General features: G+C 38.1%; 14 protein-coding genes and 4 long non-coding RNA genes across 24 annotated transcripts in view; 11 read left to right on the top strand and 7 right to left on the bottom strand.

Annotated features, from left to right (window-relative positions):
- LOC136241139 (death domain-containing ATP nucleosidase-like) overlaps positions 1-11,967 on the top strand; it is a 14,180-nt gene extending 2,213 nt beyond the window's left edge. For 2 of the 5 annotated variants that reach the window (XM_066032311.1, XM_066032312.1), the window contains 5 exons: positions 4,947-5,025; positions 5,083-5,283; positions 7,888-7,986; positions 10,035-10,838; positions 11,729-11,967. In XM_066032311.1, coding sequence (XP_065888383.1) covers positions 4,968-5,025; positions 5,083-5,283; positions 7,888-7,986; positions 10,035-10,838; positions 11,729-11,751 — 1,185 coding nt within the window. In that variant the 5' untranslated portion in view covers positions 4,947-4,967 and the 3' untranslated portion in view covers positions 11,752-11,967. Of the gene's footprint in view, positions 1-4,946; positions 5,284-7,887; positions 7,987-10,034; positions 10,839-11,728 lie in introns of all 5 variants that reach the window. The other 3 variants (XM_066032309.1, XM_066032310.1, XM_066032313.1) reach the window with 2 other exon arrangements.
- Positions 11,968-22,140: 10,173 nt separating this feature from the next.
- LOC136241393 (uncharacterized) lies at positions 22,141-37,525 on the top strand. Its single transcript, XR_010694278.1, has 6 exons — positions 22,141-22,201; positions 22,355-22,489; positions 32,451-32,754; positions 33,419-33,542; positions 33,601-34,412; positions 37,369-37,525. It is a non-coding gene; the product is annotated as an uncharacterized lncRNA (long non-coding RNA).
- A 10,390-nt stretch (positions 37,526-47,915) lies between these two features.
- Positions 47,916-56,666, bottom strand: LOC136241645 (ubiquitin-like-conjugating enzyme ATG3). Its single transcript, XM_066032891.1, has 12 exons — positions 56,528-56,666; positions 56,432-56,473; positions 56,332-56,381; positions 56,214-56,284; positions 54,280-54,458; positions 52,421-52,517; positions 51,380-51,402; positions 51,154-51,324; positions 49,875-49,922; positions 49,745-49,824; positions 48,459-48,527; positions 47,916-48,097 (listed from the first exon to the last, which is right to left on the bottom strand). The coding sequence occupies exons 1-12, from the start codon at positions 56,612-56,614 to the stop codon at positions 48,007-48,009; spliced, it is 1,008 nt and encodes a 335-aa protein (XP_065888963.1). The 5' UTR covers positions 56,615-56,666; the 3' UTR covers positions 47,916-48,006.
- Positions 56,667-56,682: 16 nt separating this feature from the next.
- Positions 56,683-75,562, bottom strand: LOC136241642 (serine/threonine-protein kinase mig-15-like). 2 transcript variants are annotated; one of them, XM_066032887.1, is made up of 29 exons: positions 75,385-75,562; positions 74,952-75,017; positions 74,436-74,492; positions 74,336-74,380; positions 73,837-73,917; positions 73,263-73,311; positions 73,151-73,212; positions 72,790-72,880; positions 72,656-72,728; positions 68,008-68,065; positions 67,897-67,951; positions 66,872-67,035; positions 65,765-65,846; positions 65,562-65,657; positions 65,408-65,436; positions 64,575-64,678; positions 63,672-63,801; positions 62,426-62,692; positions 61,931-62,060; positions 60,856-60,933; positions 60,742-60,809; positions 60,614-60,686; positions 60,461-60,561; positions 58,220-58,334; positions 58,104-58,162; positions 57,828-57,906; positions 57,461-57,541; positions 57,045-57,184; positions 56,683-56,981 (listed from the first exon to the last, which is right to left on the bottom strand). In XM_066032887.1, exons 1-29 carry the CDS (start codon positions 75,424-75,426, stop codon positions 56,898-56,900), a joined length of 2,559 nt encoding a protein of 852 aa, XP_065888959.1. In that variant the 5' UTR covers positions 75,427-75,562; the 3' UTR covers positions 56,683-56,897. The 2 variants fall into 2 exon arrangements, with proteins under 2 accessions (XP_065888959.1, XP_065888960.1); XM_066032888.1 differs by having other exon boundaries at positions 62,426-62,689.
- LOC136241646 (large ribosomal subunit protein uL2) lies at positions 75,559-76,538 on the bottom strand. Its single transcript, XM_066032892.1, has 3 exons — positions 76,259-76,538; positions 75,832-76,166; positions 75,559-75,781 (listed from the first exon to the last, which is right to left on the bottom strand). The coding sequence occupies exons 1-3, from the start codon at positions 76,536-76,538 to the stop codon at positions 75,626-75,628; spliced, it is 771 nt and encodes a 256-aa protein (XP_065888964.1). The 3' UTR covers positions 75,559-75,625.
- A 188-nt stretch (positions 76,539-76,726) lies between these two features.
- Positions 76,727-78,919, bottom strand: LOC136241643 (uncharacterized). Its single transcript, XM_066032889.1, has 6 exons — positions 78,785-78,919; positions 77,495-78,734; positions 77,348-77,444; positions 77,160-77,294; positions 76,950-77,114; positions 76,727-76,899 (listed from the first exon to the last, which is right to left on the bottom strand). Exons 1-6 carry the CDS (start codon positions 78,854-78,856, stop codon positions 76,773-76,775), a joined length of 1,836 nt encoding a protein of 611 aa, XP_065888961.1. The 5' UTR covers positions 78,857-78,919; the 3' UTR covers positions 76,727-76,772.
- Positions 78,867-81,592, top strand: LOC136241644 (uncharacterized). Its single transcript, XM_066032890.1, has 16 exons — positions 78,867-79,027; positions 79,080-79,169; positions 79,544-79,661; positions 79,784-79,838; positions 79,885-79,938; positions 79,998-80,064; positions 80,115-80,151; positions 80,196-80,241; positions 80,292-80,352; positions 80,415-80,505; positions 80,560-80,628; positions 80,682-80,745; positions 80,799-80,875; positions 80,931-81,012; positions 81,066-81,235; positions 81,385-81,592. Exons 1-16 carry the CDS (start codon positions 78,946-78,948, stop codon positions 81,461-81,463), a joined length of 1,242 nt encoding a protein of 413 aa, XP_065888962.1. The 5' UTR covers positions 78,867-78,945; the 3' UTR covers positions 81,464-81,592.
- Positions 81,593-83,995: 2,403 nt separating this feature from the next.
- On the top strand, positions 83,996-84,248 carry LOC136240263 (uncharacterized). The gene is made up of 3 exons (XR_010693761.1): positions 83,996-84,013; positions 84,064-84,124; positions 84,187-84,248. It is a non-coding gene; the product is annotated as an uncharacterized lncRNA (long non-coding RNA).
- A 126-nt stretch (positions 84,249-84,374) lies between these two features.
- LOC136240320 (uncharacterized) lies at positions 84,375-84,650 on the top strand. Its single transcript, XR_010693767.1, has 3 exons — positions 84,375-84,402; positions 84,456-84,519; positions 84,573-84,650. It is a non-coding gene; the product is annotated as an uncharacterized lncRNA (long non-coding RNA).
- LOC136239940 (uncharacterized) lies at positions 84,650-85,370 on the top strand. Its single transcript, XM_066030682.1, has 3 exons — positions 84,650-84,784; positions 84,836-85,005; positions 85,292-85,370. The coding sequence occupies exons 1-3, from the start codon at positions 84,650-84,652 to the stop codon at positions 85,368-85,370; spliced, it is 384 nt and encodes a 127-aa protein (XP_065886754.1).
- An 886-nt stretch (positions 85,371-86,256) lies between these two features.
- On the bottom strand, positions 86,257-88,891 carry LOC136241134 (E3 ubiquitin-protein ligase TRIM71-like). Its single transcript, XM_066032306.1, has one exon. The coding sequence runs from the start codon at positions 88,869-88,871 to the stop codon at positions 86,424-86,426; it is 2,448 nt and encodes an 815-aa protein (XP_065888378.1). The 5' UTR covers positions 88,872-88,891; the 3' UTR covers positions 86,257-86,423.
- A 182-nt stretch (positions 88,892-89,073) lies between these two features.
- LOC136241647 (uncharacterized) lies at positions 89,074-90,237 on the top strand. The gene is made up of 6 exons (XM_066032893.1): positions 89,074-89,182; positions 89,233-89,296; positions 89,349-89,425; positions 89,478-89,559; positions 89,619-89,791; positions 90,070-90,237. Exons 2-5 carry the CDS (start codon positions 89,234-89,236, stop codon positions 89,727-89,729), a joined length of 333 nt encoding a protein of 110 aa, XP_065888965.1. The 5' UTR covers positions 89,074-89,182; position 89,233; the 3' UTR covers positions 89,730-89,791; positions 90,070-90,237.
- Positions 90,238-92,828: 2,591 nt separating this feature from the next.
- Positions 92,829-93,147, top strand: LOC136241649 (uncharacterized). Its single transcript, XR_010694364.1, has 3 exons — positions 92,829-92,900; positions 92,954-93,017; positions 93,071-93,147. It is a non-coding gene; the product is annotated as an uncharacterized lncRNA (long non-coding RNA).
- Positions 93,148-104,955: 11,808 nt separating this feature from the next.
- LOC136239939 (uncharacterized) lies at positions 104,956-109,015 on the top strand. Its single transcript, XM_066030681.1, has 17 exons — positions 104,956-104,995; positions 105,060-105,230; positions 105,289-105,381; positions 105,429-105,546; positions 105,911-105,965; positions 106,017-106,070; positions 106,125-106,191; positions 106,247-106,283; positions 106,329-106,374; positions 106,423-106,483; positions 106,537-106,627; positions 106,676-106,744; positions 106,925-106,988; positions 107,617-107,693; positions 107,745-107,826; positions 108,632-108,801; positions 108,853-109,015. Exons 1-17 carry the CDS (start codon positions 104,956-104,958, stop codon positions 108,929-108,931), a joined length of 1,374 nt encoding a protein of 457 aa, XP_065886753.1. The 3' UTR covers positions 108,932-109,015.
- A 2,508-nt stretch (positions 109,016-111,523) lies between these two features.
- LOC136240614 (beta-hexosaminidase subunit beta-like) lies at positions 111,524-116,821 on the bottom strand. The gene is made up of 14 exons (XM_066031625.1): positions 116,454-116,821; positions 116,336-116,401; positions 116,218-116,264; positions 114,924-115,034; positions 114,777-114,878; positions 114,627-114,731; positions 114,492-114,574; positions 114,310-114,438; positions 113,841-113,924; positions 113,715-113,787; positions 113,182-113,328; positions 112,994-113,115; positions 111,749-111,853; positions 111,524-111,696 (listed from the first exon to the last, which is right to left on the bottom strand). The coding sequence occupies exons 1-14, from the start codon at positions 116,791-116,793 to the stop codon at positions 111,624-111,626; spliced, it is 1,587 nt and encodes a 528-aa protein (XP_065887697.1). The 5' UTR covers positions 116,794-116,821; the 3' UTR covers positions 111,524-111,623.
- Positions 116,822-116,922: 101 nt separating this feature from the next.
- On the bottom strand, positions 116,923-126,738 carry LOC136240612 (beta-hexosaminidase subunit beta-like). The gene is made up of 14 exons (XM_066031624.1): positions 126,318-126,738; positions 125,044-125,112; positions 123,449-123,495; positions 123,286-123,396; positions 123,078-123,179; positions 122,918-123,022; positions 122,791-122,864; positions 122,597-122,725; positions 121,898-121,981; positions 120,269-120,341; positions 119,954-120,106; positions 118,671-118,792; positions 117,110-117,217; positions 116,923-117,049 (listed from the first exon to the last, which is right to left on the bottom strand). Exons 1-14 carry the CDS (start codon positions 126,664-126,666, stop codon positions 116,980-116,982), a joined length of 1,596 nt encoding a protein of 531 aa, XP_065887696.1. The 5' UTR covers positions 126,667-126,738; the 3' UTR covers positions 116,923-116,979.
- On the top strand, positions 126,379-135,912 carry LOC136240611 (beta-hexosaminidase subunit beta-like). 2 transcript variants are annotated; one of them, XR_010693905.1, is made up of 15 exons: positions 126,379-127,176; positions 127,229-127,312; positions 131,417-131,463; positions 131,573-131,683; positions 131,734-131,835; positions 131,881-131,985; positions 132,805-132,884; positions 132,972-133,100; positions 133,161-133,244; positions 133,292-133,364; positions 133,877-134,023; positions 134,077-134,198; positions 135,528-135,635; positions 135,687-135,838; positions 135,883-135,912. XR_010693905.1 is itself a non-coding variant. In XM_066031623.1 (14 exons), exons 1-14 carry the CDS (start codon positions 126,831-126,833, stop codon positions 135,754-135,756), a joined length of 1,608 nt encoding a protein of 535 aa, XP_065887695.1. In that variant the 5' UTR covers positions 126,379-126,830; the 3' UTR covers positions 135,757-135,878. The 2 variants fall into 2 exon arrangements, 1 of the variants encoding a protein (XP_065887695.1); XM_066031623.1 differs by lacking the exon at positions 135,883-135,912 and having other exon boundaries at positions 135,687-135,878.
- Positions 135,913-138,739: 2,827 nt separating this feature from the next.
- The window catches only part of LOC136240596 (beta-hexosaminidase subunit beta-like), a 5,707-nt gene continuing 1,983 nt past the window's right edge, over positions 138,740-142,463 (top strand). The window contains exons 1-9 of the mRNA XM_066031607.1: positions 138,740-139,140; positions 139,191-139,274; positions 141,147-141,193; positions 141,258-141,368; positions 141,419-141,520; positions 141,573-141,677; positions 142,107-142,186; positions 142,247-142,375; positions 142,422-142,463. The exon at positions 142,422-142,463 is cut by the window's right edge and continues 42 nt beyond it. Coding sequence (XP_065887679.1) covers positions 138,795-139,140; positions 139,191-139,274; positions 141,147-141,193; positions 141,258-141,368; positions 141,419-141,520; positions 141,573-141,677; positions 142,107-142,186; positions 142,247-142,375; positions 142,422-142,463 — 1,046 coding nt within the window. The 5' untranslated portion in view covers positions 138,740-138,794. The remainder of the gene's footprint in view (positions 139,141-139,190; positions 139,275-141,146; positions 141,194-141,257; positions 141,369-141,418; positions 141,521-141,572; positions 141,678-142,106; positions 142,187-142,246; positions 142,376-142,421) is intronic.

Here is a 142,463-nt window from a genome sequence, read left to right as displayed (position 1 = left end):
CGAAATTTGCCCGCCCACATGTCCTTTTTAGTATGAGCAGGATCAGAAACCAGTATACTAGTTGGAATGGCCTAATCTATGATTTTAGCAACTAGCTATTAGCCGAGGTGTAGCTACCAATATTGGGGTTAGTGTTTACCAATACCTGATATTTGATGTCACCAAAAAAGAAGCATATAGTCCATGGATATATACACAGTAATGAAATGTGTTACAATGCAATAACCTGTATTCATTGCTATACTGTATGCCTGTGGTGGTAGTGGTGTGGCTTCTGTTGTGCAATCCAGACAATCAGGCACCTACAAACATTTATGCTCCCACCATTACTTCACATTGTGGAAGACTAATTTCCTGTGGCACTTTTATTTTAAAGGTACTATTAATATGACTGCTTCTTTACGTGGGAGAGTGTTATTATTTTCATAGTTAGGTGGTTTCCTAGTTATACTTTTGGTGAGATGCTCACAGCTAAATGGTGTTGTTGAAATGCGAAGGATATCTTGCTAGATGTTCTTCCTTTTCACTGCGGCAACTATTTTTTGCCAAAGTTTTTTTTGACAAAAATGTAGGTCTGTAAATTTTTATCTTGACATCTGTGTTTGCAATGCATATGCCACACACACAATTCAATAGAGCTCTTCAGCTAAAGCTCCTAAACCATAAAATTTCTATTCTGTATCATTGAGCCGCTATTCAGCTTCAAAGGTGCAAACTAATAGCTGTTGTCACTTGACTCACGTCAACACGACAATTCTATGTAAATATTTGCATTGTATAGTGTTCACCAGCGACTGAAGTGCTCTTGGCTGCTCCTCCAAAGTTCCAAACTGGTAAAAGAAATCTATTAAAATCCATTAAATGTAAAACATGGTATGGACTCCTTCTGACTAAGTTTCTGGACACACCTCACAGCACCCTGTAATTAGTAAAGCTTCAGAAACTTTTTACTCTGTTCTTAAGATAGATGACAGTTGAGTGAATGTTTGACTGTAGAAAAAATACAGAACTACAAAAGATATAAGTCTAGTGCAAAGTTAATGCGATCTAAAATGTGGGCATTGTAAGACAAGTCCAAAATGGATAACACGCAAACTATGCCATACATTTGTACAGCCGTTTTATTACCAAGTATTGGATTACTCTAGGTGTGCCTTGCAGGCCATGCAAACAGTGTTCTTCAGCAAAAATTTTTGTCCTTCAAAAAAAACCCACTACAAGGTAGCTACTTTAAAAATGTCTGATGGCGAATAGTACTGTTTTTTTTTTTAAATATGCAGTTGATGAACACATATGCCTTCTCTACCTGATGGTCTGAGGATTTTCATCCCAACCCTAACTCTCCATGAGAGATACCTACCCACCTAGCCAAGGAATCTACTTGCCATATTTCCTCATATAAAAACCACATTCAAGTAAACACCTGTCTTGAGTATAAGCCAGAGGGTTTTGAGCACATTTTGGAAAATAGAAATATCTGGTATCAAATATAGGCCTGGGCCATGAATGCGTGTTAGTGGCATTAATTCTTTCCCTTGCTGCTGCTGCTGTTTCTTCAAACTTATTAACTATCCTTCTGGGGAATGAAGGTACTATGAGTATTCACATGAGTGGTCTGTGCGAGTGTGCATGCATGCAGATATGTATTATACAGCTATTTGATATGCCTTTACTAAACTTGTTTATTATAGTCAACATGCACACTGACAAAAAGTTCTCTATGCTACAATTATGTTATTCTTCCACAACTTGATTTTGATTAAAAGCTGGGCATTACTCAAACTTATTCAAAATGAACCACTAAAGGTTGAGTCAAAAATGCTGGGAAAGGAATGAAAGCATTGGGGTTTTATATGAGGATTTAGGCTGTGAAAAAAACCCAGGAAATATTATATAGTGGGGTTTCCTGTGGGCAAATTTATGTGCAAAAATACAACCATGTGATATTTAATAACCTCAGGAGATACACTAAATTTCTTGCACAAATTTATTGCTCATTGAACGAAGTGTTCTCATACTAGATGGAAGCAATGAAATTTTAGTCTGAAATAGAGAGGGTTTCCTTGTATCCAAAACGGATTTATGCAGGCACCCAAAGTTCTCAGGAAACAGGATAACAGGGATGCTGTATTGCACTGCTCAGTGATGTTCAGTGAAGAAACACGTGTTGTGCTGTGTATGGAGATTGAAAAGCTGATTTAAAAATACTAAACAAACAAGCTGTGATATACATAAACAAGCACCTGGTTTGTTGGTGGTTTTACTGGCGCTAAAACCTTGCAACAATTAATGTGCAACTACACAATTAAAAACCTCGCAACAACAACTATGCAATGAAATATGTCACAGATTCTAATATTGCAAAGTGCCCTAAATGTATGATTAAAGCACAATAAAACAGACTATATGGTAAATAGATATATAACAAGTGTCTGAGTCTTGAAGCAATGTCCTGCATTATAATGCACACTACGTCTGTTGTACTTGACAATAATAATTATTGTGTATACACATTGCTGTAAAGTTTAAATTATTGTGATGTGTATGCATGATGCAAACCCTGTCATTGGCTTTCAAGGACAATACAAAGGACCCTGGCTATACCACATGGTCAGAAGTGCTGCCTTTAGCTACACCACCAACAAGTGGTGTGTTATTGATCAGGCCCAGCACAAGGAAGTTGCAGCATGGGCCCACTACACATACACTTGTGTGAATAATATTTTGTAATATAGATAATGTGAGACTATGTAGCTAAATATTGTAAAATAGGCCACTCAATAGTAGAGCGGCTTAGCAAAATAATTATGCACTTTGTGCAGAAAGTATGAAACTTTGCACATATTATCTACCTACCATGAAGTGTATTTTGAGGTGTGGAGCCATTGCAGATTTGACCTTTGGTGTCCTCTACAGTTCATTTTATGCTCAAAAATAGTGACCTATGTCTATATATCACTCATACAACACTCAATTTGTTCAAACTAGGTACCAAATTGAAGATCTTTATCCAAGAAACAAGTTGATACTTGTTGCAAGTTCATACCATATTCCATTTCAAAGTTGTGGTAATTTTTACTAGCAGCAAATTCATATAAAGTCAACCACCCATGCAATTATACCCTTAATCTACATTCTTTGTTTGCCATTCAATCATTTATTTTTTAATCTAACCATGAGCACTGACGGTTACATATACAACCAAAATATGGAAAAATATCCAGGAGTGAGGCATAGGGGTTATGTACAATACTCCTGTGAGATTAAATCAACAAACGTCATAATTTTTGTAGTTTTGTCATCAGATTAAACTCAAATTTGTGGTTGTTTATGGCTATAACTTATATTTTAATGCATAAAGCTCTAAGGTTACGCATGCTACTATCAGTCACGTTTGCTGAAAAGCCTTAATAGCCTAATACGTATCTAACATACCGTATTGATAGCTAATTTTGTGAACTGACTATAGGGAGATTATGGTCATGAACTATACCTACTTCTTGTATCCCCTTAAATATATATTTGCCTTTAGAGAGACACACACCCAAGATGTGGTGGAGTCTGAGGGAATAACCAACTAGACAATTTGTGTTTCACAATTTGGTTCTATATAGCAAAATGTGTTCCATGTTTGCAAGTATAGCTAAAAAGCTAACGATTTCAAAAAAAGTATTTTCCAAAGCTTTACAGCAATAAAAATTTAGCATACAGGTTTTTTTTTCAGTCGGACTTTCATCTAGGAAATGACTAAAGGGGAGTCACAATGAGAGTAATGAGGGACGATGTATAAAGATCTTTGTGTTCATAGCTAGTTTACACACATGGCATCTAAAAGGGCATGCCATGCACCCAGATATTTTAGACTCCCACAGGTGCATTCTCAGCTACAACCTCTAAAGTACCTGAGAATGACCTACAGTACCTGAGAATGACCTACAGTACCTGAGAATGACGAGAAGTAATCTCATGCTTGTATTCTCAGGTACAGTTCTGGGCTGTTGTACCAGGAAAAATACACATGCCATGTATTTCATTCAATATTACAGTTGTTGTTGACGTATTCACTGAGATTTTGATTTATAGATTAAGAAATTCATTTGTCACTGAAAGGGGGTAAAATGGGGGTTAAAAAGCCCCCTCCCCCCAAATGAACTATTACAGAACCCCCATTGTAGTTAAAACTGTTGATAGAGCAGCATACATATAATTATGAACTATTTTATTTAACTATACCACAAGAGAGGAGGGTACATGCCCCACCCCTGGATATGTCTCTCCACTTTTTGGTTGTATATGCAACCTGCAGTGCTCATGGTGAGCTAAAAAAACACAAAAATTGAGTGGCAAACAAGAATGTAGATGACAGTGTGTAATTGCATGGGCAGTTGGATTTATATGAATTTGCTGCTGGTAATAATTACCATAACTTTGAAATGGAATATGTTATGAGCTTGCAAGAAGAATCAACTTGTTTCTTGGATAAAGATCTTCAATTTGACACCTAGTTTGAACAAATTGAGTGTTGTATGGGTGATATATAGACAAAGGTCACTATTTTTGAGCATAAAATGAACTGTAGAGGATACCAAAGGTCAAATCTGTGATGGCTCCACATCTCAAAATACACTTCATGGTAGATAGGTACTATGTGCAAAGTTTCGTACTTTCTGCACAAAGTGCACAATTTGTTCATTTTTGCTAGCTATAAGCCACTGTACTATAATAATACTGTAGAACTTTAATTTAAAACTAGCTGCAAGTTGTTAACTGATTATTTTGTGTTTGTGTTTGGTTTTCTTGTGTGCAATATATGAAAAATGCACAAAACTGAATCCAGCTTTATAATAATATTCTTATAACTAAGATGCCAGGTGTTCCATTAAAGGGAATGCATTGAATTCAGTTCTGTCCAACTTGGTCAGTTTGATCGCTTATGTTTTTCACAGTTTTAGGATTGATCTCAAACAATGGATGATTGTGATCTACATCGCAAAGCTTTACATCAATGTTCTGTTGAGCTCCATAGCAAATTGAATCCTGACAGTATTGTTCCCTATTTGCAACGTGACAACTTGCTAACAGACAATGAGGAAAACATATTAACGGATTCAAGCAAGTACCGGAAAGACAAAATTAATTCTATAATATCTATGTTGCCTACAAAGGGGTCTGGTTGGTGGGAAAAGTTTATCAAGGCTTTGAGGAATACAACTACAGGGACTGCCCACAATGAAGTAGCAGATAAGCTTGAACAACAACTAGCTGAACTTAGTGTGGATAATGGTAAGTAGTCACATGGGTTGCTCTATTGTGTGTAGTAAACAATTAGAAGAGTTAGAAGTTTTACATTTGAGTAGGGATCGTAGAAATAAAAAGCACTGAGGCTGCAGCTATACTAGTTGACATTTAATTCCTACTTCAGTCACATTCAGCCTGTCAATAGAGGTTAAATGTCCACTAGTATAGTAGCAGACTTCCTTTGTTTCATTATCTATTATTTCTGTGCTCTCTACTTGCCCTGGCCTGTTTGAGGCCTCAGTGAAAATGTGTATTTGGTGTACTTTCCATATTGTATGGACCCCTCTTTTATTTTCTACCCCATTGCCCTGCCAGTGTGGATAAGGTGAGAGTCAACTAGGCATATTTATTTCATCAGATCATTTCGTCTATCTGAGAGCACAGTTGCAGGGAGTCCATGTGCAGTGTAGTAAGGAAAAGGCACGTCTTGAAGCAACATCGAACAGTGAAGGAGCCAGGCACATAGCTTACCATAACCTTATCCATAATTGAGTCAGACAGTCAGTCAGTTAGTAAAAAAAAATAATTAGAAGTTCACAGAAATTTGTTGGGAGGATTTGGGGTCACTCTGAAGACATTATGAGCTTGGTTATGCCTAACCAATACTGGGCAAGTTGGTAAAGTTGATTGGGATGATATTTCTAAAGCCTAAACTGTATGATAATGCATTTATCATTAAGTACCGTGGTTCTCAACAGTGGAAATCATGAAAGTTTGTAACTTCCCAGAGATGGAGTATTGATCATGATCTATAAGAAGTTGAATGCTGTCTGTCTGGACTTCTGTCTGCCTGCCATGTTGCTCAATTACCAGTCGTTATTGACATAATTAATACTTGCGCTCAGTCGTCATCCAGCTGCTTAATTGTGAGATAGCATTGTAGTAGCTAAGCAAAGTTATCAAAGAAAATCTAAGTTCCAGCTCCCATCTTATCCAGCATTTAATCAGAATCATTTACTGAAATAACATGAATTAGGCCTTTGAAACTTTTCCTATGGCCTAGTTTCATCATTCTTACCAGCTCTATGGATTAATTATCAACATCTATCATTAAAACATGTATAAAAGTAATCTTTCCACTTTGCTGAATTGGATTTCCGATCCATGCCAATGCTCCAAAAAAATTGACCCATGGTGAAATTTTGTACCTATGTCAGAATTGTGATCGCCTAGTATGCTATTTTGGAGAGTTATTTGTTCTGGTAGGGCATATCATATACAATTGAATGTTGATAGTAATATGTGCCCACTAATTGATGAAGACGTACAAGTGCGTGGCTTACCACAGGTACTTCTATACTTGGTTATGATGCAGCAACTCTAATTTATTCATGGAAAGCCACAACCCTGTTTGTGGTTACTTATTGGCTTCTTAAGATAAACACATGGGCTATCTTAATTTATTAGTAACCAGAGAAGTATTATGATTATGTAACAAAGTAATAATGTTACCTAATGCATTATGTAACACTCTATAAGTTGGTAACTTTGCTACAGCTAATAACTATAATCATAGCTAGGTGTGTATTATACTGTCTTAACACACTAGTCTTGTCCCCAAGCAGTAGTCACACCAGTGAGTTTTATAAAGTAACACTCCTTTGAACGGCTGGAAAATTATTCATTTTTGAATGAACACAAGAAACGTGTTTCTAGCAATATTGATCTAAGGCCAAGAAAGTGGACCAAAGTCACCAGACGACCTTCACGTGATCAAGCATGTGGGTGGCTAGGGACAAGACTATTTACACACCTTTGTGGGCAAAATGTGTTAAATTAATTAACAGCATCCTCTATGTGTGAGAAATGAAGGCCATACAGAGATGTCAAGGCGTGCCAGTTTGAAATACAGGTGATACAAGTTTACAAATATATTGTGACTAACTTTCCCAATGAGCTCTATGAGTGGAAAATAATGTAGCTGGCTGGGCTACTAGGAACAGCAAATTTCTTCCAAGTTGAAAAGGGGCATGTCCCTTTCACATGCATACAAAAATGTAGAGCAGCCTTGAGACTTGTGTGAAGAGAATTTGCATACGGAAACATGATAGCCAAACTATAAAACAGTTTAAAATTGACGGTTCTATTCGTAACTTGTGGTTTAAAGCGGTTTGTTAAAGTTATGCTTTGTAGCAGTCAGCAAAATAATCAGTGAATTACAAAATAATGGATTATAAATACATTAAATTACTACAACTAATTGATGTTAACGTTGTATTACAAAACAACAACTAAGCAGGAAATCAACTTAAATAATTAGCAGCATAATTATAGTATGTATTGACCTATTTATTTAGCAAGGATAGTATTAGATAACTGGACTCCTGGTTTTAGTACAGTAGAACCTCAGTTATCCGAACCCCAATGTATCTCAGGCAATGGTAAAAGTGTTTAGATAAGTGAATAGTTCAGAGATAACTGAAGCCCATGCATTTATATACAGAGCTCTGTTTAAATACTCTAATAGAACATACAACTGTACTCAAAATACTCTAATAGAACAGTCACATTCCCAATTTCAGATAAGCGAGGGCCTACTGTAGTAGCAGTAGTAGCACATCAATTTCTTAATCATGGTTAATTCTGTAGCTGAGCCTGAGCCTGATAGTCCACTGCATCGACAACAACCTGCACTTAAATTGCCCCATCCGCCACCGGATCCCTACAAACCACCTGAGCTTGATGAAGGTTAGTGCAACTATGTAGCTACAGTGTATAGTTTACGCACAACTACAGTATCTGTATGGTATTTCCAGACTATGTATATGTTTGTGCCTTTTATTCTTTGGCGAATGGCAATCTTATTACGGGTGTTCATGTTAGTGTGACCTGACAGATCTTATAGTGTATGCATTTCTTTTAAAAAATTTTATTGTATATCACTGTATAATTCTAACTATATTTGTTAGTTCTTCATCAAGATCCTCCAAAGCAAAATGGCATTCCTCCAAAGCAAAATGATGTTCCCCCCAAATAGCAAACTGCACCTTTACAGAGTTGTCTTAGTGTTTGCACCAATATTGACTTTTTGAAAACAAAATTGCCAAAATCTTTGTCTGCCAGCCTAGCCTGCCTGTCCACAGTCAAAAAAGTTAGAGGCTATCATACAGCCACCATATTAAAAGCAATAGTTAAACTCATAAGTACCTTATTCCTTCACACTTGTATGTGCAAGTACTTGTCAAGTCATGGCGAACATTTAAACCAAATTTCAAATCTGTAGACCAAACCAAACAAAAGTTGTTGTCTGGAATTTAAGCACCTGTAGTTTATTTTCAGTATAGTGGCTGTACAAATTGATTTCTTTTTCTTCCTGCTGTTTAGCACTATAATTCCAAAACTACTCAACATAATAAGCGAAATTTTAGTAACCTTTTCCTTGGACACTGTAGATAATAAAAAGGAATCTGGAAATTGTTCGAATTGTGCAGTTTTTTTGTTGAAATAGTCACAAAAATTAATGGTTCCTCCAGCACTTACATCATAAGACAGTGCAACGAACAAATAGGCTTGCCCTGACTGTGCCAGCATAATAAGGGGCATGATAGGTAGGCAGAAGCATTGAGCATAATTCCAGCATAATAGGAACAATTTTTGTGCGTTGGGTATTAAAACTCTGCATGTTTTGCATGATACACATTGAGATAGTCACATAAAAGAGGCAAGCACAGCAAAGAGTTAGATTTGCTGCTAATGGTGAAGGAAAGAGAGTGGCTAAAGATAGAGATATTCTACCACATGTTGAAGAATGCTCACAGATACTCTAATAGAGCAGTCAAGATACAATTTTAAGAACATACTTGGGGTACAACTGAACATAGTTGGGGCATAATAGGAGAAATTTTGGAGCATTGCTCAAAAGCACAATAGGCTATTTTAAAAGCATAGTAGGCTTAGGTCTAGCACAGAATGACTTGTTTATTTCTTATAAGTTTCACAAGCAATCCATTCCATTAGCCTGTTTGGAATGATAGTAAAGGAAAGTTATAACTATACAGACACATTCTCTGTATGTGTGCATTGTAGGGTGTTCTCCAGCACTTTATCAAAAGGCTTAAATACCAGCACAACCACAATTGCTTCAAAAATGTCAAAGCTTAAAAATACCCATAAGGGTGATTTTCCAAAATTTGGTCACATTTAATCCCTACACTTCAGTCTAACCATGACTAAATTAGGGATTAAATGTCCATTAATATATCTACAGGTATAGGCAATCTCTCTTGTTTCGCTCATACTCTGCAAATGGATTGTTTTGCTGTTCCTGCTCTTTCCCCCCAATAATTTGGCTAGCCATCTCAAGTCATTAGCTCAACTGTCTTCTTACCACAAACGTTTCAGATTACTCTACAATTTACCTTTAAAAAATCAACAATCCATAGAGCATTGATGAAGTTATTTGTTTGCACACCTAACTCCTCAGCAGCATTTCAGAAAAACCTTTGTGATAAGTGCCTCAAGAATTAATTTTCCCAATCATTAGGAATGTTGTGTGTGACATAAAAGTAAGCTACAGAATTAGGTATGCATTGTTGTATTCAATGGATGCAAGCTTTTCCTTGGAGGGGGGAGCATGTTCCTCTGCATCTTATTCTTAACATTGTCTGCCTCCCAACCATAAGGTGCTTCCTACACCTACGTACGTATGTGCATGATAAATTGAATGAAAACAGAGTGTAATATAGAGCAACACTAATACTATAACATATCCGTATAAAATACTTTTATTTGTTTAGATGAACTTCAGAAGAACTATGATGAGAATGTCAAAATAGGCTCAGTGAGTAACAACAACAACCATGAACTTCAAGATCCTCAGCTGATGGTTCTCATACAAACAGTGAATGAAAATGAGTTCCGTGCTGCAATGTTACAGTTAAAAGGTTACAAAGCTACTGAGTATAATGTACATGATGCCATGTGTGATAGCTACAGTTACTATTATGTTGGATACTGGGGTAATGTAAAGGTTGCAATAGTTCAGACTGACATGGGAGCTCAAGGGTTCAGTGGTTCATGGTACGAAACAAGGAAGGCATTGTATCTCATGCCACAGATACGCTACATCTTCCTGGTGGGTGTGTGTGGGGGAAGGAAAGGCAAAGTACAGCTAGGTGATGTGGTGGTATCCAAGGAGGTACATGGGTTTGATGAATTAAAGATGATTCCTGGAAGAATGATCAACCGTGGATTTAAATCATTGTGTAAAGGACGTAATTTTTATCGATACATATCTCAAACTGCACATTGTCCCAAACAAAGTGTAAAGCTTGGAGTAGTATTGAGTGGACCTTGGCTAGTTGCAGATGATTACATGCAACAGAAATTGTGGGATATGTCCCCAGATGGAGTGGCCGTCGAAATGGAGGGTGCTGGCGTCATCCGAGCTGTTGATGGTAAGAATTTGGCAGAGTGCTTGGTTGTGAAGGGGGTATGTGATCTTGCTGATGAGCACAAAGATGACAACTGGCAACCACAAGCAGCCACTAATGCTGCAGAATATTTGTGTGAGATGATGAATAATGGTCACCATTTGTTTGGTAAGGCTGTTGTATTACCTATGTATGTAAAGTCTCACCATTTTAAACGTTTTATATAATGTATTTACAAATCTGTGTCATTTGTTAAACATTCACAAAAACCTATCTTACTTTTTTTTTTACAAATAAGAAAGGGATACCAACTGAATCATTTATCTATTTATTAGCAATTACAGCTCGACACTGCTGGAAGATACAAGCTGTGTGTTCCCAATCCAGTGCTCTGTGGGTAGCATAGTAAAATTGCTATCCATTAGAGGCAGCACTTCTCCCTTGTCAGCATGAGATTTGTTTACAAACTGTGACTAGACAATATGACACCCACAAATACTTTCTTCAGAGTTTAGAATTCTGTTAGAGTACATTGAACTTACTTTACGATTCAAAAGGTTGGCTGGTATCCTAAAATTATGCCAATTTATTATACCACATTTGAATTTGTTATTGTCACATAGAATAGAAGTTTTCGATGCATCATTTGGTCTCTGACCTTTGACTGTGGTCAGGCTAGCAGAATAAAATATTTTAGCTTTTTAAAATTCAATGCTTCGTAAATATTTTTAATAATAGATTTGATGTTAGACACTGCGTAGGTATTTTTTATCTCATAAAATATTACTGACAGCGGAACACTATTTGCTTTGGGGAGATCAGTTGTCAAACTTCTATTAGCCAAATTCCAAAATGGATGTTCTGTTTACCAACTACAATTTTTATAAAATATTTCTTTGATACAACCTCAAAGATACAGACTTCTCAGATATCCAGCATCAGGGTGACTCCCAGGAATTTGGACAATTGAAGTGTCCATCTATCATACAGTTGGTACTGCTTGTTGTTTATATGATTTATGTGAGTAAAATTATAATGTGTTGTGTATTTTTCTCTAGAGGTGAGGACACCAGCTCAGTAGACATGCAAACTTAACACAGTACACATGGTTCTTATTTATATTTTTTATACACATTTGCATTTGTGGGTTTTGTAACTAGCTATATAGTAAAGTAGCTCTGTATGAGTTTGGCATAATGTAGAGATATAATGATGAGAGTATAATGCAACTTTTAATTTGTTTTAAGAATTTTTTCATTGTCTTGAACAGTGGATTAAGTGTTGACTTATGATTTGACAGTTGGTACAGCTATGTAATTATTTAGTCATAATTCTAAATCGGCCTTATCCGCAATTATGTCGCTGATCACTATAATGAGGTCATGAAGTACTACTTGAGAAGGTCACTATAATGAGGTGGTCTTATTAATGAAGTATACCTTAGCTATGTTTGGGACCTGTAGATGAGATTATCAATAAGTCATGAAGTGCACCTTACGCTGTAAAAAAAATTAGTATTTCACTACTAATTTCTGCCACAATATATTCATTGTTTTAAAGTAGTGGCCTTCACTTAGCTCATTTTTACTGTGCATAGAAATCTCTTTGAAAGCAGTTGCTACACAATATATATTACAGGCCATAATTTCATCTTTTATTTAAAGTTTAGGCTATATAACTTAAATAAGGCTAATGGAAATATATTTCTTGATCATATACAGCTCCTGGAGGCTGCATTCCTAGATCTCTTGTTATTCAACTTTAAACCCAAGCTATGTACTTTATGCTGTGCCCTTTGTGTGACAACTAGTAGCTATATAGCTATTACTACTGCATGCTACATACACCATTTTCACATGGACACAGGGCCACCCATGGGGGGGGGGGGGGCATTTTGTCCCGGGTCCCAGCCTGAAAGGGGCCCCATGAAGGCTCCTTGAATATTTGTTTAAAAGATTGATATCTCTAATAGAGCTGTCAGATCTAGGTACTCTAATAGAGCAGTCACAGTATTCTTCAGAGGAGCAGTGTAGCAAGCTTATAAATAAGGATATATGGTTGGTGAGGGGTAGCTATTGTCACTGTCAGCATGTAATGACCTTTTTTTTGGTCTTCAACTTACAACTTGGGAGGAGAATTTGTGATTCAGAATGGAAACCTATTTGCCCCTGAAGCCCCACTTTACCTCTTTTCCCTAGGCCCCTTAATTTCTCTGGGTGGCCCTGCATGGACACCCAAAAGCGAGTTCAATCCAGGTTGAATAACCCACTCAACCCATGCATTTTCTGTTTACAAGCAAACATTACACAATAGTATTCAATGAGTGATGATTGTCTTCTAAGCGTTTTATGTATTCACCAAAAACCGCAACTTGCTTTTGAAGCCATAAACTGAGTTCAACCCTACTGCTTTGTAGAGTTGAACTCAGTTATGACTTCGAGGTTCAACCTGGTTAAGGTGATCATATGAACATGTTAACCTGGGTTGAATGTCTGGTTTAAAGTGACCATATGAAAAGGGTGTAGTATATAGAGAATAATGATGTCACTCAGATAGACCTGGCTCACAATGGGTCACAGTCATTATATGTTTATTCAGTCAAAATTATGACAAATAAATCCAATTTCATGAAGAAGGCTAAATTTCAGTAAAGTCTTATGGACTCCCATGAGTGCTAATACTCATCCTTCCCCCAGAATGGAGTATGCTTGAAGAATAACTACCACACTATTGCAGATTGTGCACTAGCTGGATCACAAGAAATAACTATCTACTATAGTTAATTGTGCCATGCAGTTGCCACTTTTCTTAATTTAATTTTATTTGTAATTTAAACTCATTACACCAGTCAGCATAGCCACTCTTCCCTGGTCAAGGGAACATACATACACTACAAGCACATGACAAAACACAAATACATACACTTACAACCATGAAAGTATAACATATATACAATGATTAATTTTATGCACTCAGTCAGTTAATAGATAATGAAAATAAAGTGGGGGAGAAATCCTGTGCCATCAACACATCCTCAGGAAGACTGTTCACCATTGTGTAGTCTTGAAATGAAAAACTGAACCTCTGAGTAAAGGCAAGATGGCAACGAACTGGCTGAACAAATTATACGTGCAGATAATCTTGTCCCATGTGAATGTTTCCTCCCAAACACAATAGGTGGTTCAGTCTAATTGCATGCACTGAAACTTAAACTATGTATATATAGCACACAAGCTGCGATGCTGAACCAGAAGCTCAAAAAAAAGGAAGTGCTGGATAGTGATGGCTGACATGATTGTACTTACTCATATCCTTACAGAGACATAGCTACAACACAATTTTGCATTTACCACAGCCTCTGAAAGTAATAATTATTGGGAATATTGAGGGCTCCAAATTGACAGTGAATGAAGTAAATGAGACTCTCAGTAAGAGTTTTCAACAAATCTGCCTTTGTCACATGACGATGCTTGCTTATAAATAATACACAGGGCTGCCCAGAGAAATTAAGGGGACCAGGGCAAAGAGTTAAAGTGGGGCCCTTCACCCAAGTTGTAAGGTGAAGACAAAAAAAAAAAAAAAAAAAAAAGGTCACAACCTGCTGGCAATGACAATAACTACCCATCACCAACCATATCTCCTTATCTATAAGCTTGCTACACTGCTCCTCTGAAGAATACTGTGACTGCTCTATTAGAGTATTTAGATCTGACTGCTCTATTAGAGTATTTAGATCTGACTGCTCTATTAGAGTATATTGATCTTTTAAACAGGTATTCAGGGGGCCCTTCATGGGGCCTCCTGGTCCTGGGGCCCCTTTCAGGCTGGGGCCCGGGGCAAAATTCCCCAGTTGTCCCCCCATGTGGGCGGCCCTGATAATACAACATACACTTGCACACCTTTCCAACATGATAGGACCAATTTAATTGATCATCAAAGAGTCAGTCCAAGATATATAGTGTTGCTTTGAAACTGTGTTTAAAGGAACATCATCAAACAAAGTGATCATGACTGGAGGGTCAGATGACAGACGACGATTTGAAACTCCTGAACCACAACATGAGACCTGCTATATGATTTAGCCTCATCTTGTTTTTAGCCACATGCATGCATGCCCCTAGCAACAGGGGCTGTGATAGCCAGAATTTTGGTGATTCCAGAGCTTAGCTATATATTTGTAGCAAGTCAATAATAATTATAGGAAATACATGCATGCACATAGTATAATATGCTTTAATAGTGTGCAACTAGGTTCGGGGGAATGCTCCTCACACCCCCCCCTCCCGGGGAATTTTTTGAAAATTCAGTAGATTCTTTGAAATCGAATCTAAGTGTGATTTCAGCAGTTTATCACACTGTAAATTATGCTCTGTTAGGATGACTGCTCTATTAGGTATCTTGATCGTATGCCATATGGCTTTCTACTAGTATCTATATACCTACTATCCTGAAATTGAATGTGAGGCTAGTTTTAACAGCTTAAGAAACCATTATGCCTGACTGCTCTATTAGAGTATCTCGATCTTAATGTTTATTAGTGTAGCATATAGCTATTATGGATTGTATAGTGCCCATCCGGGTTCTCTGCCTGGCAGCCCTTCCCCTCCTCCCCCCATTCATTGGTAAATACTAGATCTGCCCCTGATGGCTATATGATTTGAATTGATTCAGTCTTACGTTCCAAATTGTCCTGATTAGCTGAAGGGCATGCACACCGTCACGTGGGCCTGCATGCAGCTGGCTCCAGGTGCTACACTCAGAACTCTGAATTATAAGGGAAAGATATGGAAGATTACGCTATTTAATGTACAGTTACAGTGTGATCAGGAAACCGCACGAAAAAGGATAACCTTTGATTACCGGTGAGCATCATTTTGCTGCCGGTGACGCCGAATGTCGGCGGACACGAAATAAATACGTCAGTGAATTTTACTTGTGTTTTTATACCGGCCCTAATGGCATTCCTTTCCACCTCATCCACGTCTCTAAAGAAGTAAGCTAAAACTATATATTGTCCCTAAACTGTGACACTGCCAGCACTGAGTGAGAGAAGCCACTGCAAAGGGTTTTAGTAATAGCTTCATCATTTGCTTGATGTGGGGTCACAGTTTGTCCATATGCTGATCATCATGAAAATTTTACATCTAAGTTTGTAGAGTGTATGCAGAATAGTCTGCTTTTTTTCAGCCCCACACACATGGTCTGGACACAGGCACTATACCATGTAGCTGGAAAGTTAGGCAAGTGAAAGGTGTTTTGCCAATCCGCCAAATTGTTTGTTCAATAGTAGTCAATACAAATCTGTGTTAGCATACAAATCTGTATTAGCTACTAACAAATTTACCAAACTTTTCCTTGCCAAAATCCTATCGTGGAGTTTCCTCCTGCCAAACTTTTCAGCTATATGCAACTTTAAAAACATACTGCCATGCAGTGACAGATGGACACTAGCACTTACTATTAATGTGTGTACTGAGGATTTCCAAATAGTTGCAACAAGTTTGTAAGGTGCAAAGCAAAAAATGTGATCCTCTACGTCACTTCCCACCTTTACCAACATGACTGGTGAATGGTACAACTGATGTGATTCAACCAAGTTTGCATCTTTTAAGCTTGTGTATCAGTGTTTCATTCAGCCATATATGTCTCATCACCTAGCTATTACAGATATTTGAAATTTCACGTAATGGAAACATGTGAATGAATTGTGCTTCGGTGTTGCAAAGATTTAGTAGTTATTTTGCTTGAGTTAGCAATTTTCAGTTATATAGCCAGGCTAACAATTTTCTGATGGTTGTGTCATCACCTCAAAGGTAGATACCACTTTAAGTCAGCATAAATAACTCAGGCATAATGATGGCTTAATTAAAACCACAACTCCACCTTGTTAGGTACTGTGCATCATCTCCACTTCATTTGTTTACACTTATAAGTTACTAGTATCCAATCTTTCTACTTACTTAAGATAGCAACTTGCCTATGAGTGTGTAGCTACACCATTGCATTGACAAGTGTGTTTTAGGTGTAACATATTTGCTCATCACAAAGCATACAAAATTCACTGAGATTCAACAAACAGTCTAGTACATGTAATATGATCTTGCAGCTAAAAGTTTCATTACTACGAAATGGCTTCCTGATTCAATTGGGCCTTTTTTTCCCTTTAAATGTATGGAAAACCCCAGAGAAAAAATGTACAGCACTGTGCATGCCAAAACAGCTATAGATTGGCAATAAATGTTTTATATACTGAGCATATAAAAAGGCCATTTTTCAAACTTTAAAAATCGGGTTGGAACACCTAATAGCAAGAGTTCATACTATATATACCAAACCTGTGGTTGAGATCAAAAGTGCCATGCTGTGGTATACCATGGCAAACTGTGGTATATAAGTGATATACCATGCTTTGTGGCTACACTTACCATATATGGTGTAACTTCACACATTCTACAAAATCCTTATCTAAACGGTAAACAAGTCTCTAATAACAAGTGCCTAAATCTTCGCCTAAATCAACCAACAATTATTCACCTGAGCAAGTTCAATGAACTCTTGTCTCCTTCACTAATTGCAAGCTTGTCTCCTTCACTAATTGCAAGTAGATGGGAGTGGCACCGCTAAATAGTCTAAAACATCAAGGATTTCTACTGATTTTGATCTTCAACAGGTGCTGTTTCGCTATAAATTGCTATTGATAATTGTTTCATCTACTGGGGTGTAGAATATAACAGTAACACGATTACTCAGGATATGGCAAAAATATATGCGCTCGGGCCCTGTGGGCCCTCGTGTGTATATTTTTGTCTTGTAGCCATGTTATAACTATAAATATACTGAGGAGAGTATCCTACTCTCATATGCTCCCATAGAAGAGCATATCATGAAGTTATGATGTAGCACTTTGAGTTTGCTCATTTTTCTTTGTATAATTTATCATGTCTGTTAAACATGATATCAATTAAACACGTGCCTAACAACGCCACTAGCAACCAAATTAACTCCAGCTCTAAGTGTTTCAACTACAATCATTCTTTCATGGGTTCAGACTGCTTCGTAAGTATTTCTTGCCAGGCCATTCGCGAATACAGCTATCCTGAGCGTCGCGAGTGTGAAATGGTGCTAACGATTCTTGTACTCTTTTTACAGATGCTCATACAACACAACACCTTGTTGTTACATCATTGCACCCTTCTACAGGGGCATATGAGAGTAGGATACTCTCCTCAGTATGTTATGAATTCTTGTTAATAGTAGTACACAAATACAAGGGACCAGTAAGCACTTACATTGTCAAAAGGATCCAGAACCAGCTACCAGTGTTATTTCCAAGGACCCTGTGACAGTAGTCAAGACGAGTCCTAAAGGGCAGGTGTGAGATTAAAATGGCTTAATTTGTAGAACAAGGCTTTTTACAACTAATAAAACCTATGACATGTTAAAAGGAGCAACAAAATGTTTCAGCTGGTTCACCAGGTGTCTACACAGATGAACATGGTTACGTGATGAAATTATATACGCTTAGTGAGGTGCACATCCTACTTGCCTTGGTCTCTTGACTCTCACCAATGGCCAGCAGTATTTTTTTTCCATATTGCACTCATGGTATAGTGCTTTAACTATACAGTATGATAGTACTGTATATTGTACTGTATATTAGGGATCATGGAGGTTTGCACTTTCTCACAAGAATTATTGGCCAAAACCAGCCTCCAATACCTTCATGCAGTGTTTGTTAGGTATAAACAAGCCCAATAATGCCTTCAATATGACTTGAAATGCTTCCAATCAGTTGCTACAATTTAAAATATATATATATTTAGTGCAATTTTTTACTGACTGACTGCCTGACCGACCAACCAACCAACTGGCTGACTGACTGACTGACTGACTGACTGACTGACTGACTGACTGACTGACTGACTGACTGACTGACTGACTGACTGACTGACTGACTGACTGACTAAGAGCTTTCAGACAAGCATAATGGCTAAGACTTTGGGCTTGATTTTTTCACTGTTCGTTGTTGCTTCAGTCCGACAGGTGCCTTTTGATATACCACAGTGTGTACAAGTACAATGCATGCTTCATGGACTTACCTGTGTCATCCTTTGTGTAATTGTGTCCATTTATCTTTGCTGACAACACAAGGTGGTATCAATTTATGGTAGTGCCACATGATCGCTTTCCTATGTTTGTAACAGAAGTTTTCTGTTGTGACTGGATTGATAACAGAGGTCCTTCTCATCGTGTTCTTCATTTCTAATACTGTATAACAGGCTGAACATGCATAGCTGAAAACAAAGCATAATGACCACTTTGCTATTTCAGTAATCGATAGTTGGAGTGCATGTTTAGACAAAAACAATAAGCCTGGCACCATTCCTTCTTCTAATGCAGTATGCGTGGGTTCAGCAGTCATAATAATGATGCAAAAAGTACACTAACAAGCATAAGAAATTTTGGGTTTGATTAGAGATCAAAAAAATAAAAGCAGTAAAACAAGAGAGCTCGCCTACACCTGAAGATATACTAGTGGACATTTAATCCCTATGCCTATGACTGAATTTGGGATCAAATGTCCACTAGTATATCATGTAGGCAACCTGGACAACACAGAGTGATTCATTGGCTATGCTTCTTTATGCTTTAGGTGTTGCTCCTCTCATCTCCAAGCTTAATTCCTTCTTGGTACATAAATCTGGTACGCTGATGATTCTGCAGTTGTTGGGAAACTTCACAGTTTACATAACTGGTGGGACTGTTGCAGAGTATTGGTCCAGGTTTTGGCTATTTTCCAGACATTGGCTATTAGTTTAGCCTCACCTTTATGCCTCTGTGTCAAAAAATTTTGAAGGCTCTAATATTCCTATTACTCAGGATGGTTGACTCTGTCTTGGATCTCTTATTGGTACTTCCAGTTTGTCCATCAATTTGTTGCCACCAAGGTGTCTGGATGCAGTGGATGGGTCTCTGAGATTGTCTAAATTTGATTCTCTACACCCTCAGTGCTTTTACACATGGGTTTTCTAGCAAGTGGAATTATCTTTTTGAACTGTTCCCATGCAGTATTTCTGACCTGTTGATCCCTTTAGGGAGAGCTATTTATCCCATTTACATCCCTGCCTTGACTGGTCATTGTCCACCTAAGGATGCTCTCTTCTGGCCTTTCCATTACATTTAGGGGGGTTAGGAACAATCAATCCTCTGTTGGTCAGTGATGTCCAATTCAGAACTTCACTACTAATCCTCTTGTCTCCCTACTGATTTCCCACAATAGTTATTATATCCAAGAGGTTATGGACTCACAACACTATGCAAAGGCTAAACTGTACTCACTTAACAATCAGCAGTCAGTGGCTTGACCTTTAAGAATTTCAAGAATCTGCACCTTCATCCTTCAGCCGCTCAACTGATATCACCTGTGAGCCTCCACTTGGTTGTTACATAAAGGTGATTTTTGTGTGATGTCCTCTGTCTCAGTGGTGGAGGAAGTAGCTGATGTAAAGGGGGCTAACCAGAGTGTAGAATCTCTGGTAGTGTGGGGTCTGGGGGGTACAGAAGCTGTAGCTATTTAGTGGTAAGATTCCAGTTCTCAAAGTAACAAGTCAGTGGTTTGATTCCCACTGTAGGCAAATTTTTTTTTTCATTTTAGACTATTAAGAACACATTTTTATGAAGGCTTAGCGCCTTGACCGCTCTATTAGAGTATATCAATCTTTAGACGGTTTTCAGCCCCACTCCAAGAAGGATAATTTCAGCAAGCTATCATCCTGAGGAAGGATAAGCCCCCCCTCCCCCCAGCAGACAACCACCTAATCCCCCCTCTCCACCGCCTATGTTCTACCTGTGATATTGATGTCTGTGCCAGCTTTGTGTGTGCATGCGCGTGTACGTGTGTGGGGAGAATTCTTATTCTTCTACCATAATGAAATTCATGATTCTATCACTCATTTGCTAAAGGAAATCTGTCATGATGCTTCTGTTGAACCTGGCCTTCAGCCATTGACTGGAGAAAACCTGCATGTCTTATCATAGTGCTATTTATAGATGATGGTGTTCGCTTGGATAATGCTGCTCATGCTTTTTGGAGCATTTCACAATGCTTTGATGCACATGTGTTCAATCCCTATGCTCCATCTTATTAATTGGTACCAGTTTTGACTTGTTATCGCCGCATTGAAGAGGAGAGCTTATCACCAGTGGGTTTGTGATTTGTGATATAGAGATGGGATGTTTCTCACCACTTGTCTTTTCAGCTGCTGGTGGCTGTGAAAGCCCTACGGTCACACACTTTGCTGACTTTGATACCATATGAGATTTTCTTTAATGTGCTTGGCTGTCTTGTGTTTGCATGGTTTTATTGCAATGTTATCTGTTATCCTGTAAAATTCCTAATCTATACACTCGTTTTGTGAACTCCTGGTTGTAGGATACTGAGTACTGACAATGGGTCCAGACATAATACATCACAGAGCATTACGTCAATGTGCTCCTAAGCTTCACCAACATTTGAACATAGATGCCATTCATCCTCACTTGCAACATCATGTAATGTTAACAAGAGATGAATCGTATACGTTAGCAAATCCAAACAAGACCCCTGGAGAGAGGGTTGAGTTTACCATAAATAAATTACCTTCAAAGGTATCTGGTTGGTGGGAGAAGTTTATCAACAGCTTGAAGAGCTCAACTGATGGGACTGCTCATGGTGAATTAGCAAAGATATTTGAAGACACACTTACTGAACTTAAGAAGAATGGTAAGATGTTGTGTTAATCTGTATGTTTATATTAAATTACACTCATAGGGAGAAATAAAGCCCCTTTATGTTTAGAGGGGATGGGCCCTTCTGATCGAGATACTCTAATAGACCAGTCTGCTACTCTGATCGGACAGTTACATGCTCAAATAGATGCATTTTCAAGCCAAACTGTTACCAAATTCAATATTAGGAGCACTAATTTTTCTGTATGGACATGTCCCCAGACTCCTTAGATAAAGTGTGCTTTGTAAACTGAACAAATTGTACAAATACCACCATTCTTAGTTCCTCACTTCTCTAAAGCACGCCATTTTTGTATTATAGCTATCTGTAAGTAGCACAGACTACACAAAATTTGATTGAATTCACTCCTGCCATTCCAAAACATGGGCAGCCAAGGTTCCAAACAACCACTGACAGTACAGCTATCAAAGTTTGAAGCTGGTTACTCCATGTGCCATTTCTAATCATAAAGAATTCAATTTTTTCTTTGGAAGCATTCCAGGTCCCTACTTTGCAGCTGAATCACCTTTGATTGGTATGTATATAGTCTTCTCAGATAGCTTGATCCCATTCCATTACTATATCCCTGTCATTATATTATATACATTGGTGATATATATTTGTCTAATGAGATAGTGATTATATACTCGTGAACGTTTGAGGGGTATTGCACTGATTACTTCACCTTTTACAGCAAAACCAGTTCTTTGCTACACAAAGTTGGCTGCCTTCAGAGGACCACAAATTGAAGTAGTGCCTGAAGGTTAATCTGTGTGTGCGTGCATGCGTGCGTGTGTGTAGTGTGCATGTCTGCATGTCTGTGTGTGCGTGTCTGTGTGTGTGTACATGCAAAACCAACTATAAGTTGTAGAGTGTATGAAGTGTTCTTATGTTTCTTGCATGTGCTACTTTTCAGCTTTCTGTGGTGGATATGAATCTGCTAGTCCACTGCAACATCTACAACCTGCAAGTGGACATGACATAACTCCACAATCACTACTAGGTGTCACCAGTACACAACAAGTTGAAAATGTCATTGAACTTGATGAAGGTATAGTTATTATTGTGTGTGCAGTGCTGGCCTTGACACTTCCTTTCTTTGTACTATTTCCTAGTCCCGAATGGCCAGACCCACTCTTTGCGCAGTACTTATTGATTGATAATTATAAGCACCTAGCTGCGAGAGGGTCTGGTACAATTCGAATACCCAAGTTGTCCTGACATCCTGAGCTTTTTCAGGGTGATAATGAAACACCTGGTTAACTTTTATCACGCCACATCATATTGCAGGCTGGTGACTTACTGTCAACTATGGTGGCTTCCATGGAATTTCCATGGCATTTCCGTGCTATGTCCACGTTATTTCCAACTTCCATAAAAAATCCATAAAATTTCCATATTATTTCACGATATTTCCACACAAATTCAGTTCCATGCCATTTCCATACAATTTCCAAGTTTCATGCTGCACTTCTGCACTATTTCTTTATGATTTCCAAGTTCCATGCCACACTTCCACAATATTTCCAAGTTCCTTACCACACTTCTATATTATTTCCATGCCAATGGACTACTTTTTAGCTATGGCTATAGCTAGCTCCTTTAATTCAGATTGAACAGCAGATAGACTACGCTAATAGCAGTCGATGCTGTGTAGTTGCAGATACAAACCAATTGCTGTGCATGCCAAAAGGAGAGATGAGTGACTTGACTAAAATAATGATTGTTAGAGCTGGTCATTACAATAACTCTAACAGAGAAGTCAGCTATTCTAACATAGATTAATAGTCACTACAACAATAATATTCAACAGTTTAGTGCACATGGTTTAGCGGACATTGATGTCAATGATTTATTCACATGATCATCAGGAATGAATTAAAACTTTACAAGTACCGTTCCTCTTGACGAAGTAATTTTTTCTCTTACTGTGTAGTGAATGCATGGAACAATTTACCACAAAATTTTATTGAAGTACGCTCCTTAAACAACTTCAAGGCCAAACTGGATACACATTGGACAGACAATTATGTAGTATAACAGGCTACTTTTCCTTCTAATAAATAAATAAATAATTGATTTGATTGAGGGTTTATAAATTTCATAGACTCCACATTGTGCCCGTATAACTGCTTTAGACTCTATTTCACATTACACTCAGATTACTTACCTCATCCACGGCTGTTTCTGCTGTAGGCTTGGCAAAAGCAGCTGGTTTTCTTGCAGTAATACTAGTGCCATGGCAACTATGTGTCCTCACATGACAAAATAATTGCGCTCGTTAAATCACTGCACGTGAACAATGCATAGCGAATGGATAAACCTAGATTTTGAGCATATGTTATATTGTGCCTGAAGGCGTGGAGTATATTAGAAAACAAGGTGGAATATATGAGATCGTTTATCCACCCAAAACAGCCTAAATAGAGTCTAAATAAATAAATAAATAAATAATAGTTATACGGGCACAATGTGGAGTCTATGAAATTTATAAACCTGAAGGCCCGGGCTGTAGCGCACGAGCGAAGCGAGGGCGCTACTAAGGTTATAAATTTCAGACTCCACATTGTGCCCGTATAACTGCTTTAGACTCTATTTCACATTACACTCAGATTACTTACCTCATCCACGGCTGTTTCTACTGTAGGCTCGGAAAAAGCGGCTGGTTTTCTTACGATAATACTAGCGCCACGGCAACTATGAGTCCTCACGTGAGTAAATAATCGCGCTCGTTAAATCACTCCACGTGAATAAAGCATAGCGATTGGATAAACCCGATTTTGAGCATATGTTATATTGTGCTATATTAGAAAACAAGGTGGAGTATATGAAATTTATTACCCACCCAAAACAGCCTAAATAGAGTCTAATTGATTTTAATGTCCTTCTAAAACTATTTTACATCTCTAAATTTTCATACCCCTGAGAAGTTCGTGCTTATAGTGTTTTAAATGTTAGCTACTCCAAGCTATACAATTGGTTGTCCCTTCCTTCTAGAGGCCTCAGAATCTTGCACAATCAGAGCCAAAAGAAAAGTTTACTACACCCCTGCTATGATAGTAACATTACTGCAGAAGTTATAGTTATGGTATCAGAAGATTATACAGTTAAATTTTCCATGCATCTCAATCAGAAAACCATACAAGTACTGAAACATTGCATGTACAAACATAATAATTAAAAAAAAATTATTGGATGAGTTGCTCTTCATCATAACTGCATGAGGGTGTTACTAAATGCTTGGAACACCCTCTGTTGGCTTCAGTGTCACAGGGATTATATGTCAACTGGTAACAAAACTCCTTCCAGTGTGACATATGGAATTACTAGAAGCAGCACTTTATTGAATTCGTCAACTTCCTTACAGCACATTGTACTACTCCCCATACATGCTTTCCTCCGCATTGTATAAAGTATAGCCTGATATCCCTGTGAAGCATGCATAAGTCACTTTAAGCTTTACATGCCTGCATATGCAATCTGATCCGCAAATAGCAGTCAAACTCTAAATTAGATTTTTGTGATCTTTACCATTCAAATGTAGCTAATGCAAAATGCATTCATGTGGTAGAATGGTTTATATGTACACAAAACAATATTAAAATAATATAGTGCATAAACAAAATGTTAGATAAGGCTGGTATCAGCACTATGGTAGTGGTCATAGCAGGTTTCATAAGGGATAGACTTTAGAATGTAACTTCAGGATAAGAAGTCACATGATGGGGTATGCGGCAGTATACTTGCAGTAGCTCCATGACTGTTGGATCTTCAGCTTGACAAAGAATGCTGCAGCTGTCACTTACCCCATTACTTGTATCCTGAGACTACAGATACAGGCACTGTCAGTGAACTTATAACCTTTTTCATTTTAAACAGTTGAATTCGTTATGGTTTCAAGGGATTAGCTAGCTTTCAGTGTTGACAACTCAGCTAGCCTGTACACCAATTCTTTGTCAGCTGTATATATAGTATATGTTCACGTTGAGTTGAATCCTCAAAAACATTTAACAACTCATGGATGCAATTACACATGATCTTGACTCATTTGTAGTACTGCTTGACCCGCTAAAAATATTTCAAAATCTTGTTGCTCAAATGTTTGACATAATATTTATGGCCAATCAAAATTTTCGCAATACATTTCCTATGGGGAAGCCATATAAGTACAGTGTCCATTATAGCCCTTTTCCGAACTTGTAATGGAGCCAAACCGTACGTGTCTGTCGTTGACACCTTTGCTGTTACCAATAATCATCTGGTTGGCTGAAATGTTAACTCTGTTGAGAAAAAATCCACTTTTAATTTTTAGCTGTTTTTCAGGATTCAGCTCAACGTGAACTACTATAGTCCATATCAGGTACATTCCCTGGTGGGGTACATATTAAAAAAGCATTTTGACTGTACTGTATTAGAGTATTTCTTTCAATGTGCTGCAACTGCTCTATTAGGGTGCTCTGGAGGTCATTTTAGCACCAGGATACAGCAAAGAAGCACTGTGCATGTAAAATCTAAACTATATATATTGACACGATGACAGGAGTTTTCCATTGGTTATTCCATTTCAGTTCCATCCTGCTGCTGTTTCCTAGATTTCTACTTATCCTAAACATGATAAAGCCAGAATGTTAGAGCAAAAGTGAAAAGTACTATATGTACTGAATACTGTTGAAGGAGCTATTGTATATTCTAAGTATCTGTCTTCTTCAAGAAATATTCACATTTTGAGATATATGCAGGATATCAGCAAAGTCGTCTCAGCATAGAAATTAAGATTTCAGTAGTAGGTATACATTGGTTACATTGTATGTCTTTGCATGACCGTTAAATTGCAGATCAGACTGCATGCATGGACAACACATTTGGTATAGAATATGTATTTTGTTCCATGGGAAAATCTGCATGGTAGTAACTTTTTAGAAATTGTTAAGAACAAAGTTCCATTGGAAAATTATAGCTTACAATACTCTAATGAACAAATATTCTCTATGTTACTGATTGTTCTGTAAGAGTACTTAATAATTTTCCATGATACCCATTTGCACAGGTCAGGCAAGGATTTATAAAAAATATCATAGCAGTAGTCACCTATTAAGTCAACATATTCTTATGCACTTACACTTATGTCAGGATTATATCAGTGTGTGCCTAAATGGCCAAATCTGCACTAAAATGATACTATTAGTAAAAGTAGGGATACACACATCACACATATACGCACGCACGCACGCACACGCACACACACACAAATTATAAAGCCAGACAAATGTGGTTACTTGTTCCTTATCCTCACCCACATCTTTCTTAAACCCTACCATCTCAAATTTTATTATTGTGGCTATTACCAAGAGTATATAATAGAAACCAAGAGTGTCGAACGGTGTATTAACCCGTGATTAATGATTGCATAAAGTAACACGGATATTTCAGTAATTGTTTGCTTACGCAAAATTATTATGAAATTCGTACATGGCAACGGGTCTTCGCCAGTTTTCCATGATATTTAACCAAGTATTCAACAGTTATTGTACAAAGAAATGTAGGTAGGACCCAAGATAACTCCAGCTCGCTAAAACAACAGTTGCACAAACAAGCGTGTTGCCAAGCCTCCAGTGCTAGAACTTTAACATTAGCAAATTCCCTTTGGCACTATCGTGTTTTTACCTGGTTTATGGGCTAATCACAGCAACCCTTAATGGCAATGAAAACAAGCAATTACTAAAATATCCATGTTACTTTACACAATCATTAATCATGGGGTAACGCACCCATTCAATACTCTTGGTTTCTATTATATACTCTTGAATCATGCGCACATGAATTTTGATGCTGAGAAGACTGGCTACAGCTGGCTATCTTTTACAACAAAGAAACATCACCTGCAACTCAACATAGAAAGTAAATAGCTATACATATTAGGCTTTCATTTGATTTGATTTATTATTTTATACTCACAACAATTGGTACGATGCCGTTCCTCCTTGTTGGAGTGATACAAAACAACTACAACAACAAACTAAACATACATGCATATATAAACACAAAGCAAGACAATAGCAAACATAACACCACACACAAACAACACCGAATTACATAGATGACAAAAATGGCCTTTCTCATTTAATAACCTCCCTCAAGCATGCATGAAAATCCCAAATTTGTGGATTAGAGACAAGTAGTCAAGTTTGCCTACCCCGACCTAACACACACACACACACACACACACACACACACACACACACACACACACACACACACACACACACGTACACTACCACAACCAGCCATACACTCTTTCAGTTTGACTGATACACTCAGTCACCCAGCTAGGCAGGTGGAGTTATAGCTGGTGTCCCAAATCAAAACAGACTTGATTATTTATCTATGCTATATACTATAACTTACTGCTGCAGAGTTATGCACGTTCAATGGGATGACTATCCTTCATCTTCATTAAGCCATACAAGGAATTTATTGACATGAGCTACCCTCTGCCACCATCTGAACAGGCTGTGGCGATCTGCACCAATGTAGAATGCTACCCACAATCAATAAAACACAAGACGTAGCGTGGAAATAGTTAGGAAGTGTGGCATGGAACTTGGAAATTTTATGCTGGGAAATAGTTTGGAAGCATAGCATGGAACTTGGAAATCCTATGGAAATAGTGTGGAAGTGTGGCATGGAACTAGGAAATGGTATAGAAATTGCACGGAACTTGGAAATTGTGTGGAAATATCGTGGATATAATATGGAATTTTTATGGAAGTTGTGGACATAGCACGGAAGTGACATGGAAATGCCACGGAAGTTTCGCAGAACCAGCCACCATAGTACATCAACACAGAAAGGAATTCGCTAACAACCCACAACATGACGTGGCATGATGAAAGTTAACCAGGTGTTTCATTATCACCCTGAAAAAGCTCAGGGTGTCAGAACAACTTGGCAAGTTATAATTGCCGGAATAGAAACTGGAAACGAAACGAAACTGGTCTATAGCATCTAATTGCACTTGTAGTACATCTCAGTAACTGTTCTATTAGAGTATCTCAACCACGTTTTTCACATGTTTGATTTTGCTTTATATCTCCTTAGCTAATAAACTCAGTACTTTCAACCACAAAAGGTTTGCACCATGATAGTAACTTCATGCACAGACCGATTCCGTCAAGCGGATTACCCTGTAGGTGTGACAACATTGTAATTTTCAAAATAGTACATAATTCTGTTATTCTTAATTCCATCTGTATGAAAACTGGGCTGTAAACGTGCTACATTATGCTCTTATTGCCCTCCAAATTTAAAATCAATCGACTACAACATGCGTGAGTTACAAGAAAAAAGAAGAAACAGAAGATGAAGAAAAACACAAAGAAAAAAACAAACTTTGAAGGCACGTATCTCAGTGATGGCTGGGAAGATTCAACTCAAATTTGGAATAAGAGGTGCCCTACTCTGAGGGAGTTTCTGCAGCAAACTGGTTAATGTTCGTTCAGGCGCTATTGAGCTACGAATGCTTGAAAACAGCATTTTCTTGGCTCCTGTAAAATACACACTTGTCTATCACACATCCACACTAGTTGTATTTGGCAGCACAACACACTATCATGTGTCCTGATTTCTATAACGGTCTATTAAACAGTCCTAATATTTTTTACTTTCCAAGTAGCATTCTCTCTGGCTGGGATTCAGCACAATATCCTTCTTACACATGCCAGACAAATTTTGTATTTAATTGCATTAAATACAAATTTTGAGTAATTGTATTTGTAGTTTAGAAACTGCATGGATGTATTTGTATTTGTAATTGAATATTTTCCTAATGTATTTACAATCACTTCCACTACTTTTATCAAAATAAGATTATTAAAATCATAATTGATGTCATTTGAATATCAAGAGTCAGAGCTCTCAACCAAGAAAATAATGATTTGATATATAGGTGAGACAGTATCCTCTAATACTATCAAAGAATCAAGACTCACAGTAGTGAGGTGCGCGGCCAAGAAACTATGAAGCGCACGCCCAATTAAAAGAAGCACGGCCACTACTGTGAGTTATTTACGTGTAGAGTTGGTTTCACAATGATTATGCAACACCTCTCAATGGATTTGTGTATTACATAATTTAAAAAAAAAAAAAAAAAAAACTTTAGTTGTCGTTGTTTTCTTGCGACCTCCCTAAAACTAATATACTGCCATATTTAGACATATTTTACTTTATTTCTCTACCTTGTGTTATACTTTTCATCATGTTATACCAGTCATCTTACCTGTGTTTGTACCAGCCAACTAGGCCTGACATTATCTAATTCTGGTTGGCCCTACATGTATTTTCTCCACTAAGAAACTAGTACAGCCCTGTAATCTCTTGTCTGGACTTCAATCATGGTCTGCATCCATTTTGAAGACTATCTCTTGCACACCCCACTAGTCACCCTTTGTGAGCACTCATGAAACTACTTCGCTCATCCAACTGCTCAGATTTTCTATCTTATTTGGTAGGAAACTCTGCAAGCAGCTACAAGTATTGGACGTGATCTGAAAAGTAAGATTGATGCATCTCTTGTGTAAATTTTATATGTATGTTTACTATCCTTGGCAAGTTTTACTAACTTGAATTCTTTAAAACCGTTTGTCTCAAAACTTCTAATGTGCAACTTGGATCATTTTCCCAAAATTCAGTCACAAATTATCTTAATCAATTATCATAATGGTTGTGGACCAAAGGATCCAGAAACCCAATGTTTCTTAGAATTTTATATGCTTCATCATGTTTATACATCTGCAAGTCATAGTGTCTAGTTATACATGGCCAGACTCTAGGTCAGACTACTTCTTTTATCTCCGTGCCTCACACAATACCTAGCACTAGCTATTTTATTGTAAGCGTCTACTATGAAAAGAGATTTGGATTTAGTCCACTGATTCTTCACACCTCAATCTGGCCACAATAGAATAACTATTAACAGGTCTTCACCTTCATGGGCCATATAAAAGCAAGAAGTATGGTTGTTAAGCTGCTGCAATGATTGCTTCAGTTGGCTGGAATAGTTGTTTCAACTTGTTATGATGCATGAAGTATCTGAAGTTAGTAGCTAGGCAATAATAATTATATTAGGCTATAAACTAGTGCACTCATTATGCAACATGACTGGCCAACCCTGAACCAGTTAGCTGCCAGTCCAGCCCCTTTTCAGATTATGCACTAATAATTTCTGATATAGTGAGCCCTAACCGAGAAAAAGTGGTATGGCCATATGAGATTAGACACCATGTATCTAATAAAAGTATAGGCAATTCTAAGGAGGGCTGCAGCCCCCCTGCTGAAAAATAAGGTTTGAAAAATCTTGGGGAAAAGTTGCAGTATAAAGTGGCATTGCTATTTTTAGTATTTTCATGTTTTTAGCGTAAATTTTAGGCTGTTTTTCAAGCCTTCAAATTGCAAAAATCCTGTAGCTTCTGGGGGTTGCACCCCCAGAAATTCTATTTTATCATACAACAATAGTCATGTGTGCTCTACTTGGCCCCCCTGTAGGTCAGGTCTAGAACCACCACTGAGTACAAGTACAAGATTAGGAATCATAGAAATAAAAAGTAGTGAAACAAGGGAGGTCACCTACAACTGAAGATATGCTTAGTCCCTACTTCAATCATTTGTATAGACCAGGATTAAATCTCCACTAGTATATCGATATGAAGCACTTGCATGGGCAAAGATCAAACGAATAAGAGCACTATTATTTCCAACGGCACTGAGAGGAAAGTACAGCACTGTTGATCACGTACGTAACATTTTAAATCACCAGAAGTAGCTAAAATGATGCTATTTGTTTGTTTTATGACAAAACTGGTACCATATAGACACTTGCCAATTGTCTGATGGCTGAAAACCAATGTGGTTTGAGTCTACAAAATGAACACTCCAAACAAAGATGATCAGAAAGCACCTTAAACCAGTTAAAGCACTGCCATGTTTGTGCAATATGAAAAAATAGCACAAGGGCACTAACACAGCACAAGGCAAAGATGAGTGTTGTATTCAGCTTCAGACCATACCCTCATGCTATTTTTTTTTCCATATTGCACTCACAGTGGTACTTAAACTAGTATTTATTGTTATGATCCCTATATTTAAAATTCCAGATTTTTCCTTGCACTTGTTTGTTTACCTTTATAATTATATATGACTGGTAAACCCGTGCATACCACATTAAAAAAAAATGGCAGCAGGACATTTTTGTGTTGGAGTGTATGCCCCAATTATTAATTATTGAAAGTGAATTGGCCATTTGGTTTCATTTTTTGCTATGTTCCACCCGTTATACAGTACTACAAGCAAAGAACAATGTAAGAAGCACCTCTGCAATCAATCCAGCCACTACAGAATCAGGAACGATTATCATGATAGAAACCATGGCACATGATTGCAAATCGACACCTAGCTATGTAGTAGCGGAGAAAGAAGTGGGATACAAAGGAAGGCAAATGATGTTTGCATTTTAGCTGCCGCAGTTGGCAAAAAGAAACATCTAGGACCAAAGCAGCGTTGAACAGTGAAGACATCAAGACTATACTCCATAGCTTTAACTATAGTCGAGTTATGCTTGGCTGATAGTCAGTCAGGAAGTCGCCATTGGGGGTTGCCCTGAAGGCATTTGTGGGCTTGATTATGAGTTACCAAAACAGCCAAGCTGGTGTATGATTCAAAGTTATATAGACAAATTGATTTTTATAACTCATCAAGCTCATCTGGCCTTCTACTGAACTAGCATCAAGAAAGCAGACTGATTTCTTACTGATAACTAGTTAGCAACAATTCATGAATAAAACATTAATTGCAAAAATTGCTAAAATCTCCCCCCCTATTAAATGAAGTGTAATTAAGAATCTTTTTAAAAATTGTTTGGGGCTGCTGTCTCAATTGTTGCACCTACTTTGATATATTTGCATATACATGGGTTAACTACATAATTTAACTGATACTAAGTGCATTGTTCTTCATGTTAGGGCTGGATACAAGCGATCTACATCACATCATCTTCAAACAATGCACACCTGATTTGCACAAGTCACTGAACCCAGATTTTATACTCCCACACTTACTCAGTCGTGATCTGATATCACAAAGCGAGCATGAGAAGCTAATTCTTCCCAACCTGACTCCATCTGACGGAATCAGCTTTATTGTAACTACACTACCTAGAAAGACATCAGACTGGTGGAAGATACTCATAGATTGCTTTAATAAATCCACTGCTCGCTCACGGAGAACTGGCTAAAAAACTCAAAGCTGGAGTAACTGATCACAGTGGTAATGAGCATGCTATATGTGCTACTCTGTTGTTAGTATAATTGTTATCCCCTAAAAGAAAATTGAAGTAATCATTGCATTTAAGTATACTGCAATATGTATAAGAAAAAAGCAAATTTCTTTGACGCATTATCATTGGCATTCGACCATATAATGCTGCATGTATTTATACTGCAGTGTACCATCATTTATTTGCTCCACTATATTGACAGTAACTGTATACTATATAAATACCACAAGATTACAGTACATTAGTTTTGCAACAGCTCAACTTCTACTGTTTGAATACTTGCGTAGTGATTTTGGGATAAGCACTCCACATCACTTGCCAAGCTCACTAGATTTTTACATGATATTAATATGACTGCACAGCATTTGCCGCATATATTTTATTTATGAATCACACATTACAATAATAAAGGTAGTAGACATTTAAATTAAATCTGGAAAAAGAACACAAAATAAAAGCTATACATTGTGTTTATCAACATTTCTTGTGAGCAAGTGAAATATCTGCTTATCTTAAAGCTATGGCCATTGGTACACTCTTTATTGGGTTTTCAACTGTCAAGTTTTTTACCTTACTTAGCTGATATATAAAACACTATATATCTTCAGTGTAATCACATAATATCATATTATTATAATCATGCATGTTGTTTAGCTGGCAGCAGCGGATCTCATAGTTCAGTAGATGCATCATCAGAGCTTGATATTTCACCTGGACAAACAACAGATAACAGATGAAGCTGTAAATGAAATAGTAGAAGCCGTAGCTCTTGGTGAAGGTCAGTGATGTACTGTATACATGTGGACATTATCAGAATAAAGATATTTTGTTTATAGAAAAACTGAGGGATGATTATTTGAAAAATGCTTAAGTCACACTCAGTATGAAAAATGAGGAGCTGAAAGATCCTAAGCTGTGGGTTTTAATACAGACTGTCAACAATAATGAGTTCTTTGCTGCCATGTTGCAGTTGCAAGATGGTGCAGTGAAGTATATTGTAAATGATAGTATGTGTGACTGCGACAGCTTTTATTTTGTTGGAAAATATGGAAAAGTAAGAGTTACAATAGTACAGACATCCATGGGCACAAGTAGTTTTGGTGGCTCCTGATATGCAACCAGAAAGGCTCTGTGTGATTTTCCACAAATAAAGTATATCTTCCTAGTTGGAGTTTGTGGAGGAAGGAAAAGCAAGGTGTCATTAGGTGATGAGGTGGTGTCCAAGGAGACTTGTGGGTACCGTAATTTAAAGATAAAAGCAGGAGGCAAATTCATTAATTGTTCACCTAAGCATATATGTGCTGGAAAGAAATTTTATGATTGCATAAGCAAAGCTGACATGCTAACTGCCTGCAGTGGTGTCACAGTGAAGCTAGGAGTGGTGATGAGTGGACCATGGCTAATTGCAGATGAGGGAACACAAGAAAAGTTGGTGTCAGAGTTGTCTACTGAAGCGATAGCCTTTGAAATGGAGGGTGCAGGTGTTGCACAACAGCTTGTGATGGTAAAACTGTGGTAGAATATCTGGTAGTAAAAGGAGTATGCAATCTTGCTGATAGCAATAAAAATGATGATTGGCAACCTCAGGCAGCAACAAATGCAGCTCAATATTTGTGTTGTATGATGAACAAGGCCGATCATTTGTTTGGTAAGATATTGTCATATGTGATACACTGGTGTAGCTTCTGTATCTAAGACTGTGAATCAATCAAGAATAAATATCAATAGAAGTCAAGTAATTGTACACAACGAAACGTTCCATTGAAATATGAGTGATCGCCTATACAATGATTACCCTTCATGCTTTGGTAATGCACATCTATCCAGTTCTGTGGTTCTGCGTGGCCATGTAACTTCTATCCATGCAAAGCAGCCAAGCCATATAAAAAGGGTGTGGCTTTTAAAAGCCTGGATGAAAAAAGTTGTGAAATTAAAGGTGAAAGAGCATCTGTGGCTCCTCTTGCTCCGACCACCATCCACAAACTGATTTGTTGCTCATCATTATGTAGCACTACTATGATTGTTTGCTAATTTGAATGGCTTATGTATGTTAAATTTATTTTAAGCAGGTGCAGTTCTAAGGGGGTTTCGCCAGTTTCCAGAAACCAGTCAGCTTTTTTAAATCAAGAAAATAATTAAACCAGTAAGGGAAATTTAAGTCTACTGAAAACAAAGTGTATTACTAAAAGATAGTAACTTCTAGTGATCAAACTATGTAAACTACTTCTCTCCATCATAAAATTGCTACTCCAAAGCGTTGAACGTGTTAAGCTCCTCTAAAATAATTATCAGCTATTATTACTTCTGCTTCGATAATGCATCAAATATTTCTTTATGAACTTAGAGTGGTAAGATTTAACTGTGAAATGATTTATTAGGGTGATTTTATTCATATTTACTTAAAATAGCTATAATTAAAATGAACCCTGCCCTGCCCCTGATGGGCTTTTTTGCCTTTAGCAGTCTGCCCTACCTGGCAGGCTACTCTATTACAAAAACGATGTGATATGGAGAATATACCATAGAGCATCATATGTGTGACAACAGTTACAGTGTGTTCTTGGTTGCATGACACATTGCCATGTGTCTTGAGGTCTCACTTAATGGCTTTCATGGTTCTAATATCTGAGTCATTATTTAACTGTGATTTGGGATTATTTGCACTCCTATTCTACTGCTATTGTAAAAAAATTGTATACAAATTTTCTACCCTGCAAAAATTTACACTACTATAATTTATCACATATACAATATGTGCACGGGCATCCTCCATTGCGACCCCTTTTGTTTTTGATTGACATGCCTTTGCAGGTGAAGCATGGGGTCTTATAGTTTAATTAATTGCTGTTAGTTTGTTGTGGAGATGACCACTCCTCCATATCTTAAATGCTCTGTTCGTGGGTCAGTGAAAGTCGAATGAGTTTCAACATTAAGAAATCAAATGTAATGTGGTTTAATGCACGATCGGTCTCAGAAATCTCTCAAAGTTCCACCAGTTTTGCTAGATGGCTCTCCACTAATGAAAGTTGTTACTCAGAAGTACTTGGGAGTTGTAATTGATAATGACCTTTGTTGGACTTGTCATGATCACATATCATCCCTTCATAAGAAAATGGCATATTACTTACATTTAATTAGTTGCCATCAGAGAAATCTGCTCTGATACTTATCGTACAGTTTCTTGTACTGTCCCACCTATATGTGTCTGCTTTGGGGGCCATCCTTGAGTCATGATTTGCTGTCTAGATTAGAGAATATGTTCAATCATGCTGCATGGATTGAGGAAATTTGATCATGTTAGTGCTCTGCAGAAGAAGCTTGGATAGCTTTCCATCCAACCTTTCATCAGTATCAGTAATGTACAAACTCAACATGAGTATCACGTACATATTACAATAATCACCGAGAGACAAAACCATGGAGTGGCTATAAGCTTATCTATACAGAACACAACTGTGAGTATAAACCATTATAAAAGTATAAAGTAGTGTAATTAGTATACTCACCATTATGTGGCTGTTGCTAACCGCTTTGTGAGAGGATTTTTGTATAACAAAGTACTGTTTGGGACTCCAAAAGCTGGCTGTTATACGTGTGTTATAGAGGTGACTGCTTAAAGTACTGTAAATAGTGTTCTAGTGATACACTAGTATATTAAATATTATTAATTTTTTTAAAATGAAGTAGGGATCCAAGTAATAAAAAGTAGTGAAACTAGAGATGAATGATGGTAATACAGCATACATATCGTAGCTTGGTGGGACATACCAAAGTAGGGATTTTCCCACTAAGCTATTCTGTGATACCATCATTCGTCTCTTGTTTAACTACTTTCCTTTTATCACTTATCACTGTTAAGAAGTGCAGTCTCGGTGTTCAATTGTTATGATTAATCAACCAAGGTCATGGTGTGGTATTGAACCTATCATGAAGCTAAAGGTGTCTACTGAGCATAAAAATAAGTGCTTAAATAAGTTTGCGGCATCTGCTCAAAGAAAGTGTTGATAAGAAAAATTAATGCTTCAATGTGGTTTCATTGGATGAAGAATGATGAATACCAGCCTGGTTTTTAAAAAGGAGGGGGGAGCCTGATTGAAGACTAAAAGGAAAGACAAGGTGCAGAGGGCACACACTTGTCGGAACCCCAAAAAGTACATCCCACTGGTGAGTTTGTTATTGTGGCATAAAATGGTGAATGGTGGCTGTGGGCTGCTTTGTTTGGCCTCTCCAGCCTTGCAACTGTGGTCAGGCAGGCAGGCAGGTAGGCAGACGAAAATTCGAGTTTAAGTGATTTATTATTTTAAAAATTCTATACCCGGCTGCCTGGAAGTGTTTTCTTGTTTTTAATATTGTATTTGTGACTAATATTATTCCATAAAGGTGATTTTCATCACGTAAAATGGTTCTAGTATGATATTAATAGCGGCATTTTAGGAGGCACCCATCAGTTTTTTGGGGGATCCCTCTTAAGCAGTACTACCGTACTGTTTGATATTCACTCCTTCACACATTACCATACCCTTGACACTGTCCGTAATTCACATGTCTGACAACACAGCTTGCCGGTGTACAATTTATCATTGTTTGTATTTTTATCTCTGTAGCAGCTGAAATAGATTCAGAACCAGCAGCAGAGCAATAGTAATTTACAACTTAGCAAGACACTATTAGGTTTAACATTTATCTGTATATAGAGTGTAGTTGTGTAATTTGCAGGCATGATCTGTTGATATATTCATTTAGTATGTTTGAAAAATTACTGAATAGCCATCCATCCAATTTCAACAATTACTCACTTATCTTTCACAACTTTACTTACTTAAAGTGAGTTAGTTGTCATCTAATTTCTACACACCTTTTCTACAGCATGCATGGTATAATATTTTAAATTTCATTCCAGTCATTTATGAGTGGCTAAAGTTTTGAGTTTTTCTTTGCTTGTTTCCTTAAGTTAAGGGGTCTACAGGGCCTATAGATTATATTATTCTTTTCACACACTTGACAAAACTTGTTATAAAACACAAACGTATACAGTAGGCTCTTGATTATCCACACTCCAATGTGTCTCAGGCAATGGTAAAAGTGTTCAGATAAGTGAATAGTTCAGATAACTGAAGCTCATACATTTATATACAGGACTCTGTTCAAATACTCTAATAGAACATACACTGTACTCAAAATACTTTAATACAACAGTCATTTCAATTTCGGATAAACAAGGGTATGGATAAATGAGGGTAGGATAACCGAGGGTCTACTGTATTTACTAATTCAAGTACCTTGAAATCTGGTACAGATAAAGAGCATACACCGTACTATGTTTACAAGAATCTGATAAGTGTCCACAGTGCTATGAATCTTTTATTTGTGTAAAAAGATTGAACTTCTGTCATGGCTACAAGGTAAACGGCTTATGGGGATAACTTGATATTTGGGTGTGCACATAGACCCTTTTGGTGATTAGAAAAGTGAACTACAGATTTGCTCAATGTGGAGGTCCCTGGTTCAAACCATAATAACGACATTTTCATGCACTTTTTTACCCTTCGGTGGCTATTCTAGTATCTTGACCCCACAATTTTGAGTTGTTTGGTTTATTGCTTTGTAGGTTGCTAACAGGCCAGCTATGTACATTCTTTGAACAACATGATCCAACTCATGTATGAATGTCCATGTTATATTTTGGTATATCACATACCAATGCTGCCTGTGGCTGGTGAGCAGCAGCCCTATAGCAAAGTTTGTAGACCTAATTTAGTGCAAATTAATTCAAATTCCATATTCATAAGTTCACTAATATTGCACAGTAAAAACAAACTAGTGAACGTCACTACTAATGTCTGCCACAATACTCACTATTTTGTGTAGTGAAGGTCACTACAAAAGTAGTGAACATCACTACACAAAAATAGTGAGTATATATTGTGGCAGAAATTAATAGTGACCTTCACTATAGCTAGTTTGTTTTTACTGTGCAACATATTACAACAAAGTATAAGGACAATCAATGATTCAAGTGTTTAAAAGCTATGCCATATGCTGTACTGCATACAGAAAACATTATACTGTCAGTTACTGCATGGTGTCTGTGTGGCAGATTGCTTGACACTGAAACTCAAACATTCTGCACCATATCAAAATACTGAAACTAACTTTCTCTTTCATTTGTGGGATTCTATCAACATACATGAGTGACCCTTGGCTAATTAGCATATAGCTGCAAAATGTGCACCATTTCATTGTTTACAAATAAAATCTATATTTCTATGCAGATAGTTATAAAGGTATAGCACAAGCTCTGTTTTACTTTTCTCCATTAAAACAACAAAACAAGTAATTGCAAGCAGATACAATGGTTATATTATATTAATGAAGAATGCAAAAGAAGTCAAGTGTAACTTCATGACTTCTCTAAATCAGTTCTAATCTGTTTAGCAAGATTGAGCAATTTCGCCTCTGATTCTTCAAGAGCATTGCATAGTTTTTCCCAGCTGGCTGAGGGATCAATTTCAAGCCACAGTTCTAACATCTCTCGACACTGCTCCTTAGTGTCAGGTGTATCTTTTTTAATAAGCTTCAGTTTACTATTTGGGATATCAAGCTCCAACCCAATTGTATAAAAATGCGATGCCATCTCACTGACATAATGAATAAGCTTATTCATGGTTGGCATGGCATCCAGGTTTTTTGCTGGAGTAGGAGTGGTGTCTACTCTGACTTCTTCATCCTTTAATTCAGCTACACTGGCTTCTTCACCCTTTAATTCCGGATATCTTTCATAAGTCAAATCAATTGCTTCAACTTGATCAATTCCTTTCCCCAGTAACTCGTGATAATATTGACTTTCTTTACCAAAAAGATCTTTGTATATTCTGCTCTTTTTAAGGAAGTAATTGGATATCAAGGAAAATGCATTTGTTTCATTTTCAGAATATTCATGTGGTTTCTTCCCATTAATGTCAATTTTATTTTGGTCAGCTCCATGTTCTATCAAATATTTTGCAATGCCCATTCATTCAGGCTATATGCTAAGTGCAAGACAGTGCCACCTTTAAATGGAGATATGGTGATGGCTTGGTTAATATCAACGTCGCAATTGTCCACCAAATATTTTAGTACCTTGAAAAGCTGGTGTAGAACGACATGATGAATAAATGAACCAAACCCATCGCGGAGACCAATATTGAGTTTAAATTCCTTGACAAAGTCAATGATCAAATTTTGACAAACATCAGAGGGATCACACATTCTGAATAATCCAATAAAGCATGGATCACCATCTGCATCTAGAGTATTAGGATCAACAGAGTATTCCCTAACTAATATACGTGCAATCCCAATTTGTCTGGTTATGTAAGCTACAGAAATAAGGGGTACGCGTCCATGTAAATACATGTTCTTAACAACAGAGGCATCGTATTGGTTTAGAATATCTACAAGCCGAAAACCTAAACCAGAGAAAATTGCAAGACAAGCTTTGTTAGATACTTGTTTTGAAAGAACATACATTGTACTTGTACTAGCATCGACGTCGTCGTCATCACTAGAGTCAGTTTCCACTTCATTTGAAAAGTGGCGTGCAAGGGAAACTTGGTGAGTAGCCTGGGCAAGTGGAAACTTTTCTGAAGCTCTTCTTTCTAGTAATTGCGATACAATGTGGACATGTGAATCATCTTTTAGTCTTACATGGTCATTTTTCACCACCCACCCGCTTATCTTCATCAATTCCTGACATGCTGGATGCCTGCACACCGTATTGCTGAATGTCTCATCAGTCAATTTTATTTGGTAATAACGTTTGTCCTTGGCATTTTGAACTACCTTTCTGTAAATATCATTCAGTGACTTCAGTGTATGCTTATAATCAGATGGACTCAAAGACCTGGCTATTCTGTTCAACTGACCTACAACCCTTTCTCTGGTCAGTCGAGATGGAGCTGGTGGGTCACTGGGTAACACTATGAGCTCTACAGGCGTCGTTTTCCCGCGGCTATTCTGAGAATGCTGCGATAGTCTTGATCTAGGTGGCGAGTGACCTGACTCGTGATCCCCTACCAGTGGAAGCCGTTCATCGGTCATGTCAGTTGGGGTTGGCTCCTTGGGTCTAGATGATTCTTGTCCAGAAGTCGTTTTTCCGCTATTAGAATTCTGCGATAGTCTTGACGAACGAACTGACTCGTGATCCCTTAGTGGAAGGCGTTCATCCGTTGGAGTGTCCTCCTTGGATCTAGATGATTCTTCTTGATGGATATTTGATTGATTTGTCATACCAGTTCCGGCTGCCCTATTAGATCTACGTTCTCCTTCATTGTGAGTACTCGGAGCCACTCTGTTTCTAGACGAACCACAACCCATTGACGAGCTAACTTGATGTACCGGTCACTGAGCCACCTACCTGCACAGACTTGATAGCATATGCAGTGCAACGACGATTTGAGTTTCATATAGCTAACTACCTTGCAGCATGCATGCATATGGATTCTTTACGGATTTATGATGGGTGGGGACTATTCTACGGAACGGAACGGAACGGAATGATGGACTAAACTGCGGAACGGAATGCTTTCTCAGATTGAAGCTTGCAGCTTACCATTGCTGTACAAGTTATCAGTGGCACTTCCAGCAGGTAATCAAACGTACCCCAAGAAAGATAAAACGAATTTAAGGATCGATTGTGGGTTCTTGTTGGTTGTCATTAGTAACGAAGTACTAATTGTGGGAATAGCTGACTCATTGTGTTCATCTTCGGATATATCAAGTAGGGAGCTTAATGCATGACTTGTTTTTACTAGTATGTGAGTTATTTTTACTTACTTGACTTTAGAATGTACAGTCTGAGGCCCAGCCTTTCTAATCGGCATAAATCAGTATGTGTATAGCTACACTACAAAGGAAACAAGTATGGTGACAAACTGAATCAACTCAGTCTAAGCAGAATCTAAAGGAATTTTGTGCAGTGTGTGAGGAGCAAACATTCAGATACCTCAAGGAGGCTATATTGTGTGAACATCAATGATTCATTAACAGGGTAGTGGACTATTGTCAGATATCTCAGCCTGAGTACTGAGTTGAATTCTGGATGGGGTCTATTTTACAGAATGGAATGCTTTCTGAATCAACTTGTAGCTTGGCTAGCTGCTATCATTGCTGAAATTGCATTTTATCAGTGGAACCTCCAGGAAAATGGAATAGGATAATTATAAAACATTAATTAAGTGATTGTTTAGGTAATCATGACTTTATTCAGTCCAATAAACAGAATATATGGTTGATTGAGTGAGGTATCACTTTCAGAAAGTTCAGACGACCAGTGATGAGATGCATGGATTCATCAAATTTTTGTTGTGGTTGGAGACATTAAATATCCAAAAGCAAACTGACTATATAATATTAATTCACTTTCTTTATATTTTCTCAATTTTGAGCCTGTATACAAATAATTGAATTTTCCTTGTCAATAGAAATCCTAGAATAAGATGGGAGAGAAACTTATCTTTGTTTACCTATGCTGTACAACCAAGAGTTCGTAATACTGATTTGTATGGGGGAGAGTGTCTAACTCTCAGTATGGCCTGTACAAACACCCTGCGTAAAGTTCACCTTTCATCAAATCAACACCTTTACTGGGGGGTAGAAAACTGTTGATTAGTGTTGCTGAAGAAGGTAAAGCCTTTGTTCTGAAATAAGGCCGAGGTGTTACTTTAAGCAGGGTGTTTGGTGAATGCATTCAAGTTAGACACTCTCCACCTTATTATGAACTCTTGGTACAACTTCAAGGAAAATGAAGAAAACATACAGATAAATCAATAAAATCACTACAGTAAGGTGAATTACAGACTAGTGAGATCTTGGTTAATTAATGACAGTGGTTGGAGATTAAGTGTGGTAGCTTCTTGTTCTTGAATATGTTGCAAAGTGGAAGTACAAATCAAAATGGGATATCAATTTCATTATGAAAAATTTGTATACATAAATAATCTAGCATTACTATTTCATTTGTCCTCCACTTAAACATGCTACAACAGTACTAGTGTCAGTACATTGGCAGTGAGTCTACATTGAAATTTCAACTCTAGAGTAGATCCAACACAGGACAGCTCGCACTGTAACAAATACATGTGATCCCATTGTAATTTCATGGACCAGCTGGACTGGGAATCACTTGAAAATAGACGAACAAATTTAACCTGTTTTGTTTTTGAAGTGAAGCATGTGAAATGTTACACTTAAGAAATCCTAGGATTCTTAGGTGGTATGTAATTAATGTGTGTTCCATTTCAGGTCTGACTAGATACATTGAAATTACACACACATCCTGGTCCAAATCACGTTTGCCTGGTGGCTACGGGCATGGTTTCACATGCGGCTTATAATAGAGATTTGGCTGATCTTGGAGTTTTGACATTTAGCCTGATTCAAGGCTAGCAGTCAGACACATCCTTGAATTGTGCAACAGATAACATCAGCTCACTATTGAATACGGCATTAGTCCACTGCATATATAAATAACTCCATGAATACACTTCAGTGATGTTTGCAGAATATACCCTCCTTGCGGTCTGCCAAAATATTTGCTCCTCACACACTGCACAAAATTCTTCAAATTTTAATTCAGCTGGCTCTTTCCTGTTACCAGTATCTTCCTGCTCGCTTTATTTATACACTGACTTATGACTTGAAAGACCGGCCCAGACTGTTTTCTAAAGTCTAAATAAGAAAAACAGCTCACATAAAGTTCCCTTCCGTATGGATGAACATCACTGACACAGCTCATCCCACAATAATACTTCGTTACTAATGACAACCAACAAAAACCCACAATCAATCCGTTAATTCTTTTTGTCTTATGTTTAATCACCCACTGGAGATGCCACTGCTAACTTATAAGGGAAGTTTCAGCAATGGTAAGTTGCAAGCTTCAATTTGAGAAAGCGTTCCGTTCCGTGGTTTAGTCCATCATTCCGTTCCGTTCCGTTCCGTTCCGTTCCGTAGAATAGTCCCCACCTTTATGATGCATGCAACTGTGACCGGGATAGCAAACCGGTTGAGGCTGTGGGGCCAAGTAAATTATACGGGGAACGGAAATGAAACGGAAGGTTGGTGGATGAAAAATTCCAAAAGTGATCCTGAGGTATTGGACACTTCAGGCCTGAGGGTATCGATGTTGATGACAATCCCCTTTTCCCTTAGTTATAGGTTTGTAGTTGTAGTAGTAGTTTATATAGTATAATTAAGTAGCTAGATAATGTATGTAGCTACCATCGTGCAGTCAGGTTGTTGTCAGCACCATTAATAGAGCACGAGTGAGGTTAACTGATGCATGCTGGGGTGTTGGGATGTACATTCCACCACATAGCTAGGGTCCGCAATCCGAAAAATCAACTTCTACAAATCAATCCCCCTACCATTGTGGGATGTTCATTGTAGTATTCCATTGCTTGATCCACCATGAAACCGGAGGCACGATTGTTGTCTTCACAGAAATATCATTTTCAGTATCTCACAAGATGTAAGATTTATTTTTAAAATTTCGTGCTCCACACAAAGGACTGGATGAAACTTGCTACTTAGCCAAATCGTATCCAGAGTTGTTGTAGTTGAAAACTACGCACAGAAATAAGTAAATGGTTTGCTGGGTGCCCGGCACAGGGTTGCTTTCTTTGAAAAAACAGACAAAGAAATACGAAGTTTCGAATTCAAACTGCCCTACCACCCAGGGCAAGAGAAGCCAACTCTTCCTCATAGTGTTTCGATACGGTTGGGTGCATAGTCTGTCTATGCTGTTAGTTTGGAAAAGATCTGAGACTTCTCGCCATCTGGGTGACGAGCGTCAAAATTGTTTGCAGCATCAAAGAATTGTGTTGCGAATTCTACCCATTTCCAGCGCTTCTGCAGCCACAACAATCATCAATTATAAACTAAAACTATGGCAAAAGATGTCTCTGAACGTTTGGTAATAGCGGTTGTCAATTATTATTCCATCCACAGCTTCCACGCCTCGCTTTAAGCTATGCATCAAGGGAGGCAGCAAAATCGTCCAAATTTGACTTCACCTCTAACGTTCCACAGCAGCTTCAAATCTTCACTAGATCACCCTAGATCACCATTATGCTGCAAAACATCCCAAAACAAACTGAAAAATGCACAAAATCTTTCATTTTTTATTCGAGCTGGGTGGAGCTCCTGGTGAGCTGCTGGTATACTGCATCATATGAAATCACAGAAACACCAACTACTACTACTACCAAACGTTTTGATCCATCATTTATCATCATTCTAAACAAAATTAAGTGACCAGTGTGGCATCAGAAGTACCGGAAAGCACTTTGGTACCATTGAGAGAATCCCTTGAAATGATGCACGAAAATTTTGACTTTCTTCACCCAGATGGTGAGAAGTCTCAGATCCTTTCCAAACTAACAGCATAGACAGACTATGCATCCAACCTTATCACATCACTATGAGGAAGAGTTGGTTTTTCTTGTCTTGGCTGGTAGGGCAGTTTGAATTCGAAAATTCGTGTTTCGTTTTCTGCTTTTTGAGAGAAAGCAACCCTGTGCCGGGAACCCAGTGAATCATTTGCTTATTACTGTGCGTACTTTTTAACTGCATTAACTCTAGATAATGCCTAGCTAAGCAGCAAGTTCTATCCTGTTCTTTGTGTGGAGCCAGAAATTTTAAAAGTAATTTTTGCATCTCACGAAATACTAAAATCGATAGTTCTGTGAAGACAACAACCGTGCCTCCGGTTTCATGGTGGATCTAGCAATGGGTTCTATAAACTTACTGTATGCTTCTTGCTAGGTTGCTTTGGCTGTTTGCCATCTGCTGCCTGCTGCTGCTTAACCTAACTTTACTGGATTGTATTGTGGAGACCTTGAATACAATTGCTTTCTTCACCTCTTCAAACATACTTTCTGTAACAACATGAAACAGGTCGGTAGGACCAGGAGTCCTACAGACCTTCAGCAGTTGTGCTGTAAAGCTTTAATAAGTAAAATTGACAGTTCTGATTTCTCCCATTGTTGTTGTTTGACTTCAATTTCATGCAGTAAGCTCTTTGTCACTAGATGACATCTCCAATTTCCTGGGGTTCAACGAGGTCAACTTTTATTGAAACCGTTCTAAAGCAGCGTAATTACTCTGTACAAATCCTATGAGCTCACATGAGTGTGTCATACCTCCTCCGGTTCACTTGTATATAAATGAAAGTATGTGAACATATTAGAAATACTATACATATGTAAGTAAATACTTGGAAAGTACTGCTTTCTACCTTGCTTTTGCTACCGTGTCAGTAATAAGCAGCAGGTTGCTACAATTTCAAAGTCATAGACATTAATCATTGCAGTTTTTCCAGTTTTAAGAGACAACAATTTGCAAACACCTCAGAACATGAGACATATTCAATGTGTGTAAAGCAACAGTTGTAATTTCAAACAGCTTTTTTTTTTAATCTGTACAGCAAACTGAAAAACACATGTGCATTGTGTATTGTCTAGCCTCACTATATTATGTTTTTGGTTTTCTTTATGTTCTAGTTGTCTCCTGGTATACACTCACAGGGAAAGAAATTTTCGTGGATTTTGCGGGTATCTTATCCATGAAAATTAAATATTTTGCAGCCTATGTACAAATCGTATGGAGATCAACATCTAAATCACGAAAATTTGTTCCACAAAGATTACTAATTTTGCCACTTTTTAGCAATCCACAAAAATCTCTTGCCCTACGGTAGCACACAATTTTATGCACTCTGTGAGAAAAGTATAAAACTTACTGTACTTCCAATAACATTTATTTTTTGGATATGATGCCATTACATATTTGACCTTTAGGCCATTTTTACATTGAAAATTTGGCTTAATCTCCCTGAGGCTTTATTCATTAAAACATGGTTTGAATTTTTTGAAAGAAACAATTTTTTTTTTAAATTTGAAGTAAATAGGTAATTTTATTGCAAAGTTGTATCAGCCATTATAAAGTTATACCTGCCCATTGGTAATTTACAAGCCAAGGACGGATGAACTAAAAGAATTTTACAACTAATAAATATGATCATAACTCTGGAGTGGATTGAACACTGACTTTGAACAAGTCAAGCCGTGTCTTAGATTAATGTATTTAATTTGGACCATGTTTTAACAATGCCTCAGGGAGATAAAGACAAAAATGACAAATTTTTAGTACCAAAATGGGTGCAATGGTCAAATCTGTGATGGCACTATATCAAAATATAAATGTCATGATGAGTACAATTGATATGGAAAGCTTCATGCTTTTCTCACAAATGACACACAGCTTTCACACTATGCCACTCTACATGGCATGTTTCTGGTAAATATTCATGGGCTATGCAATTAGCTATTTGCATAAACCATTTCTTTTGTAACACCTACTGCTTAAAGAATGACTTGAAAATTGGTCTGTTGGCTCAAACCCTTTGTGGTTTAAAAAGAAATCGTATAGTGACATCTACAGAGTTGTGGGAAACAAAAATCAAAGGGTCAAAATACTCTTATAGAACAGTCGCCAAGTACAAAAAAAATTCATAAATCTACCAATGGAAATCTAGATAGTTCTAGAACATTTACTAATTTCTATGTGTTAGAAGTATCCAAAAAATGTGTACTATTTGTGCCTGTAGATAAGAAATTGGCAGCCCCATAGCCAGTCTACTGGGCATCGAAATAAAAAAGAAATGAGCTCCATGCAAAAACAGCTAAGCCATTGGAAAAGGATGTGGCCTTAAAAGCCTGGGTGAAAACTTGTGAAATCAAAGGTGGCAGCTGATCATGGTTAAAATTAATTTTAATAATGGCCAGGGGTGCATTAAATTTATTGGAATTAACAGCATTGCAGCCAAGTTCACAACCTTCTTTTGAAGGCTGCACCCTCTTCTTACAGCTTAGCTATATTTTAATGGATATAGTACTATACAAACACTGAAACTAAAGTAACACTGAAGAACATTTCAGTTTCATCATATAGATTACATCACCATGTGTATGGGCGGAGCAGCCAGTGAGTGGTGATAAAAATCATTTTGTTGCATGCAGTTTACTTTTCATTCATGAGTGTTGTGGTATTGTTATATGACTCAGACTGTGACTAGGTACCTCACTCAGCCATAACTAGCAACTCAAAGAGGTACAGTTTGTGCATGCAAATTATTTTAAAAATTATCAATTTCAACACAAATCACACCACCAATATCCCCACACAACACACACACACACAAGTCAGGCAGACACCAAGGCAAGGTGTTGTGTGTAGTCATATTCTATTGTTGGTATCACAGCTTGTACAAACTTGAGGAACACCAGCAGGTAACTAACAGTACAGTGTTAAGGATCATATCAGTACCTGTATATTGTATAGATATACATTTTTAGTGTTAAAGCGTGCACTGCGCAAGTGTGAACAGAAGACAAGGGAGCATGTCAAAAGATAATACAGCATAAACAACACCCCCCCCCCCCCCCCCCCCCCACACACACACACACACACTGAATTTTACACACAATTATCAGGTGGTATACTATATAGTTCTGAGTTGCTGCCACATTAGCTACATGGCTTTCCAACAACCCACTGCAGCATGTGAAGCAAGCCGAAGGTAAATACTTCACCCCTCCTATATTCACTACAACAGAGGGCACACTAGCTATTCTACCATTAAGGTGAAGGATACGAGTGAACTTCAAGTATACGGCCATCTTCCTCAATCATGTTCATAATCTTCTTCATTACAACAGCATGTCTAGGATGTTATTAACATAACAGTGTAGAACTATAGAAATTAGGGCTGAGCAATAGTATCGATAGTGCGATATATCGCGATAGTGGGATATCACTATCGTGATAGTTATGATAAGCTCAGATCTGCATTAAAATGGTATTAACAACCCTTCTATACTGTTTTACAGTTGGTATTACCAGCTTTCTTACAAAGGAGTGGCCTGTAAAAGCTTTACCAAAAGTCCATATTCATCGGCCGCCCACGAAGTTAATTAACAAATGTCCTGTGCCGGCATGCAAAATATCTTTCTATATGACTGCAAATCATAGCTATACAACTAAGACTTTGTTAAGAGCAAAGTGTTTCATAAACTATCGGGATAGTATTCACTATCGCGATATTTAATCAATAACTATCGTGATAGTAAAATTTTTACTATCGCTCAGCACTAATAGAAATACAACTCTTAATAGGGAGACCTTGACAGAGTGTTTTGCGAGAGGGATTTAGAACCTGTGAGTAAAGTGTACCACCTAATACAAATAGCTGTGATAAACAACTGTGTTAGGATATGCAAAAATAAAGACATAAAAACAACACTAACATCACAGCAGTTGCAGTGTTCAACCTGTGATAATTTTCATACTATATATACAAAATAGTCTATAGCAAAGAGAAATATTCATCTATTTGTGGTCTTCAAAGCTAGTGATGCACTGATTAGAGATTTTACCAATTATCCGATATTGAAAATTACATAATGGCTGATACCGATAACCGATCTGATGTTTATGTTTACCAAAATTTCACACATTTTGTAAAATTGCCACTTTAAAACATTATTTTTGTCTTATTTTTATGAAAACAATAGCATCAGGATCAGTACAATTAACTGGCTAAATAATCATCGATACCAATATTGCTGAAATTTGGCCGATAAACCGATTTCCGATTATTTACCAATTAATCGGTGCATCACAGTTACCATTGAAACGTGTCTTGTACTGAACCAGTAGCATCAATTACACAAGTAGTATACTGGGTGCATGACACCCTATTGAGAGTCATATAATTGCTAGTTATGAAACAGGGTAGTGCCTATTTATGAGTAGAATACATCTATTTGAAGGTATTTCATTATCAGCTCCAAAGAAAGCCTAATGTACCTATGGTAGGGAGGGTTGTGTGCTCTACTAAACATTGAGGGACATTCAGGCACTAGCTGATAAAGTCCTTACCGACAAGGATGTACAGATAGTCTTGAAGGAGGTGGGAGGTGAGGATGATCCTCTAATGTGACTGTCTTGTTGAGGTGATCCTGTGTGGATCATGTGATCAGGGTATGAAGATCATGCATGACACACATACCTGACTGATGTCTTCATACATTTGTTCCTCTGTCAATGGTTTCTGATGCTGCATGAGATACACATTGTATGTGTTTATACCATGAAGAATGTACAAAAACAAAAATCAATAGAGGAGTTTAGCATAAGCGGAAATATTTTAATTGGTCTGTTAATTGCTGTTGCACAATCACTGGATGCTGTGGTTAGCCATAAAAATGTACAGAAACCATTGGGAAACGGATGACCACGGACACTAAAACCTTGGTTATCTGGAAACAAAAGGAGATATGCTAGTCTTATAAACAGCACCTGAAACTACATTGATTTCTACACGTTTTAGTGGTTGTCTGCTCGTCATAGGGTATGTGGTTAGCTAGTTACAAGCTTCTCAAGTTGAAAACTCCTGGCGAAAAAGTGTTCTGATATCGAGGAAAGCAAGCAGATGCTTGTTTCTATGTTTTGATTGAAGAACAACACAAGAACAAGCATTAGGATCACCTGGATAGTGTTTACATTTGCTTGTCGGCCTGTCTGGTTGATTGTAGCGTTCATAATCCATGGAATCAATCAAATTATCTATTACCAAGCTTTGCCAATCAATTCTGAGTGGTTTTCCAGTAGAAACTCAGAAAGCGTTGTATTATAAAATCTTTAACTTTACGGCTCCATAACTCGCTAACCCTTTATCCTATTAACAGCAGGCAACCACAAAACTAAAGGGAAATCAATGTAGTTCCTATCTATGTACAGAAAATTGAAACAAACCGTATACTTTGTAAGCAACCGAGGTTTTATTGTCGGTTATCATTGTTTTCCCAATGGCTTCAATACATTTTTATGGGCATCCAGAGCATCCAGTGGTTGTGCAATATGCAATTAACGCTAATTGCATTCCTAGACGCTTATACTAAACTCCCCTATTACAGATGTGCAGCTGATTTTATGTTAATACACTCTAATAGAACATTCACAAAATGTGTGGAATACTGCAAGTGTTGGGGAACAGCATCACATGTGCACCTAGGATATGTTGAAAACTTTTAAAATTATATCTGACAATTCTACAGTACAACAAACCCTAACAGAACACACAGAGGATATATAGAACTATTTTACTAAGTCAGCCAACTTAACATTCCCCAATACATACCACCTGTCTAAGCTAAGTAGAGCTGCCCAGGTTTGCAGGCTCTACTGTAAACTTTCTATAGGCACACACCACACCATACAATGCACTACACACTACCGTGTACCTCATCATAACCACACCATACAATGCACTACACACTACCATGTACCTCATCATATCCAAACAACCACAGTCGAGGGGTACGATAATAGTTGTCATATGTTATTGTTAGATCATATGTACGAGTCTGCATGATTCCACCTGATTGGCTAGTTGGCGATGTCACAGCACTGCCAGTGGGTGATGTAACAGGTGGTGGTGGGGGTTTACCAAGTACTGCCTAGCAACAATAAGTCAATAGCCATTAGCAACAGCATCACATCAGTATGACTCACTGGATCATTCTCTTGGACAAGAGCTAGAAGAAAAGAAACAAACACAGGTTAATGTTTATCACCAATCAATATGAAAACAAATGTAGAACAATATCAAACTCAAAGAGGGACCCTTATCGTTACTGTCTTTCACTTCATGATCCTCGGTGAAAGCTAAAAATTATACTTATAAAAAAGGACAACTTGGTATTATGCAACAATTTCCCTGAACAGAAGTGACTGTTCTATTAGAGTATTTCACCTACACAATAGGATTGATATATACACAAGTGCTCACATAATGGAGGGTCTAATGTATCACTGGTTAAAATCAAACCATAAACATGATCCACTAAGCAAAAACCTGACTAGTTCAAACTTCTCTTTATGTGGTTCTTTGTTGTCCAGAGGGATAAATCTATGGGCTGTCAAAGAGAATACTCACTATCAATTTGTATAGTAACTACAGAAAATAAATTATAGGTGCTCATTTAATCAATAATAAGTCACGACGGAAACAAACTATGGAGTTGGGACTTGCCTTATAATGTTCACCATGTATGAACTGGAAATTTTAGCTTTACGTCTGTATCCACCATGCTTACAGCAAGAAGGTTGTTCAAACTTAGAACTGGCAATGATAAACTTATATTTCACCACAACATAAACAAACACACATAGCTCGATCATGTCCGCTTTATGGTACTAAAATAAAGCAAAGGTAATTAAGTCTTCTTTACCATTTACTGGAGCAATTAAAATGTGTATAAAACTATTTTTGCACCATGCATTTTTACCGAATGTATTTCAGTGTATTTATTTCCACCAATGTATTTCAGTGTATTTATTTCAAAAATTAAGTGAGGTTTTTGCTCAGCAGTTCACAAATGCTAGGCCTGATCCCTTGTTTTCCTGCCCAAATCAGTCATGATTTTGAGTACACCCTTCAACAAGGAATAATGGCTAGCTGCTCACACCAAATTTGAGGATGGTTGATGAGCAACAAGAAACCTACTTTGACTGGCCTTACAAGCATACAGTGACATTCCCTGTTAGTAGTACCTTCAGCATCTACTGGCTCATCATCATCATCGTCATCATCATCTTCGTCATCCCCACCCACCAGGGGTTGGTTGGACACTACTGGTAGAACACTGGGCTATAAACAACAGATACACAAACATCAACAAGTTCCAAGAGTAGGTGGAAGGTCAAACACCAGACTATAAATAAAAGGATGAATAGAAGATATGTGACTGAATTTGACAGAACCCGGCTTCGACGCACAAAGCTTCGTTAGGAGATATGGCGATTCTAAGTAGTAACTTCCCAGTGCCTACAGCTGTGCAAACAAAATTTGCACCAATTATTCATCTATTTACTAGCTATCACTGTGTGGGTGTATAAGTTTCTGGCACCCAAATAAGCCCTGTTTAGGGCAACTTTTTTGAGCAGGTAATAATATCACAGGTGGTAGTAACAGGGGAGGTGGGTGGACTTAATATAGGAGTACAAAATGGAGCAAGAAGACGAATGGAATCCAAAGGCCAAGTTTGGGCCCTCCATGGGCCTCAAATCACTCCAACTTGATGGAGAACACTACTGGCAAGCTCTCTGTGAAGTCCCAGCTCACTACACACCATTACAACAAAGCCATGGCCATTTAATGGCGCCAATCTTCCACTCATGCTTTGACAGGGTCAGAAGAAAGCTGCTGCAGAAAGCAGACTTGCCAGTCCTGAAGGAAATAGAGTGGAATATGATAGTGTATATTTAGACCAGCAATCCATTTCTGATAAAAACGTAGGTTTGATTTTGTATGTGTGGAAGCCGGGTTATATGAAATCCGGTCACATATGGTATTTTGCATGTGGGGATCACAGTGCTGTCGTGTACTGTATTTTCCATACAGTACCAGTTAGCTCCATATATGCACTGTACGAGTCATACAGTGCAGTTATGCAGTTAATTGGGCAAATACAGTACAGTTAAACAGATACATTGTAATTGGGTAGAAATACAGTACAGTCATGCAGAAAATTTACGTAAAGAATGTTATATGAAAACAACCCCCACTCAGTTGATCACATGTGTGGCATTGTAAATTGCTAAAACTAGCCAAAATTATCCTACCAGTGGTTTGTTCTATGACTAGAAGCAGATCACATAAACACTTACTGATAGTTCAATCGCCAAGTCGCAACAACCCCACAGACAGCACAATGGATTATGTGTGTGACACTGTCAAATGCCAAACTAATTCTACCAGTTGGTTCTACGACTACAAATAGATTACATGACACCATACTGATAGTCTGATCACCGAAAATTAAAGCAATTTGAGGAGTACTCAACTAAATCACTCCAAACAAGACCACTTAAAGCTTGTGCGCATACAAGTACTCAGAGGATGTCTTGACTCTTGAGGCAAATACAGCATTCGGTGCCTCGTGCTGTATTAGCCTCTCAACACACCTCCTCGTGCTGTATTTTCCGTACACACACACACACACACTCACACACACGGCAGTGCTGTAATTATAATTCTATGAGTATGGTTGGTAAGCAGCCCCACTATCCATGCACCCAAATCTCTTCACAATGAATGCAAAAATACTTGGACACTATAGGACTAGGCCATTTTGCTGTAATATAGATCGAGGTTATCCTTTTTCAAAAGGTAAAAACGTATGGAGATAATGGAGTCAGATCTGTCAGGATTCAAAGAATGCAGTTGACATTTTATGACCAAATCTTTCTCATTTAGTGGTAAGGTGAATAACCGCTATATTGATAAAACCATTTGGCCAGCAATTTTGTCCAGATTGAAAGAAAACGAAACTTTGTTTTTCATACAAACATTACTGAATTTACAGCACTAAAACTAGCAACTATCATCTCCATGTTATTAGAACACTTACCACTGTAACAGTTTCCTGTTGTTTAGTGTTCAGTTTCATATCCTGTACAGCTTCAGTAATCTGCTCGAGGGCTACACCATGATGTGTGTCTACCCATCCATCATCATCGTCACTCAATTTTATCACCTTCTCGTTCTCCGGCAATACTTCCATTTGGTGACACCGACGATAACAAGGCACTGTAACAGAGACAAGTATTTACAGATGTTTGCTATTCAATACTTCAAGCAAATTAGGTTTGAAATTAAATCCAAACTCCTGATGGCAGAACAACCAGTCGTTCTGCACCCTTCACACCATTACTATTGTATTCTGATGGAGCATGGTTTGGGAGGTAGGAAAACAAACATTTACGTTGCTACAATTTTGAAATGGCAACATTTTACAACTACGGCTAATACAAATGCAGTATCTAAATCTTCTTAATGAGTGATCTGAGTTCTTTGAGATGAAAGATGCATGACTCATGACTGGAGTAGAGTCATGAACACTAACACTATCCTTTCCTTCTCCCAAAAGAGAAAGAAAAGATCTTGCATTTTGCGTTGATAAATAAACGCACGTGCATCTGCAAAATGGGTCACTGCTTGTTTGGCTAGCACAACATTCTACGTAGTTCAGTACTGGTTACACAGTAGATCAGTACAGCATTTAGACCATTATACATTTCAAATCAATTTTGTGACTTGTGTCCTTGCACATTATTACCACATAACTTGTCGGTGCATGTAAGATCTACAGGACTCTTTGACCCAGCAAGTTCATTTGCTCCATGCATGGTACATCACTGAAAATAAACCAGGCTATAATATGCATGCATTGAGCTGAGCCCTCAAAAACATTTAATAGCTCATAATGCAAATCCTAAAAATTTGCTCATTTGTAGTCCGGTTAAAATTATTTCAAAATCTTTTCATTCAAATGTCTGACAATATTTATGACCAAACAAAGTTTTCATCATACATTTCTTATAAAGAATCCATAAAATGCATAGCCTGTTGCATCCCTTTTCCGAACTCAAACCACACATGCAGTGTTGGGCAAGTTACTTTGTAAAAGTAACTAGTTACATATTACATATTACTTGCAACAGAACTATTTAGTTACAGTTACATATTACCCATAAAATAAAGTAACCGTAATAATATTACATATTATATTACTTTGTGTCCACAGCCTTAAGCTGTCACGTGTGAAACTACCACCTTATCACGTGACATGATTGCGCTGTTGGACAATATGCAAATTTTGGTTATAAGTAAGAAGCTGGTGAATAAGCTTCATTCAGTAGGCCTCGTTACTTCGCTGTGGCTAACCATTACTCAGAGGATAATTAATGAGATTAGTAACTTCGTTACGTGTAGTAATAATATTACGTAATATTAGACTCGTTACAGTAACTATATTACTTAGGTAACGCGTTACATTTATAAGTAAAGTAGCTTGCATTATATTACCTGTTTTTATAGCGTATTTCGTTATATTACTTTGTTACCACAAAAGTAATAATATTACGTAACGCGTTACATAAGTAGCGCGTTACTCCCAACACTGCACACATGTCTGCTCTTGACACCTTTACTGTCACTACTAATCATCTGGTTGGCTGAAATGTTATTCTTCTTTGAGAAACACTCACTTTTGTTTTTTAGCTGTGTTCTCAGGGCTCAGCTCAACTTTTACATATTACAACAGGTGTATCATTGTTTCACTTTGGCAAACCTGTTGTGGGACTTGGAATACTAGCCTCAAGAAAAGTTATTTTCCTTACACACTATTGTAAACTACGGTAAAGACATAAGGAAAACCTCAAGAAACCAAGTTTATTTGTGGCAAAACTTGCGTACTCAAGGGTTTGTCAACCATGCAGCAAAGTACCACTTTGCATTGAGTACCAGCTTATCTAATCCAATGTTCTTATAAAGCATCCTCACCATTCTTGGTCACTAAGAACTGCTTGTTGTCAGGAAGATAGCTCTTTTTCTTAGAGGGATCCCCACCATCCCTATCAGTAACTGCACTTAACTGGGGGTAGTGGTATAAACAACTCACCATGACCAAGTGGGACACTGGTACACTAAATTATCGCCTGCAGCTACAAACTACAAAAATGACAAGTAATGGGACTTCCCCTGGTGGCTAAGTAGCTAACCTCTTCTGGAGTTATTACTCCAGTTTCTCTGAACTTGGAGTCCTGCAATGGAGAAGACGAGATAGCCCACCAGTAGTGTTAAATATGCTCTAATACCTTCAGTACTGGAGTGAGACGGTCTGCCATTCGTAGGGCAGCACTTTTACCACGTTGAACCATATACTGGAACCCCGACTGCGCCATTTCTTCATGTACGGTCAGCAGTTATCTAATTAATGCCCACCCAAATTTTCGTTATTCATTCCCTTGAATTCTTTTAAATTACAGAAATAAATTACATAGTATTTGTGTCGTACATTAACTCCTACACAAGTGAACACAATTATATCACACATTAAAATATTTCTCTTATACAATTACTTAGTGTGTAGTGTAATAGCTTAATTCTGTACAAGTGGGTTGTCTTTTATATAATATATTTACTGTACGTTCTTTTTTATATAATATAACTGTAGGTAAGGCTAGTTCACTGCTGGTGGGGTAATCTTCTGTTTAGGGCCATGAAATATACTTGAGAATTAGATGATGAACGGATGGAGGCGAAGAACACCTGTAGAAAACAATACACAGAAAATAAAACAAGCAGGCACAGACGCACACACACACTACACACCTTGTCATTTCTCTCACAAAGGAATCTTAGTTTCTGTGCTCTCTTATGCATAAATACACCATCAAGATGGCCAGAATCAACTGCCCTGATCTCGATGGCCTTTGAGCCCCACCCCATGATGTTTGCATCTCCAATAAGTGCTGTAAAACAAGGAGCACACCAATTAGAAGTGCACAATATTAACACTGAATGTGTTGTACTAAGGTCACTGTCCAACCCTAAAACTCACAGTGCACCACACAATGTTAAACAGTCCAAGCTTGGCACAAAGGTCACTTGTACAATTAGACACCTGAAATCAGGTTCGCTAACATTCAGATTCTTTCTTCAACACAAGATAAACAGCAAGCAAATAAAACTTTCCCAATGACATACAGTAAGGATTTATTACAACACACTGCCATAACTATGCTTACCTATTGAGGATGGTACCTCTCCCCATTGCAACTGAATGTCTTTTGTGGGTTTGCCATTGGAATCCACATATACACCTTCATCTGTAACACAAGCAGTAACGTGATGTATTTAGTGTGGTGAATGGACTAGTCACATATTATTACACTAAACATGATTTGAAGGTCACAAATACAGGTTTGCCATGCCTCTACCACTTTTGGGTCTTCACTAGATGAATTTCTAATGTGTTTACATAGCTAACAACTAGAAAAGGAGGCAATTATAATTTAAGCAAGCAAATTTACATGTGGCATGGTGCACACATGAACAGTTTTGTGGTGCTTACTGACTACAACAATGCAGGTACAATATAACTGTTCAACTCACTGTCATAGCATAACAGTAGCTCGTCTTTAGTTGCTGGAGCAAGCGAGATCATTGCATGTGGATGAAGCACTCCTCTACCCTGTAAGATTAATAGTAACAAAGATGGCCTCAGTAATACAACAGTGTTAATTGACAAGCACACAAATACACACAGATGCACTACACACGTTAACACACATAAAAGCGCACACCACATACATACATACATACATACATGATGTACACACATGCATAGCTACACCTATGCTGAGCATAAACAAAGACACAAACTCCTACTTGTTTGGGTAAACAGATGTCATTCACTTGGCCTGTTTCCAAGTCAACACTATGAAATCCTATAAGGAAGTCACACACAATTACATCACATGATGAAACACACTATAACAACTAACCAATGGACGAAGCATACAACACGTTCAGTCTGGTCGCTGCATCACCAGAGCTTATAGTTGGTTTGTGTTCTAACATATTGACCAGCAGTGGTTTATGTTCCAACGCTGGAAATGACTGAAGCAATAAGAAAATACACATTAAATAGAAAATTTTCAACACAAGAAAGAAGTGCACAACATTCAGGGTATGGAACGGGGAGTGGACAACTTTAGGAACTGAATCTTGGTCAGTAATCTTGCAACAAACATACATTAATGTACATACACTATATTCTGTGGGGTCTGAGGTATCATCCCAGCTCTGAGATAGTGTTTTTAAATACCATGGCTCAACTAAAACAGTTGACTGCTCTATTAGAGTATCTTGATCCAGGTTTGGTTCATATTACATTAAAAGGACTAGCTAATTACATATTAAGACACACGATAGTGTGTCGTGCGGCCCAAGAAGCCGGCGCGCCACACCGTGGGTATATTGACAGGAAGAAAGAAAACATCATTTTCACACCTTTGTATCTCGGTGATACCTTATCCAATTGGAACCAAATTTGCTACAGAGTTGCCCGCCAGCCAGGGAAGTCTACATTCCAAATTTGAAGGAAATCGCCCCAGCCATTTCCGAGATACAAGCTGCTAAAGTTTTGTTCTTTTTTCTTCGTGTTTTCGCACACTTGCAAAAATTGCTATAAAACGCAAACGCGTACTCTGATCGCCTTGAAATTTGGCACACAGAAAGGGAGTCCAAAGGCGAATCCTAGTATCAAATTTGGTGCAAATCCGACGAATGGTTCAGGATGTATGACCGATTATTCGTGTAAAACAAGATTGATTTGTTGTCACGCCTACAGGATAAACCGCTTCATTGAATGAGTTGAAAATTGCTATGTAAATGGAGTAACCATCGTAGGAGTGCTTTTTGGTGGTTTGAAAGGAACCGAGATAAAGACCATGGAGATATGACACAAAACCCAACCTGTGTCACAATTACGCTATCGATTTTTATGAATAAAAAAAGTATTAGTTTTTACGCCTACTAGGCAAACTGCTTAGAGCAATGAGCTGTATAGCTGGAATAATCTTCATAAAAAGTACTTGCAGTAGTACAGAAGAATCAGATTACAAACCACTGAGTTATGATTTGAAAGCCAACTCCGTGAGATCGAGATACTCTAATAGAACAGTCACTCTAATAGAGCATTCAGCTAATTTATTTATTCCATTATAGAATTCTATTACATTGCAAGTTATTCTGTAGAGTTCAGCTAGAAACAAGTTACCCTATAGAGAGATCAGCTAGAAACAAGTCATCCTGTAGAGAATTCAGCTACAAACAAATCACCCTGTAAAGATTTCAGCTACAAACAGATCATCCTGTAAATAGTTCAGCTATAGATACAAGTCACCCTGTAGTAGGAGAAGTCACCTTGTAGAGAGATCAGCTAGAAACAAGTCACCTTGTAGAGACCTGCTACAAAGAAAACCATCCCGTAGAGAGTTCAGCTACAAACAAATCACCCTGTAGAGAGTTCAGCTACAAGCAAATCACCCTGTAGAGAGTTCAACTACAAACAAATCACCCTGTAAAGAGATCAGCTAGAAACAATTCACCCTCTAGAGAGAATCATGTGTAGAGTTCAGCTACAAGCAAATCACCCTGTAGAGAGTTCAACTACATTCCAAGTCCCTTAGTAGATCTAGAGGGATCAGCTGCGAACAAGTTATCCAGTAGGGAATAATAGACATGTAATAAATATATGTATATAATTTGTATAAATACTGATAAAATCAAAAACAGTTGAAGTATTAAAAATCTGCTTTGTCTTTTTATTCTTCCTGTGTTAAAGAAAAAGGATAGGTTAAAAAGCCCCAAAGCCGGCATAAAATACAAAAAGAAGTGATATCTAACCAAAAACAGCCAAGCTGTAAAAAAAGGTGTGGCCCCTAAAAGGCCACGTGTGCCAAATTCACCTAAATTGTTGTTATTAAATTTTTTACTATTAACCTACCATCACAGCGATTTCTTGGCCGCCACCTTGGATTTCACATCTTTATTTACCATGGCCTTTTAGGGGCCGAACCTTTTTTTACAGCTTGGCTGTTTTTGATTAGATAATATTATATGCATGCACGTACATATTTGCTGCAAAATAAACAATAACAAATTCCTGTAGCAATCACACAAGTATTTAAAATTTCTTTATCATTCAGCAGTACTATTATATACCACAGCTTCAGCACTACCTTATACTGCATGAACTTGGAGTATGGCTTTTGTGCCCAAGCAAAGACTTCTATGTCTGTCTTTGTGGCAATGACCAGAAACTTCATTTTTTCATGTTGTACTACAGAGAGAACAAATTAATACAGTGGGTACCAATTAGAATAACAACTAACTGATTTTAAAGTGAACACATTGCTCCATTTCACCGACAGCAGTGTAACCATGGCGAGTGCGATGACCATCAAACTAACAAACACAAAAGGTAACCAATCAGAAAATACCAGCATCACATGATGCTTACATCATCTCCTTTTAAAATCTTGTTTCTTAGCCAAGATAGATAGTATATACGAAGTTTGTTTTTTCGACCTGTTTTGGAAAATGATACATGATGCACAACATAGTTCTAACTAACCGCATATACATGCTAACACATTCAAGCCTTCGAGGACTTCAATTTGAGCAAATCTTCTCCGAGACACTAGTGGAAAAACTAAAACAAGACCATATATTCTAATTAACGACCAACAGTAACATTCATATACATGTACATGTATAACCTCTTAGTACATAGCTAAGGTGTACTTCATGACCTCATTAATAACCACCCCATTATAGTGACCATGTCAAGTAGGTCCCAAACATAGCTAAGGTGTACTTCATGACCTCATTAATAAGACCACCTCATTATAGTGACCATGTCAAGTAGGTCCCAAACATAGCAAAGGTGTACTTCACGACCTCATTAATAAGAACACCTCATTATAGTGACCATGTCAAGTAGGTCCCAAACATAGCTAAGGTGTACTTCACGACCTCATTAATAAGAACACCTCATTATAGTGACCATGTCAAGTAGGTCCCAAACAAGGTGTACTTCATGACCACAAAAGGAGGCCAGTGGTGTTGGTCAGTGACTTGTACCAACAAGGTTTCAAGCGTCTGTTAACACACAAGAATGTTTTCTCTCGCACAAGCGTTTGGGAAATGTTTATACAAACACCAAAACAGTAAAATGTTTTTATCCTGTAAAGACAAGTCACAACCAATGTTCTCACAGCACAAGGAAAGGCAGAGCCAACAGAAGCTATATCAACATACTACTGATCAGATGGCATGAAATTATGGTAGGAACCCAATTGGCAGTTCACATGGCTAGCCAAATTTAATACCACTGCAGTCAAAAAATTTATGTAACTACAAAAATTCTAAGAAAGTCCTGAGACAATACTACGTCCATTGAAGGAGGTACATGTAGGCTACAATAGTACATCTATGGTACGATTAACAAGTTAACTAGTTCTACTACATTCTTCATATTGTACTTCTTTTAACTAAAACAACCTGCAGATATACCTACAGACAATATTCTCTTAGAAGGCCTACACTCATGTGTGCATGTGCACACACACACACACAACACACACACACACACAACACACACACACACACAACACACACACACACACAACACACACACATCAAGTCACCTTTGCCGTGTCCACTTCTGTCCAATAATAACAGACCATTGTCAGTACCAACTAACAAGTTTACACCCCACAGGGCTCCACACAATATCTCTCCATTAAACTTGCGCTTATACTTGCGAATCTCTGGAGACTACAGAACAAATTAAAGAACAATCAATGCATACTGCCTTTGTGTTCTAAGTACTGTTGCTTACTATATAGCTATACTACAATTTCATACTAAGATACTGTATATCGATCATGGTAGAAAATTCAATTGATTTAGTAGAAGCATAGCCACAAAGTTCAATACTTTTTTACCAAATTGTTCACCAAATTTGCTATGGTGACATAACAAGCAATAAAAGATGGTTCATTGTACTGGTCAGAAAAAAAATGAGCATACTTGTGATTGTCAAACTGTACTAACCACTTAGGAGGCCATCAAACAGCATGAGTAGAACATACTCATAACCAGCCTATCAATTTTTTTAATCCTTTTCTAAATTTCTTTACCATTTTAGGTCCCTCTGAAGATCGTGGTGGTTGTGGTCCATTTTCTGGAAGGAGCACTGGTGGAGGTCTGCTACTTGGAATAGACTGCCGTCTAGTGGGGTCTCTACTGCCAGATACGGCGGCTGCTGCTGACTGAGTTGATACAATAGAGCTGACAGGTCTTTGAGGAAGCTGGGATCGTAGATGTCCCAACTGACTGGGTGAACCATTGACGGCTTTGAATGATCGTGAAGGACTGGGACCAGTTGAACTGGCAGGTGACACCTGCTGGATATCCAAAACAAGATAATATACAACTAAACTGCCATAAAATATAAGAGCATACATATCCTATAGCAGAAATTATACACTACTTTAATTAATATACACACAGTACATAATTTGTTACTGCAGGTCAACTGTTTTCGGAATTTTTTTAATATGGACATGCAGACAATACCACCATCCTTAAGGATAGAGTTTGTACCGATTCTCACTTTTTGACTAGATCGATACTTGATATTCTTTAGCCCTAGTTAACCAATACCCAATTGTAGGCAAAATCCACTAAAAATAATGTTTGTAATGCTAATTAAGTTGTACACATACCACAAGTAAAAGCTGCTAATCGAACAAGTGAGCCATCATCACTGTATATTTAGGGTTTGGTTTGTGGCCACCATACACAGTCTGGTACTGCAGCTGTTGAAGCTGAATAGGCTAATAATCTGCTGATCACAGATCACAGATCACTACAATTCATTTCCGATTATAGTAAAAACAACTAAATTATTGACCCCTGTATACTGATCTGATTACCAATCCAAATATCAATACTGGAGATTTCAAAATCTTTTCATGTCTACGCACATGCGTTCACATGCGCAGCCATCACACGAAGTTTTGAAAGCCTGTAACATGTGATGAAATGTGTATAGCTAGTTGAGTGAAATGTTAAGTGACTAACTTGATTCACAGCAGTAGGTCCAGTTCACAATTCACGTTGGTAAAAAGTGGGAAGTGTAGTGGAACTGTTTTTTTTATAAAGAGTGTGTATTTATTATTTGGAAATTAAAACTGATATGCATGCATGCATATATTGTACATCAACTGGGTACAGCTTTTATAAACCTCCTAATAACACAGTAAAACGGTGAAAGGTTGCATGTAAGCTTAGCAAATCAGCATGTCAAGCAGATAGGTTGGCAGATTTACCATGCAGAACAATATAGGCATTAATGCACACCATTTTCTAATAGACACGTACCACTTGTTCCATTGATCTAATGATGAGTGTGTCCTGACTATACTCCTGACTGGAGCCCGTACTATCACTGTCTCCCCCGGAGTGATGGTCAACTCTTACTAGAGTGTCACTGGCTACCTCTCCCTCAACTCTGCACAAGAAGATATTCAATGAGTTTTTCAGAATTATACCTTAAAACACTACAACTCTGTTCCCAACTTCTGGACAACTTAGCTACACATCCAATAACATGACATACATACTCAAGCACACATCTCTAGCTAGTTTTGCGGTACACAACAACCATGTTGAATTTCACTGTTCATGGAATACTTGTTCCCTATCTAGTAGAGAATTTGATGCTTTCCTGTTATTGTAGCTTTATTCACAGGCCTTGAATATACTACTGCAACTTAACACCTCAATAACTACCAACACTAAAATACTGCAGAGCCATAACTAAATTAAAGCATGATATATAATAGGTGGTAGAAGACAAATCATCATATTCAGATCCCACAGTTTATCTTTCATCACATACTGGCTAATACAGGGTGGGTCTGGTGGAGCAATGGGACAGCACATTTAGCAGGTTGTTTGTCTTCGAGTGAATATGGTTGGGAGAATATTTCGTTGTAAGCATGGTGTCATTCAACAAAGACATGATCAATTATCAATGCCATTTGATAGATTGTATAACATTTAACACTTTTTCATCAATTCCTTAAATCTTTTTTTAATGACTCAGCAATTAATATTTTAGCAATGTAGTTTTACTGCTGGTGCAAAAGTCTGGCAAAAGTTTATATCACTAAAACTTTGTTACGTGCACAAGAGCTCCTTGATAGCTACTAATACGAGTAACGTTTCAGATGCTGCAAATATGTTTCTCTAATAGGACAGACATCACAGCACACTACTTACCTTGACCTTCTGCTGCCAGGCAACACCATTCCAGATTGAAGTACAATGTCATCTTCTTCATCTTCCTCATTGCTGTCCTCATCATAGGCTGCCCCTTGATATGACTACATGATGATAAAAATGATGTCATACATCTAATAGTGTGACATCACTTAAATGACCACTAATCAGTGAACATACTCATGAAGCCTTACAACTATGGGATAGTGGTGAAACCTTATAATTCTCTGACTAAATTAATTTATATGTGTGCATATCTCTGTGTGTGTGACATAAGGCACAGTGGTATAGCCAAATAATTATATCTTTAAAGATAATACCTCGGTTATTACAAAACCCTTAAATGGATACTATACAAAAATATCAATCGCAAATATATGGGAAAGGTAAAGGCAAAAAAAACCTTTCAGCTACCCTTACCGTAAACACATAGTTAATGCCACAACATCCTCATATTTTCTGTATCATAATTGGTATATTTTCAGTATTTTAGTATCCCAGTTTAAGTTTGGGCTTTAATATACAGTATTGTGACTTGCACATTGCAGAACCCCAGTATGAAAAGAGCACGAATGATAAAACAGCTTAACAATCAAACAGCCTAATGATGTTTGAATGTTTCTTAGCTGATCAGCATTAATAAAGAAAATTTTGTGAATTTGTACTAAAGTGCACACAACAGTGTGTTTCAAAAGAACTTTACTGTAATAGCAGCAGTAATTGATCATAAGCCGGCCACTTTAAAACAAAATCCATTTTGGTACCACAAATTATGACAAGCAATGTGCGTGTGCGTGTGTGTTGCAAGTGCATGTATGTTGACTGCACTGTACCTTTGCTGTGGGAGCTTCAATCGGAGGACCTGTGTGAGAATAGGAATTAAGTTAGTAAAGTTAGTTAAGATATATTAATTAGTTAAGAATTAAGTTAGTTAAGATACATTAGTTACACACAAACACGCACATACTACACACACATTACACACACCTAAATGCTCTTTGGAGTCCTTGATGGTTCCACCAGCTATCGTTGGGTCGCCTTCATCTTCACTGCCACTGTACACATAACCTGCTGTCTCTGACGCTGAGGAGGGGAACAGTTTTAATAAATAACATGACCCAATTCACTCACACATATCAAAATTTGCACACAGCACACTATACTGCACACAAACACACTACACTACAAACCTTTCTTTCTCTTCATTCGATCTATCTGTTCTTTAATCTGTATCCGTACTTGTCGTTCACTGAACTCTGTTACAAACGGATGCTACAACAAAATGTATCACATATAGTAAACAACTAACCACAATACTACAGTAGTAAAACCTCAGAACACACACGTACAGTAGTAGGGTGATAAGTGAAACCAGCTCTACCCTATTGTTGTCCGTGGCAAAGGTCGATCTTATTATTTAGCAGGTGACTAGGTGTACAAATGATGGACCCTTACACCTTCTAGTATGCATCACTGTTGATTGTAGCAGTGATAACTACGGTACCGCTCAAACGTGAGAGATTAAAAAACTCATTAGGTAAAGGGTGTGGTACCTGTTTCACTTGCGAGTGATCATCCCAAACACAACGGAATGCTAATTGCAAGCAAAGCAGGTGCCACGTCCTTTAATTTGCAAGTTTTATAATTGCTCGCACTCTTGCAAGACGACATTGCGTTTGAAAATTACTGTAAGTGCTATAACTACAGGTACAGCGATGTGGAAAAACTGATCTAGATGAGTGTGTGGATTTAGATGATACAACTATGGGATTAAGGATGAAGTGGAAAGAACATTGCTGTCTACATAGTGCAAACATGTAACATTTAAGCTCTGCATACAGCATCACAGAAATCTTTGCTACATGATGCTGAGTAAAAAGTGGTTACAGATTTAATATTTATACTCTCAGTAGGGCTGGGAGATAATTTAGACAAATTACTTATCGAGATAATTTTCTATTATCGTGAAAAAGATAACAGTTTTTTTACTATCGAGATAATAGTAAACTTCCATAAAATTTTGTAATTCCACAAATATTTGGATTACATATTTACAGAATTGTCTCCACTCTCCTGCCAACTCAACTTATAGACTGTTTTAATGTATAGCTATTTGCTGAAACTCTATAAACTATCCTGAGATGGTCTATATTGAAAGTGTAGTTATGTTGTTTTATGCAGATCACTCTTTATTGAGATAAAATTGGTCTTCATTATCGAGATATAAGTATTTTCGTTATTGCACAGCCTTAACTCTCAGCCATACACACTACACAAATGTACACAGAGGCACTCACTCTTAGCAAGTTGTCTGAAGTAGGGCGCTGCGGGGTGTTCTTGGTAAGGCATTGGTCAGTAAACTGGATAAAACGTTGTGTCCATTTGCGAGGGTTCTTCAATCTGGGAGGAGGATTTCTCGGAATCAGGAACAATGCTCTCATCGGATGCATACTACAGAGAGCTATAAAATGACAAGACAATTCATGATCAAAAGTACATTAAAATATGAAGCAAAACTTAAAAGCTTTTTTTTAGATTTCAAGTGTACAGAATAGTAATTCAGAAATTAGAAGAGTATTTTATAGCTGTCTTTGTCTATAATAACTTTATGGGTTGACAGCTTGTAACTGTTACCTTATCTGATCAAATTATAAATATTGATTGTAACAAGAACTGGACCATTATAAAGCAGTGTTTATTATAAATGAATTAAAAGTTATGACATCAAAAACTCAGCACATATAATGACACTGTCTAGGATTACATGGCAGTCAATTAGTGACATATCTGATTGTGTTACAACATAGAACTTTCTCCAGTCTTTTCTGTGCCAATGAAGGAAAATTCTAAAGGAGAAAATATTATAACCATGGTAAATAAGCAAGTTTTTCCTCGTCGCCCTTAACTCTGGTTTGAAGGAAAGTTACCATACGAATTCCTTGTGACTTATCAACAGTTCCTGGATACTATACAAGTTAGCCAACAGAGTCTGTAACTTTTCCACATTATATTATGACATACTGTACAAGTGACATATGCTTTGTACTTCTGAATAAATTTATTTCCATGAGTTTTCGTAATTCTAAATACAGTTGGACTCCAGTCAACCAGCTAATCTCTACAGTATACATTATAATGGAACTTCATGTAGTAATTTTTTCGGTACGCAGACATGTGCACATCCCGGAGGACAGACAACCAGGGAGCACAAGCTGATGGATGAACAGACCAGTAAAAATACAAAATACTGCGTTCACTTTCAATTTAGTAAATCAGTTTGATAAATACACAAATACACACAAACAGTACTAAATACACTCACGGGGCTCTCCCTCTGCTATTTCAACGGCAGTGATGCCTAGAGACCACTGATCGCTCTGTGGATCACAAGACATCACCTGAGATGAGGTCATACACGTTCACCACAACTCACCCTCTGGTCATATGTTGCTGTAGGGTCCTGATCACATGCGATAACCTCAGGGGCCATCCTACACATGTCAACATGAGGTAGTAAATACACTGATTGTAATAACACACAAATAACATCATCATAGTTTAGTGCCTCTAACACATATGATTACATGGTTTGTCGCCCTATGTGACTGTGATGATAAAAATAAAAAAAGCTGTTCAAAAAAGCCACAATAAGAAAAACAAAAAGCATCCATCGGACCAAGAAAAACAAAAAGCAGTCATCGTACTGTCTACATCAATCACATGCATACTGTACAACTTCTTATTCTGTTGCACCGCATGGACAAATCAAAGGGAAAACATGTAACAGTACTCCCTCAAATTACTTGGTCTTGCAATAATGCCAGGCCTTGTTTAGTCACCAGAATAGTAAACAATACAAATGAAATAGCCAACAGCAAAGATATACAAACTAGTACTGTTCTGTTAATGACTTCTACAAGGTCACAATTCAAAAGGACAATAAGGATTTCAAAGACAGTATTTCTAGGTGTAAACACTAATCACAAACATGCATACTGTGTGTCAGCATATCCATATTGATTCCACCAAGTAAAACAGTTGACAGTAAATGATTTTTGTTTCTAACATACCTGTATCACCTAATTAATATGGTAACATTTGGGTTTGACTTTATTTGGCAAACAAGTACTACATTAGGTAGATCACTTTGTACACTACATCATCTTTCAAGAACACCAAAAATGGGCAACTTTATTTCACAAGAACACAAGGTCCCACCAAGACATTTTACCACAAAGTTCCATACTATTTCATTGACGCAAAAAAGATAAAGAGTAAAAACCTCGACAGGTACACTATATACAAGCAAGTCACACTGTGAACACGAGATAGATTAATAGCCCATAATCAGATCTCTAGCCAAAAGACTACATTTCAGGTCAGGAAACTGAAAGGGAATGCTTTGTCCTGATACACACAATAAACTTAACAGGATTAGCAAAATAAACTGAAGCCTTTAGTTTAGTACAAGTATCTATTTGCCCCCAAACCAAATTATAAAAGATAACCTCAAGTTATGTAATGCTTTTAATTTCTGGCTGTTAACAAAATATAAAACTGTTCTATACCAGAACACTTGTTTACAGGATGTTTACAAGGTGTAAATGGCATGTTTGTGACATTTTGACAATGACTGCAAATTAGTTGTGCCATATAACTTGAATGGTCACCAAATTGGTCTGTAGTATCCCACTAGAAATGAGTCAACACAGTTCTATTGTGTACCACCAAGTATCTTGTGGTAAGTCCCAGAACCCTCACAAATCTTCTTTTAGCCATCCCAACACAATACATGGCTTTCCTAGTTACCACATAATGAGTTATTATAGCGAGACATTGAAGCATACAGATAGGAAGGAATAGGAATAGCTGCACATGATTTGAACCATCTATGCTCAAACCAAAGAATGATAATTGCAATATACCGTACAAGCAGAAAATTTGACATGGAATTAAATTTGGCGGTTGGCAAATTTTGCACTGAAATCGTCAAATTTTAAATCCACCAAATATCCTACTAAGATTGAAAACAAGGAGAAATCCAAAGGAAGACCTGTGAACCTACGCAGCTTATTCTGATGAAGATCTAGCCACAGTGAAAGATATACTATTTCTAGCTACTACAGCTGCAGCCAGACATTTCTCTGTACCTTTCAGATTTTTCGTATACGGGCCTGAGGAGACGCCTGCAACTGAAGGCGCACTCCCGCTAATGCATCCATGCCAAATAGCTACTGTAGCTACATTACTCATGATCTCGGCCTTGAAGTAACTACTGTATTACTGTACAATACTCAAAGCTATCGTGAAATTTTCAATGCAGTCTGTGTATGATTAGCGCGAGCCCTGCAAGCAAGAGGGACCATCAAATTTAAATAGACAAGTTGTTCAATTTACTGTTACCGTCAAACTTTCTGCTTTTACGGTAGTGTACAAGCTTGCTAGCAAGGACCTAGCTCACAGTCCGTGCAGGCTAGCTAATCATGAACATCAAAAGCAGCTGACCAAAACAATGCAAAAATGGTATGCACTCACAATTTGTTTACTTTCACTCTGCCAGTCGAAATGTAACTGCTACAGGCTGTTGCCACATTTCATTTATGCACACGTCTTGCAGGGCACAATTAAAAGATAGCTTTTAATTTTAGAGATGGGTTTCAATCTCTAAATCTGTATTACTGCTATTTAATTTTGCATGAAATTCTATATGCAATATTAAAGGAACTAAGAAACTGTAGTAATTATTGGGTAATTTTAGCAATTGTTGTGTAATTCACACTTTTTGAGAATATGAGCAGTATCCTTACCTGGTAACATCCAAGTAGTAAGCAATCATGCAGGGCATTAAGTCATTAACTAGATACAGTAAGTGTATACAACTGTTCAGAGTTCTGTGAAAAGGAGCCACTTGATTTCACGCACAATTAACCAACCTCTGCTGGGTTTCTTTCCTTGTGACAGTGACTTCATATGTGACCCACTGAGCAAAAACCAGTCATTTTCACGCATTCCTCGAATTCAATTTTATTGCTTCCCTGTTATCTATAGTAACAAAGGAGTGGACAGTCAAAATTTTAGCCTTTTGTGATGAATAGTCTTGGAGTTGTAGCAATAGACAGGAATATACTCGATTCGTACAGCAACAATATGGCAAAAAATTACAAGCACTACTTAATTGATCATAACTCACGACTGAGACAAACTACAAAGATGGGATATGGTTCAGCATGTTCACCATGAACTGGCACATCGATCAAGGTCTAGTTTTTTCCCTGTACATCTCCATGTGGACAAAGAAGGCTATTTTAATAATTGCATGATGATGGCCAACTTTATTTCTACCGCATTGTAAATAAACGCCCATAACTCACATACCATACACTGTATGAACACGAAACAAAGATTTTCGTACTCCCAATGAACAGGAAATTCTGGTGATGTATAGGTTTTATCAATTTGAACTTTGTTGAAGTGATTAAAACATGTGTAAACTTTTTATGTAGCACACATATCTTTTACCCAGTTCAGAATTTTGCAAAAATGGCCGGTTTTTGCTCAGCAGATCACATATGGTATGATACAGCATATTTATGCATGGCATCCTAATTTTCGATTCTGTGACACTTGCAAACTGAAAAATTTTACTAGCAAAAGTTTCTGCTAATAAACTAAATTTCTTTATTTACAACTGAACAGCAGTTTGCCTAAAATTCTTTGAACATAAATTATGACATAGAATAGAGAAAAATAGATTGTGTTTCACAGATTTTTTAAATATTGCTAGCGGCTTTGTCACAAAAAAAAATTGAACTTGGTACACACAAAACAAATGAAGCACAAAAAAACTTAACACTCTTCTCCAACCATGTGACTATCAGCATGTTGACGGTAAAGTGTGTATGTAAACAAAAGAAACCAACTTTAATGTAGCAAATAGCATTTCATTCACTCTAATGACAAGATGAAAGGTAGTACGAAGCCATTTTATTCACTCCAATGTCAGTTGAGATTATTTCCAAATAAGATGATATCACTGTAACTAAGTCACACTCTCGTGCATTTAAAGTGGAACGTTTCCCATAATTAGGACAACAATCCTGTTGTTCCAATATGAAGGTTTCCTTTTCAGAGGAAAACGCATCAGAATTAAAACTGTTTATACTAAAATATTGGTTGTACGTATTATGGAAGAAATGTCCATAATTTTGTGAAGAGAGACATTACTGTATACACACAGTATATGTGCTATTGAAGGCTCTAGGGTCTTTTCCTGATGTGCAGAAGATGCTGCCAATATGATCACAAAAGAGACATTGACATTGGAAGCAAATCACAGTTTTCCTGCTCTATACTTTTAGGGTTTGAATAAAAGGAAGTTTTCTTTCAATCCTTAAACACAGGTAGCCAACAGTGACAGACATGTCAACCTATGATCATATCCAGAAGGCAACAATCAAAGTCAGAAAAATATTTGTTAGAACTCTCTGTAAAGTCAAACACTGGGAATGGCTCTAACTGATTAGGTTGTCCCTGTCTATATGCCCCTACAAAAATGACAGCAAATTATACTGACCAGTGTGGACATGTAGTACTACTAAGCCCAACAAGAGTGGGCTAGGACAGATGTCACCCCAGAACACAATTAGGGAGTAGCAATTCTCTGGGAAAGGGCAGTTGTGGTCTTGTGGGGGTGGATACAAGGTACAAGGCCACTTGGGAAAGCTGAACACCCAGCTACTCCAAGACAAGTACAACTACAAGTACTGCTGGTTAAGTTTCTGCCACCAGCCACCACCAGACACCATGAAGAGGCAATGATTATATTGTTAAGAAACAGTACAGTGTGACAATTCAATACAAAAGGATCTGATAATTAATATTGTTTATAACACCAGCACTTAATAACATCTTGATTTTCCAGGTCATTTTATGATACCATATATGATTCATTTTCAAAGTTTCATAAAACCTTTGAAAATATGAGTTCTCAGGCACTCAAAGTGATACAGCCTTTAATGCACACAAGCCAACAACATTTAACTTTTTTTTATCTTACCACAACACAATACAAAAAACAATACCAATAAGGTGTGCCGATAAATGTGTTCCTTTTTCCAATGGTACGATCCAACTGTGCAGATACTCCAAAGTCGACTAAACAGGACACAAAGAGACGTTTACAGGATAGCTACCATGTAAACAGGAGCGACTTTACCCAATTTGATGTCTGCGTTGTCTGTCAGTAAAACATTTTGACCTTTGATGTCTCTGTGGATGACTTTACATTTGTGAAGATGACTCAAGCCCTGCACATCATGAATATACAGAGCAACACATTAAATAGAATCCATGGCAAATCTATAGACGTACTACATGTAGGTATGCTAGACTTTAATGGGTGTAACAATAAATAAAGTGGAGTGTACAATAGGTCAATGGCTGAGAGAAGGTGTCAAGTAACATAGACACAATGCAAACATACAACTTGTGTGTTACATCCACACACTATTAAACTACACACATCACACACACATCACACACACATCACACACACAAACATACACAGAAAGACTCACTCTTAACACTTCTCTGCAGACGTACGCAATCCAGTCCTCTTTTAGTGATCGGTTTTTAGTAGCTAACACAATAACAAGAAGTACAACATCCAAATGTAGAACAGCCACTCACATTTCACAAGATCAGTCACTGACCCAGCTCCACAGAACTCCATTACCAACTACACACAAAAACAAGAATAACAGCAGCAATCTTACAGAGTCTATGCATTCTCTATACCGCTACACCATAGAGAGGAATTGAACTGCGCAGCAAAAAACCCAAACCTTAACCTAACACTTAAATCTTTACTCACTGGTGTCAGAAGATGTTGTACATTTATTATCAAGGTGATAATTGCAGCAAAATTGAAGGGGACTAGTTGTATTAGAAAGGAATTACAACCAAATTACGTGCTCTAGTTCTTTGGCTGTAAATCAAATCAAAGCAAGCCAGCTAGTGAAATGACTTTTAATAAAACTTAAATGTCCTAAACTTACTTCACAGGCTAGTCATTTTAAAGTATTACTGCCACAAAAGAAACTCAGCTGTGTGGTACCTTGGCAACAAAATTAACAGGGAATTTAGTGTTAGTTGTTGTCATCTGTGCCACCATATGTTGTGGACATGTGTGTGAGACAGGATGAAATGAAATTCTCGTCAACAAAATCTCTTTCAGTACTGACAGACAGAAATTAAGACTTACCCAAAGTTGATCTTCCTGACCGAAGTCTGCCTTCTTGACAAATGCCCCATAGTATGTGGCTATGTTCTGGTGAAACGAAAACTGCAACGAAACGCAAACAACATCTAAGTTGAATGGCTAGTTGAAAATCAGTATGAAATATCAAAAGTATTGGGAGACTTGTTAAAACTACCATTACATTATGGAGAGCTGTTAAAACTACTATATATCAGAGAAACCATGCGGCACTCTGGGGACCAACTGATACCTGATTTACCAAGTCAGTTTATGCACTAAAGGATTCCAAAGTGTCTGGATTATGTACTAGATGTCTTCTTAGTGTGTCTGTACACATTAACAGATCTCAGACTACATAGGAAAAGTTTCAACAGGCTCAGCAAATAATACACATAACTTGACTGAGGTGATAAAAGGAGTTTGGTGTTGGAGAGTATTTAGCAGTGGTCAGTGTTTCAATGGACACTAGTCACCACAATATTAAAGCCATGAGTCGACAAACCTTTCTTAGCATGTTCACTTCTGCTATGATTTCTTCTTCTTCATCCTAGAAACATGAAGATGTGACATCGTGTTATTGGTAAATAATGGCACACACTGACCTCTGTCACTTCCATAATCTTTATGGCAGCCAGTTGGCCTGTCTTGATATGTCTACCCTGTATGAGAAGTCATCACCATATGTTACAGTGTGTGTATATAGTGTGTGTAACTACCACATACATCTACCCCATATATGTCAGTATACTGCACACCTGTGATACTTGTAGACTTGGGATATGCACACACCACACCACACCACATCACATCACATCACACCACACCACACCACAACACTCATGCTCACACACACTACCAATACAAAAAGTTATATAATACATTTACATACAACAAATTCAGATCATATATTAGATCAGAGGGTGACAGAATGTGTAAAAGATTTCCTTTTCCCTAATAATATACTAGCCCTTGTTCTACTAGTGACAAGTAATTTGTTCTGCCAAGCATACATTAGTCAACAAGTATTATCTACTTGTTAAAGATGGCTACAAGCTCAGTTGCAACATACACCCACCACTCCCCATATAACACATTACACCTGATAAATTCAAACTCACTTTGTGTACTTGTCCATAAGTCCCATTGCCTACTACTTCAATTAGCTCGAATATTCCGCTGGGGTCCTGTGTGTAGAACAGCGTTCCAACGTAATTAAAATACTAATTTAACAACGTGCAAGTTATACACACTACATGTACATATAAGGTGGTTTAGGGTTGGATTGCAGCGGCAGGGCCGTGTTAAAGGCTTCAAGGCTGGAGATAGTACATCTTCGCGACATATCAAATGTTCACATACACGTACGAGTCTAATTGTAGTAAATCGAAGGTAGAAACATTAGACATGGCTCAATTACAAAGCTTCAAAACTGTCCCAATCGGAACATTGTAATGTGTGTACATCCATATTTTTGCTTAAGAGCAATCTCAAAACACACCAAACTAGGGTAAATGTTCATGAGGGCGGTGTTGCGATTGCGGTTACGCTTACCTTTAGCTCGGACAGGTCCAGTTCGTCGATTCCTCCGGCCATTTGGTTACAAGTGATACACTATCATTTGTCTCTAAACGTTTACAAGTCGCGCAACAGAACGAACACCCTTGAGCGACGAATTCACCACCAAAATTAAGAAACGCTACCGTATATACGTATCAGCGTATCTAATTATATGGACACGAAAATTGCATTGATAATTTTCAAAAGGTGTTAGATGTGACGTCACAATAAATTTTTAATCGTCCTTGACAGTTCCCTTTCCTCCACGGAGACGTCCAGTTCTTCTAGCTGCAATAAGACCAACTTTGCGACCAGCCGGTGTGTCTCTGCGTACTGTAGAAGGTTTACCAATATGTTGATGGTTACCACCTCCATGTGGATGTTCCACAGGCTGAAAAGGATAACAGATATCTCAACATTCAAAGAATCTTTGTAACTTACATTCATTGCTACACCACGCACTCTGGGCCAACAATTTCGCTTTACTTTGTACTTGTGGTAAGCCCTACCAGCTTTCAATAAGGGTTTGTCAATTCTACCCCCTCCAGCAACAATTCCAATTATAGCTCTGTTAGCTGATGACACAACTTTTTTGGAACCCGATGGTAACTTCAGTCTGGTTCGGTTTGTATCATGGTTGTGGGAGATAACAGTGGCATAGTTGCCAGATGCTTTGACAAGTTTGCCGCGATCTCCTGACTTCTCTTCAACACTACACACAATTGTACCCTCAGGCATAGTGCCTAGTGGTAGGCAATTACCAACCGAAAGACTAGCTAAAATAAGAAAAAGCAGTAATATTATTTTCATTACTTGTGAAAATAATGAAATTAAATATATTTCATTATTTGTGAAGATTTCCAATTACCTTTCTTTCCACAATATATAAATTGTCCGGTATAAATCCCCTCAGTGGCCACAAAGAGTTCTTTTCTCAGTCGGTACTTGTACGGGTCTCTGAATACTACTTTGGCCAGGGGTGCGCCTCGTCCCGGGTCATGAATGATGTCTTTCACGACTCCCTTGATATAGCCGTGCCGTTCCGCATAATCTATTGCCCTCAGCTTGGCTGCACCTTTCCTGTGTTTTGTGTGTGACCTAAATATACTGCCTCGTCCCTTACGCTGTCCACGGATTACGCGACCCATCCTATCAAGAAAATCAACCAAATCACTATAAGTTACACTACCCTAACGAACAAAACAAGAGCACATTGTACAACAACGTAAAATTAGTAAATAAAGTATTAACTGTACAGTAAGGACGATTGATGGAGATCTAACCTTTCTTCCACGCGTTACACGAGCGGTCACGAGAGATCAAGACCCCTAAATAATTCGCGCAGTAAAAAATAGTATTTCAAAAAAGTTAAATACGATATGTCATTTAATGAAATCCATGTCATCGCATTCTTTCAGTATGCCTTCTGTGTCATTAAACAGCTTGTCATAGGCGGGATTAGTCTTAGTTCCACCAATAAGTCTAGTAGCATAGGCATCCTTCATACATCTAGAGAGTAATAGAATTCATGCTTGTTCAATATTCTCTTTTTGGCTTACACTAAATCTATCCAACATCTGTAATAGTATTTCTTTCTCCAGTAAGCCTTAGCTCTTATAAACTGTACTGTGACATATTCATCAGGATCTAAGCACAAGGCTCTACTACAATCCCGGATAGCATGGTAATATTTGTGTAGCTTCATGTGACAGTTAGCCCTGGCTCTGCAATATAAAGAATGCCTCAGGCTATAACATGGGGAACTCTACCTATAAAATCTTGCTTGATGAGGTCTTGCCGAAAGGGGGCAAATTGCCAGAGCCTTTGTGTACAGTCTTCGTGCTTCGAGGTAGTTGTTTTCATCAAATTGCAGATCTGCTCTAGCGTAGTAGCGCACAGCTCTTCTAAACAATCATACAAAACTAAAAGAGAGCAATCTTATACAGTATAAACATACGATGTCCTTTGTTTCAATTGCTTGTAAGTCAGTAACCGTTCCAGCTCCCACCTCTTACAAAACAAGGCAGCTTCAAGTAATGTCTCATCAAAAAATTCTATATCAGAAATCTAATACTACATGTGCACCACAGAAGAAAATATCTACCTGGTTTAATAGCTAATTCACCCTTTATTCCTAGTCCAGAGAAAATCACTATATATTCCACTATGGAATGTTGAACAGTAATAACACGACGAGGAGACTCCTTTATTTGCACAGTATGAGCCAAGTCCAGTAAGAAGTGTCCAAACTTATCAATCAAATATGTACCACTGTTCATCTCTTTCATGAAACTTAGCAAAAACTTGACAGCACTGTTACTACCAAATTGTTTGTTACAAGCCAATGAAAACATCACCATCGTTGAGAACAAGATATTATGGTGGTGCCCAGAGTCCACTATGGGAATTGGTAATGAACTTCGCTGGATCGGTCTCTTGATAAATCTTTTCCAAGTCAAATACAAGTCCCTCGCATCCTCTGAGTTAAATATTCTGGATATAACATCAACATACATTTCTAAGTAGGTGTTAGACCGTACTCCAGTTACACACAGTGAAATTGGTTTAATCAAGTTGTGAAAACCAAGCACAGAGTCACTGGTTACCATAATAAGGCTAATCGTTTTTATATTCTCTCTGACATGTTCACTCGGTGAACTCAAGATGTGTCGAAGTGTTCTCAATGCTGCTGTGGTAAGCCCTTCTCTAATCTGCTCTGGATCCATTTCTGGCGGAGGAGTATTAGACTTTGATGGGTAAAGCTCAATAAAGTGTTCAGCAACATTAATGTTCTTCTGATAAATAAACTTGGGAACAACTTCGAAAACTTTAATAGTGCGACTGATCCATCGAATACCACTCTTTGTCCGTGCCAAATTTCTGATAAAGTACAGCCTAGTTTGATGCTCATTTGATAACACATTAGTAGCAGTCAATGCTGTAACTGAACTACTGGCAAGATAAATATAGTTATCAACGACTTCAGTAGATACATGTTCTGCTAGCGGACAATTTGTGTCTGTGTATGTGACCAACAGAGAGAGACACATGTTACGCAGTGATGCATTGAGACTTCGCTCAGTCATCGTCTTCTCCCTGTTATTATCAATCTGCGTTACGATGGTGCACAGGGTACGGAGTAGTCCGTGTGTAATGTAAGACTTTAATACGGACTCAACGTCCGGGTCAACACCCAATCTACACTGGTGTCTCACATACTCATTTATACCAGAAATGTCTTGAATAAGTTTCAGGTCGAGATAAGTGACGCCGTTCTCAGTAATGGACTTGAAGTAGCGGTCGATTTTTCTGTTAGATTTGATTTTGTCATCTGATAGCGCGCTCTATTAAGAATAACGTTATGAAAAACACTACACCCCGAATGCGTACTTACCAATAATTTTGCTGGTAATTTATCGCTGTTTAGAAATCTATTTTTAGTGTTTGTACTTCGTTGTTCACTCATCGTGAAATTTTGGAAGATCACATGAGGACATTTAGTTAGGGAAAGTCCCTCCCGTCTTGTGTGTTTAGGAGGTGTGGCAATCAAGTCACATGATTGTTGTGCAAGCAAACATGAAGGTGTGCGTTCTTGCTCTGCTCTTCGCCGTCGTGGCTGCTACTCCCCTGCACCTCGGTAATTTCATTGTGATTGTATACGCGTAGCTATAAATCTGTAATTACTGCAGCGCCGCTTCTCAGTGGGGATAAGCCGGAGATAATTCCAGATGAGTACATTGTTGTGTTCCATCCTATCGAGCTTGCTAGCAGTGACCAAGGTACTGTGTAAGTGTGTGTGTGTGTGTGTGTGTGTGTGTGTGTGTGTGTGTGTGTGTGTGTGTGTGTGTGTGTGTGTGTGTGTGTGTGTGTGTGTGTGTGTGTGTGTGTGTGTGTGTGTGTGTGTGTGTGTGTGTGTGTGTGTGTGTGTGTGTGTGTGTGTGTGTGTGTGTGTGTGTGTGTGTGTGTGTGTGTGTGTGTGTGTGTGTGTGTGTGTGTGTGTGTGTGTGTGTGTGTGTGTGTGTGTGTGTGTGTGTGTGTGTGTGTGTGTGTGTGTGTGTGTGTGTGTGTGTGTGTGTGTGTGTGTGTGTGTGTGTGTGTGTGTGTGTGTGTCAGTAATGTGGACAGGGTACATGTTATGTTTGTGTTCACACAGTGGCCACACACATGGACATGGTCACTAAGTTGATGTCAACAGAGAATACCTCTAGAGTAGTGGACACATACAATATTGGCAACAGGTTCAGGGGATATCATGGCATGATGTCTGCCAAGTGAGTATTTTTGTTATTCTACTAACAACTATACTGAATTACAATAATGAAATTGTGGCTGATATTCCAGGCACTATAGTTTGCTGCATATTAATTTCATTAATGTTTTTATTTTATTTTAGAATTTTGGAATCGGTGAGAAGCCAGAGTGAAGTCAAGTATGTGGAGCACAACAGGGTGAGTCTATATGTGGCCTGTATTGTCAACACTGTAATGTGTTTAGGCTGTACATCTTGCACAAACTGACTGTGAGGCTCAATCAAGTCCCGAGAACTGGGTTAGCTCTAGTTGTAAAAGTAGAATGGCATGAAGTCACCATGACACGCTAATATATAGGGACTTGCTCGAACTGCTCAAAGGGAACGACCTGAACTTGGAGTTGACTATTCTTATGACCCTGAAGGTATGTCGATGTAGTGTCTTAATTGTAGACTAGCATATATTTTCTATTAGTTCTTGGTGAGAGCGTGAATGCCTACATTATCGACACGTGAGTATTTGAACATTGCAATAATGATTAATAAATTTGTGTAGTGGAATTGAAGTAGATCATCCTGAGTTTAGTGGCAGGGCTGAGTGGGTAAGCAAGAGCCAAGTACCATACTCACTGTTTTACAGGTGTGGTGTTAGGGTGCTGATTTTATTGATGGCTCAAACCAAGATGGGAATGGGCATGGAACTCATGTGGCAGGTACTGTGGCTCACTACTGCTTTCATGTCATGCACAGTTTAGTTAACACCATGGTTTTTTAGGAACTGTCATTGGAGATAATTATGGTTTGGCCAGGAAGGCAACTGCCATTGCAGTCCGTGTACTGAACAACAGTGGCTCTGGCTCCTTTGCGTACGTCAACTTGTTGTTTTGTATTTATGTCTAAAGAAACATGGGTTTGTATAGAGGTGTGGTTAGTGGTGTAAACTACTCTGCCCAACAACATGTAGAGAAGAAAGTACCATCTGTTGCAAAGTATGTGATAATTCTACTGCTTATAGCTAGTACTATCATGCTATATTAAATAGTATGTCACTGGGAGGCCCAGTTGATCAAGGATTACTGGATGCTCTAGAGGCAGCCTATAAGGATGTAAGGAGGATTCTCATGTCTGCTTCTGCTCTTTAGGTAATTCTGCTTCTCAGGGATTGTTGGTAGTAGTATCAGCTGGGAACTCAGGTGCAGATTCTTGCAATCAGTCACCTGCTGCATCAGACTATGCGTGAGCACGCACACTATAAGTTGAACCCTGTTGTACTGGCATTGCAACATTACAGAACCACTGTTGGTGCTATAGATGACACAGACACTTTTGCCTACTTCTCAAACTATGGAGAATGTGTGGAGATCCAAGCACCTGTGAGTTCCATTGTATATACTGCATGATCATATATCCTTCATGTTATCAATAGGGTGTTGATATCATGTCAGCTTGGTTGAATGGTGGCAAAGCTATACTATCTGGTACATCAATGGCCTCACCCCATGTTGCTGGAATTGCTGCCAAATTGATGGGTGAGATCTACAAGAATACTGGAGAGGTGCCTGCACCTCAAGATGTGGAGGATGAAATGGTGAAGGAGTAAGTGAAATGTTTGTGAGGTTACTCTTCCACACACACACACACGCACGCACGCACACACACACACACACACACACACACACACGCACACACACATGCACACAATACTTGATGTGTTGTGCCTGATGTACTTCTTCGTTGTTTTGCAGAGCAACCGAAGGGATGATACACAATCTTCCTGAGCCTGACAAGACTCCCAACTTGATTGTCTTCATGGAGTGTGCTTAAGATGTTGCCAGCACAGCTATATATAAACTGTTGGATGTTATTTGCTTGTCTTGAAACTGTTTGTGTTGTTATTCTATGAACCAAGTGTATATGGTGACATTATATAAGTTTTTTCATATGCAACACCAATTAGAGATAAGGGGTGGCTACATACACACACTTGCAATATCTGCTCCATTATAGGCACAGTTGTACATCAATAGAAACTTTTGATATTACATTGATGATCTACAGTAATAAAATGCTATTATACAATTCACTGCATGTCTACACATGTAATATATACACTGGTGATATAGCTAAAGCCAAATGAGAGGTTCACATCTACAAATTAAAGTAATCCAAACATGAAGGCCAAAACAAGTTAGCAATTGAGCTTATGCTCATAGTTGGTTGGTGTAGCTTCTAAGTTAAATGATTACGTCTGAGCGACACCACCCTAAGCTAATCCTGGCCTGGAAATTTGTTAAAACGTGAGGTAAAGAGCTTCAACTTTATTCAGTTCTCTATACCAAGTGACTGATATTTTCTTTGTTTGAATCGGTATTTTCAATTGGTTGATGGATGTAATTCTTCTGAAGTTTGTCCATCAGTATCTGATGATTGAATTTATAAAAGAGTTTAGAATTACATACAAATGTACCATTCACCTACTAGTAGCTGACATGCAAATGTAACAAAGTTCAACAGATGGTAAAAAGGACAATTTCAGTTGCTGTGGAGTTAGCAAATTAATAATTAAGCATAGCTTTGTATTTGAATCTTTGAAAGATGAGTAACTTGTTGTTCGTCTTCTGGGATAGCCAGTTGACCCCTTCAGAAATGTAGTGTATATAGTATACGCTCATATATGGAATCTTTTCAGTGCATTGCATCTGTGTGAAAATAGAAGGTGGATTAACATAGAGTGGAGACTAAGCAAGGTTGATGAACTGGCGGAAAGATGCAGTCTGGTATTCTAAATTATTCGAACAATCCATTTTTCCTGTAAAGAATGTCCAAAACGGCAAGAAATAACAAGCATTTTGTAAAGAAATCTACAAAGGAGAAACATCAGAATGGTTAAGACTGAATGATTCAAAACAATCAACTTACAATGAACGAACAGACCTTCTCAAAAGAAAATTCACAGAAAGAGACTATATAAAGGTTACTTTCACAGAGAGCCACACGAAAAAGTTTTCAATAGCTATATTGTCGACTTGGAGTCGATCCCACATTTGGTAGTGAGTTATAGATGGGGGCACAGCCCCCAGCTGCTGACAGATTATATGCATTAAAATGTAGAGCTGGGAGATAATTTAGATGAAAAGACTATCAAGATACCTAAATTACCTATCATAATTAAGATAATGAGTTTACTTATCAAGATAATTGTAAATCTCTGTAATCTATAGTATATCAACCACACTCAGATGGAAAGCTTGTGGAAAAGTGTCATAAATTCCTGACTTAATTGACGTAAACTGCATACTAAGCAGTGTTATGACATCACAATATCGATTATTGAGATAAAATGGTTGTCACTTATTGAATATAGGTTTTTCTGCTATTACACAGCCCTACTAAAATGCTTCAAAATTTACTAGATTTATGATTGAATACTGCAAACTATTTTCAATATATATTTGGTAATGGCTGGTCAGGCATTGACAATAGTCATCCAAATATATATTTGGGCCAGTAAATGAAAAATTCAAGATTTATAGCTGTATTTAAATTTGAAGTTACATGTACAGGGGCATAGCCAGGATTTTTTTGAAGGGGGTTCAGATTTAAAGTGGAATGTCTTAAGGGCAAGGCCTGGGTACTTCCCCTAGACCATGTTTGAACGAAAATGATGCATACACAAAATGTGCCATTAGGCAGTAACATTAAAAGGTGATGTTTGTGCATCTTAACTAGCTAAAACCTACACACTGCTGTGTATGCAGCTTCACTATAAACCTACTAACTAATCTTCAGTTCTAGACAGCATATTGACAGCCAACTATGGAAGCCCTCCACACTCGAGTCCCTTAGTTGGCAATATTGTACTTCTTTCCAGCTATACATTATTCTCGGCTGATCCTTGGTAATTATTCTCTGCATATTAATTTCTTTAATAAATTTGGAATTGGTGAGAAGCCAGAGTGAGGTTGAGTATGTAGAGCACAACAGGGTGAGTCTACATATATGTGGCCTGTATATTGTCTACACTGTAATGTGTTTAGGCTGTACATCTTGCACAAACTGACTGTGAGGCTCAAGTCCCGAGAACTAGTTGTAAAAGTAGAATGGTATGAAGTCACCATGACACGCTCATATATAGGGACTTGCTCAAACTGCTCACAGGAAACTTCCTGAACTAGGAGTTGACATGATGAAGAAGGTATGTCGATGCAGTGTCTTAAGTGTAGACCAGCATATATTCAGTTTCTATTAGTTATTGGTGAGAGCGTGGATGCCTACATCATTGATACGTGAGTAACTGAGCATTGCTACTGGAATACTGATTAGTAAATTTGTGTAGTGGAATTGAAGTAGAGCACCAGTGGCAGGGCTGAGTGGGTAAGCAAGAGTCAAGTATCATACTCACTGTTTTATAGGTGTGGTGTTAGGGTGCTGTTTTTGTTGATGGCTCAAACCGAGATGGGAATGGGCATGGAACTCATGTAGCAGGTACTGTGGCTCACTACTGCTTTCATGTCATGCACAGTTTAGTTAACACCATGGTTTTTTAGGAACTGTCATTGGAGATAATTTTGGTTTGGCCAGGAAGCAACTGCCACTGCAGTCCGTGTACTGAATGACAATGACTCTGGCTCTTTTGCAAAAGGTCAACTTGTTATGTTGCACAAAAAAACATTGTTGCGTATAATATAGAGGTGTGGTTAGTGGTGTAAACTACTCTGCCCAACAGCATGTAGCATAGAGATGAAAGTACCATCTGTTGCAAAGTATGTGATAATTCTACTGCTTATAGCTAGTACTATCATGCTATATTAAATAGTATGTCACTGGGAGGCCCAGTTGATCAAGGATTACTGGATGCTCTAGAGGCAGCCTATAACGATGTAAGGAGGATTCTCATGTCTGCTTCTGCTCTTTAGGTAATTCTGCTTCACAGGGCTTGTTGGTAGTAGTATCAGCTGGAAACTCAGGTGCAGATGCTTGCAATCAGTCACCTGTTGCCTCAGGCTTTGCATGAGCACACACTATAAGTTGAACTCATTTGTACCACCATTGCAACATTGCAGGACCACTGTTGGTACTATAGATGACACAGACACTTTTGCCTACTTCTCAAACTATGGAGAATGTGTGGAGATCCAAGCACCTGTGAGTTCCGTTGTATATACTGCATGATCCTATACAACATGTTATCAATAGGGTGTCAATATCATGTCAGCTTGGTTGAACAGCGGCAAAGCTATTCTGTCTGGTATATCGATGGCCTCACCCCAAGTAGCTGGAATTGCTGCCAAAGCGATGGGTGAGATCTACAAGAACACTACAGAGGTACCTACACCTCAAGATGTGGAGGATGTAATGGTAAAGGAGTAAGTGAAATGTTTGTAAGGTTAACATATATTTGTCTACTTCTACACACACACACACACCGGCACACACACACACACACACACACACACACACACACACACACACACACACACACACACACACACACACACACACACACACACACACACACACTCACACACGCACACTCACACACGCACACACTCACACACACACACACACACACACACACACACACGCACACACACACACACACATACAATACTTGATGTGTTGTGACTAATGTTCTTCATTGTTATGTTACAGAGCAACTGAAGGGATGATCAATAATCTTCCTAAGCCTGGCGTAACTCCTAACTTGCTTGTCTTAATGGAGTGTGCTTAAGATTTTGCCAGCACAACTATGAACTGTTACATGTTATTTGCGTAATGTCGTACTTGTTGTTTATATACTGGTGACAATGCATGTGTAAGTTTTCCTATCACAAATGCAACACCAATTAGAGATAAGGGGTGGCTGCATGCACACACTGGATATTATTGCAATTGCTGATGCATTATGGGGACCTCTGTGCATGAGACAGTTATTGATCAATAGAAAATTTTGATACGTATTACATTGGTACCATTACAATCCTGTATATAATTCACTGCTTTTCTACACATGTATGTACACTGATAATAGTTATAGCACTGAGTAGAAATGAGTTACATCTACAAAGCAACCCAAACATTGAAGCCACTAAGAAAACAAGTAACTGCATGATCTATTCACAATTGTCTGGTAAAGCTTCTAAAATTTAGTGTGTGTGTGAGTAGGTGACACCAATGTGGAGCTCCAACCTCATTCAGTCCTCAAACTATAATGATAACAGAAAGTTAACTGCATGTAGAACTGAGAGGTTCAACCAAGTTAGCAATTGATTATGGTTGGCCAGTGTAGCTAAATGATTGTATCTGGGTGCTCAGCTAGCAATAATCCCAGCCTGGGAATTTATCACGTTAAAGAGCTTCACTAAGTCATGATAACAACACGTGGATTCTTTGCAACATCCTGTATTCCGGCACTTAAAGTTTGTGCTATCAATCTGGCCGTGCGCGAACATATCACCTTTGATCTGCTAACATCTGACTTGTCATCAGGAACAAATTATTGCGTTCTCATTATTTTGTTTTAACCAAATCTTTTAACAATGACATGATTAACTATGTGCTATACCAAACACCATTATTTTAAATTTTAGAATGCTCATTGCAACTGGGCAAATATATAGCTCTCTTCATGTAACTTTTATTAGTTTCTAAACAGCAAAATCCATATATGTTTGAGCCTATACAGCATATTATAATTAACTAATCTAAGAAAAAGCTAATACAAAACTTAAAATGCATTAACACTTATATCAGTCTTAATTTAATAGCAATTGTTCAAATGTTATTAAAACACTGCCAGTCTGTTGTTACTTTTGTCAGCTATCACTGTCTGTCCATCATCCATCACCATGACTCCATAAAGATCACTGAATCTCTTTCCTTGTCTGCTCTCAATGGCTTGCACAAAAGTTCCATCATCCTTTAACACCAAAACACAGTTATTGTCCTTACAAATAACCAACAGGTGCCCATCCGGTGCATAGTGTATCCCAAAGGGAGTTTTTAATCTGAATACAACACCAGGAAATGTATCAAAAAATCTAAGGAATTTTCCTTTTGGAGTGAACACCTGGACCCTATTATTGCCACGGTCTGTTATGAACAACTGATCTTCACTATTGTTCAGTGCCAGGTCTTGTGGACGGTTAAAGGAACCTGGTTCTGTACCATGTTGTCCAAAGCTATAAGCAAATTTGTCTAATTGAAACACCTTAATGATATGTTTATCACTGTCACATACGAATAACTGTTCTGACTGGGACACAACTAAACTGAGTGGAGATCTCATGTTGTCACCAGAGGTACCTCCACCACCAAACTGGGAAATAAAGTCTCCACTGAGTTTGAACTTTTGGATGTAATGTAGAATGTAGTCAGCAGTATACAAGTATCCATTCCTGTCTACAGCTATTCCAGTGATGCACCGAAATTTTCCATTTCCATCACCTGCTCCACCAATGACATGGGAGTATTGAAACTGTTTATCAAACACTACTAACTGTGTGGTGGTGTGGTTATAAACGATAACCTCATTGTTGGGTCCTTTGGCCAAAAGACTAGGTTCTAATAAATGCATATTAGATGATCCATATTTGTCTATGATCTTTGCTGGCTGCAGCCTAAATTGAGTATAATTGCGGACAGTCATCAATACCTTAATATCTTTGCAGTTCACTAAGTGTTCTTTCCAGTAAACTTGCAATGAGTGATTTTCTCTTGTTTTAGGATTATACCATATGTGGTACTCTCCATCTGACTGCTCAGTAATCACTAGATCCTGTAGGAAACCCTCGTCTCTATTGTTGCAATAAACTTTTAGGTTACCTGACTGGTCAGTAACAGGAAAGCCAAACCTATCTCTCAGTATAACAGTCGCTTTAATTTGGTCAGTGGTGTCAATTTTTGTTTTTGCAGGCAAAAAATTACCAAATGCAGTCACGTGACTTCTAGGTACAGCTGGTTTGCGTGCTGCATATCGAGAGAGGATACAATTCTGTAAGCATGGAACATCAAACGCTTCAGAGCCTAAATTGTTAATGAATTCTACTGGCTCAGGGCACCTGACTACAATATCTACTGCATTAAACTCCGGGTCTAAACTAGTCCTGTCTACTTCACTTTTCAGTCTTACAACCCTGTTCTTAACCCAGTCACCGTAGGTGAGCAGTAGTCTTTTTTTGTCAACTTCCATTATCTTTGTACAGAACTCATCACAAGTTGCCAAATCATTTTCTAAAACTTTTGCATCGTCCTTTTGTGCAGCAATCCTCTTTTTATATGACTCCTTGATGACATTGGCTTTATCGATTGCTTCCTCTTCATGCCGCCTCAACAGTTTGTGAACTTCATCATAAGTAGCCCGTATCTTCTCAACATTGGCTTCACCCTCCACCTCAATCTGTTTCTCAGTATCCTGCAGTTTCTTCACTGCCCTTCTCACTCGTTCTAACAGCTCTTGCAATGGGGCAGTAACATTTTTCACCACCAGTCTTTCTTCATCTACTACTTTTGTGAGTTTGTCCTCAAAATCATGGTCCCTGTGATCCTTTGTAGCACAATAGTGGCATATTAGACACCTACAAGTCTTGCAATAGAAGTCTAATAGTTTACTATGATGCATGCACATTTCTAGCTCTTTTAATTTCAAAGCCACCGAAGCGGACAAAACAGACTTGGGGTTTCGCGCTAACTCTTCTATTGCAACGCACTCATGCTTTGCGAACTCACCCCACTGGCTGTGGGCATCAAAGCACTTTTCACACAAGCATATCTCGCATTGCACGCACCAAAAGGAAGCAGAATTAGCAGTACCCGAAACTTCCCTCGCTACCTCCGTAACCTCCTCGATCGGCTTCGCAGTCAGCACTGTACTACGATTGTTCGTATTATTGTGCCTGCGTATACAGCAATTGTCACATTCCGAAAGCATTTGCATATCGTTTTTCTTTTTCTGCAGAATTTCAATCAAAAGTTTAATCGTTCGATTCGTCGGGATAGATGCAATCTCGTCTCGTAGAAGCGGTACCCGACATAACGGACAAGAAACATCAACCGCCATTTTCTTGTTGGATTCTATACTACCCTGTAGACAGCTCTTACAGAACGTGTGCAGACATGGGATTGTCTTCGGATCATTGAACAGCTTTCCACAGATGGAGCAAGTTATTTCTTCATCGATCTGCCGTTGTACAGACGTCTGAGTCAGTGTTTCCCGGCACGCATCACTTGCCATGTTTGCTACAAGTTGAAACTGAAAGGCGTGGCTGTATAGCTATACCGCAAATCATGATGACTTGTTATAAGATGTGTTTGCGCATGCGTGTAGGCTTAAATTAGAAGATTACCGTAGGGCAAGAAATTTTCGTGGATTATCGAAAACCTTTATAATATGAAATTTTCGTGGTAATAAATTTTCGTCACATTACGTAGCTCAGCTAGTATGTATGTCTAAAGAAACATGGGTTTGATATAGAGGTGTGGTTAGTGGTGTAAACTATACACTGCCCAACAACACGTAGAGAAGAAAGTACCATCTGTTGCAAAGTATGTGATCATTTTACTGGTGCTATCATGCCCATTCATATATTAAATAGTATGTCACTGGGAGGTCCAGTTGATCAAGGATTACTGGATGCTCTAGAGGCAGCCTATAAGGATGTAAGGAGGATTCTCGGTCTGCTTCTGTTCTTTAAGTAATTCTGCTTCACAGGGGTTGTTGATAGTAGTATCAGTTGGGAACTCAGGCGCAGATGCTTGCAATCAGTCACCTGCTGCCTCAGACTTTGCGTGAGCACACACCATAAGTTGAACCCTGTTGTACCGCATTGCAACATTGTAGGACCACTGTTGGTGCTATAGATGACACAGACACTTTTGCCTACTTCTCAAACTATGGAGAATGTGTGGAGATCCAAGCACCTGTGAGTTCCGTTGTATATACTGCATGATCCTATATCCATATACAACATGTTATCAATAGGGTGTTGATATTATGTCAGCTTGGTTGAATAGTGGGAAAGCTATACTATCTTGTACATCAATGGCCTCACCCCATGCATGTTGCTGGAATTGCTGCCAAAGTGATGGGTGAGATCTACAAGAATACTGAGAGGTGCCTGCACCTCAAGATGAGGAGGATGAAATGGTGAAGGAGTAAGTGAAATGTTTGTGAGATTAACGCATCATCTTCCACACACACACACACACACACACACACACACACACACACACACACACACACACACACACACACACACACACACACACACACACACACACACACACACACACACACACACACACACACACACACACACACACACACACACACACACACACACACACACACACACACACACACACACACACACACATACACACACACAATACTTGATGTGTTGTGCCTGATGTACTTCTTCGTTATTTTGCAGAGCAACCGAAGGGATGATACACAATCTTCCTGAGCCTGACAAGACTCCCAACTTGATCGTCCTCATGGAGTGTGCTTAAGATGTTGCCAGCACAGCTATGCATAAACTGTTGGATGTTATTTACTTGTCTTGAAACTGTTTGTGTTGTTATTCTATGAACCAAGTGTATATGGTGACATTATATGTAAGTTTTTTCATATGCAACACCAATTAGAGACAAGGGGTGGCTGCATACACACACTTGCGATATCTGCTCCATTATAGGGACCAGACACAGTTGTTAATCAATGGAAACTTTTGATATTACATTGGTGATCTACAGTAATAAAATAGTATTATATATATGATAATTCACTGCATGTTTACACATGTAATATATACACTATGATATAGCTATAGCCTGAGAGGTTCACATCTACAAATTAAAGTAATCCAAACATGAAGGCCAAAACAAGTTAGCAATTGAGCTAATGCTCATAGTTGGTTGGTGTAGCTTCTAAGTTAAATGATTACGTCTGAGCGACACCACCCTAAGCTAATCCTGGCCTGGGAATTTGTTAAAATGTGAGGTAAAGAGCTTCAACTTTATTCAGTTCTCTATACCAAGTGACTGACATTTTCTTTGTTTGAATCAGTATTTTCAATTGGTTGATGGACTGAAGTTTGTCCATCAGTATCTGATGATTTAATTTATAAAAAAGTTTAGAATTACATACAAACGTACCATTCACCTAGCTGACATGCAAATGCAACAAAGTTCAACAGATGGTAAAGAGGACAATTTTCAGTTGCCATGGAGTTAGCAAATTAATAATTAAGCATAGCTTTATATTTGAATCTTTGAAAGATGAGTAACTTGTTGTTCATCTTCATGATGTTTATGGGATAGCCAGTTGTCCCTTTCAGAAATGTAGTGTACTGTATATAGTATACGCTCATATATGGAATCTTTTCAAGTGCATGGCATCTGTGTGAAAATAGAAGGTGGATTAACATAGAGTGGAGACTAAGCAAGGTTGATGAACTGGCGGAAAGATGCAGTCTGGTATTCTAAATTATTTCTAAAATTTATAAAAGAGTTTAGAATTACATACAAATGTACCATTCACCTACTAGTAGCTGACATGCAAATGTAACAAAGTTCAACAGATGGTAAAAAGGACAATTTCAGTTGCTGTGGAGTTAGCAAATTAATAATTAAGCATAGCTTTGTATTTGAATCTTTGAAAGATGAGTATATAACTTGTTGTTCGTCTTCTGGGATAGCCAGTTGACCCCTTCAGAAATGTAGTGTATATAGTATACGCTCATATATGGAATCTTTTCAGTGCATGGCATCTGTGTGAAAATAGAAGGTGGATTAACATAGAGTGGAGACTAAGCAAGGTTGATGAACTGGCAGAAAGATGCAATCTGGTATTCTAAATTATCCGAACAATCCATTTTCCCTGTAAAGAATGTCCAAAACGACAAGAAAAAACAAGCATTTTGTAAAGAAATCTACAAAGGAGAAATCATCAGAATGGTTAAGAAACAATTCAAAATAATTGACTTACAATGAACAAACAGACCTTCTCAAAAGAAAATTCACAGAAAGAGACTACATAAAGGTTACTTTCACAGAGAGCCACATGAAAAAGCTTTCAATAGCTATATTGTCGACTTGGAGTTGATCCCACATTTGGTAGTGAGTTATAGATGGGGGCACAGCCCCCAGCTACTGACAACACTAAAATATAGAGCTGGGAGATAATTTAGATGGAAAGACTATCGAGATACCTAAATTACCTATCGTAATTAAGATAATGAGTTTACTTATCAAGATAATTGTAAATTTCTGTAATCTATAGTATATCAACCACACTCAGATGGAAAGCTTGTGGAAAAGTGTCATGAATTCCTGACTTAATTGACGTAAACTGCATACTAAACAGTGCTATGACATCACAATATCAATTATCGAGATAAAATGGTTGTCACTTATTGAATATAGGTTTTCTACTATCTACAGCCCTACTAAAATGTTTCAAAATTTACTAGATTTATGATTGAATACTATAAACTATTTTCAATATATATTTGGTAATGGCTGGTGAGGCATTGACAATAGTCATCCAAATATATATTTGGACCAGTGAAATGAAAAATTCAAGATTTATAGCTGTAAGCCAGGATTTTTTGAAGGGGGTTCAGATTTAAAGTGGAATGTCTTAAGGGCAAGGTCTGGGTGCTAAACAAACTGCTCACAGGAAACTTCCTGAACTAGTTGATGATGAAGAAGGTATGTTGATGCAGTGTCTTAAGTGTAGACTAGCACATATTTTCTATTAGTTCTTGGTGAGAGCATGGATGCCTACATCATTGATACGTGAGTAACTGAGCATTGCTACTGGAATAATGATTAGTAAATTTGTGTAGTGGAATTGAAGTAGAGCACCAGTGGCAGGGCTGAGTGGGTAAGCAATAGTCAAGTATCATACTCACTGTTTTACAGGTGTGGTGCTGATTTTGTTGATGGCTCAAACCAAGATGGGAATGGGCATGAAACTCATGTAGCAGATATTGTGGCTCACTACTGCTTTCATGTCATGCACAGTTTAGTTAACACCATGGTTTTTTAGGAACTGTCATTGAAGATAATTTCGGTTTGGCCACGAAGACAATTGTCATTGCAGCCCGTGTACTGAATGACAATGGCTCTGGCTCCTGCAAAAGGTCAACTTGTTATGTTGCACAAAAAACCATTAGTGCGTATAATATAGAGGTGTGGTTAGTGGTGTAAACTACTCTGCCCAACAACATGTAGAGAAGAAATTACCATCTGTTGCAAAGTATGTGATAATTCTACTGCTTATAGCTAGTACTATCATGCTATATTAAATAGTATGTCACTAGGAGGCCCAGTTGATCAAGGATTACTGGATGCTCTAGAGGCAGCCTATAAGGATGTAAGGAGGATTCTCATGTCTGCTTCTGCTCTTTAGGTAATTCTGCTTCACAGGGATTGTTGGTAGTAGTATCAGCTGGGAACTTGGGTGCAGGTGCTTGCAATCAGTCACCTGCTGCCTCAGACTATGCGTGAGCACGCACTATAAGTTGAACTCATTTGTACCACCGTTGCAACATTGCAGGACCACTGTTGGTGCTATAGATGACTCAGACACTTTTGCCTACTTCTCAAACTATGGAGATTGTGTGGAGATCCAAGCACCTGAGAGTTCCATTGTATATACCGCATGATCCTATATCCTTATACAACATGTTATCAATAGGGTGTTGATATCATGTCAGCTTGGTTGAATGGTGGCAAAGCCATCCTGTCTGGTACATCGATGGCCTCACCCCATGTTGCTGGAATTGCTGCCAAAGTGACAGGTGAGATCTACAAGAACACTGGAGAGGTACCTAGAACTCAGGATGTGGAGGATGAAATGGTGAAGGAGTAAGTGAAATGTTTGTGAGGTTAACATATATTCATCTACTTCTACACACACGCACACACACGCACGCACGCACGCACGCACACTCACACACATACAATACTTGATGTGCTGTGACTAATGTTCTTCATTGTTATGTTACAGAGCTAGAGCAACTGAAGGGATGATCAATAATCTTTCCTCAGCCTAGCGTAACTCCTAACTTGATTGTCTTAATGGAGTGTGCTTAAGATTTTGCCAGCACAACTATGAACTGTTACATGTTATTTGCATAATGTTGTACTTGTTGTTTATATACTGGTGACAATGTGTAAGTTTTCCTATCACAAATGCAACACCAATTAGAGATAAGGGTTGGCTGCATACACACACTAGATATTATTGCAATTGCTGATGCATTATGGGGACCTCTGTGCATGAGACACAGTTATTGATCAATAGAAAATTTTGATATTACATTGGTACTATTACAATCCTGTATATAATTCACTGCTTTTCTACCGGCACGTGTATACACTGATAATAGTCATAGCACTGAGTAGAAATGAAACTTGTACAGATTTACATCTACAAAGCAATCCAAACATCAAAGCCACTAAGAAAACAAGTAACTGATCTATTCACAGTTGGCCGGCTGGTATATTACCTGGTTTCTCTGGTCATTGGAAGATAATTGGTTGGAATAGATAAGGGAATTTGATTGTGAAGTGCTTTGTAAAATCTGGATATCTTATATACGTCGAGTTTGAAGTTCAGGCCAGGAGAGATGTTGGAGCATGGAAGTAACTGAACTGTATCTACTGTAATTTTTCAATACCCATCTTGCTGCTTTTCTTTGAATATTTTCAAGTTTATGTACATCACTGTCATAAATAGGGTCCCATACTACTGAAGCATAATCCAGTTGTGGTCTTACCATTGCTATGCTGCTCAGTGCTTTCACTTGAGTAGAACAATTGCTTAGGTTTCTCTTAAGAAAGTTTATGCTTTTCCTGTTATTTTAGATACATGAGGTGACCAAGATAAATGTTTGTCTCAAAGAACTATACGATCAAATAGTGATTTGCCATGGATTAATAAAGAGTTGAAAAAGGACATTGAAGTTCGTAAGCGTCTATATGATATTGCTAAAAGAAGCAATAGTGAGGAAGACTGGAGTACTTACTGCAGAATCAAAAACCAACAAACTCAAAGCAGCTTATAACAACTATTGTAGCAGACTATTTCATGACTCATTTGGTGGTAGCAAGAGACAGTTTTGGAAATATATTAAGGTTAAGCCAGTAAAGATGATGTTGGAATCTCCACTATAGTTGTTGATGTAAAGCCATGCACTGATGCTAAAAGTAAAGCTGAAGCCTTGAACAATTATTTTAAATCAGTGTTTACGAAAGAAGATACAGAGAATTTACCTACTCTGGTAGATCTGAGTTCTGAAGACCTATTTCCAAATATATCTGACATTACATTTTCAGTGGAAGGCATACGTCAATCATTGTCCAACCTTGATATATACAAATAAAGCCAGTGGCCCAGATGAAATTCCATCATTCATCCTTAAACAGTTTGCTGTGGAAATTTCTCCCATCTTACAAGTCATTTTTACAAAATCACTATCTACAGGCTTACTACCATCAGATTGGAAAAAAGCAAACATTTGTCCAGTCTTTAAGAAAGGAAGGCATGATGAAGCAAGTAATTATAGACCGATATCCCTTACATATGCTCAAAAACAATGGAACACACCATATCACAACATAATGAACCACCAGTGTTGGGAGTAACGCGTTACATAAGTAACGCGTTACGTAATATTATTACTTTTGTGGTAACAAAGTAATATAACGAAATACGCAATGAAAACAGGTATATAATATAACGCAAGATACTTTACTTACAAACGTAAGCGTTACCTAAGTTACTGTAACGAGTCTAATATGACGTAATATTATTACTAAAAGTAACGAAGTTACTAATCTCGTTAGTGATCCTCTGAGTAACGCCTAACCACAATGGAGTAACGAGGCCTATTGAATGAAGCTTATTCACTAGCTTCTTACTTATAACCAAGATTTGTACATTGTCCAACAACGCAATCATGTCACGTGATAAGGTGGTAGTTTCACACGTGACAGCTAAGGCTGTGGACACAAAATAATATAATATGTAATATTATTACAGTTACTTTATTTTATGGGTAATATGTAACTGTAATTAAATAGTTCTGTTGCAAGTAATATGTAACTAGTTACTTTTACAAAGTAACTTGCCCAACACTGTGAACCACCTTAATGCCAATGACATCCTAATAGAAAACCAACATGGCTTCAGAGCTGGTCATTCTTGTGCTACCCAACTCATTACCCTAACAGAAGATATTCCACATGTTCTAGACCATCAGAAACAAGTTGACATCATGTTGCTTGATTTTGCTAAAGCTTTTGACACAGTTCCACACCAGTGGTTGCTTACTAAATTATAATACTATGGCATTAGAAACAATACCTTTAACTAGATCAAAACATGGTTAACTGATCAGACACAATGCGTACTTCTTAATGGAAAATCCTCAAACCCAGTAACAGTTACATCAGGAGTACCACAGGGAACAGTACTTGGTCCTCTGATGTTCTTGTTGTATATTAATAACATTACCAGAAGTATTTCATTTCTACTACAGCTGTTTGCTGATGACTGCTTGTTATATAGAGTCAGTAACTGATTCCCAGAATGATGCTTCCATCCTTCAGCAAGATCTTGACAGACTATCAGAATGGGTACACATATTATGGTAACTTAGGTTTAATGTATCCAAATGTGTTGTAATAAAATGCACCAGATCTCAGTCACCTATCATTCACAACTATGAGCTGAACAAACATACCTTAACAATTACTGATAGACATACATACCTCGGAGTACTCTTGGGGACATGCTTAGAGACACATGATAGCTCACTATGTCTCAAGCTATGCACAAGAATGAAAGTAAGTAATTTCCTGCACAGATTCCAGAGGTGTAGCTACAATGTAGGCGAGTGAGGCAGTTGCCTCATCAAATATTGGAGACTGAACTGAGAGCTACATTGGAGTCTACATTGGACCTTTTAGGTGCATTGAAAGCTTGCATTAACAAAGTTTATATGCTATTTAGTTCACTTTATTGTACATTGTAAGAGTCCATCCAGGGGCAGCTCCAGGGAGTTACTGAAATTTCAGAAATTGGTCAAGCAAGATCAATATATTCTAATAGAACACTCACCCTAATAGAACACTCACCTTAATACAACAGTCTAGCAAATTTTTAATATATAGTGGCTTTAATAAACTACTTAAATTGCTCTTATGATCAATCTCTTTCTCAGGTGAGCATACTCCAGACCCCCTGGATTGGCATGTCTTGCATGCTATTTTATACCGCAGTGCTCATATATACTTCTCAAGGTCTGAACTACATGCATAAAATACCGTATGTGCATTCTTTGCAATCACCATAATACTAGGATTAAAATTACCTTCAGATTCAATCTTGTAACTCTTAATTTTCAAACATTTCCTGGGGGCATGCCCCCAGACCCCTTATGCTACACATGCTGAGTTACACAGTAGTGTACATGCATCATTCATAAGCATTGCAAGGTCTGCCTCGCCCATTTAAAATTTCTGCTGCATGATGCATGCAATGAGCTGCATGAAGCAATAATGTAACAATTCCACTCTGGTCACTGCTTGAATTGTAATGAACAACTGCTTCTTGCAGTGTATATATATATATATATATATAGCACTTTGACACCTCAGATCAAAGGAAACCTCAGGGTTATATTTCACATATTGTCCTGACCACAGACAATATCCAGGTATCGCCCTGTGATTAGAGCAATATCATGCTGACCACAACTGTCTTTGATGCTGAGGCAGCTACAAAGCATCAGTTCCCTTTGATTATTTATATATAGATACTTAAAGTTTTGCATTGTGGGCTTGAATAGAGCTGAGTTTGAGTTTAACATGTAGGGGTCGGGAATTGTTGTGAAGCAAAAAGAATTGATTGAGTCAGCATTGCATAGTTCAGTTACTAGGCATCACTAAAGTAATAATCATTTTTGCAATGTGGGGATTGTTATTCTACACAGTACATTTCAACTGCATGAAAAGACACTTCAAACATTCCCAACCTATATGTCTAAGTGTTGATTTTAGCACCTTGGGTTACTTATTCATCCACAAAGTGGTTATTTGGTTTAAAATGGTTTCACTATAACCAGTGAAACCAGCAGCCATTTCTTTTTGTACCCACAATTTAAACCCACTATCAATGCTTGCAAACCTCTGTATAAAAGTAATGTGGTGAATGCAGATTCATCTGCCTTCGCCTATAAAGTGAGCATACCAGAGTGGTATACATTACTTATACCATGGCCACTTGGGATTTGCCTGATATATGCCCACACCCTTGGGCCTGCGACCCTTGGGCTTGGGCATATATATATCTATATATATATATATATATATATATATATCAGGCAATATCCCTCATGGCCATGGTATAACTATTAAATGTGTATTTCTAGAAATACAGTATAATATGTGACCGGATTTTGCAAAATCAACCATATGGGCACAAAAGCCAAAAGTGAGATAACACCAACATGAAGTTGCTGCACTATCAGGCTAACAATTTCCATATCAAACTCACCTTCAACTTGTCGGGTCTGCTTTTGGTAGATTGTTCTCTGGTGGCCTGTATAACCACACCAGATATCTGTACAGGTCTGTGAACAACAAGGAAGTGCTTTGGGGAGTTCATACACTCTGGACAGATGAGAAGGAAGCTGAATGTGTGATGTATGTCTGTTTTGTGAGATTTTAGCCTATTTCCTGCCTCTGACGGGCTGTTTTGTGGTCTGGTGAATTACCATCCTTGTCCATTTTGTAGTCTATCTCTTGCCCACCCCGCCACCCGCCACCCTCCACCCCCTTTTGAGTACCCATGATACAGCAACACTGGTGAAAAACCTATCTATAATGGTGTGAGACTCTACAGGGATTACCTTGGCTACTAGCTGTTCTTAAAGGTTGTGAATTGCTCCATCTTTGCTGAAAAATCTATACATGTAGCTGCCAAAGCTGGTGAGTAACAAAGCTTTAAATTATTAAAATACATTTTTCTCTGAATCAACAGTGCGCCCATAAGGGTGATTCTCCAAAATCCAGTCACATATATGTACTATAGGATAATATACACATACCACAACAATGTTATAGCCTTGCATGATTTATGGCTGTTCAACTAGTGTATTAATTTCTTCCAGGAAATCGGCTACGGCCATTCTTCCTTGCCCAGAGGAACACATCACATACACACCAAAACAATAAAAAAATGATCAAAGACATATCAACACAACAACAAAACCAAAACAAAAGACTACACAATTACAAAATAACAAAAGCACTACACACACATGCCAGCAATCAATAAAGTGAGTCACAATACTGTCTAAGAGCATCCACATATTCATTAAGAGGAGAATTAATGTGGTTTGTGGTGTGGTAGTGTATTCTAGCTTTATAGCAAAAAAAAATGCTGAGTAAAACTTTAACAGAATTTTGCAAAATTAAAAGATGTTCTTGTACAATAAGAGGATGTTCTGCCAAGCACAATGGGTGGCTCAAGTGGTACACATTTATACCAACGATATTGATGGTACATTGAACATAGTGATTTGAACTGAATGAAGTAAGATAGTGGCAACCATTACAATTTCTGATAAAATGGAGATAAAATGATCATATTTCTGCAAAACTTGGACCTTACAGCATGATTCTGTATTCTCTGAAGTCTCTGTAGTAAATTGCAGCCAATCGATGATCCCCAAACTATAACACAGTATGACAATTGTGACAGCACTAGAGATTCCAAAGTTCCAATAGCATTTTCATCAAGCTGCTGTCTTGTAAGTGTTAGTAAGTGTATGTTCTTACATAAAATTATCCACATACATTTAAGCTCTAGTACAGTGAATCTCTGAAGATTTCTTTTATGAAACACGTCAAGACACCTCACAGATTGTTAAGGAATCTTTATTTCTTACATTATGACAACAACCACAGGTTAAGCAAGCATCTAGCATGGTCATGCACTCATGATAGAAATTGCTTAAACATAAATCTCAGAAGTTCTTGTATATAATAAAATTATGAAAAATTTGAAAATTTCTTACTTTTTATACAAAATCTTATGAGTATGATCCATAATGCCAGTACATATTCCATAGGATTTTTTTAATAATAATCAGTTCTGATTACATGTTCTATATAATGGAGACAGCGGTAGTTGGTAACCAAAAGGTACGTTCTTAGATTTTAACAAAAAAAATTAGAAGAATCTACAAGTTCACCATAACTAGTATATATAGCTATATCGAGTTCACAGCGAATGAGGTGAACATAGTAACCTTTGATTGGGTAGGGAGGAACTGTTGATAGGTTCACTTAATTCTATAAGTAAAAATGGCTACCATCATACTGTGATTTATAATTATACATATAGCCACTTACCTACACCTATTTTAGCCATTCATGTACACCTATTTTCAGGTCACATGTCAGCGTAACAGGTTTAAATTACGTAGGTTGATGAAATTACTGAATGAACAAAAGTTGAAATTTACATATGAAGACAGTAATATAACATTTCAAATACTTCAGGAGCTTGTTTAAAAAAAAAAACAATAACAGTACTAATTGCTCATGCTGTCAATACTGTTAACAAAATAATATAATACATAGTTATTATTGATGTACAGTATTATGTATAGTCTTAATTCACAACACATATCACTCCCTATAATTATTGTAGTCTGTTAACTTCTTATCTGAGTCAGCCGGATCAGTTTTGAAAAACTTTTGACTGTCAAAATTTGCTGCTATCATCATCAATCTCAGCTTCTTCATCCATGAGATACTGTGCATGATACTTGGGATGTTCAGGGTCTCTGGTATGTCAATGCCATGATTGCCTGCTTCTGAGGCCAGCATGGCAGCATCCCAGTGTTGACATCACTGGCCGGCTTTGATTCATCTTATGCCTCCTGTGGACAACATGACATAAACAACCATGCAAGCCAACTGCTTACATTAGCACACACAACAATACACACTATGATATGAATAACATAATTATTATGTACAACATGTACATTACCAATTCTTCTTCTTCATGATAGCAGCAAACTTAGAACACACTATATCAGTGCTATATATGAGTGAATACACTTCACAAATGCATTGCACTCTACAAACACACACATGCACACTAAGAATTCACCAATTCATTGTGGTAATCACTCAAGTCATTTGGACTGCCACACTTGCCAATCTCATCCGCTGTGCCATCTCTAAATTTTTCCACCATCAGTATAATTTATTACCAGATATTCTGAATGAACAAACTTCATTTATAGACTTTTATAATGACTTTAAGCTACACTGTGTAAATTTTAACAAAAATTAATGTTTATATGCTCTTACTATGTCTGTCTTTATATCATAAACCATTGTGCTGCTAGCTATATTGTTACTGTATTGGTATTGTTCATGTTTTTGTACTCCAACAAAGAAGAACAGCTACAACTGATTGTTGTGAGTTTAAAATTTAATGATTAAAAATAGCTGTTTTGATATTGTGACCTTGTGGATGAAGACAGTATGATGAAGTGTATGATCTAGTTGTGATCTCATCGTTGGTATGGAGGTTGCATGTTATAATGATACAGTGCCTTGTGTAGAATTTGTAGCCTGTATATCTCACAATACGGCCAAGATAACTTAACATATTGCTGAACTGAGGTTGATCTACTATAATCATTATAAATCCATCGAGCTGCACAATGTTGTACCTTTCTTGTTGTTGAATGTCTGAACTGTAGTATCGGTTCCACACAGCCGATGCATATTCCAATTGCAGTCTCACCATTGTGTATGCAGATTCCTTACTACCCTCAGTTCTCAACTTATTGGTTTATCCCAACCAGCCATGAAATTTAACATCCACCAATAGCTATATATATATATATATATATATATATATATATATATATATATATACATACATAATGCATCCTTCCCACTACATCAATGCACATGAGACCCACATACACGCAAAAGTTAGCAGTATGGATGATTGAAATGAGAGCTTCATGAACATACTTATCCATATCCCTTACCCCATCCCCAAGACAGCTTCTCAGCTAAGCACTTCATTCATATCAAAGCTTCATGCATGTTCCAGTGCCCTGTGCATGGTCATCAACAGAAACAACAAAACTACTGGGGTAAAAGATAAGTAAAATGTTTCACGTAAATGCAACATACTTCTTCTCTCATATTTATATACAGTAGCTTGATTTAAGTGTAGCAATAAAGATAATTATTGTAGATGTAACCATAAGGTTTAAATGGCTTTATTAAGTATGGTCATGTAGGGTTAAAATAAAGCTTTGTTTGGAAAGAGTTGCACCAAAGCAGGGGCAGATCCAAGGTTTGGCAAGGGGGGTGGGATGAACCAGCCAGGTAATAGGCATATGGAGCATTAAACAAGAGTTGTATAAGGATCAGTGCATGATAGTTGTAAGAAGTTCAGTTATGAGCCGATCATCATATAGAACAGCATACAAAGGACCACATGCATTTTATCTGCAAAATTCCTAGCTGGTTATTAGTGACTAAATGTGTCCATGGGATAGTGCAGATAGTGTAACGTGCAGTGACTGTCCTGTTAGAGTAACTGCTCTATTGGAGTATCTCAATCTAATTTCTAAGTTTTTTTGGACGGGGAGAAAGGAGGGGGGGGGAGGTATGTGCTCCCTGTGCCCTCCTTAGATCTGCCACTGCAAAGGTGTATTGAACATTCACTGATGTGTTTATAGAGATACTGTTGGTTCCTTGGTGGAAATCCCAATTATTGTCTTCAGGAGTGATATCACTGGCATATGCATCTTTTTCTGGTGCATGGGTATATATTGGAGTTGTGGGTTGACAATAACTTGACATTCATTAATTCTCCCCTAAAGGGGAGTCAAAATGCTTGCAAGGTTTTCCAAAAGGAATCTTTTGATATGTAACAGAACTAGAAATATTTTTATTTATTTATTAAGGCTTTACAGCACAAGTTCTGAAGGTGTTTAAAGAAAGTATGTTAGAAAAGGTGCATGGACTGAGAAAGGAGCCCATGACTTATGTTAACTGATAAATCCATGCAGTCAATTGATCTTCACAGAATGTCACATAGGCAGATCCAGGGGGTTTCAGAAGAATATATTCTTGCATTGATTTGCAAAGGTGATAAAAGTCAGATAGAAATACTTTATAATAGAGCAGTCAGCAACCCTAATAGAGCAGCCACATTCTGTAAATTTAAAAATTTTAGTTTAGTGTAAAGGAAATTTATAGTCACATCTCAGAGTGCTTAAGACCTGAAATTTTCCTGGGTCATACCCCAGTTATTCACAATGGCATCCATGTACGCTTCAAACTTCACATAGCTGCACCTCAAAACTCTTTAGCTTGGTCCTGATATATGCCAAGCATATCAATCAATTCCTTACATTGCTCAGCTTTAAAGATTTTTAGTGAAAATTGTTACCACGTATGTATACAATCTCAGAATACATAATTTTTATGAGGGAGCATGCCCCCAAGTGTGCATGCAACTGGAAACGTGTCACCAAAAATTAACTATTACCCTTTAGCTACAACATACATCTTAATTGTGCTATGTTAATTGCTGATTATAATGTTAATACTATATATATATAACTTTATAATCACACAAATTCTGCTTTTGTTGTGATGTAATGTTATTTGTAAAATGTTGCATTTAGGATATTCAGTGAATTCCATCAGCCAGTCGCTTGCATGCCCATTTGGTTAAAGAATATAGATAATTCTGCAGAATGTGATGGTCATTTGGTGTTGCTATAACTTTGTAGGGTAATATATCATCTCCAAACAGTTGTATTTCACTTTTGATGTTCATAGCAATGTCATTTATATAAATTAAGAACAGTACAGGGTCAAGTACAGACCCTTGAGGGACACCAGATGTCACTTCACAAATAGATGATTTGGAGCCTTCCACTACAACTTGTTGTGTTCGACCGTGGAGAAACGATTTCAGCCAATGTAGCATGTTTCCTCTAATTCCGTAATAATTATAGGTATGCGGCTCTCTGCAGCATTTGCTAATGGAAAGGTTTGCGTAGGTTCAGACAACCAAGCACATGATGCACTCTCTCACAATGCGTGCATGATAGAATAATAATGTTGAAACTGAATTCTGAATGATACAAAATTGAGTCTGAGAGCATTTTCAATGGAAATTGTGTACCTCAATTAAGTATACCAGTACCGGTAATAACTACACAAGTAGATGAATCAACTGAGCCTTAATAAGTCTAAGTCCTTGAAATTAGGTTAGGTAATCCTAAGGCTGCAGCACATGTTGCTGTCAGACCTTCAGTGCAGGTCACTGTAAAGTGTTACTAATAATAATAATAAACAGACCAATGCCACACTTCATTGTATGGATGCTGGCAGATTTGGAAAAATTATATAACAGAACCAACTTTTATGATCTTGTACACCTCCAATGCTGATCCGGGTCCTGTTACATAAACTTTAGCATAAATCCACTGACAATGCCTTGGAAAGATGTTTATAAGGTGGGTTTATGCAAGTGCTTCCTTTTGTTGTTTCTGGAGATTTTCACACAGACTGACCAAGTAAACAAGTGCTAATTTATTATTGGATTGCTTGTGGCATTGGGTATCAGCATAAGTTAACACAAAAACATACAAAAAGTGGTCACGTGACCAAAAATACCATAATAGTTATATTGGACAGCTTATTAGACTGAAAATCATTGTATTTTAGGGTGGTGAATGTATTTTCTTGCCTTATAATGAACTACATCTTGTAGTGCTATAGCATGCATATCCTTTATACGTATATGTAGCTGTAATGGAATTGTTGGCCACGTGACCACCTTAGTTACAGTTAAAACTGTACTGATATCGAAATTAATAGCCGGACAGTTTAATAATATATTAGCACTTGTTTGTTTTATCTTAAGGTCAGCTTGCATGAAAATAAAATTAGCAGTTGTTTGCTTTAACTTAAACGTAAATCTGTGTGAAACTGAATCTCCAGAAACAACAAAATGAAGCACCTTCCTATTTTGAGTGGAATCCCTATAGCTATTATATAGTGATAATTATGCTAAGACAAATTTCATTATAATCCTCAGCATCATTGATCAAGTAAAGCCTAAAAGTGAGGGGGGGCTTCAGCCCCCCATGCAAAGTCATCCGCCTCTGTACATCCTATAGGCAAATCAGTTGTGCTGCCTGCTTAGTACTAAGAATATGACATCTATGCTCGCATCTATGCGGACTACTGGGCCCCATGACTATACAACTAGGGGTGGTTAGTAATTTGCAGCCCTTTTTCATTGCAGCAGTGGTTAATTCATCAGCCTTGATTATATAAGCAACCCGCAATAGAGTGCGTGACGTGCGGAGGAGTATTCGTCATACTCTGTCACATGACAAGCCGCGTGACATTTCACGAGCCACAGTCGAGCAAGTGCTAAACATGAAGACCTGTGTTTTTATTGGCTTCCTACTTTTCGCCGTTGCAGCCAGCATCCCGCTGGAATACAGTAAGCCGTTGGAGTGGTTTAACACTTCTGTATCACGTTTGTATTAATATATGTGTAGACGCTCCCCTTCTTCACGGAGATCTGCCCGAGATCGTCCCAGATGAATACATTGTCGTATTCAACTCGATGGAAACTGTCAGTAGCCAACAAGGCAAGAATCTTTAAATGTTAGTGTGTTTTTAACCGCCTTTCATACAGTTTCATCACATATGGAATTGATTGCGAAGTTGATGGAGGATGAGGAAACCGCAGAAGTAGTCCGGTCGTACAACATTGGTGACAGGTTCCGTGGTTACCATGCTGTAATGTCCAACAAGTATGTGACCCACATTGGTAATGTGTCATGCAGTCAGATTACATCAGGCGCATTTTGTGCTGTGTTGTGCAACCCTATCTTGAATTTTTGCTCTTCTCGTGACCTGGTATTTCATCATCCAGCACTAACTGTAGCAACAGTATATGTTATGGGTGGGACCTGATAATGTGGACACAAGAAAATGAGGACACCTGTATAATCTGGACACTTAGTAATGGTCCCAGAGTATCCCTAATTAGTACATAAACTGATTTGGACACTATTGGTGGACCCATTTCAGTGTATATCTGCCGTTTTGCATGTGGTATACATTAACTTGACTCAAGAAATTTATAATGGTGGACAATGATTGGTTAACTTCTAGGATCTTGGAAGAAGTGAGGAGACAGAGTGAAGTGAAATATGTGGCACACAACAGAGTAAGGAAATGATGTATACTTGACTATGCAGCATGTGACATGTGTGTTTAGGAGGTGCACCTTGCACAAACTGATTGTGAGGCTCAGCCAAGTCCAGAGACCTGGGTAAACTGTGGGAACTAACATGTAATTGTTGTCACACAGTGTGTTGTTATGCAGGGACTTGCTCGAACTGCTCAAAGGGAGCGTCCTCAACTAGGAGCTGACTATTCTTATGACCCAGAGGGTATGTTGATACAGTGTGTTGAAATTAGTAGACCAGTGTAACTTTTTTTTATTAGTTCAAGGTGAGAGTGTGAACGCCTACATTATCGACACGTGAGTATTTGAACATTGCAATAATGATTTAATAAAATTGTGTAGTGGAATTGAAGTAGAGCATCCTGAGTTTGGTGGCAGGGCTGTGTGGGTAAGCAAGAGCCAAGTACCATACTCTGTTTTACAGGTGTGGTGTTAGGGTGCTGATTTTATTGATGGCTCAAACCAAGATGGGAATGGACATGGAACTCATGTAGCAGGTGAGGTCTCACTACTTTTTTTGTCATACGTAACTTTGTTTGTTGTTTTCTAGGAACTGTCATTGGGGACAATTTTGGTTTGGCCAGAAAGGCAACTGCCATTGCTGTCCGTGTACTGAACAACGGTGGCTCTGGATCATATGCGTATGCCTTGTAATAATTTGTTTCTCTCTGACTTACATTATATTACAGTGGTGTGATTGCTGGTGTCAATTACTCAGCTAACGATCATGTTGAGAAGAAAGTGCCATCTGTTGCTAAGTATGTTGCTGTGCAGTGAGGACCCCTAGGGTCTCTGTTTCTAACAACTTTGGTTCATTTTGTGCCATGGGTGGTGTTGACCTTATTTATAAATGTTTGGATCTAGAACACAAAAATAGTCTCCACCTCGCTGCAGTGTGTGTTACTATTATTGGTAATTCTCTCATTGTGTTATTTTAGCATGTCATTGGGAGGCCCAGTTGATCAAGGCTTACTGGATGCTTTGGAGGCAGCTTACAAAGATGTAAGTGTTGTGTTTTGTTCAGTGTTTTATAGCTATAAAAAGGGTCAAATTAGCTACCTGTGATTCTGATTTAAGTATGCCATTTTGTTAGTCATGTAAATGGCACAAATGATACTAATCTAATGGTTTAACTATTAAGTCTACCATGCAGTGCAGCATATTGCTGAACTTCCAGCAGTGTTCAAAGGCAAAAGACCCTGAATGTGAACTCCATTGTATGAACCCTAGTCATATGCTGCACTGCATGGTAGAATCACTTGATGAGTGATAGTCTATAGTCTCCCTCCAAAGTGCTAATAATAAATACTTTAGGTTTAAGGAAGAAAATCCATCCCTCCTGGAGGAAGACTGAGTGTGGCCCCGACTAGAGATTGGGTGACCTGCAGTTTGAATCCTGGGGTTGGAGGGATTTTTTTCCTTACTTTGATCCCTTTTCTGTTACTTTGGCCCCTTTTCTGTTACACCTTATCAGTCAGTTAGTAAGTCAAGTCATTAAGTCTAAGTCCTTGAAATTAGGTTAGGTAATCCTAAGGCTGCAGCACATGTTGCTGCAGACCTTCAGTGCTGGTCACTGTAAAGTGCTAATAATAATAATATATAATACGTTTACTGGTTCTTATTAATTCAGGGTCTATTGGTTGTTGCTGCTGCTGGAAATTCAGCCACTGATGCTTGCAACTCATCACCAGCCGCCTCTGACTTTGCGTTAGTAACTATCAGTGTATTGTCTGTCTGTCTTACTGTATTGTGTTACAGGACGACTGTGGGTGCCATTGATGAATTTGATACATTTGCATATTTCTCCAATTATGGAAGATGTGTGGAGATCCAAGCACCAGTGAGTTGTCTGTTTCACCAGTCTTATAGCCTATCTGGCTATGTCAGCTTGACAAGTACCCTTTTGAAACTTATTCATTTTAAGGCCAGAACTTATTTAGCACAATTTAAAGCCAGTTGATTAAATGCATGAGAAGTTGTAAAATATGGAAGGGCTACAAAACTTGTAGACTTGTGCCAATGTGGCATGATTTGATGGCCTTGGTAGCTGGTGGCAGGTTTACTTACACCCCACCCCGTTCACACTATTGTGGTTAGCCTTGAAGTTGTTTTAAACTCGGGTTGGCTTTTGTTCACACTATTGTCTCTGACACAAGCTAGATAGTGTGCACGCCAAATAATAATGAGCTAAAACATACACAATAATGAATAAGATTTTAAATATTTAGCCGCTTAATAAAATGTGTAGTGAAGAAGTGTGGTACCACCTGAAATAGCTGCACTATGTTATGGCCACCGTGTTTAAGCTAGTATGTGTTCCTTTCTCCAGAATGTTAACATATTGCCAGAGTATAACTCTCACAGAGTCTATCAGAAACAGTACATTGTAGCCACATTGTAGAATGCCTTTGCGTAGATAATCCTGAGACAAAGGCAAATTATTATTGTTAACCCAATTTGAGTGTCCCAGAATACGTTCACATTGCAGGCAATCCATGTTAGCCCACCCTGTCTTGTACCAGGCTAGGGACAGCACAATCAATTCACACTGAAATTTATTTCAAACCATGCTGTGTTGTACTCGGATTAGAAGATAGTGGGAACTGGGTGTTAGTATTGTATGACCATTACGATGCCTGTTGTAGGGTGTGTCCATCATGTCTGCCTACCTTAATGGTGGCAAAGCCATACTGTCTGGCACTTCCATGGCTGCCCCACATGTTGCTGGGGTTGCCGCCAAATTGATGGGTGAGATCTACAAGAACAGTGGAGAGGTCCCTCTTCCCCAGGATGTTGAAGATGAGCTCGTGAAGGAGTAAGTGAACAAATGGTGATGTAGCAATGGATGTATTCTCCATTTTTGTAGGGCAACTGAGGGTATGATCAACAACCTTCCAGAGCCAGGTGTTACCCCTAACCTCATTATCTTTATGGAGTGTGCCTAAAGTGTGACCAACACTGACAGACACAGTTATCGACTATTAAATGTTTTGTTATGTTGTCACTTCATATTTACTACTGTATTTAAAGACACTATATATATATATATATATATAGGCCTTGTAATGCATTATGGTTTTTGGTAATCAAAGCTACTCAGTTTGAGTACTGACGGTTTGAATGATTCCATAAACCTTTTCTGCATGTATGTAATGGAGACAGAAGTGAGACTACTCGGAGTCTAGGTCCTAATCTGAACAACAGCCATTCATTGGTAGCTGGATCCCTCGTCTACAAACAAACACTATAGATTATCACGCTGGCACCATCATGAACATGAGACAAGAGCATATGCTTGAATAATTTAGCTATGGTAAATACCTGAAATTAACAAAGACAAATTGATGGATTAACAAAACAGCGGCGGAGGAAGTAGTTGATATGAGGGGGGGCTCCGCTGGGCTGACCCAGACTTAATTATTTCTATAGTTTGGTAAGGTGAGACCAAAAAAAAAAAATCACAACCAACTGACAAGAGTTTTCCACCTCACCAGCTACCATTTCTAGCTGATAAACTACATAAAAATTCTTACATAGCTCGCTACACACTGACTACTTTATTAGAGTGACTGCTCTATTAGAGTATCTCGATCTTTATCTTCAAGAAAGATAATTTCGGCGTGATATCATTCTGAGGGGGGCTAAGCCCTCCTCAGCAGATCGAAGGGGGGCTTTAGCCCCCTAGCCCCCCCCCCCCCCCCCTTTCCGCCGCCTATGCAAAACAGTATGTGCAAAACTTTATTTAAGCCAACAATGATTATCCACACAAAAGCAGCTAAGTTGTGAAAAGGGTGCTACCTTCAAAAGCCTGAGTGAAAAAGGTTGTGAACTGAATCAAAGGTGGCTGCAATGATGTTAATGCTAAAAGTCAATGATTATTGCATGCAACATTTTAACAAAATGATTTTCAAATGGCTGGGATTTAGAAAAACAAATTGAATCTGGTACATTATGCAGAGTAACCCCTCTATTCTGGGACTTATAAAAGTGTCCTTAGTGAGATGTCCTTATTGCAAATGATAGGCCTAAATGTGTACATGACAAGTGTCCTGTTATCAAAGTCCGCATTCATTTTGAGGGTTTCCACTGTAATTGTGTGCATTCCATTAGAGTAGCAAATGTATATTATAACTGGCTTTAAAATGGCATTCACTTGTCATTCCTCATTGTGGCACCACCTCCAATAACAATACTCTTCTGCTTGTCATCTACATCAAATCTTGTGGGTCACAATGGTAATACTACAAAGGTGACAGACGCTATCACACATACAGACGGACAAGGGTACAAACCTTGGGCCAGTCTGGATCATACGAGATACCAGCTATATGTTACAGGACTCAATATTATTATTGTATCCATACCATGGTATCATTATCTAAAGCAAACCAGCACCAGTGGCATGGTAAAACTTATGGCATATATGCAGTAAATTTAGACAATTGTTGTGGCATGACAATACATGATATGCACTTCATACTAATAATAAGATAATAAGCAGTATGTCCATAAATAATATTATGATTGATGAAATATGGAATCAACTTACATAGACGTCACCAGCTACCAAAAGCATTATATTCTAAATATTGTCTTTGAATGAATACTGTACAAAAAATATTGATCACAACCAAATGAGAAAGGTGTTTCAGTAAGTGGCAAGGCAAAAACATATTTGCCAGCCCTAGTCTACTGTAAACAACAAGGTTACTTTTGATGACAGAGCACCCTAATTCCTTCCATTAGCCACTACTAATACGATCAGTTTTGGTACAATATAACTGTTTGTTAATACCTTGAGTCTGTTAGGTATATTGCAGAGTCTAAATTAGGTGTATGTTGTATCAACTATCCTCCTTATAATTATGGAGTCTTTGTTGTATGCACAGCGGTTGCAGCCATGCTAAACTAGAGGTGATGAATCCCTAACATATAATACACTAACATTTTATCACTACTCTCTGTTGACTATTATTGTTGAAATTGCTGATAAACTAACTAGGGAAGAGCCACCTTGTGTGGCAGGAAATATTTGATAATGGTGTCATCAAGGTACAAAGGTCTACATTGCATATCTGTCCCCTTGTAGAAAGAGGTCCAATATGGGAATAATGGTCTAGTTAACACATCTCAACTTTAAAGGGGACACACACACACACACACTCCTGTTGGAATGGTGTCAGGTTCATAACACGGTGTTAGTAGATTAAATTGTCCGTTACAGTAAAACTTGTCTTAGCAGCTACCTGCTTAGTATGACCATGGCCAACATAAAATCTCAAAAGTGAAGAATTTTTTTCTAACGCAGCTACCTGCCTAAAATTTTGGCCTGGAGGTGGCTAACTAGTTTAGACAAGTTCCACTGTACATACATGGTAGCAACCTTCAGTGGACTTGGCAGCATAATATGTATTCAGTGCTAATATACAGCTTCGGTTTTGTCAGAAATAAAGATATGGCAGATGCACATGTGGGACACATAATGTTTCCCACTGTGCAGTGTGTTCTAACATAATTAGCTGTTAACGTGCACCGAATTTGTATTTGTATTTAAAGTAGTGATTTTAAGTTGCATATTAAACATACATATATAATACAATAAATATATCGCATGGCTCCTGCTAACAGCTTAACTAACTATAAAATAACAGGGTCATATTCTGGTGAGCAGAAACCTGGACCTTCTGTTGGTTCAGCAGGAATACCACGTCTAAAAACATGATACATGTCACTCAGACAGTTGTGGCACAAGATTGTTCAACCTTATTAGACGACATCTGTGATTGTGTAGTCGTATTCCGGCGTCGTGTACATCAGTCACAGATTGATCACTCCACAATCGCTCACCAACTATACTAGCACGAGGCCTGGAGAGAATTGGAAACAAGTTCAAATGTGAGTGATACAGTAAGACAACATCTGTAAATGTGAGAATAGCCTGTGTACAGTGTTGGGGGTAAAGCATTACTTAAGTAAAACGTTACATAATAATATTACTTTTTGCAGCAAAAAGTAAAATAATGCATTATTCAAGGCCAGTAATATGTAACGGGTCGTATATTTAAAATAAGTATTTTTGTAATGCGTTACTGCATTGATTAACAAGTAGAAGGAAAAATCAGGAATTTTAAAAGAAAGGATTATAGCCATAAAAAGTAGTGGAACAAGGGAGGTTGCCTACACCTGCAGATATATAAGTGGACATACTCTAGTCTATACATAAATGTTTTTTAAAATTCCGTAGCAACTTGTTGAAAATGTTTCAGGTCGATCTGAAAGCTTGCTTGGGCTTAGTTTTGCCTAACCGATACTGCCTCGTCATCGTCAGGGAAAACTGAGGTTGGTTTTTGAGTGATGTTGTTTCGTGGGCCACGCCTACTCCTTTGTGGTCAGTACTATCGTACTGTATGATGATCCCTAATCAAACTTAACAATTCCTACTGCAATATATTGATGACTGGTTAACCAGCACATACCGACAAAAGAAAGGTGCCAGACTTAACAGTTTCATCTGAATGCGCACCCCAACTATGAATTATTGAAAGAGTGAAGTAGCAATTATGTATTGTTTTCAGCTATGTTCAGCCTGTTACACAACATTACAAATGAGAAGGACATCTGCAATCAATCCAGTCAAGGTACTCTAATAGCGTAGTCAGAATGCCTTGCCTTCTGGCTGGCTACACTCTTGACAAGTGTGATTTTTAAAACTGAATACCATCTAACAGCAATATCCCTATCACTTTGAATGGATTGTCTCCACTCTACTAAAGTACCTTTCCTATGCTATTACCTTCTTACATAGTGTGCATTGCATTGTGACTGATTTCTCTATTGTGTTAAATATACAACTGGTCTATTAGGGCTTTGTATACTCTATTAGATATTTCTGTGATGGTTTCAGTCAGGCAACTGCTAGAATTGGGTCTGTCAACATTACTTTTGTGCATTCTAAAGCATTTATCTGATGAAGAAAAAGTTTAGTCATTATTAAATGGAACTCTTACCACATAGTTGGTATCAAGTTAGTGGCATCTACAAACTCTCCCCACACTGCAGCTCCACCACCCATCACTAGGCTCTTCTGTGTTTCATCTCCTTCAAAGTCATGTGGATCACACTGGTAATACTGCGTAGGAGACAGACAGCAGTACGTGGTGTAGCACAGGAAGTGACAAGCTAGGTTACTACAAACCTTGACCCAGTCTTCACCATATGAGATGTAGTTTAGATACCAACAAGCTGACAACACCACTCTGTATCCAGCAGCTGTTACACGGGCCAATTCTGCCTGCATTCCACTGCCACCCTTCCACACGCTCACGACTGTATCACTCCTGACCTGTGAACAAAACATCACATTTGTTATCAATAACTGATACCTTTACTAAACACAATGTTACATACTGTACTGTGTCAAGTTACATATGGCCAGATGTCCCATTTAGTTGCCAGGGGCAGAAAGAGGTGGTATTACAACAAAGCAAGGTTATGAGTTACAAGCAAAGCAAGGTTATGAGTTACAAGCAAAGCAAGGTTATACCAGCTGGCTGGCCTCAAATTAATACCTGCTGTTTGCAATTCCATGCAGTACCAAAACAGCCATACACAAATATACTGCAGAGAGCAAGGAGGGGTATAAAATAAGTTGACTTGGAGCATGCCAGGTATACCTATATCACACAGCAACTGGGGTGCAATAACAGCATGGTAACTAGCCACACCTACCTTGGCACCATTATCAAATATTTCCTGCCACACAAGATAGCTCTTCCCTAGTTTATCAATAATATCAATTAGTCTACATATACAGAGTAGTGATAATGTTAGGGTAACATGTTAAGGACTCATCACCTCTGTTCATAATACTCTTCTAGTTTAGCATAGTCCGTAATGTTGTGCTTTACCATCCACTTCTTAATTGCAGGGTTAGTCTCCCTATTATCACACGATTGCACAGTCCTACACTGCATATACCATATTTACTTGGTTAATCGCCACAGAATTTATAACCTTAGTTTTTAAAAAAATCAATGTGGCGACTATTCAAACTCAACCACTACTTGATGCATGAAAATGATGTTGAAGCCCTTGTTTCAAAATAGATTATGGCACTGCTCAAGTATGACTACTATTGAAGATGCAGCGTTTAACAAAGGAAATACGGTATGTACACAAAAATATATACAAATACATGTATATGTGTACAACATATATGTGTATAACACACACGGACAGACACACACTACACTATACACGAGTACGTACACATACTACACACACGCGCACGTACGTACACACACATGTGTCCACTAGCACTAACCAACAATTAAAGGACACTTCATCTCCGCCAAGATGAAGATATTGATCAGGGAACACTTTCGATATCTCCTTGTAGAATGACTCCAGAAAAGTGTACGTGGGTTCCAGTGTGGGATCAATGGGACCATGACTGTTATATCACATGTCACATTAAAGGATCAAGTGAGGCACATACACACATACTCTCCAGTTGGCGTTGTAGTGTTGGGTACAAAACAAGGTGTTAGAAGTTCTGGTTGTCCATTACCCCAAGATTTGGTGTGACCCTATTGAAGCACACCAGTAGCTATGAACATGCTACATACAATGTTACAGTACCGGGCTATCAAATTCTGGCACCACTCTTATGCCACGTAAACGTGCGTACTCAATCAAATCCTTCACATCAGTCTGTGAGTAGATGTGATCTTGATCGTATGCCCCCTGTGGATCAATGATCAACAATGAATCAAAGGATCAAATACTCACCTGAGCACTCAAATTAGGGAATGTGTAGCTCTCATAAGGGAACGACTGATCATCAACAATATGCCAATGAAACACGTTGAACTTGTTGTAAGACATGGTCTCCTGTTGGTAAACCAGTTAAGCAAGGTCAATAGGTGCCAATGTTACCATATGCTGTTTAAGGACATTCACTGGGATGAAGTGTCTTGCTGTGTCAACCAGGATTGAGCGAAACTGGAACCGTGGTTTGTCCGATATTGTGCAGGAAGCCACATAGAACTGAAACAAGAAAAAAGTTAGTAAACTAGAGCTAAGAGTAGCTAGGTGACTGGTCATTGTGACATATAAGCTTAAACAACTGTCAAGAGACTTCGCTAATGGCTCCAAGTTATAATTCAGTAAATACAAAAGTATGTTGAGTAGTTATAAAACATAATATATGTTGATCAGACTTTACCAACTTTAGAAGCACAAATGGGAGTGGAGGCTTGAGATACATGGTTAAGAAATGGATGGTATCACTATATTATACCAGGGCAGTTTCATCTAATAAAACAAACAGAAGCTAAACTACTCTAATAGAGCAGTCAGATTCATTACTGTATCTCTAAGTAAGTCCACAACCTAAGTTATACTTTATCACACTGGTAGGTAGTGCACAGCTAAGCACCAAACACCTCATTTATTATGAACTCAAGTAAACTATTCAACCCAAACAACTCATATCAACAAAGTATTACAAGCCATATGTCCCCAGAACCGTCACAAACCTTCACTCAGCAATCCCAACTAAAGCTGAGTAGTTGCGATCTATCAATTATCGTGACAGTGAGTAACAGTCATGATAATGATAGTATGCTAAATTACACTTTAGTAAAAAAAAGTCGGTAACAGAAGCAAATATTTATTGTGTTGCAGTTGAGGAAACTGTGAAAGACCAGTACAGCGTGCACAACAAAGATTAAAACTATAATACATAACAATTTCACCAACGGAGTGTTAGAAAAACAGATGTGTAGTGTGTTGTATATGTGAGGTTGAGTGTCTGATAACTGCAAGTAATATCACTAGTTACTATCATTTGTGAATAGTGATAGTTTACCTATCACTCAGCTCTAATCCCACCTGGTTTACTTTTAATAAAAGCAAAAAGGCTTCCATGTTAGCACCAATACCAGGTGCCATGTTCAACAGTGACTGATGCAATACTTAAACCATGTGACTTCCTGATAGCCTGATAAATGGTAGTCCTACACACCCACCCACAGACTTCCATTCCAAGCAACAGTATGGAATTATAGGGCTTTTGTTTCCATTGTCAATGGATAAAGTCATTTAAACCATTGCACATTGGTCATGAGGTGCCAAGTATGAAGCCACTAGTGTGTTGATAACTTAGAATTTCTATCAGCTAGCACAGTACAAGTACTTTGTAACTATGTACTCATGATGTAATACTTACAGTTCCAGCTTCATCTTGGTGAATTAGTTGACTAAATGTCTCAATACCTGCAAAGGATTAATATATATATATATATATATATACTTAACAGTCAATTGTGCATGTTGACACAATTTACCTCTAAGGGCTCCATAGACTGTAGCTGACTTCAGCTGTATCTCATATTCATTGATCTCCAGAATATCTACATTCAGTGGGTACATAGTGGTTACTGGGAGTGACTAGTAACCACTCACATGACTCGTCCGTTTCCAACCCAAGAGTCTCATCCGAGGAAGTCACTTCTACTGACAGTACTCGCAGCTCTCCGTCAGCTAACTTGGTCGCGTCAGTGTTTCTTTTCGCGATAAGCGGTGAATCGAAAATCACCTTTCTGTATCTCTCAAATGCTAAGGTTAAAGGACCGAGTTCTCCACCTGGTCCGAACCCGGCGAAATCAAATGTTTCTTCGTCTAGTTCGTAAAACACGTCCTGGTTACATTCTACTTGTTGTGGTCGCGGCCACAAGTACTCCGTAGGGTCATAGGCTAGCACACTAGCGGAAAGGATAAATAACAAACACACTCTACCTAACATTTTCTAATCTAAATAATTATGTGCGTGTACTGGGAGTAACTCTAACTAGCGCGTACTGGAATTCAAATTGGCTTCATGCGCTTAGAGCCAAACCCACCATCTACTGCTTCTTTGCCCAAGTGTAGCAACATGTATATCATTTTTATTAAAAATCATGCTGCAAAAGCAGTTTTAAAACGATGGGTTTTATATAGGTGGTACATAGACATCTGGGCAAAATCCTGGTCCTTCAATTGGTTCAGCATTAATGCCACGTCTACAGGAGAAATAGAATAGATAAAATGGCTACTAACTTGACATCACATTGCCAGCTCACCTCAACATTCTACACCTGTGGTGGTGTAGCCTAGTTGTGGCAGACACCAGGTCAGTAGTATCATTCATGTTACTCCAAAGTCTTTCCCCTACTAAACTAGCACGAGGCCTAGAGAATGGGTACAAGTAATGTATGATTGAGTCACTGTGTATATAACAGTGGTATATCTAGGTTGGATTCCTATCATAGTGATGGGGACCATATAGAACAACAATGTTACCATAATCCTTTATTCTTGTACATGTGCAAAACAATTTCATGAAATATTTTTGTAGATTTGCACTGAATTACACGACTGCTCTATTAGAGTATCTTGTGATAGCTATAGTTGTAATAAGATTGTCATTCAATTTTTGATGTGTCTTAGCTAGCCAATGGCTACACATAAGTAATACCAAGAGTTCATAATATAAGTAAGGGAGAGAGTGTCCTACTGTCAATATAGCCTGTACAAACACACTGGGTTAAGTTTCTCTTTGATTAAATCAATACCTCCACTGGTGATAGAGAACTGTTGATTAGAGTTAATTGGTGCTGATAAGGTCTAGTCTTTATTCTTTGAACAGACTCAGGTGTAACTTAACACAGTGTGTTCCATGGAAGTATTTCAGTTAGACACTCTCCCCCACTACTATATTATGAACTCTTTACAGCAGTTATAATATAATTATCATCAAGAGTTCATATTATTAGAACTGTTGATAGGTGATGAATATGGTGAAGCCTCTATTCTACATAACAGAGTGAGGTGTTGATACTGTACTAGTGGCAGAAAAAGTATTGTATGACATGTTGTATATGGTTCAGCAACTAGGCATCACTGAATGATCGTTTTGTAATGTGGGGATCATTGGGGATTATGGGAAACACAGCACATATCAACAAGACAGCTCAGACGTTTTGAAGGTTAATAAATTATACTTTCAAGTGCATGTCTTAACAATGTCATGGCTACCACCTAAAACCATTGAAACCCACAATCACTTCTATTCCTTTGTATTAGCATTAAAAAAAATCGTAGGCATACAATGTGTACGTTTTTGCCCTCAAAAAATGGCAAGTGTGTTATTTTGATGATGTAATAAAGTGCTACACCTTAGCGCGCACATGGTCTATACAATATTGAGCTTAAAGTTGACATTGTAGGTTTGAGTTTAACTCCAATATTCTTGTGTAGTTCCAGTTAGATACTCTCTCTTACTACTATATTATGAACTCTTGTTATCATTTACATACAAATTTCTTTTACATTAGCGAATGCCTCCATCAATAGCTGATACAGTATGTAAATTCCCATTTGACATCTAGCTACTGCTTACACCTCGGCGATGTAGTAATTACATCCCATCAGTCATTTTGATTTTGTTTTCCACGTTATGCAGTCAGGAAAACGTCTTTTTGGCTTTAAAAAAACAGTCTTGCTGGAGACACAACAGTAGGCATCGGAGAATTATTGGAAATAAAAAATGGATGGAAGATTTCAAAACTTTGTTCAAATTCCATACAATCAGTAGTAATACGTACATTGTTTTTGTGAGGTTACCAGTGGTACACTACTCACCACAATCGAGACAGTAGATTAGTGCCATCCACATATTCTCCCCATATAGCAGCTGTACCACCTATCACGAGTTCCTTCTGCGCTGCTGTACCAGTGAAGTTTTGAGGATCACAAGCATAGTACTACACAACATAAACTAGCAATAGCAAATTTGGCACACAGTACATGTGATAGTCAAAAAACACTTAAGAAACTTCCCAGGATCGATATGGCCACACATTTGTAGAGCAGTTAGTGATTCTAAACTTCTGCAGGGCCCTGTACAGAATTTACTAACCCTCAGGCCCTGTAGTAGCTTTGCTTTGCTCAGGCACCACAACACAGGGCCTTCAAGTTACAAAATCCTGCATTTCCAAGTTTAATACAGCTTGTTGTACTGCTACTTGTGACACAAGAAATTACTTTCTGCTATCCAGTTGAACGGCCATGTGCTCATGGATTGCCAAAGTTACAGGCATGTATTTGCTGTGTCTTGTATTGCCCCAGAGACAGGGATCTACTGAGATGAATTAAAAGGAATCCATAGGGTTTAGATCCCTGTACAATGAAATTCATGTGTTTACAAGCATACAGGGGCTGATATGGGTGAAAGAATGGGAACTGGAATTTCTAGTGCTACAAAGATACAAGTCCTCAGAATAAAAAGTGTGTCATTGTCACTGATGTACAGCATACAATTGTTATTTAAGTGTACCAGCTCAGTAGACACAACTATAATATGCCCCCCCCCCTCCCCCTCCTCCCAAAAAAAAAAAAAAATTAGATAGCCATACCCATATTAGAACATCACGCACTCAACCATTTGAAAAACAGTGGAGCCTTTCAAAAAAGGTCCCGGACACTTGTCCATGGTCCATTTGTATTAGAATACACACATTTATACCCCTGAAATCAGGACACCTAACATGATCCCAGGCGGACAAGGAGTTCCACTATAGCCTGTACTCATCACATAGTAGAGATGGGCAGTACTGACATTTCTGCCATACTATTATTGTCATGAGCTATCAATCACTATTATCACGTTTATCACGTTTATTGTCCACTTAACCTCTGTAAAAAAAGCACTAAAATATTCAACTAAATGACAAATATTTAAGATGAATGATTAATACTTTTAAAAACTCCTCGATTATGACAATTATTACACAATAATTGCCAATTACATTTATCACTAATTAATGAAAATTAGACAATGTCGATTATTGCCAAAAAAATAATCACGATTATCACGATAACCAAATAATTGCCCATCCCTATCACATAGCATACACACTACTAACCTGGAACCAGTGTTTACCATAGGAGAAGTAGTTCAGATACCAGCAAGCTGATAGTACCACCTTGTACCCGGCTGCTGTCAACTTGACCAACTCATCGGTGTAACGAAATCCTTCCCAGTTCTTCCATACTCCTATCACAGTGTTAGGGTGTGGCTGTTGGCATGGAAACACACATCTACAATAACACAGAACCAAACTTGTCATCATAAATGCTCAAAGAATGCTGTTTAATGTAACCTCAGAAAAAGGTGCCTGGCAACTTTTAGCAGAAGTATGGTAAAAAGAATGTATAACAGAACAACATAAAACCCTTACAATAACACCATAGTCAAACACATCTTGCCAGACGAAATAATCCTTGCCAATATTGTCCACAATCTCAGTCAACCTACATTGGAACAAGATTACAAACAGTGAAGTGTCTTCTACTAAGGATTCAGTGAAGTAAATGTATGGTATCATACAGTATGATAATACTGTATAGTAGGGACCAGAAAGGAGTAGGCGTGGCCCACAAAATGACATTACCAGCCTCAATTTTCCCTGACGACGATGAGGCAGTATTGGTTAGGTAAAACTAAGCCTAAACAAGCTTTCAGATCGACCAGAAATGCTTTCAACAAGTTGCTACGGAATTTAAAATATATATATTTAATGGCATTTTCTAGTGACTGACTGACTGACTGAGTAACTGACTGATGCCTTCAGACAAACGTAACTCAATAACTGCTAAGGCTATGGGCTTGATTTTTTCACCGTTCGACATCGCTTTGGCCCAACAGGTGCCTTTTGGCATACCGCAGTACGTACAATGCATTCTTCATGGAATTGTGAAGAGCAGACAAGTGGAGTTGGTCTCCAATACAAGAAAATGGTCGTAACACACCATGCACTTTATGGCTTCTCTGTGGGAATTGTAAATTAATCATCTAGTTGGAGAAATGCTATTTCTCTTTAGAACAATCCATTTTTCTTTTTCGCTGGGCTCAACTCAATGTGTACACGCTATCCATGCTTTTAAGCCTAAGGGCTACCTGAATAATACGGACACATTTTTAGGACACTAACTAATAGCGTCCTGATTGCCAAGCTGTTCCGATTTTCTAGTATGTACTAAGAGATACTTCAGGAGTTAAACTAAACATCTGGATTACAAAAAACCAATGGGCTGTCAAAAGTTTCAGCCTTATCTGGTGAATAGTTGTGGAGTTATAGTGATAGGCAGCAGGAAGTGCAAAACAATCGATTTGTACAGTGACTATACAGGAAAAAAATTACAAGTGCTTGTTTAATCGGTCATAACTCACGAAGGAAACAAGCTATGGAGATGGGACTTGGCTCATTGTCTTCACAATGAATTGGGGCATTCAGCAAGGTATGGTTTTTGCCCTACATACACCCATGCATTTAAGCAAAAAAGCTGTTTAAACTCAGAAACAGCGACATTTACGTAATACTTTACTGCAACATAAACAAACACCAATAAATCGCATTTGCTTCATGGCACTGAAACGAAACAAAGATATTCTTATTCACTATTAACAGGCGAATCCGTTGGTCACTTAGTTATCTTGATTCGAGCCTTGTTTCACCGTTTACTGAAGCGATTAAAACGAGCGTAAAATTATTTTGTAGTATGGGTTTTTTACCCAATGTATTTCAATGCAGTTTTTCTCAAAAACACAATTATGCAAATTAGTTGGGTTTTCGCTTAGCGGGTCACATTTGATAACACCTTTCTGCAAAAAAAGGTAAAGTTTGCAACTTTCAGAAGTGATGTTTTTGTGACAATGCAAGGGTCACAATGGGCTTGGTATTTTGTCCCTTATTTCATAGACTCCCAGGGGTACACCCCTCACAAAGGATATAGTGGGATACACCTTCTCATCTATTTTACAGCCATAGGTAGGTTGAAACACCTGTTTATCATATGACATCACATACCTGGTTACAAAGTATTGCATCAGTGCTAAAGGATCCTCTGTCCTGTGTTCCTTTAGCCATTTCTTGATGTCAGGATTACTGAGCCTGGGTAAAAAATTACATTGTGTATGCTAGATACATGGACACACACAAATGCACATAAAAGCAAACCCTATGCCGTACACATGATCAAACTTCCCAGTGAAACAATGGGCTCACTGCTCATGTGCATCCAGTCAATGCCGTGCCCCAAGGGCGCCCACTGTCTGACATGAACCTGACCCATTGTGGAAGACACAGACAGCTGATATTAGCATCCCTAGCAAACACCAGGTGTCCAATTATACAGCTAGGCAGGTTGATCTCCCAGCAAACATTAATACAGCTGGGTGGAATGCTTCACCAGGTCTCCATACAAATAGCTGAAGTCATGTGGTATTTATTGAAATACATATATAGTGATGTATGTGTGTGGGTATGGTATGGTGTAGGAAGTGAGTAAAGCTTCTTACTTGAATAAATACCAACAGCAACTGGATCATTGCCAACCATGTAATAATAACCTGTAACCACTTGGCTACGCTGACTCACACACAATACACACGCACGCACACACAAACACACACACACACACGTATGCACACACACACACACGCAACACACACACATTGAGGTATGGTAAATTATTTAAATAGTTAAATAGACAAAGTTAGCTCTAACCAACATGTTGTATTCACTTCATCTCCACCAAGGAAGACATATTGATCGGGGAACACATCTGATATCTCCTTGTAGAAAGATGCCAGGAAAGTGTAAGTGGACTCCAATATGGGATTAATAGGACCATATCTAGTATATAACACACAATAACAATAGTACATATTAATACACAGTAGCTCATAAAAGTCTCTTACGTGCCATTTGGTTCACGGTGACTGTAGCAAGGTGTGAGTAGGTCTCTCTGTGCCATCCAAGAGTGGCTGTGTCCCTATTGCAAGAGGGGTCATGGAACATACATTGAATGCTCAGACATATTTTTACCGGTGTGTCAAACTCTGGTATGACTCTAATTCCAAGATTCTTCGCATATTCAATCAGATTAGCTACGTTCTCTTGTGTGTAAATATGATTTTGATCATATGCACCCTGAAGATCAACGATCAATGTAAAATTAAGCGTTATATTATAGCGATCCCATTACCTCAGCACTCAGATTAGGGAATAAGTAGCTCTGATAAGGGAACGACTGATCATCAACAATGTGCCAGTGAAGAACGTTGAATTTGTTGTAAGCCATTGCATCCTGGAGGAAAGAGATGTAGTGCAGTGAATAAAACAATAAAACACGTACTCTACACACAAACACACATACACACAAGACAGGAGAACACACATGTGATGCCACTTACTAAATGTCTGAACAACACTTCTAAGGGAATAAAATGTCTAGCAGTATCAATAAGAGTTCCCCTGTACTGGAACCTTGGTTTATCAGATATGAGACAAGATGTTACATAGTGCTGAAACAGTGACAATAACTTTCAAGCAGATCACAACATTACACATCCTCACCATTCCGCTCTCATCCTGGAGAACTAACTGACTGAAAGTTTCCATACCTAAACACAACAATGGACAAGTGTCCCGATTATCAAGTTGTCCTTATTAGTGAGGTACGTGTCCTAGGTGTCCTAATTTCAGGAATATAAATGTGTGTATACTAATACAAATAGGACCATCATAAGTGTGTACTGATTACGAGGAAATGCACATACAAGTGGGGACCATGGACAAATTCATGGGATGGTCTTTGAAGGGCTCGACTGTAAATTAAACTTCTGACAACATTGCCATTGTACTGATCAACAAATAGGTAAAGATAAAATTACACTAATTAAATCCGCACCCCCATATTTATAGGAGTAATTTTGCGTACCCCTATGCAAAATGTCTCCTATATATAGAGGAGTGCTTGTACTGAAATACTGTACCCCTACACCAAGCAGCATCCCTCTATACTGTAGGAGAAATTTTGTGTAGGGTACGCAAAATATCTCCCATATATTATAGGAGAAATTTTGCACACCCTACACAAAATGTTTCCCATATATTATAGGAGAAATATTAGGAAGGGTATGCTACGTAATATTTCTCCATATTACGATATGCTATGGTCCCTAGTCTAGTTGAAAATTCCAAAAAAATTTGCGTACTTGTTCATCAAGGATTCCATTAAATGTTATTCCATCTCTGTACATTGAAGTATACGGATATTGTACACAACCGTTTGTTTAGAGCCACTATAGTGGCATTCAGGGTTAAAGATTAATAGTCTTTAGCACTTTTCATCATACAATAAGCATTGCATTAGCATCACAGTTTATATTAGCATTCTGTTTGTTTCTATCTTATTGTATCGTCAATAGCAGGGTACAAGGGATAGATAAATTCACGATGCATACACTATAGCTGTTGCGATTGGCGAAAAGGCACATTTCAGGCCGAAGCAAAATTGAATAGTGAATAAATCAAGCCCATAAGAATAATAATACCATTGGTAAACTTATGGCTGAAAGCACTAGTAAGTTAGCAGAAAAGTTAGTTGAATAGAACAAAAGAACTTCATATAGAAGTATCAGGAGTCAATTTGAAGACATACTGTAGGCTTGATTACCACTAACCAATACTGCTAAGGTGCCATGAAGGTATTGTGAGGATGGTTTTGGGATGAGATTTGCTAGAAAAACCTCAAATTTTCATGATCTCTAATATACAGTTGCCATGATATGGGAGACAGAGACATTTTGCTTAGGGTGTGCAAAATTTCTCCTATAATATATGGGAGACATTTTGCGTACCCCACACAAAATTTCTCCTATAGTATAGAGGGATGCTGCTTGGTGTAGGGGTACGCTATTTCAGTACAAGCACTCCTCTACATATAGGAGACATCGTGCGTAGGGGTACGCAAAATTATTCCTATATATATATATGGGGGTGCAAATCTAATTAGCGTAAACTTGTACATTACCTCAACAAATCTCATAAATAATAACACAAATATTCATGCCATGCAAGTTATATATTTGTGACCAAATCCTTACCTTTGAGCTGCATATGAAACTTAATACGTGTATGTACAAGATCTACAAACAACATGGGCTCACCTCTCAATGCTCCATAGACAGTGGTGGCTTGCAAATGACCGCCATTTCTTTCCGTGACAATTAGCTCATCTAGATATAGTAAAAACACATTGTTCATTCGTATGACAAACACCACATCAACTGTTTGTACATCAATCTCCACTCGCTACAGTATGTACATTTGGATGGAAGTACATAAGTTCTAGCAAGACTTCATAATGGTATACATTATAAACCCTTGGTTCTAGAAGTATGGCTCATTTGTAGCACTGCTTGACCTACTAAACATATTTCAAAATCTTTTCATTCAAATAACTGACACTTTGTTTATGACCAATCAAAGTTTTCACTAGGGTGCGAAGAGCAAACAAGTGGAGTCGGTCTCCAATACAAGAAAATGGTCGTAACACACCATGCACTTTATGGCTTCCCTGTGGGAATTGTAAACTAATCATCTAGTTGGGTGAAATATTATTTCTCTTAAGAACAATCCACTTTTATTTCGCTGGGCTCAACTCAACGTGTACATGCTATTCATGCTTTTAAGCCTGAGGGCACTAGATTGTACTAAGGGATGCTTCAGGACATTAACTAAACGTCTGAATTAAGTAGGTGCCTTGCGATTTCAGTGGCAAGCCATGGATGCTGTATGATCAATATTTCCACTAATCTATTGAGAAATTAAAATCGGAATCATAACCTATTCAGCCCTATAATAAACAACAAAACTTCCACAGTTGCAAGTACTCTTGTGTGGCCAGGCTCTTTTCTGTTTTGGGGTATAGTGGTTTGGATGAATCTTGCAAAAACTATTCAAAATGTATAGATGCATATTGCAAACTCTGCACTACCCCAGAATGAAGTGTTTGATTGTGAGAAAAAGTGATTCTGTCATTATTCACTGCCACTGCCATCAGGTACCACTAAACACTTTTGTATGACATTCAAAAATGACATTCACAACCGGGGCAAATACTGCAAGCCCATGTGTTATATACGACTGAAGCATTTTATGCAGTGCTGTAAGGGGAAAAAATGGTGCAGTCACATAGGTTGCAAGTAGTCTCACATGACCGGACTTTTTTCCTACACAAAGTACTTATCAATTAGAAATTACAAGCACCAACTCTGAATTTCTAATTGACTATGCTGAATATTTGAGCTTAAATAAAAAATCAATCAATCAATCAAAATCAGTGTCATGTGGAAAAAAGGATCTGGCTACATGAGACTAGGTTGCAAGTCCCTCAGCCAGCAAGCCGTAAAATACATTTTATTGAATGTATGTCTCTTACACGATTCATCCGTGCCTGCAGTAAGTGACGCGTCAGCAGAAATAACTTCCACTATTAGCATGTCCAGCTGAAAATCACTTGGACTATCATGTGACCTCTTCACATCCTTCCTGGCTGTAGATGGTGACTTGAAAAGTATTCTCCTGTATCTCTGGAATGCCTGCGTCAAGGGCACCAGTTGCCCGCCAGGACCAGCTCCGACAAACTTGAATGACTCCTGGTTGATGGGATAGGTGGTGGTGTCTGCGCAGTTTACAGACTGCGGCAGCGGCCAGAGATAGTCCTTGGGGCCAAACGCTGTCACAGCAACCACAAGCTGTAATAAGCCAGGAAGAAACCAAGCCGACATGTCAGGTTGCTCCTTCCACTTCGAGCAGGGGTTTCATCATATTTATTTACAAATCTTACCTTTAGATTTGTAAATCCCTAAATTCATCATTGTGCAATCTCATTTCAGGGAATTCCAGAAAAACTCCTACGTATACGGACCGCACGTTTGACAGCACAGACAAGATGCGACGTCACGAGGTTGGAGTGTGGTGGTTGGCTGTATTCTTCACAGCAGCCAATGCTGCCATTAACCCTGTGGATTATCTGTGGCCTATACCATATTCAGTTAAATGCGATCCAGGGCTGCAATACGGCATAGATGACGTATCCTTTACCATTCGAGGGAGTGGCCAGGGTGGAGAGCTGCCAACACTAACCTCAGCCTTTGAGCGGTACAGGCCATTTATAGTCCCAGACACTATGAAAGCTAAGAACCCTAATGTTAAACTGGGCGTGGGTATGCTAGAAATGTTGGAAGTGAATGTTGTATCGAATGACGAAACTCTGGCACTAGAAACAGACGAGTCATGTGAGTACCTAAATATCACCTTGTTCCTTTACAACTCGTCTCATTCACGCAGATACACTAGAGTTCAAGAATGAGACTACTCCAGGAGTCTACAGTGCCATACTGACAGCACCAACTGTGTACGGGGCTCTGAGAGGTGTGTGTGTGTGTTATGCACAGGTGCATTACTTTGCCGAGTTTTGTATAACCAGATGCCAGTTACTAACTGGGTATCCCGTTGTATAACCTGGACATCCTGATGCATATCAAAACATATGTATGGGATTTGTCAAATCAAGCATTTTCAGGTGGTCAACATTAAAAGTTTTCAAACACTGGGTTAAACCTTTAAAAATTAAGAATTATGCATTAAATAAATCTAATATCTGTTTAATATCCTTTTTGAAACCTCAACTTGGTAAAACAGGCTGATCATAAAATCTCATCATTCCTTGTCATTTTTTGTCCAATACAAAATACATGTATTTTACACTACACACAAAAACACTAATTTACAACCTTTAACTCACAAAATTTCTACAGCACACCACACAATAAAAGAAAGCCCTTGAATTTCTCTATCCAATTCCGACCGTACAAATGGGAAAATGTCGCCATAGCGACAGTTATTTACTGCTGATGATGACATATTACGTGCTCCATACATTAACCTATTGGAAAATTAAATTATCTTGCCCGGAAAATCCCAATTTACAAGTTGTTATCCTCAACCAAATTCGCTAAATTTGGTATCATTCTACGCAGCGAAGGATGCTTAATAAGACTCTGACCATACAAATTGTTAAACAGGTTAGCTTATAGAAATATGTTTAAAAACATGTGTTTTTACGGGTATTCTGAACACGTAAAGTTTGCGGTACAAGGCTCCTTTCTAGCTTCCCCTTCATTACTACACAAAGAACTTACACATGAATCGAATCGCCTTTCATCAAGGAATCTGATAAACCAAACTTCGTGTCCGTCAACTAAAGTACGCGGAAGTTATGGTGCCTTGTTTAGAGGACGGTGTTATTTTATACAAAACGGGCGTAACCCATTCGGAAATCCGGAATATCTTACACAAGTTTTGATATGGTGAAACTTCAACTTATTTGCTCAGTAATGTAACTGCACACAAGTTAGCTCATATCAAAACTCATGTCAAATTAACCCATACATTACAATTTTCCGTAAAATATTATTATGCGTAAAATCAATGTACAGCAGCCTATGGAGGTAAGTTAGTTTTAAGTTACATTATTCATCATAACTCTGGTTCTGAAGGCGGTATCAAAATTTTTCGGCCGCCATTACACACACATAACACTCCTCTATCCAATGGTAATGAAATTTATTTGAAGCTAAAGCATTTACAGCTTGTAAATTTACAACAAACGATGGTAAGTAGCAACTTACGCAATACAAAATCCATTGGAGAACAAATCACGAATTTCGTGTTCTAATTAAATAGCGACATCACGTCGTTACCGTGGTGATTACAAATTTTGTTCGGCCGGAATCGGATAGAGCAATTCATAATGAGTTGAATGATATCAAGTTTTATGGTATTTGATTGTGTCTAGTGCTTGCAATTATTGAATATACAAAAATGATGTCAAGTGTATGGAGTTTGTATTGGAGAAATTGAAAATGTGATCCATCCTCCTGAGACCTTTGAAAAAATCAGTGTTTAATCAGTCCATTTCATGATCTAAGGGCAGAAAACAAACAAAGGACACTGGTAATGTACTCATAAAATGATTACTGGCTGTAAATTTGATTTTGCCATTTTTGCCATTTTGACTTTACAAATCCCAATAGCATGTTTTGATATGTACCAGTCAGAGACAATTATAATTTTTTTTCAAATCCCGGTGAAAATTTCAGGCAACCTAAAGCATTACCTGACATTGACATGCTGCTGTTTTACATAATTTATCATAATAGGGAAATCCTTAAAATACATTGACAGAATAAAGTGACTCAACCTAAAATAACAATACAATCATTGTTGTCAAGTTGTGTTTACTATTATTGACAATGCTTCACTATTATAACTCTACAACTTCCTTCTATTTTGATCTGACATTTTATCAGGCAAGTTCCATTATGGTCGGCCATGCATGATATTTGCCTGACAAATGGCCTATGTCAGGCAGTAATAATTGACTCTGCTATCAGTACATTAAGCTTGTAGAATACTGCAGTTATATAGTTTAGGAAGTGTACTTTGGGGGCTTGAGGGATCACACCTTCACATCCTACCTGTTGCTTCTCTTTGCTATTGCTAAACCATCTCGACGATTTCCTACTGTTGCTTGCTGTCAGCTACTACTTACTGTTGCTGTGATTTAGATATTTCTGATGCTTATTAAAATGACTGGCACAGCTCCATTTTGCTGTTGATTACTTCAAACAGCTGCTTTCTATTACTGCTGCTGTTGAGGATTACTGTTGCTCCTTTCATTGCTGCTGCTGCTTGCTGCTTGCTGCTGATGCTACTACTGTGACTTGCTGCAACTGTTTGCAGCCTGCTGCTGTGTCCTGTTGCTTGTAATTTGTTGAAGCCACCTGCTACTTGAAACTTGCTGTGGAAGCTGCTTGTGGCTTGCAGTTTCTTGAAACAAGCTTGAAGTTTCTTGAAGCAAGATATTGCTGTTTTTAATTTGCTGCTGCTTTTACCTTGCTGGTGCTTGTAGTTAGCTGCTTCTGCTAGTGCTTGCTGCCATGGCTGCTGTGGACATCAATGTTAATACTTCTTACAGCATGCATGCTTTTACTTCTTGCAGGTTGCTTTCACTATCTCAAATGCTTACAAGTTGGCTGCTACTACAGCTTGCAATTTGCAGCTACTGCTTAGAGCTTGTAGCAGAATTAGGAGTAGCAGTAGCAACTCATGTGCAGCAGCAGTAGCAGCAGCAAAATTGAAAGCAGTACTGAAAGCAAGCTGCAAGAAGTAGAAGCATGCAAGCTGTACATTTACAGCCACATCAGCTATTAGTTGCAAGCACCAGCAGAGCCAGCAAGCTACGTACACAAACAGCAGCAAATTACAAGCAGAAGCAGAGGTAGCCTCACTAGTCTACTGCAAGAAGCAGCACAACTTCTGCAGCAAGTGACAAACTACAGCAGAATTCTACAAGCAGAAGCAGTAGTCTGCCAGTCTGCAAGCAGTAGCAAAATCAAGTTTCAAGAAATAGAAGCATGCAAACTGACTAAAATTGCAGCCACAGCAGCCATGGCAGCAGAAGATACAAGCACCAGTGAAATTACAAGCATGCACCAGCAAATCACAAATAGTTGTAACTTTGCTACAAGAATCAACAATGCTACAAGCAGCTTCTGCAGCAAGTTTCAAGCAGCACATACCTTTTGAGGAGTTACAAGCATTGCTTGGGGATGACAAATAGGAACACTCACACAGTTGAGTTGCATACAGCATGACTATGTAGCTATTGATGACTCACAGGCTTTCTCAAACTATATCTGTAGCTACTTTATACACTGGGTAGCTCTACTAGAGTATCTTGATTTTTTAAACGGAATTGTGCAATTTGCAGATTTTCCTGCTGTTAAGGCTTTATAATCACTTCAAAATGCTAGCATAATTCCTGGTTCCTACACATACCTATTATGCTCAAAATTATGCCGACATAATCGCCGCATGTCTAGTGTGCGTGTGTGTGTGTACACATAATGTGTGTGTGTGTGTGTGTGTGTGTGTGTGTGTGTGTGTGTGTGTGTGTGTGTGTGTGTGTGTGTGTGTGTGTGTGTGTGTGTGTGTGTGTGTGTGTGTGTGTGTGTGTGTGTGTGTGTGTGTGTGTGTGTGTGTGTGTGTGTGGACCTGGTGCCAACTGGGTAAACAGCCCACCCAGCTGAAATACCAATGGATACCTGGTGTAAACTGGGAAAGCAAATGCTCAACTGTCCATGTCTCATATAGCAGTTAAAGGTCCAGGTGGGACTTCGGGTGCTCACACCTTCACCTGTGAGACCTGGTACAGCCTTCTGCGGGTTACTAGTCCTGCTCCAGGAGGACATGCCTGCTCTGACTCAAAGCACCTGAGTAGTGCACAGGTGCCCCAGTGCTGGCCACTGGGCAGCGTGATCACGTAGCGGCAGCTGAATGCTTTGCTTTGTGTATGCGTGTGTGTGTGTGTGTGTACATGTGTGTGTACATGTGTGTGTGTGTGCATGTACGTGTGGGTGTGTGTACATGTGTGTGCATGTACTATTTTATAAATAAACCTTAACATTGCAGGTATTGAGACATTTAGTCAGTTAGTTCACCAAGATGATACCGGGGCTGTGAGTTAACATGTCATGTGACTTTTAAATAGCCATGGCTTCTTGTCTTGTACAGCCACTCATTTCACTCTTGGAAACTTATAACTACATTTTATTGTTCATTCTTTAGTATTATGTGTCGGTGTGCACTATATCTGATAAACCACGATTTCAATTCCGTTCCATTCTGATGGATACTGCAAGACATTTTATCCCATTAGAAGTGATATATCGACATTTGGTAAGCTTGTTCCCAATGTGGTTGTATTATCAACTCCCATTGACCTAAAGGATGCAATGGCTTACAACAAGTTCAACGTTCTTCACTGGCACATTGTTGATGATCAGTCGTTCCCTTATCAGAGTTACTTGTTTCCTGATCTGAGTGGAAAGGTGTTAAAATTATTGTATGATCCTTGATATTACGTTGATCTACAGGGTGCATACACTCAAAATCATGTCTACTCACAATCAGATGTGGCTGCAGTGATAGAGTTTGCTAAAGAAAGAGGGATAAGAGTAATACCAGAATTTGACACTCCTGTGAGTCATATATTTATTTATATGTAGTGAAATATTGTAGGGTCACCATTGGATCTCTTCAAGTAGCAGCCAGCCTTGCCAGCTGATTTAGTACCTAATTAAATGGTCTGGGATGGCTCTTACCATTAGTTACCTGTAATTAGGGAGCTAATAGGGAGCTAATTATAGTAACTACATACAACACATCTTGATTTTTCAGTTGTTAGCTTAGTAAGCAGAACATGAATTGACCAGTGAAGATCGTGTTCAGAATTCAGAAGTCATTGTTGCATTTGTGTAATAGTATGTTATGTAGCCAAGAAGCCAGAGCTCCACATCTGAGGATTAGTAATAGGAAGAACCAAAACACAATTTTCATACATATGTAGCTTCACGCTTTTTGATCAGTTTTTACAGTGGAGTTACTGACAGGGTCATCTAAAAAACTTTATAGGCTTGTTACTGGTTCTATACAATAGTTTTACAGTGGAACTATGTATTATTGACAGCTTGGGACTGACCAAAAGTGATTATTAAGGTGCCTGATTGATTTCCAGGTCAATTTACTGTGACATGTTATTAGACCATTACCAGGTGTTCAGATTATATACAGGTGTCCTATTTTTAAGTGTCTACATTAACAAGTTTCACCAGATTTAAATAAATTTATAGGTATATCCCACAAATAGATACATATCTAATCAAAATTCAATCCTTATCTCTGTATCAAGTAAAAATTAACATGTTTCACAGCATTCATAACTATCGGGACACCTGGTCAGTCTCAGTTTGTACATGTTACACAGATTATATCATCGTCATGGTAATGATTGTTTACAGGGTCACTCTGCTAGTTGGGGCAAGGGACAACCTAATCTTCTAACATCTTGTTACAAAGCCAACACCACCATTATGACTGGGTATATTCATGTGTACATGTTGTGTGTGTGTGTGTGTGTGTGTGTGTGTGTAATACCACCTCATTAACTGATTGTTGATGTTACTAGACATGGTCCCATTAATCCCATATTGGAGTCCACTTACACTTTCCTAGAGTCTTTCTACAAGGAGATATCAGATGTGTTCCCTGATCAATATCTTCATCTGGGTGGGGACGAGGTGTCCTTTGCTTGTTGGTAAGTAACATTATTGTCAGTTTATAACAAACTTGTTACTTATCATAATTATTCTTATAGGGAGAGTAATCCTGATATTCAGAAATGGATGGCTACAAAGAATTTAACTAAATATGCTAAACTAGAAGAGTATTATGAACAGAGGTGATGAGTCCCTAACGTATTACACTAACATTATCAATACTCTGTAGACTAATTGACATTGTTGATAAACTAGGAAAGAGCTATCTTGTGTGGCAGGAAATATTTGACAATGGTGTTGAGGTGAATATGAATGTTATTAGTATAGTAAACCCCACTTATCGAGGTAGTGGGTTGATCACATGCCATTACCCCATAGAGTCCATAATGGCATGTGTGATTACACAAAGTTGATCCCTTTAGTTGAGAAGTATGCATGGATAGTAGCTAGGGCTTGCTTTTTAGATTGGGAATAAGCCATAGGGTAGCTGAAAGAAGAGTTGTGGGATGGTATGGATCTACTATTTGATGTTGATATGTGAGATGGTGGTGGTTGAATAGGTTAGTTACTTTGAGTAGTATGGCCTCACTTTTGTATCTCTGAAATACTTTTATTATTATTATTATTATTATTGCTGACGCTATTTTACTATGGAGCCAATCACTATTATTATACATGATCATCTTTGTCGTTCCCTGAGTTAATTATTTCCTAGCAACCAAACGTTAAGAAGGTAGTGGCTGGATACAAGAGTGTCCTTATGAGATGGCAGCTTTAGAATTAGTAAGACATCATTCACATGGTTCCTGTTTAGATCAGAAATGATACTGTGATCAGTGTATGGAAGAGTAAACCACCTTATGTTGAAGAGATGGAGAATGTGACAGCGGCCGGTTATAAGGTAATACTGTCAGCTTGTTGGTACCTTAACATCATCTCCTATGGGCAAGACTGGACTAAGGTATTATGCACATATTATCATTACAACATTATACCAAAGTTTGTTTAAACTAGTATTACGCTTGTGACCCACAAAACTTCAATGGTACTGAGGCACAGAAAGAACTTGTAATGGGTGGAAGTGCAGCATTGTGGGCAGAATATGTGGATGGTACCAACTTATTGTCTAGACTATGGTGAGTATAGAAAATGTGTGCACTGATATGAGACTTTGCCAATATTTTGATAGCCAATATTTTTTAAACCAATAAATGTAGCCAATCTTATGCATTTCATGCCCATCTATTGATAAAGTTGATATTTATGTAGCTGGACTGAATTAGCATGTTTATAATGCTACAACAATAGCTGATGATACATTTAATATATGAAAACTTGTTCTAAACAATTTTAGGTACACACCATAGCTTGCAATGACAATTATTTTGTATGCCGTTGTAAGTATAACTAAATACTGTAGTTGTTGTAATTACTTACGTGTATTCTGGCTGTGGGCAAACTGCCCACAGACTTTTAATGCACACCAATCTGCATTAAAAAGCCTATTGAATGAAAAATTAAAACACATAATTGCTTGTGAACTTTTATATGTTACTGGATTTTGAAAAACTTATCCAAATCACACATTAGAAGTTTCAAGTTAAGAATTTGAGCCATTATAACTTGCCAAGGATAGTGAGCATACGAATACAAGAGATGTATCAATTTATTACCAATCAGACCACTTCCAGGCTTTTAGGGTTTCCCTCCAAATAAGATTAAAAATCTGAATGGTTGGATGAGTGATGTAGTATCACAGGTGCTCACAAAAGGTAGGGTGTAGACTTCATTATGAAGTACAGACACGAGATTACAGGGCTGTGCAGGCTTCTTAGTGGTTGATATGCATCAAAATCAACACAGAAAATATTTGGCCAACTATATTATGCCATTCACCAGTACACCACGATTCTTGTCAAGCCAGGTCCTTCACAAGGCCAGAAACCGCTATTTGAGCTCACCACACCACCCAGAAAGGCATCTTTTAAAACCAGCATCAATCAGCACAGCATTTTGCACTTCCTTCAGAATGAACAGCAGCTTAGAGGCTGCCCACACGTTTTTTGAATCTTCGATAGCAGCGGAAGTGCAAACACGCAACTCCAAGATAATGGGCACCTTCACAGTGATAATGCAACTGATGATATTGATAGTACAAGTGACGACAGTGATGAAGAGCTACCAGATTATTCACCATGTGAACTAACTGCGCAGTTTTCAACACTTCCAACCATAACATTATGCAGTGGTCACAAATGCATTGTTTTTAATTGTAATATTTGTGTAGTTATTCATTACTGAGTGAACATGTTCCAATATATGTAATGACTGCCACTGCTTCACTACCTACATAACGAAAACAATGCCATACAGTCACCAGATCATGTAAAGCACAATTACAGCTGCACAGGCTCACCCCATGATGCTGATAGTATCTGTCTAGTATGTATACTGTTGTACCACAGGCCTCGTGCTAGTGCTGTTGGTGAAAAGTTATGGAGCCAATATGCCAGTACTACTGATAGTCACATTGCAGCACCTCGACTACACAACCATAGATGTCGTCTACTGAGGTATAGGCATTTTATTGTTTACTGCCATGTGTGTGTATCTCTGTGTTTCAGGCGAGGTGTACCTGCTGAACCAGTAGAAGGACCAAGTTTCTGCCCACAGGAATATGTACCAAGCTATTAACTCTGGCCTTTTAGGGAACATTATTTTATGTTTTTATTGTATATAACAAATGTAAAAGTATGTTTATGTGTATTGTTGTTTGTAATTCAAATGGAATCAATTATTGAGGTTATTGAATAATATTTTCGTTTAGTTTTATGCAGTCATGTAGCTATACATCTATAATGGATATAAAAGAGGTAGAATATTATTTTACTCAGCATTTTTGAGTCACAAATTAATAAAATGCTTTGGAATAGCACACTGGTAATGTTTATACCAATGGCATCCTTTGATTACTATCGGTATTTGCAATATATTGCATTATGTCAGTTATCACAAGGCCATCAGTACAACTGAAATACCATTTTGTGTGTAAATACCTCGATCATAATTGAAATACATACTGATACATTGGAGCCTGAAAGCCTGTGTGATATAGTCAGAGTTGTTTGGGTAACTCAAGCTTCTGGTGCAGCATTCTGATCTCCTCAACCAGTTGAGCCATTCATGCATGGTATCTTATTAACTGGTTTCAAATCCAGATGTTAAAAAAAAATTTTTTTGATGCTGGGGCCTATCTACATTAAATTACAGTTTAGTGTGACTGAGAAGCACTCTAGCGTGCAAAGCATGGAACTATATAGGGGTCTCAGAGCATGACCCTCACAGAATTTTGTTATCAAAAGTTAAACCAGAATAATTTTAGTAGTATATTCATAATATGATAACTGTTCTATTAGGTGCTTCTCTTGTATCTCAATCTTGCTTGACTAGTTTTTCGAAACCTCAGAAACTACCCTGATCGTGATCGTGAATTCTCTGTTAAATCTTCTGCAGTGTAAATACCCCATTAGCCCACCAATGTCTTCCTAGCTTGATGCAGTTGTAGAGCAGTTCATTCAAACTTTAGCCTAGCTTGTCATGCACAAAATGCCCATTTATTGCACCATGCCACTCAACTATAATGGCTGTAGACTAGCAAGCATAAGCAGTTCCCAACACAGAAGAGTTGGCAGACTCCATAAATTGGCCATACAAGCACAAGCTGTGCATCTATTCAACTGCGCAGAAAGAACATGTACAGCCCCTGCAATCTACAATTATGAAACTTTCCACACAAATTACACTCCTTGTGACATTTATTTTTATATACGTATAGTGCCATTTACCTTTGGTGACCTTTACAGCCAATTTTACATTGAAACTTTACCATTTCTGCATTATTTTATATCCCTGAGAGCATCATTTTACACTGCTAAAATATGGTTTCAAATAAAGGTACCTGACTTTTAATTGTTTGAAGTAAATAGCTCATTCCACTCCAAAGTTATGACCATTTTATTAGTGACAAAATTCTTGGAACTATTCAGCCTAAATTACCAATGAGCAGGTAACCTTGTATAATTTCATGGCTAATAAATGAATCACCTCAGTATTGACTTCAAATAAAAACCAAGTCGTTACTTTTAGTAAGACCATAACTTGAAACCATGTTAAACTATGTAAAATAATGTCTCGGGGAGAAAAAGGCAAACGATAAATTTTCAATGCAAAGATGGCTGTAAAGGTCACCAAATGTCAAATCTGTGATAGCACTATATCAAAAAGTAAATGTCATAAGGAGTGGAATTTGTGTGGAAAGTTTCAGAATTGTATCAAAAATGATGCATTCTTACACAATGCAACTCACCTTATACCAGTTTAGTGCATCCGGTGGGTCGCTAATCATGAGGAGATAATAGTCACACTGTTATTATTAGCCTATTAGCTATTCTGACACAACTCTCCATGCATCATGCTGCAAGGTCAGCCAGAAAGCTATAATTAGCGGCGGCAAATCCAAGGGGGGGCACATGCTTCCTACACCCCATAACAGAAATACTCTAATATTATATAGCTAAGTTAAGTAATCATGTAAGGTTTCCAGTTCCTGTTAGGTTAGGTAATCCTAAGGCTGCAGCACATGTTACTGTCAGACCTTCAGTGCTGGTCACTGTAAAGTGCTAATAATAATAATAGAACGCCACTACACACAACTATTGAGAATCCTCTGAGTATGAAAGCTAGCATCTGCATGGGCACACTTAGCCTGCCAAGCCGAATATTTTGCAATTGAAATGTACATGGTCTTGTGTATGCCACTCTCCAGGCCTTATGAACAATTCTACACAAAAATCAACAGCATTCAGACTGCTTAAGTGAGTGTTTGAAAATCTTTGCTACCATATGTATATTGAACAGAGTTGACTCTTTACTGAGAACTATTGATGTATACATACATCTTTAGTTGCTGATCACTAACCAATGAAATCTATACAACTGCAAATTATTTAATATGTGACAGTAAGCCTTTTCTGTGTTGTTTCTTTAACATAGATGAATATGGTTTCCTGCATGAAACATTAATTGCCACTTTGATTTATATTAGCTAGCTAGCTATATACGCATGCATGGCTTGAATTCATTCATTGCCAGAGATCAGTGGTGAATGTTCTATTACAGAGTTTTAAAATGATGCATCTTTATCTGTTACTCATAACACCTGTGGGCACCAATACCATCTACAACACCTACCCAAATGTACTTGTGACTCTTTTAACTCCCCCCTCTGCAATTAGCTAGTAAGATTGTGGAACTCCTTACCTTGAAGCTACATGTAACGACTATGGTCACTTTACACAGAAACTGCAGAATTACTTTATTTCATAATCTGTTAGCTATACGCTGTAATTGAGGTTTGCATATTTAATAACTTAGCAAACTCTTTATTTTGCCATTGTAGTAGTCAGTGTAGTACATATGTCATGAGCCCGGCACATATGAGGCACTAAATTTATTCTTGTGAAGAAATTCAATCAGCCAGGTCTATATATAAGCTATCAGATGAAGACCTGGCAGAGAATTACAGGCAGGCATGCAAGGTTTCCGTGGTTACCGATCATGATCACGATCATGATCATCTCGACATGCAATATGCGTCTTATTTCCGGAAATTTGATAGTCCTGTGTATGCGTACTCTCGTCTCGTCACGCACGTCACATCACGAGGAAAGAAAATGCGATCTTACGATGTCGGAGTGTGGTTGGCTGTGCTCTTCACAGCAGTGACCAGTGATACTATTAATCCTGTGGATTATCTGTGGCCTATACCATATTCAGTTAAATGCGATCCGGGGCTACAATACGGCATAGATGACGCTACGTTCACTTTTCAAGGGAGTGGCCAGGGTGGAGAGCTGCCAACACTAACCTCAGCCTTTGAGCGGTACAGGCCATTTATAGTGCCAGACACTATGAAAGCTAAGAACCCTAATGTTAAACTGGGTGTGGATATGCTAGAAATGTTGGAAGTGAACGTTGTATCGAATGACGAAACTCTGGCACTAGAAACAGACGAGTCATGTGAGCACCCAAATATCACCCTGCTCCTAATAACAACTCATCTCACACAGATACACTAGAATTCAAGAATGAGACTACTACAGGAGTCTACAGTGCCATACTGACAGCAACAACTGTGTATGGGGCTCTGAGAGGTAGTTATTGTTATTGTTCAAGCTTTACAGTGACCAGCACTGAAGGTTATATACCAGCTGTGCCAGTGTGGCCATTTATTTATTTGTTATCAGTTTTGTCAAAAGACTGGGTTGTACAAAAGGACATGCCTCCCCACAAACATATACATACAGTAACACAAGACTTTACTAGCTGGCCATTCTGTATCGTGTTCACAGTGGCTATTGACACCAACAACACCGAAAGCTATTGACACTGACCAGAACAACTCAATTATCAAGACTAGTTGTATGAATTTGGTGAGTTTGAGGTGAGCTAGGGTTAGTGACCCTCCTGGCAAGCGGGCCAACCCTAATTCACTTCGAATTCACCAAAAACTTACCTTCAATACAAACACATTATGCTTAATGGACAAACCTCAGCATTAGGGTCAGGTTCAGCATTGGTTTCTTGTTCACCGGACATGTTCCTTCTTAATAAAGCGTCTTTCTTCACTTGCATTTATATATATATATATGGTGGAAAAGAAAGGAAAGTGGGTAGCTGGGACTGGTGGTTGGAGTACACAGTGTCCATGGGTCAGGGATTTACTTTAGTCAACAATTTTTTTTTGTTTTCTACATTTTTTGTCCATAATCACCAAAATCATTATTATGCCTGTAGATAAGAAGCAAATTGGTACAAAGAAGTTAAGCCAAATAACCAGGGTTTGAGATATTTAAAATATAATAACAAATGAAATCCACACAAAAACAGTCAAGCTGTAAAATCAGGTACAGCCTTCAAAAGCCTGGGTGGGAAAGTTGTGAAATCAATGGTGGCGTTTTACAGTGAAAATAAAGCAAATTATGGTAGCTCTGCTCAGTGTGAACTACTTATTGGCTACAGCTGTCCGTGATTGATCCAGAGTCTGATATTGTAACAATGAAAAAATGGGTTACAATTAGTGTTGCACCGATAATCGGATCGGTTATCGGAAATACCATATAGTGGCTGTGTTTTTTTGTATATCGGTATCGGATCGGTACCACAATGAAAAAAGTAACAGATACAGATATTTGTATGTATATAGAAATACATGCTCGTGATGTTTACAAATGCATCAAGTTGCATTTTCCTGTATTACAATGTTGTTATTACTGCTTCATTATATTGTCAGCTGTTGTTATAGCAATACTGCTGCTATAAACAAGCTAAATTGACCTTTCACAATCAAATTTCTAGTAAAAAATTGCTACAAGATAGACATGCTGTGCTATATCGGATCAGCTACATTTATCGGCTTGAAAATATTATCCAATATCGGTTACTGGAATATCGGCAAAATCTCATATTGGTGCAACACTAGTTACAATCCCAGGAGCTATAGATACTACATTTTAAAAAATAATGACTGCTCTATTAGAATATTGACTGGTGTTCATATACTAGGCCCACCCCTATGCGTGTGTATCGTATGTATGCGTTTGTGTGGTCGGGCATATAGCCAAGTAGTATGGTAAAGTGTTCCAGGTTTTGATGCTCAGCTATGCCCTGTTGCTGTTGTTTCTATGAACAAGAAACTTTATTCAGCCCATCCAGCTGTAACACCAATGGGTACCATGCCAACTGTCCATGTCTCACGTAATGGGTGAAGGTCCAGGTGGTTCCCATACCTTCACCTGTGAGACATGTTACAGACTTTTGTGATTCTATTATAGTCCTGCCTCAGGAGGATTTGCCTACACTGACTCATAGCACACAGGTGTCCCAATGTTGTTTCACTGGGTAGGCATGACCATGCTAGCAGTAGCTGAAGGCTTTACTTTTGCTTTCTTTTGTGTGTGTGTAGTATATGTGTGCGTGCGTGTGCACTAGCTATTAATCCTGATACTACAATATAATCATTGCAGGTATTGAGACATTTAGTCAGTTAGTTCACCAAGATGATACTGGGGCTGTGAGTTAACATGTCATGTAAATCCTACTACTTAAATTAGTTACAACAATCTGTTATTCTCTAGTATTATGTGTCGGTGTGCACTATATCTGATAAACCACGTTTTCATTTCCGTTCCATTCTGATGGATACTGCAAGACATTTTATCCCATTAGAAGTGATATATCGACATTTGGTAAGCTTGTTCCCAATGTGGTTGTATTATCAACTCCCATTGACCTAAAGGATGTGATGGCTTATGATAAGTTCAATGTTCTTCACTGGCACATTGTTGATGATCAGTCGTTCCCTTATCAGAGCTATTCATTCCCTGATCTGAGTGGAAAGGTGTTAAACTTATCATATGATTCTTGATATTACTTTGATCGTTGATCTACAGGGTGCTTACGCTCAAAATCATGTCTACTCACAATCGGATGTGGCCGCAGTGATAGAGTACGCTAAAGAGCGTGGCATCAGAGTGATACCAGAATTTGACACTCCTGTGAGTCACTTATATTTTGATCTATATGCAGTGTAGGGCCACCCATGGGAAGATGTGACTAAAAACAGGACTGTGACTAGTTACCATCAAGATCTACACTGGCAGTGTTTTGACCCAGGCTCATGCCAAAGGTTATGTTACCACCACCATTCCCTCTGACTTGCTTTTGCCTTACCCTATCTCTTAGGAATGACTGAGCCTTGTCCAACTGCTGTTCATGTGGAGCCTTTCATCACTTTCACTTCGGTCTTCAAAGTTCTCATTTGAATATTTACTACTTAACTAGGTTTCTTTTTCAGTAGCTTGAAATATTTCACAAAAATAATAACTCCCAAAGGGCCCTGTGGTGCATAAACTGACCAGACACTAATTTTGGTTGGTTCCAGTGTACACAGATTACATCATCGTCATGGTAATGGTTGCTTGTAGGGTCACACTGCTAGTTGGGGCAACGGACAACCTAATCTTCTAACACCTTGTTACAAAGTCAATACCACCATTGTGACCGGGTATGTGTGTGTGTTCTGTGTGTGTATACCACCTCACTAACTGATGGTTAACATTACTAGACATGGTCCAATTAATCCCATATTGGAGTCCACCTACACTTTCCTAGAGTCTTTCTACAAGGAGATATCGGAAGTGTTCCCTGATCAATATCTTCATCTTGGTGGGGATGAGGTGTCCTTTACTTGTTGGTTAGTGACATTGTTGACAACTAAACCTGTTACTTATCAACTATAGGGAAAGTAATCCTGATATTAAGAAGTGGATGGCTGCAAAGAA

Source organism: Dysidea avara, chromosome 12, assembly GCF_963678975.1.
Source record: "Dysidea avara chromosome 12, odDysAvar1.4, whole genome shotgun sequence".
NCBI classification, from domain to species: domain Eukaryota; kingdom Metazoa; phylum Porifera; class Demospongiae; order Dictyoceratida; family Dysideidae; genus Dysidea; species Dysidea avara.
The sequence above is the reverse complement of the archived record's forward strand: the minus strand, read 5'-3'. Positions and strand labels throughout refer to the sequence as shown.

What these genes read in the sequence shown, in the direction of transcription:
- LOC136241647 (XM_066032893.1), top strand. Translation starts at nt 89,234, where the DNA reads ATGTCACTGGGAGGTCCAGTTGATCAAGGATTACTGGATGCTCTAGAG. An exon ending in CCTGCTGCCTCAGACTTTGC is followed by an intron (nt 89,426 to 89,477) that starts GTGAGCACACAC and finishes GCAACATTGTAG; the next exon opens with GACCACTGTTGGTGCTATAG. An exon ending in GTGTGGAGATCCAAGCACCT is followed by an intron (nt 89,560 to 89,618) that starts GTGAGTTCCGTT and finishes TGTTATCAATAG; the next exon opens with GGTGTTGATATTATGTCAGC.
- LOC136241644 (XM_066032890.1), top strand. Translation starts at nt 78,946, where the DNA reads ATGATTGTTGTGCAAGCAAACATGAAGGTGTGCGTTCTTGCTCTGCTC. An exon ending in AGTGGCTCTGGCTCCTTTGC is followed by an intron (nt 80,506 to 80,559) that starts GTACGTCAACTT and finishes GGGTTTGTATAG; the next exon opens with AGGTGTGGTTAGTGGTGTAA. An exon ending in GTGTGGAGATCCAAGCACCT is followed by an intron (nt 81,013 to 81,065) that starts GTGAGTTCCATT and finishes TGTTATCAATAG; the next exon opens with GGTGTTGATATCATGTCAGC.
- LOC136240614 (XM_066031625.1), bottom strand. Translation starts at nt 116,793, where the DNA reads ATGTTAGGTAGAGTGTGTTTGTTATTTATCCTTTCCGCTAGTGTGCTA. An exon ending in AGTCTATGGAGCCCTTAGAG is followed by an intron (nt 116,265 to 116,335) that starts GTAAATTGTGTC and finishes AATCCTTTGCAG; the next exon opens with GTATTGAGACATTTAGTCAA. An exon ending in TCCCTAATTTGAGTGCTCAG is followed by an intron (nt 114,732 to 114,776) that starts GTGAGTATTTGA and finishes ATTGATCCACAG; the next exon opens with GGGGCATACGATCAAGATCA.
- LOC136241642 (XM_066032887.1), bottom strand. Translation starts at nt 75,426, where the DNA reads ATGGCCGGAGGAATCGACGAACTGGACCTGTCCGAGCTAAAG. An exon ending in AGATTATGGAAGTGACAGAG is followed by an intron (nt 74,381 to 74,435) that starts GTCAGTGTGTGC and finishes TCATGTTTCTAG; the next exon opens with GATGAAGAAGAAGAAATCAT. An exon ending in AATAGCAGAGGGAGAGCCCC is followed by an intron (nt 67,036 to 67,896) that starts GTGAGTGTATTT and finishes GTCATTTTATAG; the next exon opens with CTCTCTGTAGTATGCATCCG.
- LOC136241645 (XM_066032891.1), bottom strand. Translation starts at nt 56,614, where the DNA reads ATGGCGCAGTCGGGGTTCCAGTATATGGTTCAACGTGGTAAAAGTGCT. An exon ending in TGTATGAAGACATCAGTCAG is followed by an intron (nt 49,825 to 49,874) that starts GTATGTGTGTCA and finishes TGATCCACACAG; the next exon opens with GATCACCTCAACAAGACAGT. An exon ending in CGTATACTTGAAGTTCACTC is followed by an intron (nt 48,098 to 48,458) that starts GTATCCTTCACC and finishes CTGTACTGTTAG; the next exon opens with TTACCTGCTGGTGTTCCTCA.
- LOC136239940 (XM_066030682.1), top strand. Translation starts at nt 84,650, where the DNA reads ATGAGCACACACTATAAGTTGAACTCATTTGTACCACCATTGCAACAT. An exon ending in GTGTGGAGATCCAAGCACCT is followed by an intron (nt 84,785 to 84,835) that starts GTGAGTTCCGTT and finishes TGTTATCAATAG; the next exon opens with GGTGTCAATATCATGTCAGC. An exon ending in GAGGATGTAATGGTAAAGGA is followed by an intron (nt 85,006 to 85,291) that starts GTAAGTGAAATG and finishes GTTATGTTACAG; the next exon opens with AGCAACTGAAGGGATGATCA.
- LOC136240612 (XM_066031624.1), bottom strand. Translation starts at nt 126,666, where the DNA reads ATGTCGGCTTGGTTTCTTCCTGGCTTATTACAGCTTGTGGTTGCTGTG. An exon ending in AAGTGTTGTTCAGACATTTA is followed by an intron (nt 123,180 to 123,285) that starts GTAAGTGGCATC and finishes TCTTTCCTCCAG; the next exon opens with GATGCAATGGCTTACAACAA. An exon ending in AATCTACTGTCTCGATTGTG is followed by an intron (nt 117,218 to 118,670) that starts GTGAGTAGTGTA and finishes CCCATTCTCTAG; the next exon opens with GCCTCGTGCTAGTTTAGTAG.
- LOC136241134 (XM_066032306.1), bottom strand. Translation starts at nt 88,871, where the DNA reads ATGGCAAGTGATGCGTGCCGGGAAACACTGACTCAGACGTCTGTACAA.
- LOC136239939 (XM_066030681.1), top strand. Translation starts at nt 104,956, where the DNA reads ATGCGGACTACTGGGCCCCATGACTATACAACTAGGGGTG. An exon ending in TGACTATACAACTAGGGGTG is followed by an intron (nt 104,996 to 105,059) that starts GTTAGTAATTTG and finishes TGATTATATAAG; the next exon opens with CAACCCGCAATAGAGTGCGT. An exon ending in AAAGTGCCATCTGTTGCTAA is followed by an intron (nt 106,745 to 106,924) that starts GTATGTTGCTGT and finishes GTGTTATTTTAG; the next exon opens with CATGTCATTGGGAGGCCCAG.
- LOC136241646 (XM_066032892.1), bottom strand. Translation starts at nt 76,538, where the DNA reads ATGGGTCGCGTAATCCGTGGACAGCGTAAGGGACGAGGCAGTATATTT. An exon ending in TATATATTGTGGAAAGAAAG is followed by an intron (nt 76,167 to 76,258) that starts GTAATTGGAAAT and finishes TTCTTATTTTAG; the next exon opens with CTAGTCTTTCGGTTGGTAAT. An exon ending in TGCGTGGTGTAGCAATGAAT is followed by an intron (nt 75,782 to 75,831) that starts GTAAGTTACAAA and finishes TATCCTTTTCAG; the next exon opens with CCTGTGGAACATCCACATGG.
- LOC136240611 (XM_066031623.1), top strand. Translation starts at nt 126,831, where the DNA reads ATGCGACGTCACGAGGTTGGAGTGTGGTGGTTGGCTGTATTCTTCACA. An exon ending in GAGGTGTCCTTTGCTTGTTG is followed by an intron (nt 133,101 to 133,160) that starts GTAAGTAACATT and finishes TTATTCTTATAG; the next exon opens with GGAGAGTAATCCTGATATTC. An exon ending in AACTTATTGTCTAGACTATG is followed by an intron (nt 134,199 to 135,527) that starts GTGAGTATAGAA and finishes GTTGTACCACAG; the next exon opens with GCCTCGTGCTAGTGCTGTTG.
- LOC136241643 (XM_066032889.1), bottom strand. Translation starts at nt 78,856, where the DNA reads ATGAGTGAACAACGAAGTACAAACACTAAAAATAGATTTCTAAACAGC. An exon ending in TGAATTAGCTATTAAACCAG is followed by an intron (nt 77,445 to 77,494) that starts GTAGATATTTTC and finishes TTTCTGATATAG; the next exon opens with AATTTTTTGATGAGACATTA. An exon ending in CAATTGAAACAAAGGACATC is followed by an intron (nt 77,295 to 77,347) that starts GTATGTTTATAC and finishes ATGATTGTTTAG; the next exon opens with AAGAGCTGTGCGCTACTACG.